We start from the raw sequence: 144,179 nt of genomic DNA on the forward strand, positions 1-144,179 counted from the left end.
GGAAATGAAGATGTTCCTGAAGACAGACAGACAGACAGACAGCACTGGGGAAAGGCAGATTCGGCACAGTTTTAGACGCCTAGGAAGCATCGTAGTGGTAACAGCAGAAATAAGGGAAACGATAGTAAAAATGATGGCAATCGGGCTGGAGAAATTCGAGCTAGAGTAATTGCAGTGTAAACGTGGCAGGAATGAATGGGCATGGAAGAGTAGAGAACAGGCTGGTGACAAAGCTAGGGACGCACCCTGAAAGACTGATGTGCACGACCGACTCAAGAAGGGATAACACGGCTACATCCCCAGAAAGTTTCCAATGCCATATGCTGGAAGGCTGGCGGAAAGGAGATGTTTCTCTAAAGAGAGCTTTTCTCGAAATGGAAAGGCACCATCTGAGAAAAGGTAAAGGAGATCAAAGGAGGTAGAAAAAAAAAAGGCCAACTTTTGAAATGAAAAATAAGGTATAATGCTGGGGCCAGATGGTTGCCAAAAAAGGGGAAGGCATAATTATGAGTCCCATTGAAAGCCAAGGAGGAATAATGACAGAAATAACTTTTCACTTAAGGATCTGGATACAGGGAAGTAGGAAAATATTAAAGGGTAACAGTTCACGCAGAAGAGAAATAATATGGTAGGAAGGCAGGTGGAAAGAAAAAGAATGAAAAGACGTCTGCAAGGAATTCTGTGGAGGGGATATGTGGAGTTTGTTGGAAATGAGAAAATATGATCATGTATAGACTTTTTCTTAATCTAGAAAGAAGGGAAAACAACAGCAAAAAAGTTATTCCAGCCTAAAGTTGGATGTAAGAATGCTCGGAATCATTTTACGTAAAGTAAGTTGTTGTTGTTATTATAGAGTATTTAGTTGGATGTTTCCTAACAAAGAACGGATCTGGAATTTAAAGACTAACATCAAGTGGTCCAGTGGAATTAGGTTGGAACTCTAGGTGCGACTGGATGGCTCAGTTGGTTGAGCATCCAACCTTGATCTCAGCTCAGGTCTTGATCTCAGGGTTATGAGTTCAGGCCCCGTGTTAAGCTCTGTGCTGTGTGTGAACCTGCTTAAAAAGAATACGTTTGACCTCTAAAGGTCTCTGTTGATGGGAGACTATCAAGAACTCTTGTTCATGCTGAAAAATGGCAGTGAAAGTCTTCTCGCTTCCTACTGCTCTCTGGTTGACCAGCTGTTGCTGGCTCGAAATAAAGAAATATGAGCTTAGAGAAGACTTTCTGGGAAAGCAGGTGGTGTGGGGGGTGGGGGTGGGGATGCCACTGCCCAGGCCAGAGGCAGACAGCCCTTCAGAAGTGGGATGCCAAGTTGTTGACCCCGTTCTTCAGGTCTATGGTGAGAGGTGGGGTACTGGAAACCTGGTTATGTGTCCTTCCAACAACGTCTCTGTCTCCCGTCAAAAAATGTGCCCACATTCTTGCATTTTCTGTTTTGTCCCTCCTGGTGTCTACATCGTTCAGACTATCTTCCCCAAAGCCAAAGCCGAGAGCAGTTTCCCCAGGAATCGGAAGTAGGAAGTGGACGCCATTGCACATGGTGCATTTGAAGAGAGGGACGAGCGTAGGCTGGTAGAGGCGGGGATGCTGGAATCACAGGACACAGGTAGCACATAGGAAGAGAAGGCGCTAGAAAGTGAAGGTAGCATGGAGTGGGATAGGTGGGCAAGTCCTATTTGCAATGAAAACAAAGCCCCAGGGATGGAAGTAGACACTCTGGGCTTACTAGAAAGGGGCTTCAAGACAGAAGTGGGGGCATCTGGGTGGCTCAGTCAGTTAAGTGTCCGACTTCAGCTCAGGTCGTGATCTCACAGTTCATGGGTTCGAGCCCCAAGTCGGGCTCTGTGCTGACACCTCAGAGCCTGGAGCCTGCTTCGGATTCTGTGTCTCCCTCTCTCTCTGCCCCTCCCCTAGTCACATTCTCTCCCTCTCTCTCTCAAAAAATGAATAAACGTTTTTAAAAATAAATAAAAAAAAAGGAACATGAAGCACAGGGACTGTAGTGTGTCCATGTGTGGACCAGACAGTGACCTAAAAGCCCTCTTAGGAGTTAACGGCTAGCACCACGCTAAAAATCCAACCAGGCAGAGCTAATTAAGGGTACCATTCCTCCTATCTGATCCTTCTGACGCACATAAGATATCAGACCCAGGGACAGTGGGATGAAAAGGGCTGACAGCAGAAGGTATGTCCCCTATTAATTGTCACCTTTTATTCTGATAGTAACACTCAAGGAGACGAAGTTGTTGAACATGTAACTATTAAAGGAACATGACTGACAGCTTCAACGGAAGGGGAAAATGAGGGTGGTAGCCTGAAACATACATTTCCTAACAGCCTACAATGGGTCCATACATTAGAAACAATTTCTGTTTTCAGTTTTATTTCCTCCTGGCATAACTAAAATCCATCATTTTGTTACTTTGGGTATAAAGTTGCTCGGTCCCATTAATTGCTCCAAATTTTCAGGCTTTAAAGGGTGGGTCTCCCATGCCAACATTCCATGATGGGACGAATGGGTTTGGGAGTTTCCCGATCCACATTTTCCTTCCATACACTTGAGAGGCTGAATGCAAATCTGCTTGCCCGTTGATGTGCCAAGCACCGGATAAGCTACAATAATGTGGATGTTTCCCCAACAAGGCTTGAGGTTTGGGTTTGAAGTGGCCCATTCTTCAGGAATTGTAGGATAGGACAGGAAAATAGGTAGGGTCCCTTATTTACACAAGAAGAATTGTATTGGACTGACTCTCAGCCACGCTTCCCCATGTGTGACACTCCTAAGCTCTTCTCTTCCCTGATTCTGTGGAAATCACACACAAAGTTCTGGGCTTTCTGGAAAGCATGGCAGTTAAGAATCTGCCTTCCTTTGCCATCGCTCAGCAGTTTGGAGTCCTTTGTAAACCCTAGCACCCCCGTCTGACTTCAGCTGTTTACCAGAAGTGGGGCCATTTACTTCTGTCTCTGGACACGTTGGTTACGTCAGGTAACAAGAAATATGGCTACGGCGCTGTCGTGGAGGCACAAGACACCGCAAGACTTGAACGTAAAAAAGCCTTCAGACACGTTTTATTGGGAAGCTGTTTTTCCCCCTCGAAGTTGATGGATTCCACTTCACAGAAATGCCATTGTCTGTTTGTTGTTAGGAGCTCCTGGACCTCGGCTGGAAAAACTCAGTTCAGTGATGTTTCTCTTTCGCGCTCGTCCTGACAAAGTGTGACACGAAACATAGATCTGCTTACTACGATGGGATCACTCTCGGACTTGGAGAAAGAAGGGTTTTCAAGAGCAAAACCTAGAGTGACAAGGGAAAGAATTACTGGGCAAGCGTTCAGTAGAATCTGGTTTTTACACCCGCTTTGGACCCGCACTCGCTGGATAGGCTTTACTTCTTCTTAAACCAGGAATCTCAGCACCACCGAGATTTGGGGTAGGATGATTCGTTGTTGCGGGAGCTCACCTGTGCATCATCCGTCTTGAGCAGCATCCCTGGGATCTGCCCACTAGAAGCACCCTACACTCCATCACTTTTTCGTCAACAGAAGTATCTCCAGACACCCTTCCTGGGAAGCAAAGGCGTCTTTTGTTCTCTTAAGTGTTCCTTTCCTTATCTGTAAGGTGCAATTCAACAGAGCGGAGAGCTGCTGTTGGTTTAAGGGGATGCCTCTGACAGGGCAATCTGCCACGTGAATGGAACGTGCTATTATCTAATACACATGTTTAGGTATTCACACGTTGAATTGGAGATACCTCCATGTGGAACAGATTGAGCAGGTCTCGGCCGACAGAACCGGATGAAGGGGTTTAGGAGAAATTATTCCTCTTTGCAACAACAGCAAAATCAAGAGTGAAGAATGTCCAGACCCAGGAATGGTTTAAACCCCCACGTAACCAGTTATAGGAAGGATTTAAGTGTCAAATGGTGACCCGATCCGTGAGGTTTGTTCTGACTTTGGAGCTCTTTGAAGATAAAATCACAATGGGATTAATACAAGTAATAATGAAGGAGCTTATTAATGTCCAGTGGTTAGAATAAATGAGCTCCCCTTGAAAGTTACCAAGTTACCTAGAGAATTATATGCTCTTCTGGAGACAGAATTCTCCACCTCGAAGAAGCGTGTAGGAGGTCAGCATGGCTATAGAACAGACAACTTAAGAGAAAGCTTGGCTAAGATGTTCACAGCAAGGACAAAACCTGGGGCGCTTAGGTGGCTCAGTAGGTTGAGTGTCTGAGTCTTGATTTGGGCTCCGGTCATGATCTCAAGGTCATGGGATGGAGCTCTGTGTCAAGCTCTGCACGGGGAGTATAGCCTGTTTGGGATTCTTTCCCTCCCTCTCCCTTTGCCCCTCCCCCACTTACTCTCTCTCTAAAAAAATCTTAACCCCCCCCTGCTATTTGATATAGCTAAATGGACAAAAGAAATGTGAAGCCAAGTCCACACACAGCAGGAGTTAAGTGCAATTTCTGCTCTGGAGGAAACTTCCAGTACACTGACCCTAGATCTGTTTGGCTGGGATCTATAACTTCTGACCCTCTTATGAAACTTGAGAAGTTAGAAAGCTCTCCTGGCGGGCTGTAGAGTCATTCATTTTTTTTTTTTAAATAATATGAATTTCAAAAAAAAATCTACATGCAAGAAGAGGTGCTTTGAACTCAATTCCGTTCTTTTATTATTTCTTAACACAACAAGAGGAAAATGGCGGAATCCAACTGTCAGATGCGCTAGGTTCCCTGCACAAGGCACATCTGCGCAATGCCAGGCAAATGCTTACCAAGGAATCAGAAGCATGAACAAAATGAGTTAAGAGAAAAGATGCAAAGAGTTTCAGATGAGTATCTCGTTTCTCAAAGTGAGGATTTAAGAATAACAAAACCAGGGGTGCTGCCTTGGAAAATTAAGGGCACGGAAGGCAAGGCAATCAACTGGGCAAAGGAGATGGGGAATTGGGGTTTTCTTAACTCTCCTAAGTGGTATATTCGTACAGAAAATTCAAGGGTCTGGAGCAATGTTGGAACACCTTGAAACTTAAATAATTTTTTCCCCTTCATTTGAATCCCGTGTTCGGTCTCTCCGGAAAGATTTACTTCCCTTGAGGCAGCGTCTATGGTTGAGGCACATTTGGCTGCACATTTGCAGACAACTCTAGTTTCTTTTCATTGACCGCGCCGGAGAAGAAAAAGAATTATTATTTTAGGAGACTGTAGGGTCTGGTCCTTTAAATTTTTGGCAGATACGGAAAACTTCCATGAGATGGGAGACATTTTCCTCTTGGGTTTACAACTGTAATAAAAGGTTGCTGACAGACTAATTATAAATGTTTTATATATTTCGTGCATATGTGCTTCTCTCTAAACCAATTTAATTCCCATTAATGCTAATCTTGTTAATGCCCACTCAGAGAGGAAAGGAATACTCTTAATAAACTACTGATTTATTTGAGCTATTTAAAGGGAGGGGGAGGAGAGAAATAGATGGGGAGAAGAAAAAAACTGCCATTTTACCCACATCTGTGTTTCTTAGAATATTTTCCAAACATTAATGAATATTCGGTTATCCCTGGTATGAATAGGAAACAGGGGGAGAAAGAAAGTGACGGTGACAGTCTTCGACCCGTGAAAAATAATAACATTTATTTTTTTTTTCTTAGTATTAGCTCCAAGATTAGAAATGACACATTACAAAGAGAAGCAGGTTTTCTTTGTTAAAAAAAAAGAGGTAACAAAAAAGGAGGTTCATACGTATAAGCTCTTGCTGAAGTGGGTTTTTCTTTAAAAAAAAAAAAAAAAAAGGACAGTGAACACCACACATAGGTAACTTATGCTCCTACCATTTTTTTCCTGTTCCTAGTGTGAGTGTCCGTCTGGTTCTCCAGACACAGATCCAGTAATTTCTCTCAGCCTCAACAAAACCAAGATTTCTAGATCTCAGGGTACTTCAACAAGCTAAGACTGGCCCTTAAAAGACGTTATGTCCACGTCTGAGCGGTGTCCTCGAACACGGGTGACTCCTTGTGACTTAGCGTGTCACGAAGCTAGCCTGGAACTTCAGAAGGCGACAGGAAACCCTCGCTGTCCCATCTCCGATCGTCCTCAGACTAGCTAACCGTCTCTAAAAGGATACATGCCTCACTTCCAATTCCCTCTGGAACAAGTGGCAGGATATAGGGAACAGGTAGAAGATGGGGTTTTGCCCGAGGTCCACCATCTGGCCTTACGAGAAGTCATTTAACGTCCCTGAGACTCAGTCGCCTTCTCTGTAAAAAGGGAATCATAATCTTTATGTGCTATGTGCTTACCTCACCCTCGGACGAGGACGGGAAAAGGTGCTTTATTCCAAAGTTCTATGGTAACTGGGAAGCAGCGTACAAATATGGGAGTATTATTAACTGGGAAATGCTTTTTGAAAAGTGGTGCAAGAAAAAAAAAGTGACAAGGGAGGAAACAGAAGCAGAGATCATTTTATCTGGGACCTGTGGAAAGACAGACAAGAGACAGAGAGGCAGAGACAGACACCGAGATCGATCGATTTACCCTCAGGATTTCCCTCAATGGCCACCAACGCTCATGGTTTATAACTGTGTACAGAACACATAAAATAAAAGTAGAAAACTGAAAGTATTTAGACCAGTGAGGTTTTCCTTTTTTGCTGGTCCAAATGTCGGCCTGTGGAAGGCGAGACGCGGGCGGAGGCCAGAACACTCTCTTTAACATTCACTGGGGGAAAAAAAAATTCGGAAACAAATATTTTCAGCACAAATATTAAACTGCCTTTTCCCTACCGAGTGGTAAAAAAATATATTATATTTTGATATTTTTCTTTTTCTTTTTAAATTATACTGTTATCCATCCCAGCCGAAGTCCTGGCCGGTCATCTGGTAGAACTTCAAGTTGAACGGCCGGTAGAACTCGCGCAGCAGGCGGACCACCTCGCGGTCGATCTCCGGGTGGGTCCTGCCCTTGGTCTTGCCCAGGCAGTGGGGCTTGCTGCTGCCCTCGGCCTTCTTGAGGCAGGGGAAGCCCTTGGTCTTGTTGAAGTAGAAGTGCTTGTCGGTGATGATCCTCTTGAGGCCCAGGAAGCCCTGCACGCGGCCCAGCTCGCCGGCCGGGTCGCTGATGAGCCGCTCCCCGCTCACGAAGAGCATCTGGCCGATGGGGAAGTGGCGCAGCCAGTGCTCCAGGTGCTTGGCGTAGATGCCGATCTGGATGGCGCTCCACGACGTGTCGATGAGGCCCGTCGTGCGGTTCTTGAACGTCAGGCTCTCGAAGGTGGGGATGTCGGGCCGCTTGGACAGCGTCTGCGTGTAGTCCGAGATGGCCCGGGTCACCGGGTCGCGCACCACCACGATGAGCTTGGTGTCCTTGGACATGGCCGAGATGCGCGCGGGCGCCTCGCGGGTCACGAAGTAGCTGGGCGTCTTCTCCATGGTGATCTGCCCGTCCAGGGTCCTCGGCATCAGGTCCCTGGGGAAAGCAAAAGGTCACGTGAGAGCCTAAAAAAGGAGCGACCTCCCCAGCTGTACAGAGAGAGCGCATTCCGAGGAGGGACGTGTCCTGTAGACCCGGGAGCCAGGGTGCCGGAGCTCAGGGCTGACTCTCCCACTTCCTAGATGGAGAGGTTGATCGAATACTGTGCCTCGAGGGAAACAACAATATTATGGATCTCATACAGCGTTAGTGATGCTTAAGGGAGTTAATATATCTCAATACCTTAGAAGAGTGGCACAGAATAAGAGCTATGCAATTTATTATTATTATTATTATTAAAAAAGTTAACGTTTATTTATTTTTGAGAGAGAGATTGAGAGGGAGAGAGAGGGAGCATGAGCAGGGGAGGGGCAGAGAGAGAGAGAGAGAGAGGGAGACACAGAGTCCAAAGCAGACTCCAGGCTCTGAGCTGTCAGCACAGAGCCCGACTTGGGGCTTGAACTCAGAACTGGGAGATCATGACCTGTGCCGAAGTCAGACGCTTGACGGACTGAGCCACCTAGATGTCCCTTATTATTATTATCATTATTATTATTATTATTATTATTATTAATTATCAGCCCACAATGCTGTAAGAAAATAACCCTGATCAAATTCTTCAGGCAAATTAGACATAATAAACACATGATTACTATGAGATGGTATTAAAATACCCTGAACACTTTCTGCAGTTTTCTTATAAACAAAGCAATTAGATTTAACCTAATGCCACTGCATAGTACACAGCATACTTCCCTTTAGAATTTCTGAATGTTCCTGTAACAGACAAGACTTATTAAACTTAATCTAATAATTTGAAAAGGTGTCACTCCCAACAGTCTACATCCATTGGCTCGATTATGGCATTATTATCATGTTATATTTTCACGACAACAAAGTGAATTCTGGCTCTCTGTTCAGAACATTCTTGATTCTTGTCTGCTCATTTTTCCTGATGAACGTTAGCATCACTTGGCCACGCTGAAAGAAAAATATGCCACTGGAGTCTTGATGGAGCAGACATTGCTATCCAGTTCAAGCACGTGGTCTTACTGGGAACTGATGGGTTTCAGGACCAGTCAAAAAGTGTGAGTAAGAGAGGGGCACCTGGTGGCTCAGTCGACTAAGCATCCTGTTGACTGCAACTCAAGTCATGGTGTCACAGGTTGTGGGATCGAGTCCCAGGTCGAGCTGACAGTGCAGAGCCTGCTTGGGATTCTCTCTCTCTCTCTCTCTCTCTCCCCCTCTCTCTGCACCTCCCCCACTCATTCTTTCTCTCTCTCTCTCTCAAAATAAATAAATAAACAGGGGCGACTGGGTGGCTCAGTCAGTTAACGTGTCTGACTTCAGCTCAGGTCATGATCTCACAGTTCATGAGTTTGAGCCCCGTGTTGGGCTCTGTGCTGACAGCTCGGAGCCTGAAACCTACTTTGGATTCTGTGTCTCCCTCTCTCTCTCTCTCTCTCTCTCTCTCTGCCCCTCCCCTGCTTGCTCTCTGTCTCTCGAAAATAAGTAAAAGTTAAAAAAAATTAAAAATAAACAAATAAACATGTTTTTAAAGTGTGAGGAGGAGAGTTAACCTATTTATTCTTCCATTTTAAACGTACTACTTACCATTAAACCCCCCCATCTGATATAAAAGCACTGTCTCCCTAATTACAAGTTTTATAAGAAATAGCTGTTGCACAAATCATTACTAGAACAAATGTATTTTGGAGATTTATTTCAATGACTAAATTTGTTCTTTGATCCGTCATAAAAAGAATCGAACTTCTAAATGTTCTTACACTGGATTCACTTTTATTCCTGGAATACAGACCGTTTCTGATCTATTTTTCTTTTAATATAGACCTGGATTTGGCTCATTGTTATTTTCTTTTGGATTTTCATTCATATTCATTATGAGCTGTTCCGGTCATTTTTCTCTTGATCAATAGCTTAATCAATTGTTAGAATATGAAATATTACACAAATGAGTTGAGCAATGTTTTGTATTTTTCCATATCCTAGAGAAGTTTAAGTAGAAAATAATTTTCTGTTCTTTAAATTTGGGGGGCATTACCTACAAAGCCATCTAATACTGGTTCTTGTGGGAGGCAGGATAGGAAAGAAACTAGAATTTTCTTTTTTTTTTTAACGTTTATTTATTTTTGAGACAGAGAGAGAGAGAGCATGAACAGGGGAGGGTCAGAGAAAGAGGGATACACAGAATCTGAAACAGGCTCCAGGCTCTGAGCTGTCAGCACAGAGCCCGATGCGGGGCTCGAACCCACGGACCGCGAGATCATGACCTGAGCCGAAGTTGGACACTTACCGACTGAGCCACCCAGGCGCCCCAGAAACTAGAATTTTCAAAAACCTTTTCAGTTTTACTTACTTATTTTTTGTAAATACTCTGTCTTGTGTCACTTTTGGCAATTAAGATGTTTCTAAGTCACCCAGCCTTACATCCCAGTCTTGACCGTAATTTTACAGTCTCCCATAATTTTGTGTTTTCTGCCTTTCTTTCTGCTTTCTAGATTCGTTTATCTTTTTAAATTCATTTATTTGCATTTTAGCTTTTTTAATGCTCCCTTTTGTCTTTTTCTTTTTCTGCTCTGTTGTTCTTCAAATTCATTTCGCAGGATGCTTCATTTATTTTCAATCTCTCTTCTCCAGTAATAAAATCATTTTGAGACCATTATTTCCCCTTGACGTAGAAATTTGGTCAAGTTTCACGTTTTCACACACTGTTGTCATTTTCATAAATATGTTAATTGTGTTTTATACTTTTTATTTCCTTTTTAATCCAGGTATTATCTGGGATTGCTTTTTACTTTTATTTCTAAAGGTGGGTTTACTGTATTTTCCCCTTAATTTGGTTATGCGTTTCTAGTTTGCCTCTGGAGTAAAATAATGCTAACGTTATATTAAGAAAAATTTCAAACACACCCCGAAGTAGAGAGAAAGGTAATGCAAATCTCATGTACGTTACATCCAATGTCAAAAAAACCCAAAAAACTAGTGGCCAATTTCACGTCATTCATAACACCCTCCATTTCTACTCCCTCCCTCCACAAATAAATTACCCGAAAGTCTGTCTCAGATGTCGTATCAACTGGTTCATAAACATTCTGGTTCCCCAATAGCTGTTGGCAAGGATGTGGAGAAAGGGGGATCCTCACACACTATTGGTGGGCACGCAAACTGGTGTAGCCACTTTGGAAAACAATAGGGAGGCTCCTCAAAAAGTTAAAAATAGAGCTACCCATGACCCAGCAATTGCACTACTAGGTATTTATCCAAAGAACAGAAGAATACTAATTCAAAGGGATACATGCACCCCAATGTTTATAGCAACATTACCTACAATAGGCAAACTATGGAAACAGCCCAAGTGTCCATCGATGGATGAATGGATAAAGAAGATGTGGTGTATATACAACAGAATATCACTCAGCCATCAGAAAAGAATGAAATCTTGCCATTTGCAATGACGTGGATGGAGAGAGAGTATTATGCTAAGTGAAATAAGCCAGTCAGAGAAAGACAAATACCATATGATTTCACTCATATGTGGAATTTAAGAACTAAAACAAATGAGAAAAAAAGGGAAAAAGAGAGAGAGAGAGAGAGAGAAGCAAACCAAGAAACAGACTCTTCTTAACTGTGGAAAACAAATTGATGGTTATGAGAGGGGGGGATGGGTAAAATGGGCGATGAGGATTAAGGAGGGCACTTACGATGAGCACCGGGTGATGTATGGAATTCCTGAATCGCTGTATCGTACACCTGAAACTAGCATTATCACACTGTATGTTAACTGACTGTGGAATTTACATGAAAACTTAAAAAAAACAACAGCAATTCTGCTTCCTCGTGGCAGGTTCCTCAATATTTGTGGCAATACGCCACTGACGTTGGGTTAGTTTAGTAATGCTGGGTATTCTCAGATTCTTGCGGTCTTGGCTACTTCAGTCAGGTTATCTTCACTTTCTTCCTTGGAGAAGGACTTGATAAGTAGATATCTGATTTCTGTTGCTTTTCGTTGTTTTAAGAAATCTGCAATTCTTTCTGCAAAAGGACCTTTCACGTGACCCATCCTCTCCCACTCCTTAAATACGCCTTCCGGTCGGGGTTAAGATTCAGCAAAGACCAGAGTTCAGTGTTGCCATGGGGAAGACCCAGATTGCGGGCACTGCCTTATGCAGCACTGGTGTCTCTGTGCGACCTCCATTCACGGACTCGTCACGGTGACGCTCCCCACAGAGATCTGACAAACTGGCTAGGCCAATCCCCTTTGGAAGCTTAGGTTACGCTTTTCCAGGATGAGCCAGGAGATCCATCCAGATACTGTTGGCATAAATCAGTGAAGGAAATTTGATCACCTGTGTGAAAAGGTCTGGGGCAGCAAAAGCAAACGTTCGATGTCAGTGACGTGATACGAAAAAGGATTGGCTGATGAAAAAAAGAAGTACACATTCTTGCCTCCTTTCCTATGATCTCGGACTTTCAAACTACTCTACCTCCTTTTTTGGCCAGTAAAATAGAGAAAACAGAGTTCGCTCAGAAACTACTGGTTGGTGATCTCAATCCGCCCCCCCCCCCCCTCCTGTCTCTGGAGAACACACAGATTCCCCAGCAGCCTTTCAGCAGAGATTATGGCTACAGATTGTGCTGCACCAGAGGAAACCCGGCTAACGTCCCTGAAAAAAGAAACCATATTTCAAATGATCTCAACAGAGAAGGGGAAAGAGCTATCCAAGATAGGCGTTTAAAAGAGGAAACAGCTCAAATGGGATTTCAGAAGAAAAACACATTCGTTACTGTCATCCACAGGATGAAGAAACGGACTGGTTTTAACAGGGCGGGTGGGGATGGGGAGTCGGGAGTTAACTGGAAGCTGCCTGCAGGCTACTTTCCTCAGAAACCAAGTAATCATCGTCTACGCAGATCCTTAACCAAGCTGACGCTGTAAAAGGACTCGCGACAGGATTCGCTGAAGAGGAATCTCCTTTTTAATTTCTTTATTCCTTTCCACACTGCAAGTTGAATTGTCACGGTCAAACTCGAGCTCATCTATCGCAGGAAAGGAAATGCACGTGTAATTTGGAATATCTTACTTCAAACCGTTGAGGACAACCTGCAAACCAACCTTCCTTATTGAGTGAGGCGTAGACAGGGACCCTACGCCGTGCCAGGACTTGGGCCCCGAATGGGCAGGGAGAAAGCCATCCCGGTATCATGACAGTTTTGAAGAAACACCAGACAGGCTAAAGGAGAAGAAAGGTGTGTGCAGTAAGACGCGTGAAGTTTCCCTAAAAACAGAACGAGTTGGGGGGGGGAGTGAGAAATTCAATTGGTAGATAGGAGGGTATGTCCTAGGAGGCCTCAATTCCCAGCTATGTACCCTATCCCAACTTCACCTCTCAACAGTGACACAGATTTAGAGACAGTGGTAGCAGGTATGGAGATAAGGAAATGGAATTTAGCCCAGAATTTCGAGGGGCGCCTGGGTGGCTCAGTCCGTTGAGGTCATCATCTCACAGCTTGTGGGTTCGACCCCGCGTCGGGCTCTGTGCCGACAACTCAGAGCCTGGAGCCTGCTTCGGATTCTGTGTCTCCCTCTCTCTCGCTGCCTCCCCCTCCCTGCTCATGCTCTGTCTCTCCCGGTCTCAAATAAAAAACATTCAAAAAATTTTTTTAGAATTTTGAGGAAACATTAGATAAGCTTGTTCCCCCCCTGCCCCGAGGAAGCCAAGGGTAAGAGGGGATCTCACAAGCAAATGAAGGATTATTACAAAGTGGATGGCACCAACAGGGACACAGCAGGAATCCCAGCGGCCAAAAAGCGAAAGCAACCAAGTGACCATCGGCGGATGAACGGATACACAAAACAGGCTCCATACGCACAATGGAATATGCTTCAGCCTTAAAAAGCAAGGGGAGTCTGACATGTGCTCCGACAAAGGACGAACCTTGACGACATTATGGTCTGAAAAATAAGCCAGTCACAGAAGGACTGTGACTCTTTGTATGTGAGGTCTCTAGAGCCATCACGTTCATAGGAACAGAAAGTCGAATGGTTGTTCCCACGGGCTGTGGGGGCGGAGGGGAGAGCTGTTTAACCGTACACAGTTTTAATTTTGTGAGATGGAAAGAGTTCTGGGGAATGATTGCTCCACGATGTAAATGCACTCAACACTGCCGAACTGTTCACTTAAGAGCGGTTAAGATGGGAAATATTACGTTCTGTCGATTGTATCATGTTGTCATTCATTAAAGAAAAAAACACAACGCACCAAGAAGACAAGGCTTCCAATTGCATCCACAGAATTTAATCAGACAGAAGAGCCTTTCTGGTTTTGCAGATCATGAAGCATTCAGCACAAGGTACTGAGAGAGGCTGTGGTTTTCGCTCTCCTCTTGCTAGACCAAAGGGGAATATAAGAATTTATGTCGTATCTGGAGCTGTCTGGTTAAGAAATGAGGTTTTTGGCCTGCTTCTTGCCCACTGCTGGCTGGGTGACTGTGAGTGAGTCATTCAACCTCTCTAATCTCCGCTTACTCACCTCACCCGAAAAAAATCAAGCCAAAGGGCTCAGAAATCTGGACCATAAGCAGTACTGACATGACCATTATAGCAAGGGACATACCAAGATTGTTCTTGAGAAGGGGATGCCTGGTGTTTAGAATTTCCAGCTTCCAGGAAAACCCCATCCAGTCCAGATCACAAGGGTCCAGAGAAGATCAGAGACCCTCTGACATGTTCCCGGGACATCTGCACACCTGTCCACTAGAGGCCCTGTATGTATGATGTTCAGACAAGGACAGTGCCTGGTTTGAAAGCCACAGCCTGGCAAAGCCAAGTTATTTGGAAGGACTGGCCTGTTCCGGTGGAAGAGAGGTGAGCTCAGTTTTTCAACTCCTTCCCATGCCATGTGGCACACCTGTCCCCAGAAGGAAACTGTTTGGGAATACTTCCATGTGCCTAGGGATGTTGTGCTACCCAGATGCCCTAGGATTTCACTTTGGATCTGATCAGTCTCACTGGGATCAATCTCTATGGGCCTCCAGTTGTATTTGAGCAGTTTTCCAGATGTCTGTGGTACAGGAAATGGCCAAGTAGGAACCATAATACACCTGCTAAATAGTCTGTTCTTTTTTTACCTAAGCCCTAAGTCAACTGAGTACTTTGTGATAGGAGTACTCAGGTGACCCAGAAGACTTTTCCTTCTGCCACACTGCTGAACAGATAGATCTGCCTCCATGTCCAGTGACAGTCCCAGAGACAAGGCCACCCGCCACTCTAGTGCTGTGTGCACCACCATCACCTGGCACGGTCAAGGGCACCACCAAGAGGTAGCCCTTGATGGCACTCACAACACATAGTCATCACGCGTGTAATACATTCAAGAAAGTATAAAAGAGAACCGACCTCATTATGTGCTTCACCCTTTGTATTCATTTGGGCCATTTCCTCTGAATTCACACTGACCTCATATTGCCTTCCTGCTGGAACTGCTGCTGGCCCTCTCCAGAGGTACTTCTTCCTTAAAAAATTACCCTCCCTCATTGTATTTTTAGTTTGGTTAACCAGTTATTCACATGGAAAAATAAATCTCGGTCTCTCCCCACAGAGAGAAGGCAACTCCAGATGGCTGGTACACATAAACACGAATGACAAAATAATAAAAACTTTTGTAAGGAAACCTAGGAGAGCATCTTAATGATTGAGGGGGGCAAGTATTTCTGAAGTGTCTTAAAAGAATAACCACAAAGAATGATGAATTGGACTATATTAAAAATAGGAACTCCTGTTCATCAAACGGTTCCATTAAGAGAGTAAGAAGACAGGTGTTAAAAGAAGGTATTTAAAATACATTTACCTGACAAAAGATGCATATCCGTAATACATGAAGAGTTCCTACACATCAACGAGTTAAAAAAAACTAGACATCATAAAAGAAAAATGGGCAAATGTCTTGAACAGGCACTGCATACAAAAATTAAAGTACCCAAATCGTCAATAAACATATGAAAAGGTACTGCACTTCATTAGTCATCAAGGAAATGCATATTCAAACACAGTAACACACACCCAACGTGGATGGCTAGAATAAAAACCACAGAGAATTCCAAATATGGGCAAAGATGTGCAACAACTGGCTCCCTGTTGGTCTGAGTATAAACTGGCATAAAGACTTTAGGAAACTATTTGGAACTATTCACCAAAGCAGAACATATGCATCCCCTATGGCCCAGCAATTGTGCTCCCAGGACCATATGCAATAGAAATCATACCCTATGTATGCATAGGTGGCTGGGTGGCTCAGTCGGTTGAGTGTCCGACTTCGGCTCAGGTCATGATCTCACAGTTCGTGAGTTCAAGCCCCGCGTTGGGTTCTGTGCTGACAGGTCAGAGCCCAGAGCCTGCCTCAGATGCTGTGCCTCCCTCTCTCTCTGCCCCTCCCCTACTCATGCTCTGTCTCTATCTCTCTCAAAGGTGAATAAACATTAAAACAAAAATTATAAATCATACATATGTTCATCAAAAGACATGGTCATGAACATTCACAGTTAATCACAAGAGCCCCAAAGACAAGCTCCCCAAATATCCATCAAAAATAGAAGCATATATATGTATATATGTATGTATACATATATGTAAATTCATGTATGCATATGCATATACATGTGTGTGTGTGTGTGTGTGTGTGTGTGTGTGTGTGTATCGTTTTTGATGATGTAAATTGTGAATGAATCCCCAAAACACAACGTTATTAACAAACACAAGCCAGACACAAAATGGTATATACTGAATGATTTCTCTTCTAAAAAGTTCAAAAACAGGCAAAATCCACGTACAGTGTTAGATGTCAGGACAGTGGATGCCCTTGGGGGAGGGAGAGACTGGAACAGGGCACAAGGTGCCTCTGGAGAGATGGAAGTAACCCCCCCTCCATAATGCAGGATTTGTGTCCTTTTCTGGATTCGGTTACATTGCGGTAAAACGTTTCCAACACTTATAAAAAAATAAATGGACCAATTCTCCCTAATTCTCCAAGAAAAACATGCCATTCAAAACAGTGCGTTTGCTAAACCAACCGCATCTCCAACTGGTGGAAATTCAGATCATAAAGGAAAAGGAGCTCAGCTCCCATACACGGGAATCCGTGGTCCTCTCAATGACCTCTCCCCCCGCCCTCGCCCAGATCAGTGATCAGAACAGGAGCCACCTAACCTCTGTCCCACACCCGGGCCACTGATTCTCATGGCTCTGTAAGCACAGCAGTGTTCACAGCATCAGGCATCACAGCGGATGTGTCTCTAGAGCGTCAACAGCGGTGATAAAGAATGCATTATGTTTGCAAAAACAGTTTAGCAATTGCTTCAAGCTTTACCCGGATCCAGGAGGGATAAGACAGGCATCGTGCTCCCCAGTTTTTCTGACGAGCAGGCTGAGATTCAGACAGCCTAAGTGGCATACACAAGTTCCCATAGGCAGTACGGAAGGTGACGGATGGGTGCCCCAGTGCCTAGTGCAAGCTCATGTCCACTGCATCGGATAAGAGGAAGTCAGCAGACAGAAGGAACGGGATGAGAATACACTGAAGATGGCTTGGATGGGCAAATCCGACAGGTGGAGAACGTGGGAGCGTGAGACACCTGCCCAGAGGGTATCTGTGAAGACCCTGGGAGCCCCAAACTCTGAACTGAATGCAGATTATCTGCACGCTGGGATGGACGAAGAAACAAAGTAGGTGGTTAGTTGGGGTAGGAGGCTCTGCTAACATGAGCTAAAGACCTAGACTGCGGGCGGGGGGGGGGCGGGGTTTGGGGGGGAGGCTTATGCGGGAAAGGAAGAGGTCTTTTGATGAGGCTGAAAAGCTGAATTACGATGGGAACACAGCAGTTTTCAAAGAAGATCCCAAAGGCCTACACATGGAAAATGCCAGGAAATTTACTGAAACGAATAAACACTCCCCCCCACCCCCGCCAAAAAAAGTTATTTTGAAGAAAGAAGTGGGCTCCCTTTTCCCCAAAAAAGGAAAAGAATATGTTTTTCTTTCAGTAGAGTTGAGGCTAATTTTTAAAGGTTAGGATTTCTGCCTAAGAATTCTAATGAGGACAAAGCATTATTGATTTTACAATAAAATATGGCCCGGATGGATCACCTACCTCCACGAGGACAACATGGTTTTACAGGAAACTCAAAACTGGGACTAGGAAAGCGAATTCATCTTGATTTTGCTGTTCCTAAAATGTGCGACCTTGAGCGAATCACATCAGTTCTCTGGGCCTCGACATCAAAACAAGAGGTCACTGCTAGACCGGCTAGGAGACGAAGATTCACAGATAGGGCTTTGTGAAAAATAACAGACACAGGGCAGCCAAAAATTCAAACGGAGGTATCTGAAGACAGAAGCCAATGAACACTTACTAAGCATTTACCGTAGGCAGACCCCCATCTGACGTCTATTTCTCGCATCTCACGACAGCAGCGAAAAGCTAGAATTGTTAATATCATTTCCCAGTTGGAGATCGGTTCAGAGAGGGAATGGACTTGTCCAAAGACACATGGTGATGAGTGAAAAGAGACAGAATATGAAAATCTTTGAACCTCCCCAGGCATGCCAGCAGCCTTAGCAGGACTCTTGCGGTTGCTGTAACTGGCCACCTTCGATATTCTGTCAAAATGTATCAGCATGCCTGACGTTTCTTCCCTACTCGTCACACCGCGAAAAATGTTTCTGCTTGGAATCCTGCAAACAGGCAGGAAGAGCTAGAACGTGGTTTCCAAAGGCTTTCTTCCTAAAGGAAAGTCCCTGAGCTGTAACACACAGATAATTTACCTTGAGGAGTCAATAAATCTGGCCCTGGCGCTCATGCTCACCACGCATTTTCTTACTCTGTACAACCAGTGTGTCTGCTTTTGGAAGCCTCTGGCAGCAGAAAATGCTAGGAAACACATGCTCTTTGCATGGCCTTGGCGTGAAGGTGGTTCCCAGGGGTCCCCGATGCCGTGAGCCTGGGGCAGGAAAGCTCCCAGCGCTGTCAGCCCGCCACCCCTCGGGCCAAGGTCCCAACACATCAGTATTTCTTTTCCTGCTGCTGTGATGTCGGACCCCCCTCCAAACGTGACTTGTAAGGCTGGAAATAAAACTCCCTTTAGCTGTTGTTTGAGTTGGCTTCTGTGGGAGAGGAAGACTTATGTTCTTGAACCGGCTCCCACACTGACCGAATCAAGATATAGGATTCTTTTTTTTTTTTTTTAATGTTTATTTATTTTTGGGGAGAGACAGACCATGAGCAGGGGAGGGGCAGAGAGAGAGAGAGAGAGAGAGAGAATCTGAAAGCAGGCTGCAGGCTTTGAGCTGTCAGCACAGAGTCCAACGCGGGGCTCGAACTCACGGACTGTGAGATCATGACCTGAGCCGAAGTCGGACGCTCAACCGACTGAGCCACCCCAGGCGCCCTAGACGTGCGATTCTAGTAACCAAACTGTGGTCAAGGTACGTCAACATCAATGCTAAAAACCTGGTATACTTGCTAGGGCCACTGATAGCAGATTCCTTCTAAAACTGTGAACGACCAAGTAAAAAAAGAGAAAGAGTTCTTCACTCTCCCCAGGCTTGATGACAAAGGGAGAAAGCTCATTTAAAAGAACCGACTGGGGCACCTGCGTGAGTCAGTCGGTTGTGCGTCCGACTCTGGCTCAGGTCGTGATCTCACAGCTCATGAGTTCGAGCCCCGAGTCGGGCTCTGTGCTGACAGCTCGGAGCCTGGAACCTGCTTCTGATTCTGTCTCTCTCTCTCTCTCTGCCCCTCCCCCACTCATGCTCTGTCTCTCTCTCCTTCAAAAATAAATAAACATAAAAAAAAAAAAAACCGACCAAACAGGGGCACCTGGGTGGCTCAGTGAGTTTGACACAGGTCAAGACCTCACGGTTTGTGAGTTCAAGCCCCACACCAGGTTCTGTGCTGTCAGCAGGGAGCCTGCTTGGGATCTTCTGTCCTCTCTCTCTGCCCCTGCCCCGCTCATGCTTGCTCTCTCTCTCTCTTAAAAAAAAAAATATTAAAAAAATAATAACCAAGCAAACAAAAAACACATTATGTTCCTTAGCACTCCAGGGGAAGAGAGAAAATTCAATGCTTCTTGGTTGATAATTGGGGTGGGGCGGGGGGGAGGGCTTCATGAAATGGCAGAAAATACATCTGTATCCAGGTCAGAGAGGAGGATAATCCTGAAAGGGAAGGAGCTGGGGTCATCCTAGATCATAAATTCAAGCACTAATCCTTTATGTCTGTGTAGGACCATGGGTTTCCCAAGCAATGACACAAATTATCTTATTCATCGACTCTTAGGAAATACAGAAATAGACCAGTTTTTTACAAGGCTCGTTGCCTCAACCCCCTGATTTTCTCCTTCCAAGTTTACTTCACTGGGGAATTTAGGCATTTGTCAGATTTAAAATATCATTTTTAACTCTGTATCCATGGGTCCCCAATTCTGTTCTTAAAAGGCGTCTGGCTCTTGGGAACTGACACACTTGTCCCAATGTTGTATGAAGATATCAGAGAATATCCAGGGTCACCTGCGGGGCTCAGTCCATTGAGCATCCGACTTCGGCTCAGGTCACGATCTCACGGTTCTTGGGTCATCAGGCTCTGAGAGCCTCACATCAGGCTCTGTGCTGACAGCTCGGGGCCTGGAGCCCACTTTGGATTCTGTGTCTCCCTCTCTCTCTCCCCTTCCTCTGCTCGTGCTCTGTCTCTGTCTCTCTCCAAAATAAACATAAAATGAAATAAAATAAAATCAGAGTAGAAATAAGTCTTAAAGAATGATTCTACATTTCGTTACAATAAAGGACTATACATAGCAAAGGTAAAGTATAATTAAATTAGTGAGGATCTCAAGGTTGTTATTTATAGACCCTTAGAAGTGTGTGTGTGGGGGTGTGTGTGTGAGAGAGAGAGAGAGAGAGAGAGAGAGAGGGAGGTTGGAAGAGAAGGAGACTGCTTATAGGGAGACAAGAGATGGAGAAAGTGAGAACAAAGAAGTCAAGAATGTTCTAGAAAAGGCTAGTGCTGAGTATTAGAATAGGAAGGATCTCAGAACTCCCGCTGATCCAGCCCCGTCATTTCAGGCGCAGAAAGGTCTGAGAAGTCAGCTGAAGGGAGACAAAGCTTAGCTTAGACTCTGGTCCACTGAGCCCCTCCGGTTCCCTCTCTTTCTGTAATAGGACATTCTTCTCTAATCCTAGAAATACCCTACGCACAGGGCTCGACCACCTTTACGTTTCAAGTCCCTGGAAGATAAAATCCCCCCGTAGAGGGAAAATTCCATTACAGTGCTTCTGAGGCAGAAAGTGACATTGAACGTGAGCCCTGATTACAAGAATTGGTTTTTCTTGGTCCCGTCTGGTAGTTTACCCGGCGTTAGGAGATCAACAATCTAGAAGGGGAGTATGGGGTTGCTAACCGAAGTGGGGGCCGAGGGTGGGCACATCTCCCGGCTCTGTGGCGGCTGCCCCCACAAAGCCCCATCAAGGCTTGTCTTGGCCTTGACAGGAGTTTTATAAATGATCCGTTTGAGAGCTGTGCTATCAGCTGTGTGCTACTGTGGACAGCTGCTTCGATGCAGAGCTCTCTCATAGCCTGGAATTATCAGCTCTTTGCATATGTGCTGCTGGAGATAAGGAAAGAAACGTGTTTTCCTTGCCTGGAAATGGACAATCTAAGGACAGTGGGAAAGGTAAGAGAGAGGTGCGGAGGGCAGGATGCAGAGAAACCAGAAGGAAGGTCCTTTGTTACATTTGTGCAATGTTTGCTTCTTTCCGTTGCTTTATTTTTTCCCTTCTGTTTGTTACAATCCGGACACAGAGTAGGTGCCAAGTCAACGTGTCTCTCTTTAATTTTTTTTTAAACTTTATTTATTTCAGGGACAGAGACAGAGCACAAGCAGGGGAGGGGCAGGGAGAGCCAGGCACAGAATCCGAAGCAGGCTGCAGGCTCCGAGCTGTCAGCACAGAGCCCGACGTGGGGCTCGAACTCACGAACCGCGAGATCATGACCTGAGCCAAAGTTGGACACTTAACCGACTGAGCCACCCAGGCGCCTCTCAATGTGTCTTTTAAGTTTCCAACAGGAAAAGCGACGCTACGGTTTTGCATGATCTGGGGGATTAGGACTGCCTGGAGGTTCTTACTAAAATTGCCAGCAGGTGACCCCCGCCACCAGCTTTTGGTTTTGAACAGTAGAAAAGGATACACAGTCTGTCCCACGCACAGAATGTCACCCGTATGCTATAAAGAAAACCTCCAAAATCATGACATCATCGTGAAACGAGGCACACAGACAAAATAAACTTTGGGAAAGCCGTCAACGAGTGTCCATTAGACACAGTCGGTCGATGTGGCTGTCCCACACGCCATTCTGAAGGGGAAAGCCATCGTCGCTCCTCCAGGGACCCCGGGGAACGGCATCAGCGGTGCCCTTCGACAAGAAACAGCCCTGCTCAGAGCCCTCCCCTCGCCCCAAATTCAGAAAGTCCTCGCTGCACACATACAAATTTATTAGCCTATCGACACAACCTATTACCATAGACATCCACTCTCACGACTAACGCTGCTCAGGTCCCAGAAGAAGCTTCCACAAGTCTCCCCCCGTGTCTTTAAAGCAAACGGCTGAATGCCGACAACTGACACGGGTCTGGGCTTCTGCTGACGCGGACACGAAGGTGGACACAGATCTGGTTCCGGGAAGGTTTGAGGGAGGGAAGCAGTTGGCGGCGAGAAGAGACAAGTGGCTTATCGAATGGTGCTGATCACAGAGCACGCGGTACCTACTGGATACGAAAGTAGCAGGTGCACCAGCTCGGCTAGTGATGCTGAGCGTTCATGTCCTGGCTTCACCTCTTCTTCCAATTCACGGCCCCAGAGGTGCTCACAGGCCAGCCCTGTGCTCACAACAGGTGCACTGGGAGGTGGAGGGACGTTCCGCATCACAAAGCGAATGGTGCCACTCAAAACCTCGTGAATACGTAGGGTCCGGGGGAAACAGGCAAAGCAGGACACGGGAGTCTTTGCCTGGGCAGCCCGGTGGATGCTGAAAGCCAGGCTTCGGAACGGTTCTAATTTTATGAAAATGTTTCATAATGTGCAATCCCCACTTTTAAAAACGAAGCGTTAAGGAAGACGTTTGTTGGGATGAGCACTGGGTGTTACGCACAGGGGATGAACCAATGGATTCTAACTCCTGAAATCATTATTGCACTGTAAGGTAACTAAGTTGGGTGTAAATTAAAAACAAAACATCGGGGCGCCTGGGTGGCTCAGTCGGTTAAGCGTCTGACTTCGGCTCAGGTCACGATCTCACGGCTTGTGAGTTCGAGCCCCGCGTCGGGCTCTGTGCTGACAGCTCAGAGCCTGGAGCCTGCTTTGGATTCTGTGTCTCCCTCTCTCTCTCTCTCTCTCTCTCAGCCCCTCCCCTGCTCACACTCTGCCTCTGTCTCTCCAAAATAAATAAATTTAAAACATTTAAAATAAAATACTATCTTGGCCCTTTCAGAAAAACACCTTTTCCAATCCCTGCTTTGGATAGTTTTTGTCAATAGGACAAAATTAGTAACAGAATCAGCATCTGCCTGAAATTAAGCATAAAAAACGGAAGATACTGCCTAAGTACAGACTAGCTCATGATTTGTGTGTGTCCTAATTTTACGACCCGTCTAAGCATTGCTGACCCATCAACAGAATACCCAGCTGAGCAACAGAAGGACATCTAGTTATCTCTGGCATTTGACCAATACTTTCAGACATGTAAAAAAAAAAAAAACAATAGATTTCAACATACTTTTCTGTTCTGTTGTTAGGAAGGAATATCCCTAAATAGAGGAGAAGAGAATATATGTCATTTAACAGTTTATTAGCTTGATTTAGGACTTTCTAACCATTCAGACCGATGGGATACGGGACCTCCACTTGCGTTCGTGTTCAGGGACCGGACGGCGTGGAGGTCAGGGCTGAGGGAAGTCACGGGACTTAGAAATGTCATCCTAAAAAAGAAGCAGGCACACAAAGGAGGCTCTGGTTCCAATCAAGCCCGAGGGCCCTCAGGAGCTGGACTTTCCAAATGAGAGATGTCACAGACATGCTCTCACAATATCTGAGTGATTGCACAGGGGAAGAAAAAAGTCACAGGATCTAGGGTGAGACCATCCAGAAAACACCTACATTCCAAATGTATGTTGTTTTAACGTTTTTAAGTTTTACTTATTTATTTTGAGAGAGCGAGCGACCGAGCACAAGCAGGGGAGGGGCAGAGAGAGAGGGAGAGAGAGAGAATCCCAAGCAGGTCCCCCTGCTGTCAACACAGAGCCTGATGCGGGGCTTGAACTCACGAACTGTGAGATCACGACCTGAGCCGAAACCAAGACTCAGGTGCTTCAGCGACTGAGCCACCGAGGCGCCCCTACTCTGAAATCTTTACTAATTAGAATAGCAGGTCAATAGTGGAAAAGGGAGAACAATACAGTAGTAACTATTGAAGTCTGAAGTTTAACGAATAAGAAACAAAGACAACGGAAGGGGTACGTTGTCTTTTGTCTCCAGAACATTGGCAGATCAGACTTATAGATATTTTAATAATTATCGCGATTTCCACCTACTAATATTCCAAGAAATGTTCTACAGAGTTCTGGGGCCAAAACACCTTTCCATGAGTGAGTGATAGGACTCTTTCATGGAATTTTGGAACACATGGAGGGTTTTGTTTTCTTTGGTCTCTTACACCAGACAAATGCCAGTAAAGAGAAGGAGATCTTCTGGCTTCCGACCAACAGAACTGTGACAGACCTTAGGGCACAGAATTCTGGCAACAGTGAGAGAAATCTGGAACCCCTATTCATAGACAGACCCTTGGGAAGGGGGCCACAGGGAAACACCGGGCTGGGGTGGGAAGGATCACAACAGGCAGGAGGTTGGAGGAAGGATGCTTGACATTTAAAGCCACGAGTATATTTTTAATATAAAAAAAATGAAATAAAAGTTGCACACGTCAAAAAGCTACACCACAGAAATAGGAGAGAAATCAGAGAACCATGCAATCCTAAAAAGGAGAAGTACCCAACACCCATCACTCAGATGCAGCATTTTAAAATATATCCATCTAGACTATGCATTTCTTCATAACTGATTTGTAAAATGAAATTATTTTGTGCATATGCCGTTCTACACTGCTTTTTAAAAGCACTAGGGATAAACAGAAAACATCACTCCTGGTACGAACTACGCATCGACTTCATTTTAAATGACTGTGCAGTATCCCATTGTACGAATCGCCATAAAGTGTTTGCTGAATCCCTTACCATTGGGCACTTAGGTTGTTTCCATAGGTAAAGATTCTAATGTTTTATTATTTTCTTGACCTGGAAAGGAAAGCATGTGTATTTTGTTTGTTATTTATTTTTATTTCTTTTTTTGAGAGAGCGAGCGAGTGTGCGAGCAAGGGAGAGGGGCAGAAAGAGAGAGAGAGAGAGTCTCAAATAGACTCCACACTCAGCTTGGAGCCCGGGAGCCCGATGTAGGGCTCCATACTACGACCCTGGGATCATGACCTGAGCCAAAGTCAAGAGTTGGGCACTCAACCGACTGAGCCACCCAGGTGCCCAAGGTAGGTATGTTTTGAAAGTTTTTAAATCGTGTTACAAACTTGTCTTCTATGAAGGTTATTTACACTTTGTCCTTGAATTTTAATGTATTTTTTGAATATCTTATTTCTACTTCAGTAGATTAAGGTACATGTTTTTCATGGCCTAATTAATACTATGCATTTTGGCATTGCACAATTACTGCTGATAAACATAGGAAAATGATGTTTCAATATTTTAATACTTACATTTTAAACTAGTGAGCATTTTCCCAGATGTTTATTAGTTATATGATTTTTTTAAGACATTTCCTGGTTATGTATTTCTTTTGCTGGGATGCTTTCTTCCTTAGATTTTAAGCATTTTCCTTATATTGACAATACTTATACATTTTTATGTATGTGTTTATATACACTTACATGTTTTTGTATATATGTAGCAAATGTTCTGATTTGTCATTTTTAATCTCTTTGTTTACGGTATTTACAATTTTTTAGTATTTATTTATTTAATTTGAGGGGGGAAGGGGCAGAGAGAGAGAGAGAGAGAGAGAGAGAGAGGGAATCCCAAGCAGGCTCCTTGCCATCAGCACACAGCCTGTCGACCAGGAGATCATGACTTGAGCCAAAATCAAGAGTCGGTGCTTAACCCACTGAGCCACCCAGGCGCCCTGGTATTTACAGAAATTTTTAATTTTTTTAAATGTTTATTTATTTTTAAGACAGAGAGAACAGAGCAGGAGCAGGGGAGGGACAGAGAGAGAGGGAGACACAGAATCCGAAGCAGGCTCCAGGCTCCAAGCTGTCAGCACAGAGCCCAACGCGGGGCTCGACCCCATGAACTGTGAGATCATGACCTGAGACGAAGTCGGACCCTTAACCGACTGAGCCACCCAGGAGCCCTGGTATTTACAAAAACTTTTAAACGTCTTTACATCTTCCAGGTCTTTTCTTTATGACCCTTGTTTTTCTTTGATGATGTTTTCTACGTAGGGTTGTGCTGCTGCTAACATGAAACAGACATTCATCTCTGATTTTAATTTTATTCTGAAATTCATTTTCAGTGACTGCTGAGATTGAATTCTAATTTTTTTTAAATGACAGATAACTGACTTTTCATCCAGGACTGACACTCCATATTTGAAATCCCATGTCAATGTCGTGTGTGTTAAGTTCTGCTATTCTATGTTTATGTTGGCACTAGAAGGACACTTTTAAAATTATTATAACTTCAGGATATGTCTTAAATCTAAAATGACATGGCTTCTGTCTTCTATTCTTGAAAATGTTTTCTTTTTATGTATTAAATGGGTTTTTTTCCAAAAGAGGGAATTACAAAATATGTGCATCAACTCCTCTTCCCCTCTTCACCTCCACTGGCACCAACAACACCATTACATGCACAGACTAATTTAGGAAGAAACGACAGCTCGCTGTATCGAGTCCGTCAATCTACAAAGATGAGCTGGCTTTCATTCATACAGATTTTCTTTTACGTTCCTACTAAAACTTTTCTTTTATTTCGTATTTAAATGAACACACGGCAAAACTGGCTTTTTTGGGGAGCACGGTTCTATGAAATTCGATAGGTATCTAGATTCGTGTGACCATCACCTCAAGTCAGCGTATAAAACACATCTATCACTCTGATGTTGTGCTCTCGCTTGGTAGTCTTACCCTCTCCTTCATCCCTAACCCCCAGCAAATGTTGATCTGCTTTCCATCACTGCAATTTTGACTTTCTGAGAATATCAGATAAATGGAAATTTTTGTCATATAACCTTTTGAGCCTGGCTTCTTTCACTCAGCATAGTGCCTCTGAGAACCATTCAAGCGGCTGCATGCATCAAGAGCTTGTTCTTTTTCAATGTTGAGTAGTATTCCACTGTATGGACATACCACAGCTTTTTTCTTATTCATTCACATGTTGAGGACAGTCGTGTCGGGTCCAGTTTTCAGCCATCATGAACAGAACTGCTATAAACCATCTGGTGTAGGTTTGTGTGAACTGATTTTTTTTTGTCTCTCTCAGATAACTAGCAAGTTGTCTGGTTTCCAGGTCGTTCAATAAGTTATATATTTAACTTCCCAAGAAACTGCCAAATTATTATTTTTTTATTTTACAGAGAGAGAAAGAGAGAGTGTGGGCAACAGAGACAGAGAGAGAGAGAGAGGGAGAGAATCCTAAACAGGCTACATGCTTAGTGCGGAACCCGATGTGGGGCTTTGATCCCACAGCCCTGGGATCATGACCTGAGCCAGAATCAGGAGTCAGCCGCTCAACCTACTGAGCCACCCAGGCGCCCTGCCAAATTATTTGAAAGAGTAGCAATACTATTCACATTTCCAAAGCAATGTATGAGAATTCCAATTGTTTCAGCCCTTGTCAACACTTGATACTCTGTGAAGGTTGTGTTTTGTTTTTGTTTTGTTTCTTTGGGGTGTGTGTGTGTGTGTGTGTGTGTGTGTGTGTGTGTTTGGTCTTTCTAACAGTTATGCAGTGGTATCTCATCGTGGTTTTCATTTACATTTTCCTAATGGCTAATGAGACTGAACATCTTTTCATTTGCTCAACTGCCCCTTTGGGGAAATGTCTGTTGAAGTTTTTGGCCCATTTTTTAAATTGGGTTGTTAATTTATGTTTTTTTACTTCTGAGTTTTGAAAGTTCTTTATATATTCTTTAAAAAAATTTTAAGCTGTACATTTATTTATTTTTTAAGTAAACTCTACTGGCAACTTGGGGCTCTAACTCAGGACCCCAAGATCAAGGACCACATGCTCTGCAGACTGTGCTGGCCAGGTGCCCTGTAAAATTCTTTATAAATTCTACCTAGACGTCCTTGTTTAGATACGGGATTCTGAAATGTTTTCCCAGTCTGTGGTTGGTCTTCTCGTTTTTTTGGTTTTTTTTTTTTTCATGACTGCTTGACTATTTAGTGATGATTAAATTTTGAACTTTTTTTTCCCGTTCTTTTTTATTTGGGGGGAGAACATTTAAATGCTACTCCCTTAGCAAATTTCAATTATGCAACTGTGTTCCCAACTACAGTCACCATGTTTTATGTTAGATCCTCAGGGTTTACTCATCTTGTAAATGAGAGTTTGTGCCCTTTTACCAGCCTGTCCCTACCTCCCCAACCCCAAGCCTTCAGTAACCACGTTTCTTTTTGTTTTAAATCTGATTTTAATGGTCTATTTATTTTTGAGAGAGAGGGAGAGACAGAGTATGAGAGGAGGAGGGGAAGAGAGAGAGGGAGACACAGAATCTGAAGCAGGTTCCAGGCTCTGAGCTGTCAGCACAGAGCCCGACGTGGGGCTCGAACTCACGAGCTGTGAGATCATGACCTGAGCCGAAGTTGGACACTTAACCAACTGAGCCACCCAGGCACCCCAGTTTTTTTGTTCTTAATGTTAGTTTTGGGGAAGAAGGGGTAGAGAGAGAGGGAGACCTAGACTCCAAAGCAAGCTCCAGGCTCTAAGCTGTCAGCACAGAGCCCGGCGTGGGACTCAAACTCATGAAGTGCAAGGTCATGACCTGAGCCAAAGTTGGACACTTAACCAACTGAGCCACCCAGGCACCCCTGGTAACCACTTTTCTGTTCTCTGTTTCACTTTGACTTTTCTTTTTGGGTCCTCATAAAAGTGATACTACATAGTACCTGTCTTTCTTTTAGCAGTGTCTTTGGCTGAGCAAAAGTTTTAATATTGATGAAGTTCAATTTATCCATTTATTTCCTGGATTATGCTTTTGGTGCCATGTTTATGAACTCTTTGGTCACAAGTCCCCAGTGAAGTTTTTTATAGGCAGGTTGTGTGTATTTCTTGTTGCCATTATTCCTAAATAGCTATTTTTGCTACTATTTTGAATGGGTTATTGACTTTTCATTTTATCTAAATATACCTTAAAATGTTTATTAAGATGCAGAAGTCCTATGTCCTACGTGGCAATTTTCGTTGAAACTCTTTCTTCCAATAAATTGAACATATCTCTGTTTACACAGAATTATGGTTATGTAATGTCAAACAGGTCACATGGCATATTTGTGACAGATGTTTCCATTTGCATCTATCTCATTATCAATAGCCTACAAGAATACATGAGTGTCAAAAATATTTTAGGGGTAGACTAGATATCTAAAATATAGATTAAGAAAAATAAAATAAAATATAGATTAAGATATGGATATGACAGAATACATATTCTGGCCACTTGCACACTTGTTACGAGGTAAGAATTAAGAACTATGACAGATGGGCAAGTCGGTCATAATGATGATCTAACCTCAAGTACCCAGATTTGCCTCTGGTGTAGGGCCATGCTCCTACGAACTGAAGGCAGTAAGTTTTTAACCTAAGTTCTGAGAGTAAGAATCGAGAGGTAGCGAGCCCACGTGAGTGTATGTAAAAATGTGAGGGTGAGCATATGTGCATTTTTCTGGGCAAAAAGACTGAAATTTCATCACTCTCTAAAAAACACCATTCCATTTCAAGAAGGCACATGCCTGTTCTCTCCCCATTCTCTCATCTCAAACATATCCAACTCACTGTACAAATTCAACAAGTATGTTTGAACGAATGAACGAGTAAATATTTACTGAATTACTCTTATATGGTCAAGACATTACAAGTGTATCTTACATCTGCATCTTACAAGCGTAAGATTTTTCTTGTTTATTCATTTATTTTGAGAGAGAGAGAGAGTGCGCAAGAGGAGCAGAGAGAGAGAGAGAGAGAGAGAGAGAGAATCCTAAGCGGGATCCAGGCCGTCAGCATAGAGCCCGACACAGGACTCGAACTCATGAACCTGTAAAATCATGACTTGGGCCAAAACCAAGAATCAGAGGCTCAAGTGACTGAGCCACCCAGGCGCCCCATGATTTTTATTCAGCAAACATTTAGTGACTGCCTCCTTTGGCCAAGGACCCTAACTGGAACATGGAACTTCACGGACAAAAGGGCAATGATCCTCCTCTCAAAGAGAAAGGCGTAACAACAAATGTATTTCAGTGGGAGAAGTACCAGGATAGGAGTGTTCATTATGTTTGGAGAAGGAGCGCCTGACCTGCTTAAGGACTGTGGAGAAGCTTCACAAATACAGTGGTGGTTGGGTGGAGACCAGAGTGCTGATAACAACTGAGCTCTAAGTATCTTCCAGAACACGTCAATGGCACACGCTGGGAACTTGAAGTTATTGCAGAGTGAGTGTGATACGGAGGCTGGGAGCCCATCTTCAATTGTGTACATTCTCTTTACCGTGGATTTTGCTAGTGTTTATCAAAGTCCAATCAGAGAAGCGTGAGCATTCCAGAAGAAATAGCGTTTGAAAACACAGAGCTGTTAAGAGACAGTGGCTGAGTCTTGCGGGAGGATAAAGTGCGACGGATCCCTAAGTCCTGAATATACAGGTTCAATTTCCAGAAATACCAGTATAAATACACAAGCATTTATGCAATCAGGTGCACACGATAGCACTGTCAAAATGGTCTCCAAAACAGGAAACGACTTAAATGTCCATCATTAAGAGACCGGATAAAAACTTCTGGTACGCTCCTATAATGGAATATTTTCAGTGTTAAAGAGATCGAATTACATCTTTTCAAATTAAGATCTTTTCAAATCTGTTTGAAGTTAAGTAAGGTCTTCAAACTAGCGTAAGCCATGAAGTGATAGGATATTATCTCATATTTTTAAAAGCCTACAACATAAAAAAAACAATGCTTGTGTGTTACGAGACGTTCAGTGATCATTAGGTGTATAGTGCTGATGGCCCCGATTTTTTGCACCTGTCTCCATCCTTGCCTTTTGCCACGGATTTTGCAGCTTTTTTGAATCCTGAGTGGAATCTCTTTTCCCGTTCCTTGGTACTGAGTTCAGTCACGTGACTTGCTCTGGCCGGTGGACATTAGCAAGGATATAGTTATTTCAAGGAGAGGCTTGAAAAGCCTCTGGTCTATCCCACTCGTGCTCTTGTGCATGGCCACTACTGTGAGGACATGTCTGGACCAGGCTTCTGGAGAATGACAGATAAGGAGGACAGAGTTGAGTCACCCAAGTTATCCGAGCAAAGACCACCCTAGATCAGCCTTCAGCCAGCGGATTCCCAGACATGTGAGCAGACCCAGACAAGATCAGAGAGCCATCTGGCTGAATCACGGCTGACCACAGACACATGAACAAGGCTGGCTCAGATCGCAAACCAAGTGTGGAACCCAGCAGCCTTGTAAAATAAAGAACTGTATGTCTCTGAGGTTTTGTGGTAATGCCATGGAATATTATTTCAGCCACAGATAACTAATACGCTGTATTTGTATATAACACAGGCTTACCAAATATCTGGACAGATGCACACCGACTATTAATAGTGGTTACCTCCAGGGAATGGAATGGGCGGTCAAACACTGAAAGCACTGCTGTACTCTCTAAGAAACGGGGTTGCTGCTTCTGATTTGATTCATTGTCCTTCTCTACCCCGTTCTTTAAATGTCAAAAATAGAGTAGATAAGAAAATAGATCCTGATTCTGGCAGCTGCCTGCCGCCTGAAGGGTAAGTCTAAATGGTTACAGCACCGACTCTATGTGCAAAAGTGTTACAACAGCCAGCTTTTGTTCTGGTCTGGACACTAATAGAACATCGGTGAATGAGCCACGTAACCGCTCTTTTTTAGCCCATTTTTCTGCTGTAAAGGTGCAAGGGGTTCCTGCGGGGGGGTGGGGTGGTCACTGAGATAATCATGGTGTCTACTTTGAATGATAGAAGCCATGACGGAAACTGTTCAAGCTACCTGAAACGACGTACCAATGAGCAAACACTCTGAAAGTACTTAGCATGCCGATGATGATGAGGATGATGACGACGATGGCGGTGGTGTGTGTATTTCTAGCCCCAGGGACAGCCACCTGATCTCTTAAACCCCTTGAGGTTGATCTAGTTTGTGGACTAGGTGATTAAAATAAATGAGATCAGGTGGCTGGATACTGATGCGTACAGTTATTTCACTCATTCATACCAACCATCCAGAAGAAGATGTGGTTAATGCTTAACCTTCACCAAGTCTAGAAAAAGACAGTAATTACAAACTACTATTGATTTGGTTGGACTGCCCTCCCCACCTTAAGCTTCAACAAGTGCTGTTAACTGCCTGCAGGGCGTTTAAAATAACTGTAGAAACCCAAAATATCAGGGAAGCATCCCTTGGTGAGAAGCACAGAACTGAGAGGTAGGAGGTATTTGGTCCCATTTCCTCATAGGTGGATGACCCACAATATCAAAATTTCTCTTTGTCTATGTGTCCTCATCCATTTAATGGAAATAGCCAAAGTTCTCCTGTTATGAAAATCAAATTCAACCATTTGCCATCATCTCCCTACTTCCACGTTAAAAATAGTGAGACGTCTGGCAAAGGATCAATAATGAACTGATGAGCTATTGCTATGGACCCTCTCCCTATCTCTTATAACCAAAAGATTTTCACTTTATTATTATTATTAGGAAGTACGAGTGGGGGGAGGGGGGAGGGGCAGAGAGAGAGAGAGAGAGAGAGCGGGGGGAAGGGGGAGAATCCCAAGCAGGCTCCACACTTAGCATGGAGCCCGACATGGGGCTCAGTCCCAGGATCCTTGGGATCATGACCTGAGCCAAAATCAAGAGTGGGAGGCTCAACCGACTGAGCCACCCAGGCGCTCCTTGACTCGTTATTAATGTCCCTTTCTGGTATGCTTTACTTTCCAAATGTCCACTTGGGGAGATAGAAAAGATCGGCTAGAGTCAGGGAAGTTCCATGATTACCCAGTCCTCTTAAATTCATAGTACAGTCAAGGGAAAACACACCTTTATGAATCATACCAGACCAACCATACACTTACATTTAAATGTAAATATAAATGTTTATTTACAAGTGCCTACCTAAGAGACATAAAATAATTTGTCCAACATCATACGAATCAAATAGGGACAAAAATCTAAGACCCTGCCCTCCATGTCAGAACAGCCTCTCCAACATTCCCCAACCAGTGCATGTCTGTAGAAGCAACCCATAGCGATCTGTAGAGCTAAAAATTCGAAAGAATGTGCAAAACATTTCCACTCAGATAAATCGCTTATTCCCAGAAAAACTAGAATAACATCCCTACATGTTGAGTTTGCTGAGAGCTTGCAGAGACAGCCTCAAACCTTTTATTTTCTAGTCTAAAAAAATTTTTTTAATGTTTATTTATTTTTGAGAGAGAGAGACAGAGGCAGAGCATGAGTGGGGAAGGGGCAGAGAGAAAGAGGAAGACACAAGACTCCGAAGCAGATCCAGGCTCGGAGCCATCAGCACAGAGCCCGACGCGGGGCTCGAACTCCTGAACAGCAAGATCATGACTTAGGTTGAAGTTGGATGCTCAACCGACTGAGCCACCCGGGTAGCCCCTCAACCCTTTTAAATAAAAGCAACTTCATATGCTTCCTCCCAGATTCTCAGTGGCTCACGCGAGCTCTGATGAACATCCCCAGGGCCACTGCCGTCCCTTCCTCCTCCCCAGCAGCAGCTGTCTGTGGTGGCACAGTCCCCAAACCCACATTACTGAGTTGTACCCACAACCTGCTTCTTGGCCATGTTGTTCTCCAGATCACGTTAAAAGTCCTACCACCTTGCATGGGGTCTCACCTTCCAATTCTTTGCTAAAGGCCCATTTCTTCCGAAGGGTACAAAACCGCCTCAGCGTCCCTGCCCCAGCAGTCAGGATGTTCTCTGCTTACAGATGTCTCCAGCCCTTTCCAAACTCTAGTCTTGATCTTGGGAAAAGAAGTAATTAGCCTGATGGGGAGTAAACTGCCATGTCAGCAATTTTCTCACTACTGGGTTTTGAAGAAACAGAGGCGCAAGCAGGTCAGGAAAAAGTGGACCGCTGCTGGGTGTTCATGCCCCACTAAGCTCAAATACCAACCACTCCACCCAGAGCTCATTAGTTCTGACCCAACACTGCTAATTGCCCTGAGCGCTGAATCAGCTTTCATGGACACTTGGAGACACACTCATTAACGTTTTAACCTCAAAGTGCCCCGTACTTTGAAGACCTAAGTCTCACAAGTTGACGTAAACTCGAAGAAGAGCATACACCGGGCGCTCGAATAAGGCAAAACGGGTCTGCTTTGTGGGGTCCCCATGAAGACAAAAGTTGTTATTATCCCTCTGGAAAGACCCCTGGCATATTATTATTATAGGCAACATTCCCCCTCTCTTGGAAACGCGAGCATAGAGGTGTTTCTAGATTGGTGGGTTTTCGATCAGGGTTTCTCAACCTCAACGCTACTGACACTTTGGGATGGATAATTCTTTGTTGTGGAGCTGTCCCGTGGAACGTGGGGTTTGAGCAGCGTCCCTGATCCCCACCCACCAGATGCCAGTAACACGCTCCCCCCCCCCCCGCCCCCAGAGCATGACAACAACCACACGTGTCTCCAGACATGGCCCAATGTCACCTGGGAAGCAAAATCACCCCTTAGTCAGAGTCAGTGCTTTACAAGATTGTCACCTACATTAAAAAAATAGAATAAAATAGGGGCGCCTGGGTGGCTCAGCCAGTTGAGCGTCAGACTTACACTCAGGTCACAACCTCGCAGTTCATGAGTTCGAGCCCCACATCGGGCTCTGTGCTGACAATGCAGAGCCTGCTTGGGATTCTCTCTCTCTCTCTCTCTCTCTCTCTCCCTCTCTGCCCCTCTCCCGCTCGTTCTCTCCTTCTTTCTCTCTAAAATAAACATTAAGAAAATTTTTAAAAAGAATTGAATAAAATAAGATAGGATAGAAATTATCAGAATGAACTAAGGGAAAGTATTCTTTCATGAACATTTATTTCACACTTGTTTACTTGTATGATTATGCATATAAATAATGTGAATTTTAAAAGTATGAATAATACTGATAGAGTACATCAACTTTCAAAAAAGTATTTATCTGTGTTACTGCTGAATTTCCCACTTAGAAACGTCTAATTTTTTTCTCAGTGATTTATGGCATGCTTTTTGGGGTTGTTTTTAATTTAATATAGTTTTCTACCAAAACTAATGAAATTTTGTCTTCTATCAAGTTAAGGCAATTATGGTAATATATCTGTACCGTAGATACACAAAACTACCAAAACAGAACATCACGGGTCATCTAGCAAATTAGCGAGTCTTTACTCTGTGCTGAAGGACAATGTGTGAAGCCAGATCTTGCCATGTGAGGATTTATCGCCTATTTCAGGATAAAATCTACTAAATAATGTCTGTGAACATCTCACTTTGTGGACAGATCACACAGAGTTCGTTGGTGAATACTGGAGTCGTACAAGAAATGGTATTTGCTCAGTTAAGGCCATCCGACACAAATCCATAAAAACTAGAACACAAATATAATGGTCAAATAATGTTTAACAACACCAAAGCTATTTCAAGTTTCATAGGCCACTCATGTACACACATGTACACACACACACACACACACACACACACACACACAAAGTGAGTTCAGAAGAGGACGCTCCTGGTTTGTGCCATATTACCACGAAACATTGAAGTGCGATTTTGTAGGTATTGGTAGAGCGAGTTTTTAAGCTGAAATGGGTATCTGGAATGAGCTATAAATGCTGAGTGTTTGGAAATGAAATAAATGGGGGAAGATAGGAATCAGAGGCAGAAGGAATATCAAAAGGGAGAAGTTATACCAGCCAGGAAGTTCATAAAGGACAGCGGAGGAACTCGATCTCAAGGGTCCAGCATGTAAGACTCTGGGATCAAGCAAAAAGATCAAGCCAAGTTTTGTCCATTCTCTTCTTGCGTGCGATCCTTTCTGGGGGAAAAAAAAGTGATTTCAAGATCTGGTCATGTAGTTGTATAGAAAGCGGGTGAAATAATAAGAAAAAGGCCAAGAATGAGGCCAGTGTCGTTATTTTCTTGAGAAGGAAAAGGATGGGTTCCTTGAGACAAACGATTTAACAATTGGTAACGACAAAGCCTGGACTTGGGGTAAAATCAGAAAGAAAAGACAGCAAAGGAAGAGGGTGGTGTTGGTGGGGAACAAAACCAGTGGGTGGATCTTTAAAAAGTGGTCCTGGGGGAGCCTGGGTGGCTCGACCGTCAAGCATCCGACTCTTGGTTTTGGTTTAGGTCATGATCTCATGGTTCATGGGTTCAAGCCCCACACTGGGCTCTGAGCTGACAGTGTGGAGCCTCCTTGGGATTCTCTCTCTCTCTCGCTCCTCCCCTGCCCCTGTGGTGGGGCAGGGTTACTTAGGCTTCAGATAAGAGATGTGGGTTAGTTTTATAGGGAGAAACTCCTAACAGTTTTCTCTCCCTTAGTTTTGCCTGCTCTTCTTTAGTCGTTTTCAATTTAATTTGGATTCTCTTTCAACAGCTGATGTCCTCTCTGCTTTCTGCAGACAGTTTTGGTGATGGGTACCTTTTTGATAGAGAACGTATTTCTAGTCTGTTTCAAATTCATTACCTTAAAGTAATATAGTGTGTGTTTTCCGTGGTCTTCGATATTTCTGGCCACAGCTATTCTCATCGTTTTACTCTATTTTGCTTCTTTCTTAGTTTTTGGATTTCAACATTGACTCGGCTCATTTCCATTCTTTTCTAGAGTGATATTAAATATATAAACGTGAATTCATTCCACTTACGTCACTGACTACAGAGGCATGACAGCTATTTAGTTGATCATCTGGCTTTTCTCTAACTGACCTGTAACCGAAGATTTGATTTCCTCTTGAATTCAAGGATTTAAAGAAAAGGGGTTTTAATCTTGTCATTACTTTCATTTGTCCTTGTTATTATTATTTTTTACTTGTGGTCAAAGTGTGAGTTTCATATTATTTAAACTTTCAGGGAACTTACTATGCTTTTTATGGCCAAGTATATAAACATTTCTGTAAATGTTTCACAGACTTTTGAAAAGGCCACCTATTTTCTGTTTGTAGGATTAGGTAGCCTTCTGATACTTATTTTTTTAAGTGCATTTTGGAGACTCCCATGTTTTTTATTCATACTTTCCCAACTGCTCTGGCACAGATTCAAATGGATGTGTTGGAATGTTTTACTGCTATTGTGATATTTTAAGCAATTTCTGCTTGTTCTGTGAATTATATCAGTGCTAATTTCCTGGTTAGGATATTGTACTATAGTGACACAAGATGTTTCTATTGAGGGAAGTAGGTGAAGGGTACACAGGAACTTTCTGTCCACTTATTTGCAATCCTGCAAATCTATAATTATTTCAAAATAAAAAGTAAAAAAAAAAAAACCCACAAAATGTAAAATGTATTCGCATTTCTAACAGCTTTCATATACCTTGGTGCTACATGGTTAAGCCATCTGGTACATAAAGGTTCACGAAAATTAAGCTACAGGTTGTACTCTTGATTATTGTTTTAAAATTTTTTTTAACCTTTATTTTTGAGAGAGAGAGAGAGAGAGGGAGAGCACGAGTGGGGGAGGGGAGAGAGAGAGAGGGAGACACAGAATCTGAAGCCGGCTCCAGGCTCTGAGCTGTCAGCACAGAGCCTGACACGGGGCTCGAACTCACAGACCATGAGATCATGACCTGGGCTGAAGTCCGACGCTTAACAGACTGAGCCACCCGGGCGCCCCATCTTGATTATTAACAGTAGATCTCATTTTAAGTGTTTGATCTTGAATTTTATATTGATGCCAATTCTGTCATGCCAGCTAGCTTAATTTCCTTTCTTTTTTTCCTTTGAGTGTGTGTGTATGTGTGTGCACATGCGTATGTGTGTCCACGTGTGTGTGAGCATGCACATGCCCACACACCTAAGTCAGCTTTGGCCCTTCTTCTGTTTGTAAACACTACTGCATATTGTTTTTTTAAGTCTCTTGAAAACAAGAGTAATCACAGATTACTAACTCCCTTTTCTTTTTAAAATTGTTAACGTTGACTCATGTTTGAGAAACAGAGCGAGATTGAGCAGGGGAGGGGCAGAGAGAGAGGGACACACAGAATCCCAAGCAGGCTCCAGGCTCTGAGCTGTCAGCTCAGAGCCCGACATGGGGCTGGAACTCACGAACCATGAGATCATGACCTGAGCTGTAGTGAGATGCTTAACCGACTGAGCCACCCAGGCGCCCCTGCTAATTCCCTTTTCTACTATAGAACTCCATCCAGTTAACTCGTTTTTATCGTAAACTGTCTTTACATTAACCATGTCTTTTTCTCCCTCGAAAGTCTGTAGTATCAGGCTACTGCTTTTTGAAAGACGATATTTTGAGAAAGACGTCTCAGGGAAACATCATTTTTCTTCTTTTAGGGGAACCTGTGCTTGTCATCTAGATGATTAAGATTTTTTGTTTTTCCCCCTTCATCCTTTGAGAAACTTTTCTCTGTGGAATCAGGATACATGGAGGGCCGTGTTCATTACTTCTGCATGGTATTTGGTTAGCCTTTTGAACTGAAAACTTAAATCTTGCTGGGAAATGAATGAGAGATTTTTCCAAGTTTTCTCTTATTTCACACTGAAACTCTAGATCCTGGGGGATTCTTCCAGTCGGTGATATTCTCTGAAAGGACTAAGCCTTATGTTTGATCACGTGCCCTTGCTGTTGCCCTTACAGGGTGCCAGAGGTGAATCCATATTTGTTCACAGTTAGGGCAGGGATGGCTTTTGTTTTTCTGAGTTCCTGCTGAAATCTGTCAGGGCCAGAGGAAGGGAAAAGAGAAATGTTACCTTATTATCTGGGCTTTACTTGGTCTAATTAAAAGTCAAATGGGGGTTGAGCATCCGACTTCGGCTCAGGTCATGATCTCACGGTCCGTGGGTTCGAGCCCCGCATCGGGCTCTGTGCTGTCAGCTCAGAGCCTGGAACCTGCTTCGAATTCTGTGTCTCCCTCTCTTCTCTGTTCCTCCCTTGCTCACGCTCTGTCTCTGATTCTCAAAGATAAACGTTAAAAAAAAAATTTTTTTTTTTTTTTAATTTATTTTTGGGACAGAGAGAGACAGAGCATGAACGGGGGAGGGGCAGAGAGAGAGGGAGACACAGAATTGGAAACAGGCTCCAGGCTCCGAGCCATCAGCCCAGAGCCTGACGCGGGGCTCGAACTCACGGACCGCGAGATCATGACCTGGCTGAAGTCGGACACTTAACCGACTGCGCCACCCAGGCGCCCCTAAAAAAAAAAAGTTTTTTTTAAGTCACATATATATATGGAGAAGGAGGGGTGTGAGCACAGGAGCTGCCGGGTCCAGGGAAGGGACACCAGGCATGAGCTGGGCTGAGCCCCCATCTGCCGCTGGAGGGGGCGGGATCAGGGCGGCAGGACCCACCTAGTTGTCTGCAGGTGTGAACGCTGCCCCATCAACCTTGGCCCTTGGGGTCTCCCCAGGGTACACCTGTCTGCCCTTGGGTCACTGCACTACAGCCTACTCTCCCCAAGGTCCCAGTATCTGAGGGTACAGGCTTCCAAGTGGGTCCTTCTGTTCTCTTCCCTGGCTCCTGGCCTGCCTGCCCTTTCCCTAATCCAAATTCCCCTGCGTTGTATCTTAGAGGGGTTTACGAGTTTTTTGGTAGATTGATGGCGCCTTGCTTTTGTTTCATTACGGATACTGTTTGTTCCTCATTACTATTATTTCTTTGGCCATTTCATCGGGGATTTGGGAGAAGGGGAAACTTGCATTCATATTAGCATATTACCACCATTCTACCATATTCTCTGGTTTGGCCTGTGATTTTTTTTTAATGTTTATTTTTGAGAGAGAGAGAGAGAGAGAGGAGCAGAGAGAGAGGGAGACACAGAATCGGAAGCAGGCTCCAGGCTCTGAGCTGTCAGCACAGAGCCCGACACGGGGCTCGAACTTCCGAACCATGAGATCATGACCTGAGCCAAAGTTGGATGCTTAACCGACTGAGCCACCCAGGCGCCCCCTGAGGGAATTTCTGTAGTAAATGCGGCCCCATTGAGACAAGCGCGTCACTATTCTGGGGATAAGGAGCCCCATTTCCAGAGACTTCCTGCACATCTGGATGTGCCAGCCTGAAACACCCTGCCCCCTTTCCACGCTTCAGCCCCAAGAGCTATGGCCGGCCAGGAGAAAATACCAAATCCCAACAACTGGAACCCGGCAGTCTGCGTCTGCCCTCAAGCTTCCGCTCCTCACGTTTATCCTTTCAATTGATTTTTTTCCCCCCTCTTCTGCCTGGGCTTTAAAGACACAGACAGAATAGAGGCGTCCTATGTCCACAAAATGACACTTTAGGGGAAGGGGAGGGAGGGAATGGGGCATGACAAAGAAAAAGACACAGAATGCTCAAGGGACCCAGAGTTGATTCTGTCTAATTATACTTTTTAAATTCCCCTAATTGCTCTGTTTAATTATTGATGTGGAAAGTGTTCCCTTTTAGGGAGTTGAGCCATCAAGAGCCCTCAGGACCAAGAAGACAGACATCACCTGCTTTGGGTTGGGTAATTAAGGCATTACTGGTCACCAGTAGAGGGGGGCAGACCCCTGTGGGAGAGTGGAGCCCCCCCCTTCCCCACCACCACGCCCTCAAAGAGCACCAAGAGCCAGTGAAAAGACAGCAGAGCTTTGAAAAGTGCATCTAAGACAGCCTTGGAGCCACTACGGTTTCTAGAAAGAGCGATGGATAAACAGAAAGGAAAACAGACACTCTGCTGTGATTCAGACCCATTCTGCTTATTGATTTTCCTCCTTCTACAAACAAAAATCTGTTCCAATTCCCAACTATGGCCGCAGCTGATCTGCTGTTGTTGGGTTCCAGGTCCCTTCATTATCCGTAATTGTTTGGGGACTGCAAGTCATAAAAGCCTACTATTTAAAGTGTCAGGGCTGGGTTTTTTTGATGTGTCATTGAACTATTATAGCCTATTATAGATATCATTAATATTTGCCTCATTTTCTACCCAAAATCCATCAACAGGATGGATACAGTATCTTTTGGCCCCCAGGAAGAGAGTGCTTGCTGGGTACAGATAAATGGATACACAGATGTCATTGGAATGAAAACAGCTAGACTGACCTACTAGATTCTGATTTGGGACTCAAGTCAGTATGGATCATACAAGGAAGGAAGTCATAATCCAGTGCGGGTGAAAAATGGTGCCGTGTCCTTGTCTGTAAAACGTGGAGGCTCACCTGCATGATAACGAAAGCCCCTTCGAGTTCTCACACGCTGGGTATGTGGGTCATGGAATAAAAAGTCCGAGAGGCAGCAAAAAGAGAGAAGACACGAGATGAGCTACTCTGATCCTTCTTCACGAAAAGGACTCGTATCGTAGCCCAGCTGTGGGAAGTGCCATCAGCTGACAGCTTCCAGCTGTTGGGAGTCCTTCCATGGGGTCAATCTCAGTGGCACAGGAGCTGAGCCCCGTCTGCGGGAATTGGGACCTTCTTCGATGAGCAATCTTTACTCTACGTTGGCTCTGTCCAATCCAGCTTACTTCCCCGTTCCTGTGCAGGTGGCTACCTCCAAGACCTCATTTATACTCCTAACTCCTTCTAAGGATCTGCTTTCTGGAGAGTTCAAACGGTGACAAAGCATGAATTACAAACGAAGTGGCCTACAGCTCCGGAAAGGAAGTCTGGCCACCGGAACCACACTGGGGCCAGCCAAGTCATGAAGAGAGTGGCATGTGAATGTATCTTTGAAGAATGAGTTGGTGGAGGGGGGATGCCTGGGTGGCTCGGTCGGTTAAGCATCCAACTCCGGTCATGATCTCACGGTCTGTGAGCTGGAGCCCCACGTCCAGCTCTGTGTCTTCCTCTCTCTCTGCCCCTCCCCCTTCTGTGTCTCTCTCCAAAAATAATAAACATTAAAATTTTTTTTTTAATTTTTTGAAAATAGAACGAGTGGGGGTTGGATGGACAGAATAAAGAAAACAGGCATCTCAATCACGGGGATGGACACGCGCAGAAAGGAACAAGGACGTAATAGCTGTGGATGTGGGACAATGGATAGTGCCTGGGAATGAAGTATATGCAGTGGTGGGGGCGGGCAGGGAGATAAAGCTGGAAAACATGGGGTCCAAGATATACGGCTGTCACAAATGCCTTATATATATACACAGTCCTATTGGTCTGTAGACTCTGATATAGGGAAATGGTAACCCTGGGAGAATAACGAGGCACCCAAAGCAATAAAATATGGAAAATTCCATAGCATAGTACTTTTGACAGCCCTAGAGAAAGATATTTTATCTCTATGTAGGTGGTTTCCTTGAACCAACAGCACCTGTTATTTGTTAGGGAGAAAATAAACTGCTTGTCCCATGGTACAAAAAAAAATCTATCATATCATAATAACACCAACCTATCATGTGAAATTCAGACTCTAGGCCCATGTTTTCAGGAACGAAACTGACAGTCAACATTCCTGTCGGTCTACTTATTCAGGAGAAAAAAAAGGACCTGCCCATATGGGTCCTCAGTTAACCTCCCAAAGGCCACAATCAAAGTCTAACAACGAAGTTCGTCTATCCTCACGAAGTTTTCATTTTATCAGTCACAATTTTTGCTTTATTAAAAAAAAAAGGTAGCCTTTCCCAAACTGTGTTCCAAGGAACACACCGTCCCGACAGATGTTCATGACAAATGCTTTTGCGCCGTCACTGTCCTTGGAAAACAGTGTCGACGACAAATCCCATTTGGTTGGTCACAGCGAACCTTACACATACGACTATTAAAAGTCCACTATCAAAAAAATCTACCCCAGAAAGAATTCATTTCCCATTCATATTTGACCATAAATCCTCCTTCCTTCATGATACCATAAAACACTATAGAAGTAACATTATAAGGAATACATTTTGCAAGCTGACTTTGAGGATTTCAAAAGCATTTCATATCAAAATGGGCTAGCAGTAAATAAAAGAGCTGAACTTATTCTTTTTCTTAAAGTTTATTTGTTTATTTTGAGAGAGAGAGCGGGGAGACAGCACGAATTGGAGAGGGGCAGACAGAGAAGGAGAGAGAGAGAATCCCAAGCAGGCCCCACACTGTCAGCTCAGAGCCTGATGTGGGGCTTGAACTCATGAACCGTGGGATCATGACCTGAGCTGAAATCAAGAGTCAGACACTTAACTGACTGAGCCACCCAGGTGCTCCAGAACTGAACTTATTTTCTTGAACTTGCTGCCTCTGGACTCAAGGATGAAGTTAAAGAGATTTGTCTCCAGCTAGATACGAGGACGGTCCTTCCAACTGGTCATGACGTGGAAGGTCCAGTGAATGGCGGGACTGGGGAATATTCGACGTACTGTTCCTGTGGTCGAAAAAGAAACGCTTAACAGCCGGGAAGCACACTTGAAAGGTATGAATGAGAAGTTCCAGGCCTACGTTTTGCTGAGTCGCCGAACAACCATCTACGGAAAGAATTTCCCGTTGTGCAAAATGAAGGAACATTTATGACGGCAGCGCGATACTCTCGTGTTCGTTTCAAGTTGCAGTGATGTGATAAAAATTGCACATTACTAAGACCATGATGACAAATATGACCAACTCATGCTAGAGAAAATGTGAGCCGGTGAGTTATGCATTCAAACCAGGCTGAATACAGCCCTAGAGGTCCCCTGGAAAGGGTTTAGGGAGACCTGACCAAGGGAGAGGGTAAGCCGGTGGGTTCCTGACACACCCCTCCCTCAATCAACTAGCACGTATTGCATTATAAGTAATTGTATTATAAGTAATTATAAGTATTGTATAGTAACAGTTGGCAACACGGTGTTTGTTTTTGTTCTTAGTTTTAAGACTGAGTCCCAGTGGCACAAACATTTAAAACCACAACTGTACTCTATCCATCTACACACACACATACACACACACGCAGAGGAACATACATCAGTCATTGGGAAAAGAGACATGATGAGAGGCTAGATCGCCAGGAAAGAAATGCTTTTCTTTTAATCTCCGAAGAGAGAGAAAAAGTTCCCAGGGAATTCTCTTGGTTGCATATACACAATTCCACCTACACTATTATTTTTATTTTAACTTTGAAAATAAGTAGAGAGTAGAGGGTCCAATGTCTCTAGTCATTGGACTAGGCACTCAAAGTTTAGTCACTCAAAGTGTGAAGGATGCTCACAAAGGATGGGTCCAAAAATGATGGCTTCATGGGGTCATGGGAGAAAGGATACAACCACAATGATCACAGTAAGGTAGTTCACATACACATCTCTGCTCCTGACCAAAGCCAAACAAGGCAGACATTATGATTTCTACTTTTCCAGAGGCTAAGTGACTTGTCCAAAGTCACCCAAGGGATCACAAAGGGTGTTGGGACTTAAACCCACGATGGGCAGAGTCCAAAGGCAGTGGGTCACATTAACTAACTTTTAAAAAACACCGTGTGTCACGATCTGTTCAGATGTAGGACAAAATAGATCCTCAGTTCGCTCTGTGGAACATGGGGGAACCTGTCACCATCCAAAATTAAACGATCCTTCAAAAAGCTTAGATCCCTGAATCAGGGCATCTTCCTAACCCTCCCACTGGCCCCAGTCAGTACAACCCACAGTCATCACAAGCAGAAACACTTTGTAATCTCTGAGGTTTTATTTTATTTAATGTTTATTTATTTTTGAGAGAGAGAGAGAGAGAGAGAGAGCGTGCACAGTGGGGGAGGGGCAGAGAGAGGCAGACACAGAATTCGAAGCAGGCTCCAGGCTCCGAGCTGTCAGCACGGAGCCCGACACTAGGCTTGAATCCATGAACTGTGAGATCACGACCTGAGCCGAAGCCGAACGCTTAACCCACTGAGCCACCCAGGCGTCCCTATCTCTGTTTTTATTTTTATTATTTATTTATTTATTTTCCTATCTCTGTTTTGAAATGTGGCTTTCCATGTTGTCAGTGTAGCAAGAGGGTAGGAGGGAGGCATTTCCTCTCTTCCTTCCACACAGTGGTTTTACAGCATTGACTCCAATCCTCCTCTCTCTTTCCTGGAGACCTCAGTGAGGGTCCTGCTCACCCCAGTCTGCCCAGGAATGAATCCCCTGGCTTCCCCACTCTGAGAAACAGCATCAAACGCTATTATTTATTTCCATTTGACCCTGTTAAGCAACTTCTCCTGAGGTCACTTTAGTGTTGTGCAGAGTTCAAGAGACTCCGTCCGTCTACTGCACGAGCCTGAATGTCTTGATTAATTCAATCAAACACTTAGGGAGTAAAGCATACAAAGATGCCTGTGTAACTGCATCATGACTTCTTTCCTAAGTGAATTCAAAGCAAAGCTTGGGTTGAGTTTGTTCAAGGAATGGCCAGCTCCTTAGTAAGTAGCTCGTGAGTAAATAGCTCAGGATTCAAAACCCAGAACCCAGCGTTGGTTTTCAACGCTCCATCAGTTTTTGCTATAGGTGCGATTCCCGAGTGACCAGCCACCCTCCACCAATGTCGTTTCTGGTCCTAGGAGCAGGATTTTGCAAATGGCAGCTGTGTGCATGGGGGTAGAATGGGGGCGGGGGGTGCTGATCCTAACCACATCTCAATATCTGAGAGAGCAAAACTAAACAGGTTTTGTCCCTTTTAAAAGTGTTTCGGACGGGAAAGACCTCCTTGAATGTTATGAACTTGAATAGGAAAAATGTCCATTCTCCTTCCCCAGCCCCCACCCCGTTCCCAGAATCTTTGTTTGCGCGAGCCTCAGAAAACATGTAAATCTTGGCCCAGACTAAGCAAATCACCTTAAAAAGGAAGGTTAGAGAACTGTTTATTATTTGAAATGTCTCTCCCTAGACCTTATTTTTGATAAATTGGCTTCAGCTTCATTACTTCATGATCTATCTCCCTTGACATTTAATTATACTTACTCCAAACACATTAAGCGAATCAGTCTGAACAGCTTCTTATTAATATGCAAATTTCTCCTTTGAAAACCCATGAATCTGTGAAAAATCTCTTTAGACTTCCATTAAACCCACTCAGGAAGTTGTATATCTCACACAGACCCTTGCTCTATTCACTGACTCAATGATTCAGCATTTACTAATTGTCTGAGTTAACTATTCTGGCCACATCAAGGGGAGGTGGGGAGGGCCAGGAGGGGGGATAGGGAACCAAATGGGATTCAGAAGCTGAACACTTAAAAGACGAATGATCAGAAGGCCAGGCCTGAATGAGCGGCTGTAATTAAGAGTTCCGAATCAAGCCTCTTTGCAAGCACAGGGAGCCAGACCAGCTGAAACGGCCCCCGCCCAAGTGGAGACGCCATGGACACAGTTCACCAGTGAGTGACTTCTCCGGCCACCACTGTGAATCCCGGGGTAGGGAACGTGGTCTCCCGCAGACGCAGGCAGAGGGCTCTCGCTTGCACTCACGAGTGATCCCTGCACACGCGTTCATTTACAAAAGACCTGGTTGTCACGGAACAGGGAGAAGGCCGTGGGTAGGCTCTCCTAGGCAGCAGAGGGACCAGGGGAGACCAGGAATGGGCCCCTGGGAAGTTCAGATTTCAAGCGGGCCAATGAATGGTCCTCAGGCTGTCAGGGGCCAGAAGTAAGTTCCAGAAGAAGGAAGCTGAACACCTGGGACCAAAGAAATGGAGACCATGAGATGGGCAAATTGAGCTTTCCAGGAGAACCCAAAGCCCGAGGTGTCAGAAGGAACGTGGAAAAGTATGGGGCGCCCGGGTGGCTCAGTCGCTTGAGGATCCGACTTCAGCTCAGGTCATGATCTCGCGGTTTGTGGGTTCGAGCCCCACGTCGGGCTCTGTGCCGACAGCTCGGGGCCTGGAGCCTGCTTCGGATTCTGTGTCTCCCTCTCTCTCTGCCCCTCCCCTGCTCACACTCTGTCTCTCTCTCTCAGAAACTACATAAGCATTAAAAAAAGATTGAGAAGGAAAGTGAAGGAGAGACCCACAAAGAAAAGGGATCTGGATGTTCAGAGTTTAGAAGAGGGTTAAGAAATTCTCCGGTATCCGGAGAAAGGATACCCAAGATGGAAAAAGGCAACCATTTTCTCTGGCATCCTCCGATAAAAGTGTGAAATGTGGGACATCTGGGCAGTGCACGATAAGAACATCGAACAGTAGCATTCTGCAGTCCGGTTCTGGTGATTTCCAAGAAGCATCTGCACCCGGTAAACAATTTGGTGACATATGTACTTGGACTCATAACGAAAATGGAAGAATTCTTGAAAATGGAAGAATTCTATCACGTTATTTTCAGTGACATCTTCGATCTTATCCCGAATAACCTCATCCTCTGTAGACCCCGGCCTCACCATCTTACCTTAAAAAAGACAATGGCATCTGTTCTGTCCTTTTCTCAGGGATGCTGTAAGGATTAAACTGAATGAAATATGTCTGAGAGTGAGAAGGGGGCTCTGTAAGCTATAGAGAAATCTACACGTACAAAGTTATTATGTGTGGTTAACAGCTGTACAAGTTAGGCTTTCTGATTTATACACTAGCCTTGTAAATGACTTTATAAATGCTAAAGAGAAATAAACTGCTGACTAAGGTCTCTCTGCCCTTCCCCTGTGCTCGCACGCTCTCTTTCAAAATAAATAAACATTTTTTTTTTTAACTAAGGGGAATAGAAAAGGAACAAATATTTAAGAAGTCCAGCTCTAGTATCCACTGAAGGTGATTTTTATAAATGATTCCACTCTGTCCTGACAGCAACCTTTGAGGAACATTGAAACGTTGTCACTGTCCTAAGTCCTGTTTGGAGGGGAAAGGTCTGAAACACAGACCCTACTTTAAAGAGAGTCCCCGGACTTTTCAAGGAAAGACGACAACAGTAAGAACAAGAAAAAAAAATAAGTCATAATCTGAAAAACTACTAAACTTTTTATTAAGTCCACAGGAAATCCCCCTGTATCTGTCCTTTGAGGTTGGTGACATCCATTGCAAATCGGTTAATTCAAAATAATAAATAATAGGAAGAATCTGTATCTCAATAAACAGATGTTACTTTCATAAAAACAACTCCCTAATGCTTTAGGTGTGGCCTGTAAATTGATCAGATGAGACAGCAATAACCAAAACAAACGAACAAAAAACATTAAATGCTATTTACTATGATCAAGGATCACAGACTAGAGTATAAAGTTCTTTTCTTGTTTAAAATTCTTGTCTTATATGTATTGCAACCAATCAGAAGAAAAGGGACAAATGAAGGATGGTAAATTCTAAAAAAGCTTCTCTCAGAACAGCTTTACAGGTATCCCAAAGCAGCCCGGAGAGAGAAATGAGGACGAACTTGGGGGTGTTTTTTGCGAAAACCAACCAGAAATACCCATTTTGGTCCCTTCTTTTTCTAGGTCCAAGAGTGACAGCAGGTGAGTGGCCTTTTCCTTGGCTAGCTAGACAGAAGAGCATGGGACAATGAATTGGGAGAGCCCATGAATCGAATCAGGTCCAAATCCTAGCTATTCCATTAGTAGCTGTGCCAACTTGAGTCTTTGTTCCTATAAATAGTTTAATGCCCAACTTAACGTTATCACCGAGATAAGTTAAGGCAGGTACTGTATTCAGGTGCTTGGAGTGAGTAATGCTCAAAATGGTTACTACTGCCTTTAAACACACTTCTTGAGAACAGGATACATTCTATTTCACTTCAGGGCTCTTGAACAGGGTGGGCTCTCCACACCTCTATAGTCTGTGCTCATTATCCGAGGTCGTTACGGTCCATAAAGTCCCGGGAATGCTGAATTAGCGAATACCGAACCGATGAATCTCAGGGGAAATGTAGGGTTAGCTTCCCATGAGCCTCTGGTGACACTGCTGTCAACAAATTAATACAAAATCTTGTTTTTCTATGTGTTTCTGTTTAAAACCTCCTTATTTAATAGAGACTACTGATGCATTAACCTCGAGCTCACAGCCAACCGCACTGTAACTCTTGCCTGAACAAGGCTTATCTAACACACGTATTTTCTCCACGGGGAACATCACAGCCTTCCTTTACTTAGAAACACAAGGCAGCACTTTGGCAGTATCTTGGGGGGGGGCACTAAAGAAACACAAAGAATATTAAAAAACATGGCATCCTACAGACCACGAAAAGGACACTTCTTGACAATCTGAGAGGTAAAACAAGGAGGCAAAGCACCACTTTGTTTGACTTCAACTCGGAACACACGTCCAGGGTGACTGAAGTATCTTGTTGCTCTGACCATGTCCAAAAATGGCCACCAAAGCACCGCAGGTGTTAATCTGGGGGCTGCAAACGAATTGTAACAAGTGGGCGAATTCACAAACAGAAACTGGGGAGTAACAGAGGTCAACTTTATTCATTAGGCGGCTGAAGAGAAAAAAAGAAATTAAAACCCTGTAAAAGTGGACCCCAGGTACGGCAGGACTCCTGCTCCTCCCAATTGGGGCTTCCTCTCTTCCAAAAGAAGGAAAACATCCATAGGTCGGAAACACATCTGTTCCTACACAACAGCCAGCTGATGTCAAATTGCTATCTTTATGCTAATGAGGGGGATTTAGTGACCCACTGTTCTCTGGGGCAAGAAAGGGGTGGAGGGGGGGGGGAGAGAAAAGAGATCCACAGAACTGTATTAGATTCTCTCTTCAAGACCAGAAACTGGAAAATCAGCATGTTTTTGTGGCGATTCCAGAACCTTTCCTAAGTGACCCGGAGGACCACAGAAAGTCACTCACTTTGCAGCTACTGGACAGAGAGTGATGTTTCTCCGAAGTCACAGGCCAAGTCTCTATGTTCACGTTTCATGATCCTTTTATGGCGAGAGCAAGAAAAACGTGATGCTCCATCCGAATCTCACCCATCATCTCCCTGCGGGTCGGCCTCAAGACCTAAGCTTTAAAGAAGGCACTAGGGTTTCAAGGTCTCTTTTCAAACAGATAGACCTGCCAACATTGCCTGCAAAGCCAGTTCTAAGATAAATGAGCTTATGTTATTATTTTTTTAATTTCGTTTGGGGGCAAAAAGTGGTTTACGTTGCCTTAGAAGAAAGGCAAGGAGTAGTTTTTAAGGCAACTGAATAGACTTGATTTTATTTTATGGATATGAGAAGATATGTTCTTTAAAAAAATTTTTTTTAGGGGCACCTGGGTGGCTCAGTCGGTTGAGCGACCGCCTTGGGCTCAGGTCATGATCTCACAGTTTGTGAGTTCGAGCCCCACGTTGGGCTCTGTGCTGACAGCTCAAGAGCCTGGCGCCTGCTTCGGATTCTGTGTCTCCCTCTCTCTCTGACCCTCCCCGACTCGTGCTCTGTCTCTCTCTGTCTCAGAAATTAACATTAAAAAATTTTTTTTTTAATTTTAAATGTTTACTTATTTATTTTTGAAAGAGAGACAGAGCAAGCGAGAGTGGGGGAGGGACAGAGGGAGAAAGGGAGAGAGAGAGAATCCCAAGAAGGCTCCGTGCTGTCAGTGCAGAGCCTGATGCGGGGCTCGATCTCACCAACTGTGAGATCATGACCTGAACCGAAATCAAAAGTAGGGCGCTTAACCAACCGAGCCACTCGGGCACCCCTGGCTCTTTTGTTTTTCAACTAAGTTCTCCTTTGCCTCACGAGACAATAGCCACGCACTCTCTGTTCCCCACCTCCTGGGGACCCAAGAGGGTCCACAGATACGTCTCTTTGCACAGATACATCAGATACATGGTTTGAAGAACAGCATGCCAGGAAGGTTCTTTGGAATGAAGACCTGGGTTCTATGACGGAGAGAAGATCCAACTTAACAATACGGCTAACCGCCTTCACCAATGTTCCAGTACTGTCCCCAGCCCCGATCGGTTTCTTTTCATACAATGGAAACGGACGACTCCAGACGAGAAGCTTCTTGTCACAAAGTCCTAGAGCCAGGATGGGCTTTCGAGGCATGACACCAATGTGATCTCCCAGGAGCCACGCTTCGGAGAGCTTCAGCCTTTGTTCTGTGTCCCACTGTCAAAGCCACGATATTCAGCCCTGTAACCAGGAGCCCTACACTTGCACTGTGAGCTCTGCCTCCCACACGATAAGCCTGATCGCTGACGGATGGAAGAATCCTCGGATTCCTGGAGGAGTGCTTCCCTCCCACCCATACTGAGCGATCGACGTCAGGTCCGCGAGACAGACAGGTCACATACACAGACTTCCGTGCGGCATCAACTTTGCGCCCCCAGCCCATCCGTCTGGCCCAGGGCGGGCCGTGCGCCGATCTCTCTTGCACGACCCGATTCGAACACACAGGAATGACAGCCTCAGCTCGGCTCTGCACCGACCCACTTTATCTTTATGAAAGGAATGAGCCGGCAGACAGGCAGGTTAGGAATACAGGCGTTTCCCGGACAAACAGCGGGGCCCCCGCTCACTCCTTCTGTGTCATGGGGCGTATTTTATGCATATGTATTTTTATAAAGCAGCTAGAGAAACAAAGCAATCTCAGATCATCTAAGAACAACAATGAGACTTTCTGTTTGGCAGGCTGCCCCAGCGTCCTTCCTTCTGCGGGGTCTGGAACAGTATCCCTCACGTGCCCCTTAACTTTGCACAAGGATGAATAAATCAACGTGAAACTCTGATTATCTTATTTTCTCTCTGCGCCCTCCTGTTCTGTCCTCCCAGTCTTGAATGGGTTGGGAAAAATTAATGCCCGTGTCTCTGGCAAATGTATTACGCCTATAATTCAGTTTTAAAACAAGCATTCGAGCAGTGGCCAAACCTTGGGTAGGACGTTCATTTCTCATAGGAGTAATTGAATCCTTCTCTTCCATTTTCTTTCAAGTCTTAAAGACAAACTCGTGCCCCTCGAAAAAAATCTTCGAAAGTTTCCACCAGATGCTTATCAACTGAGGGGAGAGATACCTCATGCACAGGATAGGGATGAAAAGGGCAGGCGGGGGGGGGGGGGAAGCATTTTCCTATACTGCACAGGTAGAAGGTTATTCCAAGGTACCAAACGTGATGACAATTATTTATTTCATCAGCCTCCACTTCATGCCATCGATATTCCAGGAAAGCGAAAGTCTGGGCTTTGGTGTTTCCTTAGGTGACAACAAGGCTGAATTTAACGGAGGTTTTCGACTAACACGATAAACATTCTTGAGACGTTGCTTCTCCCTGCCAAGGTCTTAAAAGGCGTTTTCTGTCAAGAATTATCTATTTGGCCTATAAAGTGCTACGTTTGTGTATTTTAAGTGACACGGTGATTTTATAGTGTTTCTCTATCCCACAGAAGTGACGCGTCTCGCTACTTAATCTTCAGACATCTAGCAACTGTGTTTCATGGAACCAAGCTCCCTGTGGGTACTGCCTGCGAAAATCATCCTTTTGTGTTTACAGATGGTGTTTCCACCTTCCCCCCCGCCCCCGGAAAAACTTCTTTTCTAGTTGACTGAAATGGCTCTATGATGGACTTACTCCCAGCCACTCAGAAGGCCCACTGAGTCACCCAGGAGAGCTGGATTTACCATCCTGCAAGCCGCTGAGGTTGTTTCTTGACATTTTCATGGTGGCCCTTTGTTTTCCTAGAAATTCATTTACCCTTCCTTACCCTGCAAGTGTCTAGTTTTTCCATTTCAGATCCTTATCGCTGACTCCTTCTCCCTGAGGATTTGAATCCTTTAGAAAGTAACTGTGTGCCACCTGTCACCGGGTCCCTTTGCAACAGGAATTGGAAGAAGAGTCTATTTGGAAGAAAGAGAGAGAGCAGCGAAGCGGCTATGAAACAAAACCCATTAGAAATCTCCTGGCCAACTGTCTCGATCACCTACTGCTGTTTTGCAACATGCTCAAAATTTAATGCTTAAAACTATACAAAGCATTCATGTGTTCATGCTTCCGTATTTTAGGAAGGGCTCGACTAAGTGGTTCTTCTGTTCTGTGTGATGTCAGTCGTACCCATTCACCTTCACTCATCCCGGAGCTCAGCGGGGGCCAGAATGACCAAGATGGCTACCCTCATGTATCTAGGTGCTCAGCTGGGAGGCCAAAAGACCTGGGGGCTGGCTGACCTCTCTCCCCAGTGGGGTGGCCGACCTCTGAGATGGTGGCTCAGCGCTCCAAGGCTCAACAGAAGTCGTCATGCCCCCACATGGCTAAGCCTAGAACTCACACAGCATTGCTTCTGCCTCATTCTACCAGCCTCTGCAAGTCAGAGACCAACCCAGATCCAAGGGGGAGGGAATAACCTGATTCTACCTCTTGATGGGAGACGTGGAATGCCCAAATGTGGATTGCCATTGTTGGAGTAATCCCACAACTACTGTCCGTGTTCTTCTAGATCCAGACCCTACTTCACAGGAGGGTACTAATGGCCAGGTTTGGGGGTGGGGGTGGGGTCATGGTGATTCTCCATAATTTCACTCCACAGGTTAGAAACACCGCCCAAGAACACTTTTCTCCTTGTATTTGTTATTATGTCCTAATTTCAAATTTATTTAAGTCACAAGGTAGTTCCATCACCATGAGTCAACCTGTGGCTAAAGTAGGACATCTGTATGGTGGAATCAGATCATGTGCAAACCCACCCACATACTCAACCAATCAAGGTCACAGAGAACAAAACGCATAACATACTTATGCCACCTTGTTCCGTCCAAAAGAGACCCTGGCTTCCAACATCACAGGAAAAGGAACATCTCAGCCAAATTTTCAGAGACACAAATAACAGATGATAGGTCTTCGAGCTCCTAAGAGTCGAAAGGACGTTTAAAAAGGGTGGGGTGGAGCCTGGGTGGCTCAGTCGGTTAGGTGTCTGACTTCAGCTCAGGTCACGATCTCGCAGTTCGTAAGTCCGAGCCCCGCGTCAGGCTCTGTGCTGACAGCTCAGAGCCTAGAGCCTGCTTCAGATTCTGTGTCTCCCTCTCTCTCTCTGCCCCCACCCCGCTCGCACTCAGTCTCTTTCTGTCTCCGAACGATGAATAAAATGTTTTTAAAAAATGAGTCCAAAGGATTCTCAGAGATACTTTTGATTTTGTAGGATCTTTGCCTTTTATACTGATTTTAGAAACTCACCAGCAACCACATAAGATGAGAGTCCACTCTACATTTTCCAACATGTATCACTGAAGAGCTATAAAGAGAAGGAAGGTGCCCCTGTGCTCCCCAGTTTGGGCTTAGGTCAGTCAGCTTCCATGCCCTCCATGAACAGGCTTCAGACTTACAGGTCCAGTCTGATGGCCTTGTCTTTTGTGTACCAACAACAAACATTTCCTTGGGATTCATCTCAGGTAGAGATGAAACGCACTTTTTATATGAGAGAAAGTATCGTCCTTTCTGACTGGCCTCTGACCAGTAGGCTTTTGTGACTTGATCAAAACGTCCTCAAGCAACAATCTATGTTCTAGCGTCCCCTGTGTCACTGACTAGCTGCTTGACCCTGGGCAAGATATTTTCCCCTTTTCTGAGCTCCATTTAAGGGGGTCAGGGGCTAAACATCAAAGGAATATTAAAGTTCCAGTTAAAGGAAAGGAGGGAAACATCACCATCAACACTTACTCTTGCAAAACGTTCTAGATGTTACAAAAAATAGTTTTACGTAATGATCTCATTTGATGTCAATATACAAGGTCTCCTCCATGTTCAAACCCCCCCCCTTTTTTTTGAGCAGTTTGTTTTAAACAGTCCGAGTTTTAAATGTTCCCGCTGTGAGGAAAATTCACCTCCTTTCGTTTCTGCGTTTATGTTGGAAGACTGCATCGCTTTCAAAATATTTTTGCAAAACTTAAGGAGAGGTGTGACTTACTATTTAATGATCGACTGTCGTTCACACATGTTCTGTGGTTCACTGGGAGACATTCACTGTAGAGTAACAATCTCTAAGAGAACAAGTGTTCAATCTATCGTCTTCGAAGATCTGGCATTTAAGGGTTACCCAAAAGGGTGAAACAGGAACACTGGGGTCTCTGAGACCCCATATCCCGATCTAAACAAATCCACTTTCCTTGTATCTATCAATTATGTTTCATTTCACTTCAGTGTAAAATTTCATTTGAACCAAGACTTCCAAGGTCATCAAATATCTGAAAACTACTGCTTAAGGGAACACATGTGGATTTGTAAATCCTGCTAAGTCTACTTATATACTGTGATAGAATTCTCCCTACTGACGTTGTAAAAGAATTTTTTTTCCTGAAAACTATGATAGAAACTATTCAGACTGACCCTACATATCCCAAAGGCCACCTTTATAGTTCTACCCTGTGGTTTGAATGAGCTTTGAATGGATGCCAAACATTTCTATCTCCCTGGCTAAAAAGACTACAGAAGAAGTCAAGCCAGGAAAAAAAGAAATCTCAGCCCTAAAGTTTTAAAGAATTTTCGGATGTTAATTTTGACCCCAGTGCCAGAGTGATTCACTGGTCGGTGATGCTGAGTAATCTGACTTTGGGCTTCCTAATCCATGTTCTATTAATGGATTTTAGCCACAGCTCAAAAGGTTAGGAATTAAAGGCCCCATTTCCACCTTTTTTCTTATTAAATTATTCTAACCTCATCGCGGGTAATTCATCACTGTCTCACTCACTCTTGGGATACACGTTGGGAATGGAAGGGTCAGTTTCTGTAATTACCCTCACCACCTTCCCAAAAACAGACTGTAAGAAAACAAGATCTGAGTCCCGTGTCTTTGAGATTTGAGAGGGGCGGGGGGAGCCTTCCGATTTTACATCCTGTGCTGCTCCTAGAGACTCGGGTTCCTGGAGAGCTCTCTCTCCTTCGTGGAATCATACCCCTTGCCTTGGGTGTGAACTTGCGATGGGTTTGATCACCCTCAATGCTGATCTAGCTTGAGTTTTTGAGTGCCATGGCCAGATAGCCATCTGTTGGCCACTGACACAGAATGCACACAGTGGACACAGCCCCTGAAGGCTACTCAAATCTACTCAAATAACAGAGATGTACCTCGGGGCCTTCTCTACCTGTGAATGGTGCTGGCTTTCTGCTTCCTGTACAGGTGACAACATAGGCTGAAGACACGGACGCCTTAACCGTACCTGTTATGGAGTGAGTCATGCCCCCCCCCACCCAAATTCATGTGTTGAACCCTCAACCCCCAACGCGACTATATTCAGAGATAGGGCCTTTAAGGACGTGTTTACAGCTAAGTGAGGTCCTAGGGGTGAGCTTTCGTCTAATAAGACTTAGAGACTCTTCTAATAAGAAGAGAGAGGGGTGCCTCGGTGGCTCAGTCGGTTAAGCATCCAACCTTGGCTCAGTTCATGATCTCATGGTTTGTGGGTTCAAGCCCCACGTAGGGCTCTGTGCTGACGGCTCAGAGCCTGGGGCCTGCTTCGGATTTTGTGTCTGGGTCTCTCTCTGCCACTCCCCTGCTCACACTCTGTCTTTCTCTGTCTCTCAAAAATAAATAAACATTAAAAATATATATATTAAAAAAAAAAGAAGAGAGAGAGAGACACCAGGGCGCATGTGCACAAAGGCAAGGCCATGTGAGGACACAAGAAGGCAAGGAGAGAGGCCTCAGGAGAAACCAGCCCAGCTAACATCTTGACCTTGGACTTCTAGCCTCCAGACTGTGAGACAACAAATCTCTGTGGTTTAAGTCACCCAGTCTCTGGTACTTTGTTATGGCAGCCGTAGAAGACAGAGACACTACCACATACCTCCATACCTGAAATTAGCCTGAAGGAAAGAAAATTCCAGACTCCTATGTCTGTCTTTAAACCTCTGGCGGGCTACCAGAATCAGATTTTTTCCACGTGTACCTAGAAGGAAATCTAGAATAGGCGGGAAATGACAAAGATAAAGATTCTTGGCTCAGGGCACCTGGGTGGCTCAATTAAGCATCTGACTTCAACTCAGGTCATGATCTCATGGTTCGTGAGTTCAAGCCCCGAGTCAGGTTCTCTGCTGTCAGCACAGAGCCTGCTTTGGATCCTGTGACCCCTCCTCTCTCTCTGCCCCTCCTCAGCTCGTTCTCTCTCAAAAAAATAAACAAACTTAAAAAAAATATTTTGGCTCAATTATTAAAAAGAGGATTTCGGGGCCCCCAGTGGCTGTCGGTTACGCGTCCGACTCTTGATTTTGGCTCAGGCCATGATCTCACAGTTCATGCGTCTGAGCCCCACGTGGGGCTTCTGTCTCTCCCCTCTCTTTGCCCCTCCCCTGCTCTTGCTCTCTCTCTCTCCCTCTCAAAATAAAACTAAACCTTTAAAAAAATTATCCAAAATGAAGAAATAAAGAAAAAGGTAACCGCCGAGACTCCTTAAAAGCCAAACTCTGAAAATCGTTGGTCCTTCAGAAGAACAACAAAAAGCCTCGGTGAAATCGGACGGGGGGTTCTTCCCCGAAATGGGTGAGAGATCACCCCAAACCAGCTGTGGATGCAGAAACCACCCGTCCTTCATCAGAAGGGTCTAGAACCAGACTAGGACGACCTCTCGATCGTGGGCAATGCCGTCTGTCCTGCCTCTCCCTTCCAGGGCAGGGGGTCTCTGCCTGGGAGCACTTCTGTTCCCCCTGCTCCCGCTCATCCTTTGCAACGTCTGGCCCGGCCCCCTCCTCTTTATTTGCTCTGTTTGGCTCGTGCTTCTGTGAAGTGATGCTGGGAGGCTCTGACTCAGGTGACCCGTGAGGGGCAGACGGCACCCTCCACAGCCCTGGATCCTCTCCCCGGGCCCCCGCTCCTTGGAACAAGAGTTAATTATTACCAACGGGCAGCGATGGGATGAGCAGAGAGTCACGTTTTCCACGGGGATCTGGAGAGCGGCCTCCTCCAAAACAGCCAGGCAGCCGCTGCCCAGGGCGACACAAAGGCACCCTGATTGGCTATTGTTTACGAACGTGGTGCCCACTCCGTGGGTTATTGTCCCCATCTGATTAATGACACGGTGACGCTGACGGGGTGGCCGGCCTGCCGCATCCCATGGCTGACCCACACCGGGCGATGCCCCCGGAACATCAATTCTCGGCGCCCTTGTCACAGGACTGCTTACGGGAAGACGGATGCGTGCGGCACTCTCGGGCGAAGGAGGCTGATGTATGTGTTGTTAATGATCGAAACGATCAGTCGGGTAATAAGTGGCGTGTGGGTTTGTCAAGTGGCGAGCTGAAGAGGATTAGCATTCTTCAGGCGCCTCGCCTTTATCTCCGGGCTGGTGCCTGACAATTCCCCAAGATCCCCATGAATAAATACCGAGCCTTACCCAGACATAATGAAACTGCCAATGCAGATACACCTAAATAGCGTTGATATCTTAATGACGGCAGATAGCGTTCAAATAATGAAAGCAGCGTGCGAGGGGACCGTGCACAACGAATGGAGACATCGATTGCTCCCCGCGCTCCACAGAGAGCGCCGCCCCGAATAACTCGTCCTAGGCTCTGCTTGTCCTCATGGCGGAGCTTTCACGTCTCGAATTTTCTCTTCCATTGGTTTGCCTTCACCATCTGAGAAACCTTTTCTCCCTTCTCCCTATCTATGCTTGGGAGGTAAGCATCTCTCTGCAGGGAGGAGGTTTTATAGTTTCCAGAACAGTCCACTGGCCCTGGAGGATGTAGTCCTGTGATCTCTGAAATGACCCAAGTGGGCTTGGGACAGGGAATACGGTTGATCCCGGATCTGAGGCGGAATTGCATCTCCCGCGAGATCATGGAGAAGTCCTCTCTTCCACGGAAGGGATACGCTGTCTTCCTCGTGTCTGCGTCACGCAGGGCATCTAACACAGTAACTCAGAAAGTATCAGATGAATCCTTAACTCCAATCTCTTGCCATTTCGGAGGTTGCCTGAGGGTGGGATTATGCATATGTATTTCTACCAATCCTTTTACACCGATTCTCTACGAGACCAACCTTTCACAGCACCGTGCCATCCAGTAGATGTTCAGTAAATAGGTGTTAAATGGATGAAAATACACGTACCATGAAAAATCTCCATCTCTCCCCTCAGCATCTAACACTATATGTCGTGCCTTTTCAAGTCCCCATTATTTAATTACACTAACAAGGGGCGCCTGGGTGGCGCAGTCGGTTAGGCGCCCGACTTCAGCCAGGCCACGATCTCGAGGTCTGTGAGTTCGAGCCCCGCGTCGGGCTCTGGGCTGATGGCTCGGAGCCTGGAGCCTGTTTCCGATTCTGTGTCTCCCTCTCTCTCTGCCCCTCCCCCGTTCATGCTCTGTCTCTCTCTGTCCCAAAAATAAATAAAAAACGTTGAAAAAAAAAATTTTTAATTACACTAACAAGTCCACATCTCATGTTCATACTCTGATGCTTTCCGATAGTCATTTCCACGGTCTTTAAATGACTTCGCAGCTGTACTGCTTTTACGTATTATCCAGCGTCGGGCTACTGTTAACAAAAGTCTACAGACTAGGTGGCCTAGGCAACAGACTTTTATTTCTCACAGGGCTGGAGGCTGGAAGGTCCAAAATCAAGGTGCTGGCAGGCCTCGTGCTGAGTGAGAGCTCTTCTTCCTGATTTGCAGATATCCACCTTCTTCCCGGGTCCTCACGGGGCACAGGGAGAGTGGGTTCTGTCTTCCTCTTCTCATAAGGACACTAATGCCAACCTGGGTGTTCGCCCATCATGGCCTCGTCTAAACCTAATCACGTTCCAAAGGCCCCACCTCCAAATATCATCACGTATGAACTTGAGGGGGATGCATATTTTCAATCCGTAGCCTATAACCACCATGTTTCTTAACATCCTAGATAGTATTCAGGTTAATGGAACCATCCATCACCTTGACCTTGGTTCTACCATCTTCTAAGACTTCGCTGATAGCCTCCATTCCACACCTGCCACCCATCGACAAAGGCACAAGCTTAGTTAATGGTACAGCACCAATCAGTCTCTGAGCTTTCAGATGCCTGACTCTTCTTATAGGGATATTTTCTTTTGCTGTATTCTGTTTGCTCACCACCACTCAACAATCCCCTGACCTCAGGGAAATTGACCTGACACTGATCCCTCCCCCATGAACCAACTGCACCGTTCCTCACGCTGTTGGGACCCCGTAGTTGAACTCATCAACACTACCATACACAAATCCCCTCAACCACCACAAAGACTTCACTATTTACAGTTGTCATAGCTGGAACTCTCTTGCCAGGTCTTTTTCCATTCTAACCTCTAGGAAACTTACTGCAAAAAGTCACAAAATCTGCCTACCGTAAGTCCCAACAAATCCTTTAAAAAAAAAGATTTTATTTTTATTTTTTTACATAATCTCCATCCAACGTGGGGCTCAAACCCGTGACCTCAGGATCAAGAATCAATATGCTCTACCGACCGAACCAGCCACATGCTTGAACATAAATTCTTGCCAATAAATATAACTGGGCTGTTAATGGTTAATGATTCTCGGAGGACCTTTTATTCATTTCCTATTGATTATCTGAAAACTTTCCTTTCCTCTAGACACACCACTTCCCAAAATGCCCACAGGATATTGACAGACATTCTATGAGAATGTCCACGGTCCTATATATTTGGGGAACATAAGGTTAAATGAAAACAAGCTTGTTTCATTTATTGTCCGAGCTTTAAAATGTTATCATGCATTATGGATCTGCTAAAGGGTACAACAGAAACATTTAGAAGTTTATTTGATACAGGATCGCCATTTATTTGCTCCAGTCGCCATGTTTCCCAAACTGACAGAAGTTTCGACCGGACACACAGCAGCAGGTTAAACTGTCCTGTTCTAAGGGCACCAGATACCGCGAAACTACTGAGCCAGAGTCCTTCCTTCTCAGGCTCCAAACCGTTCTTCCTGCTTAAATATATCTCTCATTCTCTGGGGGGAGAAAAAAGGAATCTTCTAAAACATTCTTTTGAATAAATTGCATTTTCTTCCATCTTTACGTGGTACTTGAACAGCTTTTGTCCTTAGCTCTTTCTTCTTTACCGTCTTCATCCGACCAAACCCCCCTCGGTGAAGGTCCAAGCGTCTCCTCCGCGAGACTTCATCATAACGATCTACTTGTCTTGTGTCATTTCCTTGTTCTCTTTTATGGCTTCCGTACCTTATGTAACCCAAGAATTACTACTGAACATTCCGGGTCTGAGTCTACTCTGTCCAACTCAGCGACATGCTTTGTGAAAGTCAAGAATCCTGTCTGCCTCCTCCTTCTAATCCCCAAGCACAAAGATCTCAATTGATGGGCACTTACTGATTTGATTTAGACCTGAGTTTATGGCTGTCTGACTGGCAATTGCTGTATTTGCTTCTGGAACACTTTAATTTTCCCTCGGCTGACCACAGTGCTTATAACCTAAGTGCCAGGTATGACTGGGCAGAATAACGACTGCAGCACTGATCAATATAGCTTCCCCAAGAAAGCGTTCTCAAGGGCAACGTCAAACGTGGATATGTGCGTGCCCTGAGGGAGGGGGCTCTTTCTGCCTCCTCTTAGGTGCCTGGCTTCAGCCCTGTCACCTCTGTTCGTAAATATGGAAGAAGTTCCCATCTGTACTGAAATGTATTTTTCTCCAGAACTACGTCTACCTGCCGAGGGGCTCGAGGGAGAGTGTTAAAATCTACCTTCGTGATTTTTCAGTGGCGCATCGGTTAGGAACATTCGAGGCGGGTCTGGGCGACTTTTGAAGACTAAGAAAGGTACAGAGAAAACTTTTCCTCATCCAGCCTCGTCACCAGCCACTGTACTTGAGGTTATTCTAACAGCAGAGGGGGGTGAAGGGCTTCCCACGGCTTACCTTTTCCACAGCAAGCAAATCATTTGAACCTTGAGTAAACCCAGTCAACTACTTCTCTCCGTGGTGGTTCCTGACTCCTGGGTTTCTAGAGGCCCAAAGGCACATACCAAAGCCAGAGCCCTGTTAAGGAGCGATTAGACTGTTTTTAACGCGGAGTCATACAGCGGGGGCCCATTCCTCCGGCTTCTTGCTGGTAGGGAGAGTACAGGTGGGACAGGAGAGTGAGGAGGGGGCCCTTCGAGTCCCAGGACAGGACACACGCTGCTCCCCACCTACAACAGGTGCAGCCAGGATGGCCGAGGAGAGCCCCTGCGCAGACCCGGTGCGTGCAGAGCCCCTGCTTGCGGGAAGGAGCAGTTCTCCGCCGCTGCACCTGCTAACGCGGAAGCTGCCAGAAGCCATCACCGTGCCGGCGGCTTTACACCAGCACCAGTAAAGACCCCCCTGTGAGAACGATACCGTGCTCTCTAAGTGGATGCAACTGATAACTTGTCTACTGTGCTTGGTGCAGGGCCCTGTCCGGATCAGACTACTTTCTGAACCACCTCCCCGCCGTGGGCCAAAATTCTAAGCAGTAGCTCACATCTCCCTACAAATCTCTGAGATGAGGATGCCTCACCAATCAAGATCAAGCTCCAATTCAAAGCAATCTCTGCCTTAAAGACGTTTCTTCTGGGGCACCTGGGTGGCTCAGTCGGTTGAGCATCCGACTTTGGCTCAGGTCATGATCTCCCAGTTGGGGAGTTCGAGTCCCACATCAGGCTCTCTGCTGTCAGCACACAGCCTGCTTCAGATCCTCTGTCCTCCCTCTCTCTGCCCCTCCCCCACTTGCTCTCGGTCTCTCTCCAAATAAATAAATAAACTTAAAAGAGAAATAAAGACTCTTCTTCTGAGGTGCCTTGGCCAGTTAAATTACTCCATTCTCAGTGCTCCTAGAGTTCTAAACATATGAAATAGGATGGATTCCTCAAAAATAAAATAAAATAAAATAAAATAAAATAAGCTCTTGATCCCTAACTTTCTACCCTTCTTCTTTCAAGTACTTTCTTTGAAAACTGTTCGTAGGCTCATAGCCTACCTACCCACATCTTTATCAAACTCTCCTTAAAATGATATCCAGAGGGAATTTTCTTTCTCTGATGCTGATGCCCTTTACAGATAGATACTTGATTTTTAAAATGTTTTTATATATTTATTTTGAGAGAGAGAGAGAAAGAGAGCAGGGAGGGGCAGAGAGAGAGAGAGAGAGGGAGAGAATCCCAAGCAGGCTCCAAGCTGCCAGTGCAAAGTCTGACGCAGAGCTCAATCCCATGACCTGAGCCACAAGATCATGACTTGAGCCAAAACCAAGAGTCAGACACTCAACTGACTGACCGCCCAGGCGCCCCTACGGATAGGTACTTTAGAGCAACGGACAATCTGATTAGTTTCCTTTGAAAAGTCTAGGCAAGAATCTCAAGGAAAAGTAGACAGCAAGATACAGGAATGAGGCCATTGACATGATCACCCCCAAGGATGGGCCCTGGGCACTGTGAGAAAACTTCAGGGTTCAAAAGGAAAAACCACACCCTTGGAGAATTAACCAGAGTTGGCGATTTCCTGCCTCGTAAACAAGACATCATATCCATTTGACTATAGGTTTATTTGGGGGGGGGGGGGGTGTTTGTTAGTTTGCTTTGTTTCGCCTGGTTTCCGAGCGCTTCTGCTGAGTGGCCAGCCTATGCTCCAGGCAGGACAGGGCTCAGCACTGTCCAGCCAGCCGTTTGGGGAGCTCAGAACCTTCCGCCGAAGGCAGACGAGTAGCAGGGAAATCCACGACGCTCAAAAGAGTAAATTGCCGGGTCGCTGCTCTACTGGTTGCAATTTTAGTAGCAAATGAGCGCTGTATAATGTATCCAGCTTATTAAAAATAAAAGTGGGAAATCCAAGTGCTTACCAGGGGAAATGGCAAATCCACAAAGTTGTCCCAGACATCACCGCTACCAGACCCGCTAGTGCACAGCACGAGGTCCCGTGTAGTGCTGATGTCACCGCGATGCGGTCCTTGATGGACACTTGCTCTCAGCCTTGACCCGCACTCCTTGCTAAGCGCTGTTGGCTTAGGAACTGTCAAGTCCCAGACCTATGAGGCCAACCTAGCCAGAAGCACGTTCAGCCTTCCTTCGCAAGAGGAGCCAGAGTTGCGTTTTCCAAGCGAGAAGAGGAGAAGCGCATCCAGATTTTCCAAGCCCGCCAGCGTGGGATAAAAGTGTCACCCCTGAGATTAAAACAGATCCCACCTCCCTGGCCATCCATCCAACTTCCTTCCTGCCTTATAATCTCGAAACGCAACGATGGCAATATCCTCCTAAGTTATCTCCCTGCAGGCACACAGCCCCCTTTCTGTTCCATCCTACATCCGGGTGCTGTCAACTTTGTCCTCCCTAAGTCCCCCAAGGATGGTGTCACTTGAAGCCATTCAGTGGCACCCGGCTGCTTAGCAAATCGTGATGGAACCTTTCAGTCTGGAATTCACAGTTGTCCCTCAGTAGAGCCCCAGACCGCCTGCCTCTCTGGTGTGATCGCGCACCCCTCCCCAGCTTGAGACCCACGTTTCTGCTGATCTGGAACACCTAGGGCTCCCCGAGTACAGCCTGAACCATCATGCCTCTCTGCGGAGCCCTCTGTCTGCCTGAAGCTCACCGTCCGGCCACTCCCCTTCCCCAGATCCTTGTCCTTCTAAACCCGACCACGGGCTACCTGCAGTGTGGGAATGAGAAGAAGCAGATGGAAAAACATCACCTACCCTACCCTTGTTTAGTCGGTGAAGCGTCCGACTTTGGCTCAGGACGTGATTCTCATGGTCCGTGGGTTCGAGTCCCGCATCGGGCTCTGTGCTGATGGCTCAGAGCCTGGAACCTGCTTCGGATTCTGTGTCTCCCTCTCTCTCTGCCCCTCCCCTGCTTGCACTGTCTCTCTCTCTCTCTCAAAAATAAATTAAACATTAAAAAAAAAAAAAAAGGTGTCATACTAAACCCAAATCCCTTAGATAGATTTCAACTTGGTGGCAGAGAAAGAACGTAAGTGAAACAGAGCAGGGGATTCAAACTGACGGTCATCTGGGAGCTCATGACCTAGAAGGTTGGGAAGGGGCTGACACTCCATGATTTCATGGTTGGTGGGTTCGAGCCCCGCATAGGGGTCTGTACTGGTGGTGCAGAGCCTGCTTGGGATTCTCCTCTATCCCTCTGTCTCTGCCCCTCCCTGACTCACACTGTCTCTGTCTCTCTCAAAATCAATAAATAAACTTAAAAAAAAAGAAGACCTAACACCCAAACAAGACATGAACCCCCCCCCGACCCCCCCCCCCCCAACACACAAAGTAAAGGTGGGACGATCACGTAACTATTTGAAATAAGAAATAAAGTTCCATCTGTACCTCTGGCCACACACAGAAGTTCGTTCCAGATGCGTGAAGAGTGAAATGTGTATATGACTGTATTATATTACGGCAGAAGACCTTGAACCCAGAGATGAATGCCCAGGCATCCCTGGAGAGGTTTTTGTCTGAAGTATAAATGACAGGAACAAATCATGAAGGTCAAAGATACCTCTGGCTTCGTTACCACCCCTCCTTCTCACACCCTTCATCCATTTTAGGCAAAACGCCCAAAGGAAGATCAAAGTGTGGGAAACCTCCCTCCAGCACTGAAAGTCACGTTCAGTGCCCAGGTCCTTCTGCAAGGGAACACAGACGGAATCAAGCCAAGGGATGGTCATAGGGCTATGGTACCCGGTATCCTTCCTAAACAGCAGTGTGCTGTGATGAGCAGTAAGCAGGGAATATCCTAGAAGAACATCTGGAAACATCTGGAATCCCCCTCAATTTGGGGAGAGGTCAGAGAGCAGGGAGAAGTCCTAGGATCCACAAAGAACCACTCAGAAACTCATTGGTGCTTGCACCCCGCAGAAAATCCTCAGGCAGCAGAAATTCTCCCTGGAAGAAAAGGCAGCCACACAGGAGGATCAGACACAGTCACATCATCTACCCGAAGACAGGGCTCAGCCCAGCGAATCGGACAAAATGCACAGACTCGCAAGGGACGCCCATGGAGAAGGAAGCCATCTTGTCCAGCAGATCCGCAAGAGTGAACAGGGGTCCGAGGGACAGCCCAGAAAGGCTCTCTTGGTGGGTGCTCTGCCCTGTGGCCTCTTTTCCCTCCCGGCTGCTGCCGAAGCACTTCATCAGAATGTGTTTCATTAACTGGACATCCTGTTTATCGGAGGTGGCTCGCCCACCCTGTCCTTTTGAGCAAATTAAAGGGCTGAATAAAACCTTGAGCATTCAAGTATGAGTCAACAGATAACAACCGACATCAGTTCTAGAAAGGGAAGCCACAGAATTAAAGGAAAGGAACAGAGCCCTAAATAGAAAGAGACAACAAAGGTATGTTTTGGAGAGGAAAAAAAAAAAAAAAAAAGGCACAGCAGAACAACAAAACCCAAATTAAACCCCATATGCTCACAAAAGTGAAATAAGGACTCTAAAAATAGAGCAGGCATGAAGCATGAAGACTAAAAACAGGCTAAGAAGGAGGTGCTGGAGGGGGTTGAATATCTGACTTCAGCTCAGGTCATGATCTCAAGGTTCGTGAGTTCGAGCCCTGCGTCAGGCTCCATGCTGACAAATCAGAGCCTGGAGCCTCCTTCAGATTCCGTGTCTCCCTCTCTCTGCCCCTCTCCCACTCGTGCTCTCTCTCCCTCTCTCAAAATAAAGGAATAAACTTTTTTTTTTTTTAAGAAAAAAGAAGGAATTGCTGGATAGAGAGACAGAAATGAAAAGCAGATAAGTCAAAGACATCGGTAAAAGAAACCGAACCAGCTGACAAGTTAACCGTTGGAGGCCAAACTTGAAGTCCTTTTGGGCTGCTCAGAAACACCATCAGGAGACCAGAACAGGAAGGGGGGAGAACAGAGATTAGAGCTAAGGGAACAGAGTCTGAGGATGCAGGTGACTTGATGTTCCAGAAAAATCTCTCATAATCTGGAATCTGCAGGCAGAAGGGATTTACCACTGACGAGGCAAACTTACCGAAAAGGGACCATCGTGGGATGTGGCCCGGCAAATGTTTTGAATTTTAAGAACAAAGACAGAATCCCGTAAGTTACCAGACAGCGAGACACAAAGAAGCTGTCCAAGGCACCGGTGTCCCAACATTAAAATGCCGGGAGACCGGGGCCTCCGATCAGGCAGAATTTCTGGAGGAAGGATCTGTGACTCAGGAAAGCTATACTCCACCAAAACTTCACTATGAGAAGACTTTTTAAAAAATTGATGTTTAGAGGTGTCTGGGTGGCTCAGTAGGTTAAGCGTCCGACTTCAGGTCATGATCTCACAGTTTGTGAGTTTGAGCCCCTCATCGGACTCTGTGCTGCTAGCTCCGAGCCCCCTGGGGATTCTCACTCTCTCCTCTCTCTCTGCCCCTCCCCCACTTGCACTTTCTTTCTCTCTCAAAAATAAAGAAACAGGAACAAAATTGATGTGCAAAGATTCATAGCGAAATGCTGAAAATATTACTTAAAACTAGCACTACAACGAAGACAGAAATCAGCCCTTTAATCAAAATCGAAATGCCAAATATGTGATACGAATTTTAAAATTAAAAAAATAGCTGTTGTTATTTACAGTATATGTAACAAAAATATCAAAATATGCAAGCAAAGGACTCAAAAACAGATTGAAGAGTGGGTTTCCTCAAGAAAGGGGGGGGGAGAAGGTACAAGAGGCCTACATTTAACTACAAAGTTTATGTCTCTTAAAAATATCTCTGTCCATCTCCATCTAAGTCTGAAGCAAAGTATCAAGTCTAATACCCAAAAGATTATCTGTATTGTGTGTATGCTTGAAGAAATATATGTCTTTTTATTTTATTTATTTATTTATTTATTTTTTAACATTTATTTATTTTTGAGACAGAGAGAGACAAAGCATGAACGAGGGAGGGTCAGAGAGAGGGAGACACAGAATCTGAAGCAGGCTCCAGGCTCTGAGCTGTCAGCACAGAGCCCGACGCGGGGCTCGAACTCACGGACTGTGAGATCATGACCTGAGCCAAAGTCGGACGCTTAACCGACCAAGCCACGCAGGCGCCCCAATATATGTCTTTTTAAATAACGGCATAACGGAGAGAGCAGAGAATAAAAGCCTTATCAAACATGCGACACCCAACAGTCCATATCATTGTCATAAAAATGTTTATACAGAATGCCAGTGTCAGGAACAGCTCTTGAAAAAATGGCAACGGCATTGAAAAGTAATAATAAAATACCAGGTGGTATAATACAGTTAAAGATTTGAGCTCAGGAATAATACAGAACCGGGTTCACAGCCTGACTTGAGCCCTTAGTGGCTGTGTGACTAGAAGAAGTTGCAATGCCTTTCTCCCTTTCTGTAAAGGTGAATAATGCCACGTCACAGGGTAATTATAACAGATCTGTAAAACAAAGACTACAAATCTCTTATCCCACAGTCCGGAAATACGAACTCTCAGTTAGTATTAGTTATGGATATTATTATCACCACAACAAAAGAAATGGGACCAGGTAGAAAAAAATGTGCTAAGAGGTAAAAGCAGGAATATTAGTTCATTTTATAGAGGGAGAGTCAATAGATACTTTCTCTCTGTGCTCTGATGATAAAAGAAATGCATTTTCCATTTTTGAAAATATTAAATATAATTAGCAGATAAGAAAAATGAATACCATTCAGATTACGTTTACAGAGTTAGCAAAAATCATAGTCCATATAAGAAAATGATGATCGTTTGGCCCAAATACCCCACTTACAGTGACATCAGTGAAAGAAAGTGAGGTAATCCTATCAGACTGGCAGATGTATTTTTAAAAAAATACACGAATACATTTCTCTGAAAAGATATATTAAAACAAAGTGGCACCAAATGGCTTTTAAAAGTAAAACTCAAGGCAAAGCTGACCAAGCAAAAATGAATAAATCACTGAAGCGGAAAAGGAAGAGTTAAAGGGAAGATGCCCTAAGGAATGGTTACGAGTTAAAACCTCTAGGGTCTCCTGGGTGGCTCAGTCGGTTAAGCATTTGACCTCAGCTCAGGTCACGATCTCACGGCTTGTGGGTTCGAGCCCCGCGTCGGGCTCTGTGCCGACAGCTCGGAGCCTAGAGCCTGCTTCGGATTCTGTGTCTCCTCTCTCCGTCCCACCCTGCTTGCACTCTGTCTCTCTCTCTCTGCCTCTCAAAAATGAATAAAAATTTTAAAAACTTTTCAAAAATTAAAAAATAGTTAAAACCTGTCACCCCTATAGTACCTTGATGCAAACCTAAAAAAGCACCCCCCAGGCTGTATATATACGTGCGTGTATATATATATATATATATATATATATGTGTGTGTGTGTGTGTGTGTGTATATATATATATACACACATATATGTGTGTGTGTATATGCATACATATATACACACAATATATACACACACAATACATGTATTATATATATTATATATATGTGTATGTATATATATATATAGGTTTAAGTAATTTATCATCTTTCCAGCATTCTTCCTCTTACAAAATCACAGAAATTAGCCAACCATGAACAGACAGCCTCAGTGAAGAGGTGACAGCGGCTAGCGCGGTTTTCCTCGAATTCTCGGCCCGGAACGTAGGAATGTACTATCCTTAAAGTAACAGAGGAGACTCCTGAACAATAGGACAAGATACTGATTGACTGATCGAGGGGACAGATTTTTGCTGCAACTGTGCAATCAGCACTATTCATTTTTCAAAGAGTCGCTTTAGAACTGGAATGCCAACTTTTTTAATCGACCCCAAATTTTCATTTTGAAAACTTTCAAAGTTGTAGGAGAGTCGTCAGAGCGAGTGTCTGTAATACTCCTCGCCCAGAATCACCAACTGTTGTTTATTTTTTTTTGGTTCTGCCACACTGGCCTCGGCGTGCGTGGGAATGTATCTGTTCTTTTCGCGGAGGCACAGCAGAGATGGTTGGAGGCCTGGTGACATCTCCCCCCTAAAGACTTCTGAGGGCACCTCTTAAGAACAAAAACATTCTCTGGGGCGCCTAGGTGGCTCAGTCAGCGGAGTCGTGATCTCCCAGTTTGCGAGTTCGAGCCCCGTGTCGGGCTCTGCGCTGTCAACACAGCTTGGGATTCTCTGTCTCCCTCTCTCACTTTCAAAAATAAACTTAAAAAAAAAAAAAAAAAAAGAACGAAAACATTCTCCTAGGTAACTAAACCATGATCACACTCTGCATATTTAACCTGGAGAGACTCCTGCTTTTTCGTCATAACACGTGTCTGGATGTCTGGTTTAGAATATAGGGTTTTCGTTAGTCTGGATACCCCGTGTCTTCTGCCCACGCTAGTGAGCTGACCTCTTTCAGGACAAAACGAGCCAGCTCCATAACTCAATACCATAGATGAATATCTCTAAGTAATTAAATGCTAGAATTCTATTTTGCTCAAAGTACCCCTGCAGTACAAGTCCCGGGGAAGAACTTCACGTTGAACTACAATACTTGGTACTTTGCAAACTTTTAAAATTTTTTTTTTTTTTTTTAAAGACAAAGACACCAACGTTTGAAAATTAAAGAGGCATGCCTCAAGTTTACTGGCTGAGGAAACATCAGTAAAATTCAGACTTAAAATTCCAGCAGTCTTGTCCAGCAAAGCCCAAAACCCTAAAACGCACAGCCTTTGGGGATGGGGGTGCGAGAGTGTCACCCCAGGCCAGGCGCAAACTGTTTTCATGTCCCATATTTCTGTTCATAACCCGTCTACACAGAGGTGCCCATCCATCATGCCCTTTAGAACCATCTCGAGGGGCGCCTGGGGGGCTCCGTCAGTTAGGCGTCCGACGTCGGTTCAGGTCATGATCTCACGGTTTGTGGGTTCGGGCCCCGGGTCGGGGTCTGTCTTGACCACTCAGAGCGTAGAACCTGCTTCGGATTCTGTGTCTCCCTCTCGCTCTGCCCCTCCCCTGCTCACGCTCTGTCTCTCTCAACAATAAATAAACATTAAAAAATTAAAAAACAAACAAAAAAAAAGAACCGGGACCTTTGAAAGGACACATAGATGCCTGGGAGACTACCCTGGGCCAATTAAACAGGAGTCCCGGGGACAAAGCCAAGGCATCAGTATTTACAAGCTCCCCAGGGGATTCTGAGAAGCAGCCAGCTCGGGGACCCAATGTCCTGAAGGGACAGAAGCCCAGACACTGGCTGCAGCTGTTCATTTCTGTCCGCCTCCAACAGTCTCTGGTCTCAGCACATCATGCTACCCTGCATTTTTCTCTCCCCTGCTGCTGATCTCCTCGCAAGCGTTCACCCCGAGATGCTGCCGGGCCAGAACCGTTCCTAAAGGCGCTGACCGCAGACCTCCCACTGGGCCGGAGACACCGGGGAATTCTCTAGCAGGGTGGACACGGCAGGTCTTTGGGTCCCACCAAAAAAGAGCTGTGCATTCTGCCAGCGGGAAGGTCCCGCATCGCCGGGGTGGGGACGGGAGGAACCAAAAGCAAAGGGAGGACGAGGTGTGCTGGTCCTTAGCTTTCTCAGCTAAGTCCTTGGCCGTGAAGGGTGGTCACTGCGCCAGGATGCTCAGCGACAGGAGAAATCGGTAGGCACCGAAATGTTCCTTAAGGACAGTTCAATCCTCAAGCAAAGCCGGGCGTTGGTGCTAAAATACCTAAAAATGAGAACACAGGGCAGTGCGACTCTGTCCCTTCTTTCCCTTCTGCCCATCACAATTGCCACACTGTCTTTTCTAGAACCTGGGCTCCGGCTTCAGGGAAGGCGAGCCCTGCGATGTGCCAGGAGTTTCCTGGGCTCCCGCGACAGGCCAGGAGAGGAGTCTGAGACAGCCAACTCTGCAAGAGGTGGGGACACCCAGACCCTTCTGTGGACACCTCACATCCTGTCACCAGGGAGGCCCCCAGGGCACACACGGACAAACAGCGGGCCGGGCCGGTAACCTTATCCGATTCCTGACATTGTGGCCCCCTCCCGCCCCCTCTGATCTCCCTTACATCCTGGGATTGAATGGCCCTATAAAAATGTCCAGCGTGAAAGACAGATTCAAAAACCGAAGAAACATTATCCTGATGGCAGTCTTTTAACATCCTCTGTCTTCAGGCCCTTCCCCCAACCCTCCCCCCCACCCACCCCCAGCCAGGCAAGAGAATTTATGGGCTGTAAGTCCTGTTTTTCTACATTGATGGAAACGGCTGGCAAACATTTCCACTGGGCCAAACTCCATCCAAAGAGTCAAATATCAAGGCACCCAGCTGAGCTCCCGGAGTCAGGGTTTATGAAGCCAATCGATGTGCCCCGCGACCGTAAACCATCTTATATTTACTATGACAGGACAGTATTTGAGTTCATAAAAAGACGATTTTTGTCTAACTTCGGGTGCCTGCAAGACTGTGTATCAGGCGCAGATACAGAGCCTGAAAAGCTAAGTCAGCCAGCTGTTGTGGGCTCATTTTGTTGGAGAAAAGGGGTCGGCGTCAGAGGTAAAGGGGCCCTAAGCAAGATCCCAGTGATCGGGGGTGCGCTCAGAAGTGGGAAATAGTTACCTGGTCTGAGCGCGCTCCAGATGCAAGGTGGGAGGAAGAGAACCGATTTCCTCAACCTTCCAGACCCTACTTCCTCCAGGGATGGATCCCATTGGGAAAGGAAGAAAGTCAGTTAGGAACCTCTCCAACATGCCACCAGAATCCCGGGGCAGGTCAGAGTCATTGGTCATCATTTCGTGGGGGACCGCGGTACCAAAAGGGAGTAAAATTAAACTACAAGGGGTGTTTTGAGCAGGGGGGTGACAAGGGCAGCGCCTGCCACAGAAAAGGGTAGCGAGTTCTCTGCTGTTTCAGGAAACTGAAGGATCTGTGTGTTGGTTAGACCAATGTCATGATTCACTAAATCATTAAGCCACGTTACAGGACCTGGCGTCGGCTGGAGCCAGCGAAACCCGAGTAGGATTTTTGTACGTCATTTATTTTTAAATGTTTCTTTATTTTTGAGACAGACAGAGAGAGAGACAACAGTGTGAGCCAGGGAGGGGCAGAGAGAGAGGGAGACACAGAATCCGAAGCAGGGTCCAGGCTCTGAGCTGTCAGCACAGAGCCCAATGCGGGGCTCGAACCCGCGAACTGTGAGATCATGATCTGAGCCAAAGTCAGACGCTTAACCGACTGAGCCACCCAGGAAGGAGCCCCTTGTACCTCATTTTGTAATAGGAATTTGGGCAAACTATGAAAGTATCAGATGTCCAGCCATTCCCCTGATCCCATGAGGGGGCTGGAGGGGGGGGGGTGGAGGTGTAAAGTTTTCTTCACCTTGATAGTGGCTTGACGGGTTGGAAATTCAGAAGGTTCTTTCCAGCTCTGACACTCTCTGCCTCTAAGGAATCAGTAAGTGGATGGAGTCCAGAAGGTTTTTAGCCTAGCAGAACATGAGGAAATGTCCTTCCCTCAAGATATATGTCCACGATGCTGGACTGAAGGCTGTTGTTCTCCCCCCTTCTGGCTGTGGACATTTCTCCCTAGAGAACATGGCTGGCACTCCTTCCTTTCCTGAGTCTACGTTTCTGAACTTTTTAAATGCTTTTTCATGAACTGTTGGAGGGCAACGTAAAAATCACGAAATTGCAACTGTTAGCACTGGGGCCAGGGTTACGGTTTTTCTTAATTAATTATTGTCGAATGAATGGTCCAATCTTCTTTTACACAAAGAAACATTTGGACCCGTCCCACTGACCGAAAAGCTGCCTTACCACGGCTCTGTAGGAAGTTTAAGAGTTTAGAATTGGTTTTAGAAAGTTTTTAATGTTAATCCAAGAAAAGCAGTCAGTTCTTCCATCAGCAACACCTCAGGACATGTGTTCGTGTGTTTTTGGTTGTTTTTTTTTTTCCTATACGCTGATTTTATTCGCCCGCGCACTGCAACATGTATTTTTATCCCTTGCTGTAGAAAACACCAGAAGTGGAATGCATTGAGGAAGTTTGCAGGGAGTAAGGATCTTCTCTAAAGACCCAGGTGCTTTTTGACAGAGATTTATTTTTCTGAGGAAATTACTCAATCCAAGAATCTTTCCATATTTGAGTTTAATCCATTTACGTTTATTTTGATAAGTTACACATCTGAACTTGTTTTCTACCACCTTATTGGGTGCTTTCCGCCTGCTAGGTCTGTTTCTTTGCTCCTTCCTTAACTTCTATTGGATCGAACAAATTTATTTGTATTTTGTTCTATAGTCTCTCCAGCTTGCATTTTATTCTTTTAGCGGCTGAGTTGCAATGTTGCGCATGACAAAGGACTTAAGAACATTGAAAGTTAATGTCGCTATCCTTCTTGCCATCCACACAAAGACTTTAAAATGCCTTGACACTGTCCCCTCTTCCCCGCCCCACTTCACTTCTTTATTCCTTCTGTTAATTTTATATTCACTGCTCATTTAGACCTCCTAGTTTAACAATTTCTTGCCTCAACACTGCTTTAATTACACCACGCTTTCTTCACGGAGTCAGTCTTTCTTGCTAAAGTACGTCATCGAGTAGTGGTTTCATTCAAAGCCTGTGTGTAGTTAGTGCACTGTCCACATTCTCCCTGCTCCGTCCTAGGGAAGTCTTACTAAACAGATCTTAGACCTATGTGGTCTATTCTCTCTGCCTCTAAACTGCCTGATCTTAGTTTCTATCCCATTACCTCTTCGATAATTTTATCAAATCTTTTAGTTATTCCTATTTTTCAGCTCTCCCGCTCTGCTGTTTGGAAAACTTATCAGGGTGATCCTTTATTTATGACTGTGTTTTCCTGTTTCACTCCGAGGGTTACCTCATCCACAGAGTTGCTAATCTCAAGTCTACTTTTTATTTCACATTCTCTCTGGTTCTTTTTCAAATCTTCTTTGTGCGGTCATGAGTCTTCATCCTGGATTTTATATTTCATTTGACTTCTTTACTCATTTGAGATAAGCATTTCTGTATCTTTGGGATGTATTATATGAAGTCCGTCTTGAGGTTTATAAGGCCTATAGCCCCTCCCTCGTGGTTGATGTCTGTCCGGAAGTAACTGAGATTGGTAATGGTGCACTTGTCCTCAGTCGTGGTTGTTCATTCTGGGGAAGTGATGAAAAGCAAGGGAACCAAGTTACGAAAATCACCCAGGGGCACCTGGGTGACTCAGTTGAGCTTCCACCTCTGGATTTCGGCTCCGGTCGTGACCTCATGGTTTGTGGCTTTGAGTCCCACATCGGGCTTTGTGCTGACAGCCCCAGAAACTGCTTGGGATTCTCTCTCTCTCCCTTTCTCTCTGCCCCTCCCCCGCTCTCTCTCTCTTTCAAAATAAATAAATAAAAATTAAAAAAAAAAAAAAAGAAGAAGAAGAAGAACAAAGAAAATCACCCAGGGTAGTTTCAAGTTTTCTTCTGCCAAAGATACGGGGTGTTCAAGGCAGGTTCTTATGTTCACTTCTCAGCTTGGACTTCTCACACTTCACAGGAAATATAAATTCAGACCACATGCAAACATACAACTCCTATAGCCGTGGTTTGAATTCCCTGGGGGCAAATTTCTTCTTGTGTCCAAAATCCTAGAGAGAGGGAAAGCTTCCTCAGCACTTTTTGTTCTGAGCTGGGAGGCGAGCCATGAGGTCAAAGAGCACGGAGTTTGTCAAAGCATTTTGGTTTTATGTCGGGGGCAAAATCTGGATCTCCCGGCAAACCCAGGCCAAATCCCAGAACCCCGGCCTTTCCACCTGAGGGTCCTTTTTCCTGCTTCGCCTCTGTGGGTTCCTGCGGCCTCGGGCTCTCCTTACTGTTCTGGCAGGATTTCCTTTCTTTAAACTTTGACTGGGTGTACTTGTTTTTACTGTGGTGGTGGTTAGATTTTTATGCAACATTCCTATGTGTTTATTGTTCATCGTTGGAGGGAGGCAGGAAGGAGATCTCATCTTTCCCCAGCTCCATCCATCTCCTCGCTGGAAGTGTTTCGGAGATAATGAAAGGCTTTAATAACGAGGTTATATTTGTACAGCATCTCAGGAGCCGAGAGGCGAACGAGCACCCAGCACCTACATGCAGGGCCCTCACACAGCAGACGTCCGCGACAACACGAGCCCTCCGGTGGAGACCGCTATGGAATGCCGCCGGGGGCACAAAGCCCGATGCCCCGAGATGATACCAGAATGAATCAGATGATTCACTGCTCACGTTCCCAAGCTGTGCCTTGCCAGCTCCTGCAATCTCTACCTCTCTATGTAACCATTAACGATTTTTAAGGCTCTCATTTTTCACAACTATCGGCTTCTGAAAACTTTAGTGCGGAAGACCAGACTGGAAGTCAAATTCTTGATGTAAATTCAATCCCTTGGAAACGAGAGCAGGGGGGAAAGGGTAAAAATGGGAACTTCTGAATCGCACACCCGAAGAATCTCAATGATGCCTCCCCTGTGACCTTCCTGGGGTTCACATTCTGTGCTCTACAAATCTCAAACGGATCTGTAGCCGTTCCACACTCCTCCCACCTTCCTGCTCACATAAACTGTGTCCTAGATGGGTAGACTGGAAATTCTATTCTGGGAGTCACCACTAATCCAGCTTGGAAAGTAGCACAGACAGCAGTTAGCAGGTTAACCAACAGCTAACCCCACCTCACAAAGTCGTCTTCTAGCTCAAAAGTGGTAAAATCTGCTAGAAGTTTTGACTTTCAAATATTCTCAGCACATTTGAGAGATCCCAGGCCTCTCCCCTTTGCAGGGGTGCAAGTAAAGGAATGTTCTTAGGATATGGAAAGCATAAATCAGGAGTCAGTGTTCGTATTAGGCAAAGAAAGGTCATCTCTATAATATTTCAATTTCTCTCCCAAATGACTGGTCATTTTCTTCTTCAGCTATCTACTACAGAGATCATGTCTTGCCTTTTGCCCCCAAATGGTAAGAAAAGATGCTTAGTCCTAATGCATTTTTTTAAATGTTTTCTTTATTTCTGAGACAGAGAAAGACACAGCATGAGCAGGGAGGGGCAGAGAGAGAGGCAGACACAGAATCCGAAGCAGGCTCCAGGCTCTGAGCTATCAGCACAGAGCCCGACGTGGGGCTCGAACTCACAAACTGAGAGATCATGACCTGAGCCAAAGTTGGACACTCAACGGACCGAGCCACCCAGGTGCCCCTGCATTTTAAAAAAAAATAATAATAATAAAGATAGTATCACCTGATAAATAGCTCTGGAAATAAGAAGAGGAAATAATCCCTCATCGATAATTCTAGCATGCTAGCCTCTTAATGTATTTCCTTCTAGTCATTTTTTTTGCCTTATGATTTTTATTTCAATTTTCATGTATTTATAGGAGTTTTAGGTTCCTAAACTTCCTCTTCCTTTCTTCCTTCCTTTCTCCCTCCTTTTCTTCCTTCCTCCCTTTCTATCTCTTCTTTTTCCCTTTCTTCCTTTTTCCTTCCTTCCTTCCTTCCTTCCTTCCTTTCCCTTTCTCTCATTCTCTCTCTCTTCAATAACAACAACCCTCAAACTAGAGCAAGGTAAAAATTCCTGGCCATGTTTTACAGAGAAGGAAACTGAGATCCAGGCATTTGACAGTCCGTTGCTCGGTATCAGAGAGACAGGAGGCGTCTGTGGTTATTAAAGCTTTTCTTCACTGACTGCAGACCCAGGGAGCTCACATTTGCTACTTCAGCCCACACAAACTCCTGGGTGGTGAATGGTGAGCCACTGCCAGAACTACAGGGAGAGAGGAGGACAGGTGGTGGCTTGAGAAGTGCCGATGACGAGTCTAATCAGCATGTGCCTACCAAGAGGCAATTAAGCCAGTTTTCTTGTGAGCTGGACAGTTGTGAGAAGAAAAAAATCCCTCTCCCCCCCCCCCCGCCCCTGCCCCTGCCCATACTCTGTGTGATAGCAAGGCTGCTTTGATGAACTTCAGTCATTTAAAACAACAAATCTTGTGTTTCATAAAAAAAGGCCTCCCTGTCCTTATGTTCGTGTTTTGTTATACAGTTGACACATTACTTTAGTAAATGCTGGCCTCTGTAGACTGAAGGACGACAATCTCCCGCACAGGACATCCAAGATGGCGCTGGTGACCAATTGGCCAACTCCAATTTGTCTCAGAGGTTAACTGGCAACTTTTCCTAACCTTCCCATGGCCCTGTGGTGCCTCGGGAGATTCCTCATGCCCTGAGGGCTATGAAAATGGAAGAGAATTCACACTGGACAGAGGATAGAGAGATGGAAAGGTATGTGACAACACATGTGCAGTCAAATGTTAAGTAGAACGTAGGCGGTGAGTGGATGCACGTGCCCTGTACAATTCTTTCCGCTTTGCTACATATCGAATTTTTCTTTGTAAGAAAATGCTATTTTAAAGAAGAAAACTAAAGGGAGACCGCCTCCCCAGAAAATGCTTTCCCTAAGTAACAAAATGCTGTTGGTTAGACTTTTTTTCCACGTCTCCTCGTCTTTGTTCACCTCGCCCCCTCACCGTGTCCTTCTTACCTCCACGGATTGCTTGGGAACACTTCCCTAGAGATGACCAAACATGATCAAAAAGCATTGAGCCGAACCCATTTTGGGGAGGACAAAAGTGAGCCCTAAAAAGGGGAACTGACTTGTCCCAAATCAAGCCGTCACACGGCAAGTTCAGGAGCATAAGACAAATCTTCTGTGATCTAGAACATGCAGCATTGCTGTATACTTTCCTTCCAAGGGGATGAACAGTTGGACTTCCTTCTTGTGGGACCTTAATCGGGAGGGACTAGAACACTACGTTTAGAAACTTTAAGTGGAGGTTTTATTTATTTACTTATTTCTTTTTTATTATTTTTTTAACGTTTATTTATTTTTGAGACAGGGAGAGAGAGCATGAACGGGGGAGGGTCAGAGAGAGAGGGAGACACAGAATCCGAAACAGGGTCCAGGCGGTCAGCACAGAGCCTGATGCGGGGCTCGAACTCACGGACCGCGAGATCATGACCTGAGCCGAAGTCGGCCGCTTAACCGACTGAGCCACCCAGGTGCCCCTAAGTGGAGGTTTTAAAGACGCTGGGATGCTGAGGGCAACCTACGAGCTAGCCAAGGGGACGGGAGTGATTTGATTTGATTCCGTGGTTGACACTGGGCGCACAGCTAAAGTGGTTGTTCTTGAACTTCTGTTCATAAAGGCTGGGCTCCCTAGAGGGGAACGTCTGGGCTGCCCAGAGGCGATTGAGGTGACACTCATCTGCTAAGGTCATTCCACCTGCCTGACGTTCAGACCCACTCTCTTATTTTGCAAGAACAAGGAGATGGGGAATTCAAGAGCTAAGTGTCTGAGTTTCTACCAGGTGTGGGGCACTGGGCCAGAAACCACAGGAATTTTTTTTTTAAAAATTCAGCAAAACACACACTCAAGGAACTAACCATCCTATTAAGGATACAGGAGACACGAAAAGAGTGAGTTAAAAGGTTATGTATTGAATTGCAGGAAAGTGATGACCCGTTTTCCAACCCTATGATCATGCTTATTTAATAGCTCAATCCCAGTGGGCAGGAAGCGATTTTTACGTGTGGGCCTGGAGTTCAGGAGATCCTTGAGAAGAACAACCCATTCCATTGGCGTTTTCCCGCTTACATCTGGATTTCGGTCAAGATATCGAATTCCCATCAGATTGCTCACCCTGACCTCCTAACCGCCAAACCTACTCGATTCTCACTGTTCTGGGTTCTCCAAGCCTCCTGCCTGTCTGCACGGAAGATGAACACCGTCCTGGCCTCCGCGGCATGGCAGTGACCCTTCATTTCATCTGACCCCTCTTGGACGCATCTCAAATACCCTTCTGTGGCCCAATGGCCCCGACGAAGGCTTCTTCCAAGGCCTCCTGCTACCCATCTCTTGTAAGTGCAATCCATCCCTGGTTTGTCCCCTGTGATGTGCTCCAAAACATCACTCCAAGTCGGCCTTGCAGTGTCACTCCTCTGGCTGATGACGGTTCGGCCTGGAGCTCACCTCCTGACCTCTCTGAGAATCCAGAACCACAACCTTTTACCCATGCTCGCTTACCTTCCCCTGTTGCCATACAATCATGACGAACATCGAAGAACGCTCACTTTAAGCTTATTTACTTATTTTAAGAGACAAAACCCAAGCGGGGAAGGGGCAGAGAGAGGGAGAGACAGAATCCCAAGCAGGTTCCGCGCCATCCGCGTGGAGCCCAATGTAGGCTTGAACCCACGAACTGGGAGATCAGGCCCTGAGCTGAGATCAGGAGTCGGAGGCTTAACCGACCACGCCACCCAGGAGCCCCAAAAAGGGTCACTTTTAATTCCTTGTTATTCTCCCAAACCAATCAGACACCGACATATGGGATGATTCGGCCCCTGCAGGTGTCTTCCTGCTACGAGACCGTCTCTTCACCGCCTCTCGCTCAAATGACGGAAATGGTGGCCTGGTGGGAGTTCTCACCCCCCACTACGCTCCAGCCCACACCCGGCACCCCCTCAGTTAATTCAATCTATCTTCAGTGCTGTAACAGTCTTCCAAAAACACTGAAGGGCACCCGTCATCACCCTGCTCTGAAACTTTCCCTACTTCCGTGGGAAAGAATTTCCAAACTTTTCAAGGGACTTTCAAGATCCCCCACCACGAGGGTCTAACTTTTCTTTCTCATCTTGTCTCATAATCCCCTTTGTCGCCAAAACATTACACCCAGTTAAATGAATTCTCTTGCTTCCCCACTACAACAGCCCCCAAGTATAATCCCCCTTCCCACGTTGCCATTGCCCCTACCTGGAATTTTCCCCGATGTTTCCTTGTGTATCTAATTTCTACCCGTTTGTTAAAGTTTATTTATTTTTGAGGGAGAAAGAGCATGAGTGGGGGAGGGGCAGAGATAGAGGGAGATTTGGATTCTCACCTGACATGAGAGAGCCTGACGCAGGGCTTGAACTCATGAACCGTGAGATCGTGACCTGAGCCAAAGTCAGATGCTCAACCGACTGAGCCACCCAGGTGCCCCCTACCCATTTTTAATGACCCAGGAGGCTTTACTCCAATGCCCCGCCACACAAAGATCTCTCCTGCTCTCTTAGCTCGAAACTCTCTGATATTTGCCACCTGTTCCCCCTCGCGGGGCATTGTGCCTCCCACCCTCTACCGCGATTCTTTCCCGATTTCTCCACCAAACTGCAAACTCCTGCACGAAGGGGTAGAAAGTATCAAAAAAGTCGGGTAATGAAGCTTGAGGTCAGAAAGGAATGCAATTCCCAGCCTTCATCCTGATTTCACCCTTTGCCAAATTCATGAGACAATGTAAACAGAACTGCATTGCTTAGATAAAGATGGAACCACAGAGGCGCACAAAGGAGTCTGTATCCAGTGGATTCCTAGCTCCAGTCGGGGAGTTCTTGCACACGCTCTCGCTCTCACTCTCTCTCCCTCTCTCCCCTAATTAGGTGACTCATGTTGGGAGAACAAAAAGTAGGAAAACCATTCTTACCCTTCAACTCCCTTCCATTGTAGCTTACAGCTTATTCTATGGGTGTTCCGAGATTTTAGTTCTTTTGCATTTGTCTAAGCGATTCCCAGACAGCGCAAGACCATGCCAAGGGTTGGCAAAGAGTCTGCCAAGATAAGAGAGAAACTGTACTGGTAAAGAGTGAGTGGGAAAGTTGACTCGTTATTGGAATGGCTACCAACACACCAGCAGATTTAGAAGCCGCAGAAGGCTTCACTGTAAGTATTAACCTTCATTCACGGCTTCAATGCCGAATAGCAAGCCTCAGGTAGATTAGGAAGGCTGGAAAAATTCCCCAGGACAGTGCCATGGAGAAGCTCTGCTCTGCTGTGAATGAGATGATCACAGCAATGTTTTCCAGGAAGGAGATAAAGGCCTTTGCGCTTAACAGACGGTCCCTGACCATCGTTTAAGTAAGAACTTGTTAGAAATGCAAAGCCTGAGGCCCCACACTAAGCCTCCTCAATCAGATTCTCAGGAGCTGGGGCCAGGAGTCCGTATGTGTGTGTTGGGGTGGGGGCGGGGGGGAGGTTGTGGTTATTGAGATATACTTGACATACAACATTGTGTTAGCTTCCGGTATACTCCATGATGATTCGATATTTGTACGTATGGCAAAATGATCACCGCTGTAAATCTAGTTAACATCCTTCATCACGCAGAGTTACAGAATTATCTCTCGAGAACTGTTAAGATTTACTCTCTTTCTTAGCTGGGGCGCCTGGGTAGCTCACCCGGTTGACCGTCCGACTCTTGGTTTCGGCTCAGGTCGTGATCTCACAGCGTGTGAGTTCAAGCCTGACATCATGTTCTGTGCTGACAGTGCAGAGCCTGCTTGAGATGCTCTCTCTCTCCCTCTCTCTCAGCCCTTCCCCCCCTGTATATACTACATTCTCATGACTGACTTACTATAAGGTTTGTAACTTCACCCATTCTGCCCATCCCCACCCTCTGGCCACCACCAGTCTGCTCTCTGTATCTTATCATCTTGGTTCTTTTTCTATTTGTAGATTCTACACAGAGGTGAGATCATATGGTATTTACCATTTTCTGACTTCCATCAACTCAGCATTCTGCTCTCAAGATCCATGATGTTGTCACAAATGATGAGATGTCACTTTTTTTTTTTAATGGCTGATACATACAGCTCTTGAAATTGGTGTTTCTGTTTTCTTTGGATAAATATCCAGAAGTGGGATCTCTGGATTACAAGGGTGGTTCTATCTTTAACTCTTTAAAGAGCCTCCATATGGTTTCCCAGGGTGGTTGCACAAAATTACATTCCTACCAACCTTGCACAAGGGTTCTCTTTTTTCCACATCCTCACCAACACTTGTTATGTCTTGTGTTTTTGACAACAGCCATTCTAACAGGTGTGGGGTGACAGCTCATTGTGGTTTCAGTTTATAACTTCCCTGACAACGAGTGATGTTGGGCAATTTTCCACATACCTGATGGCCGTCTATAGGTCTTCTTTACAAAGAATGTTTATTCAGATCCTCTGCCCATTTTTAAATCAAATTGTGTGTTTTTCTTGCTACTGAGCCGTTATGAGATCTTTATGTATCTTGGATACTAGCCACTTCTCACACATAGGATTTCCAAATATCTTCCCTTATTCAGTGGGTCTGTTCATTTTGTTGATGGTTTCCTCGGCTGTGCAAAAGCTTTTTAGTTTGGTGTAGTCCCAATTATTTATTTTTGTTTTATTGCCTTTGCTTTTGGTTGTCAAAATTATCTCTAAGACTGATGTCAAGGAGCCTACCGTCTATGTCTTCTTCTAGGCATTTTAGGATTTCAGGTCTTACGTTCGAGCCTTTAATCCATCGTGAGTTACTTTTAGTATAATGCAGAAGAGAGAGGTCCAGTTTTCCCATCACCATTTATTGAGGACACTGTGATTTCTTGGCTCCTCTGTCATAAATTAATTGACCATCTATGCATGGGTTTATTTCTGGGCTCTCTATGCTGCCATTGATCGAGGTGTCTGTTTTTATGCCAGTACCATACTGTTTTGATCCCTATAGCTTTGAAATATCATTTGAAGTCTGACAGCATGATGCCTCCAGCTTTGTTTTTCTTTCTCAACATTGCTTCCACAGTACAGGGCCTTTTATGGTTATATACACATTTGAGAACTTTCTTCTATTTCTGTGGAAATTGCCATTGATATCTGATAGGAGTTGGACTGAATCTGTAGATTGCTTGGGGTAATAGAGACATTTTAACGATATCAGTTCTTCTGATCCATGAACATAGACCATCTTCCCACTTATTTGTGTCTTCTTCAACGTCTTTCATCAAAAGAATCTGTGCTTTCATGGCTGTCTCTAGGAAATTCTAACGCCCACTTAGATTTGGGAAGGAAGAGCTTCACAAATGGTGCTATGTTGTGTTAGGAACAGCCATGGAGCAGATAACTCTAGAACTCAGTGACTGAAAACAGCAGACATTGATTACCTCTCACAGGTCCAAGACAGCTTGTCAGGCTCAGGGTCATCTCTTACGATTGCAGTCGAGTTGTCAGCAGGGGCTGCAGTCACATGGAGGCTTGACCATGGTGAAGGACCCACTTTCAAGCCACTCATGTGGCTGTGGCAGGAGGCTTCAGTTCCTCACCGTATGGGCCTCTCTACCAAACGTGGCAGCTGACTTCCTCATGTCAAGTAATCCCAGAAAAAGGGCACACCCAACCTGGAAAGCACAATCTCTTAATAAATGAACCCTGAGAAACAGCATTCTATCGCTTCGGCCATATTGAATTTGTTGTCATAAGCCAGTCACTGGGCTCAGCCCATACTCAAAGGAGAAGGATTAAGCTCCACCTCTTGAGGGAAGGACCATCAAAGAATCTGTGGCCCAGTCTTCAAAACCACCACAGTAGGGTTGGGGGCATCCAAAAACCATTAAGAGCGCACAGCACCCATTTTAATGAAGACCTCTGCAGCCTGTGAGATCAAGGGACGTGGTCACCATCGGTTAGTTATTCTGAGAACAAGCAACTACTCTACTTCTTTTCTTTGCCATTAAGCTGATGAGTGTCACTCCTCCCAAATTCCATTCCTGCAAGAACAGGCATGGGGGTTTGGTAGGATGGCCTACCCAGCATGCTGTCATTTAGTGGAGTTGTGGTATCTTCATCCTGATCCTGCCTAGTCTGGATTAGACGCGATCCTCTGAGCTATTAGGGGTTCTGTCTCCAACATGGGTCCATAGGTTTGCTTCCCAGCTGCTTCCATAGGGAAGCCTGTCTTCCCCCCAGCCTTTCACCCTGAAGAGCCTTTAGGGAACAAAGCCCACTGCCCCCTCCTAAATGAAAGAAAGAATGGGACCTTGAGAATATTGGTCATGATAGAAAAGCCCAGAAGCTTTCCTCAGCCTATATTCATACAGCACATTACAGAATACATGCGGAACAGCACAGTTTTAGGACAAGGGAACAGAAATCCCTTCGTTTGATGTAATTCTGCAGAAGAAGGAATTCGGCCACAGGGAAGTCAAGTTTAAGTTCACTCATCAATGTCAAAGCCAGGACTAGATCCTGGGCTTCTCAACCCCACAGTGGTTGGTTTTTTTGTTTTTTTTTTTTTTTTTTTATGTTTATTTTTGAGAGAGAGCATGCAAGCACGGGAAGGGCAGAGGGACAGGGGGACAGAGGACCTGAAGCAGGCTCCATGCTGACAGCAGAGAGCCCGATGTGGGGCTCCACTCACGAACCTGTGAGATTGTGACCTGAGCTAAAGTAGGACGCTTTACAGACTGAGCCACCCAGGGAAGTGACGCTTAGTTTACTAAGCCATCCAGGTGCCCCTGTTTTGTAAATGGTCAGATGCTTAACTGACCGGCGTCTTAATGCATTAATTCCGTTGGGACACATTCGTGCTTTCAAAACAAGCCTGACCGCAGAACTGACTGCATTCTCTTTCTAACAAGTAAATAAGCTTTAATAGGAGCTAATGAAACATTTGTAATACATTCGTCTACACACTCCGCAGGGTCTCAGAACACCGAGTCCCATGAACGAAGAATAAATAGATGTGAATCTGCCTGGCACCCAGTAGGCAAAAGAAACAACAGATGACTTAATAGTTCGCTCTGCAAAGAAGTTGTGTTAGATCAGTGTTTTGGAGACATCTCTCAAAAGCACTACTTGATGATTAGAATAGCTATGAAGCTGTTTTGAGAAACTTCCGTCTATCAGATAAGAATTGGACTAGATGACCCGGAGGTCATTCCCAATGCTAATGATGAGATTTTATGAGAGGGTGCTGTTTTTCTCTAAATGTAACAAGGTATTTATTTTTGGATGAAGAGTAAAGGAGTTCACGTCCCAAAGGGCTGAGATTTAGTACAGGCTCCATAAATTCCAAACAGGAACTGAATATAATAACAGTAAATCCAATCACGCCATTCTGAGCCTAAATATTTCACATTTTGCAAACAAAAAAAAAGCCCCCAAAATAACATTTAGAACACATTTTGTGTTTTGTTGGGGCAGCATCTTAAACAACCGCAAACATGTGAAACATGTCTTATCTCTGTCATTTTTATATGAACATATGCCGTGAAATAGTCCAAATTACTTTCTTCTGATTATGGAAGACACTTCTTTCCTTCGACTGCTGTCTTACCATCTCTGTGCCGATAGAACAGAATCCACAGACTCAATCCTTTTCACTTCCTGAATGTCACCGGAGAACAATATCAAGTTTTCCTCTGATTTTAAAATTACCTTGACTTCAGCAAATACACAAAAAGGCCTTTCCTGGGAAACAGTTTGTCTGACTGGACACTTCCTTTTTTTCTGATGGATGTTATAAAAGGGGAAGCGACTCATTTGGCAAAGTATAGTACATCATTACTCAGATCTGAGTTCAATAGTTCAGATTTTTAGAGGCCTTGGGGAGGAAGAAAAAGAACTTTCTGTTTTCAAGGAAAATGATGTTGCCCAAGCCTTCACCACTAAGCTAACATATTCTACAAAAGTCTGATAAGCATATAGAAGTCAGATGTCCAGATCAATATACTGAAATTGCTTACACATCTGATTACTTACTTTCCAATTTTTAAGAACTTCCTGTTTTGAAGGGCAATGATTTCACCCAAACCTTTCAAATGATGCTGGCATATTATGATAACGGGTAGACATAATTCACATGTTCAAGCCAATATACTAATAGAGTTGTCTAAATGAACTATTACTTATTTTTTTTTAATTTTTTAATGTTTATTCATTTTGAGAGACAGAGAAAGACCTTGAGCAGGGGAGGGGCAGAGAGAGAGAGAGGCAGAGGGAGTGAAAAAATCCCAAGCAGGCTCTGTGCTGCCAGAACAGAGCCAGATGCAGGGCTCGAACCCACAAACTGTGAGATCGGGACCTGAGCCGAACTCAAAAGTCAGATGCTTCTCTGTATGGCTTATTTCACTTAGCATCACACTCTCCAGTTCCATCCACGTTGCTACAAAAGGCCATATTTCATTCTTTCTCATTGGCACGTAGTATTCCATTGTGTATATAAACCACAATTTCTTTATCCATTCATCAGTTGATGGACATTTAGGCTCTTTCCATAATTTGGCTATTGTTGAGAGTGCTGCTATCAACATTGGGGTACAAGTGCCCCTATGCATCAGTACTCCTGTATCCCTTGGGTAAATTCCTAGCAGTGCTATTGCTGGGTCATAGGGTAGGTCTATTTTTAATTTTCTGAGGAACCTCCACACTGCTTTCCAGAGCGGCTGCACCAATTTGCATTCTTATGTGGATCCTGAGAAACTTAACAGAAACCCATGGGGGAGGGGAAGAAAAAAAAAAAAAAAAGAGGTTAGTGTGGGAGAGAGCCAAAGCATAAGAGACTCTTAAAAACTGAGAACAAACTGAGGGTTGATGGGGGGTGGGAGGGAGGGGAGGGTGGGGGATGGGTATTGAGGAGGGCACCTTTTGGGATGAGCACTGGGTGTTGTATGGAAACCAATTTGACAATAAATTTCATATATTGGGAGAAAAAAAAAAAAAAAGTCAGATGCTTAACCGACTGAGCCAGCCAGGCCTTCCTATTTGATTTTCTTACACATGCAGGTGAAACATGCTTGTGAAAACAGAGCCAAACTATAATTTATCCATTTGAGGTGGTTTGCTACACAATCAAGGGGTTACACGCGGAACCTTCAACATCCCATGGATTTCTAAGCATTTTCTAACAATCACCTTTTACACTTACAGAGCACTGCTCCCACAATATACCATTTGATTAACAATTTTCATGCTTCCTCCCCCTGAGAGATCAATCATCTATTATCAGAAACAGTATCTGAGATACCAGCCATGTTTCTGAACGCCTTACTTTTTTAAACTAGCATCCCCACGTAGAGTGACCCCGGGCACGCGCTCTGATAACGTGTAAAGAGACCGCACAGTTCGTGAGATTCTACCATTTGCTAATTTTTGTAGAAGCGGATGACTTAAATTCCTACGAAAGACAGCACAGCCATTCGGCATCCAGAAACAGGGGGACATGTTTCTTTTCAAAAAAGAGCAAGGGGAAAAAATTATGGTAGAAACTGAGGGTCTCGGGAAATTTACTGGAAACCCATGGCTGCAGGGAAAAGGCATGTGATCGGGGACACAGACACAGAGGGGCAGGAACGACATTTCTGCAGCTGAGAATTTCAGGACGCCAAAGCGTCTCCAGAGGCTTCTGCTGGAAATGCCAAGGTTGGCCATGCACAAGGCCTGTGTCTGCTTTTACATCCCGCTCCCCTTGGTGGCGGTCCCTTCGCCCGGTGACTGGTGGCCCTCCGAAGCATCTGTCCAGTGCTGCTGTTTCTTTCATTTTCCCTTCTGGGTCTCTACGTTCTCCTCTGCTGTCATTATGCAGGGTGTCTGGACATCCAAAGAAACGCTGTCATGTTCTGTCACATACATGCAGAGGCCACATATGGTGGCTGGCTTTATCTCAATCAGGATATTAAATGTGTAAAGATTTCATGCAGGTCTTTGTTTCGACTCGAGCCCCCTTGCTCTTTTCATCGTTTTCTCCTCTGGGCTCTGTACCCTCTCCCCTCTAGGGAGAGAGGAAAGGATCAGTAGCAGAATAAGGAATGTCTGATCCTTGGTGTTCATAGTGAAGAAATGAGAGGTCGCTGATGAAAGAATATTTTATGGTTGAAACTTAAAAAAAAAAATTTCAGTGCTGATGATAGAAGAAGAAAACACAATTGCAGTTAAATTTCTGCCTTCTCTCATGGAACTTCCAAGCGAGTGTTCAAAAGATAAATGCTCTTTTTTTTTTTTTTAAGGTTTATTTATTATCGAGAGAGTGCAACCAGGGAGGGGCACAGAGAGAGAGAGAGAGGCAAAGGATCCGAAGTGGGCTCTGATGGGCTCTGAGCTGACAGCAGCGAGCCTGATGGGGGGCTTGAACTCATGCACCGCGAGAGATCATGACCCGAGGCGAAGTTGGATGCTCAACCGACTGAGCACCCCCCCAGGTGCCCCAAAAGATAAACGCTCTTAAGGCAAGTTAATTTTCCTTTGCACACTTGCAGGGGAATTTAGGATAGGCTGGTGCAGCGTTGCCTTGAAAATTGGCTAAAGTTTTCAAGAAAACAGGCATAGCAGACACTACTTGTGTCGATAATTAATGCTGAAAGCCTCAAGCATCCGGTAAAAAAAAAAGTCCTAGCTAAAGCCCTCTGATTAAAAAAAAAAAGACAAAAAAACTGTCGATCAAGTCACTGCACATTAGTAATCACATCGGGGCAGAAAGCAGGTTGTACAAATGCAATAACCCAGATAAAAGCCCACTAAACACGTTTTAAGCCCTCCTTTCACACAGGGCAGTTTTATCTACATGGATGACCCACTATAATGGTCATAAAGCATGTTTGAAGACCCCACTGGCTGACCCCGGTCCAGGCAAGAAGCAGGAGACAGACACACGGGGGACGTTCATTTACATTCCCTGTGTATTTCTAATTTTTTTTTAAACGTTTTTATTTATTTTTGAGATAGAGAGAGACAGAGCATGAACGGGGGAGGGTCAGAGAGAGAGGGAGACACAGAATCCGAAACAGGCTCCAGGCTCCGAGCTGTCAGCACAGAGCCCGACGCGGGGCTCAAACTCACGAACCGTGAGATCATGACCTGAGCCGAAGTCGGACACTTAATGGACTGAGGCACCCAGGTGCCCCCTGCTTTTTTTATACAACATTTGATAACACTGACCTTAAAACTCTTCCCCTCTGCCGCCAACATTTTATTATAAAAATTTTCAACACGGCAAAAACTGGAAGGAATTGTACAAAAAAGAAACACCCTTTGCCCACCAGCCAAATGCTCAATCTGTATTTTCCTTAAAAATCATAAGAGACTCTTACGTATGGAGAACAGACTGAGGCGTACTGGAGGGGTACTGGCGGGGGGGGAATGGGCTAAATGGGTGATGGGCGTTAAGGAGGGCACCTGCTGGGATGAGCTTGGGGTGTTACTTGTAAATGATGAATCACCAAATTCTACTCCTGATACCAATACGGCACTGTATGTTAACTAAATTGAATTTAAATTAAAAAAAGAACCTAGGGGCGCCTGCATGGTTCAGTTGGTTAAGTGTCTGACTTCCACTCAGGTCACGATCGGTTCACGAGTTCAAGCTCTACATGGGGCTCTGTGCTGACAGCTCAGAGCCTGGAGCCTTCTTTGGATTCTGTGTCTCCCTCTCTCTCTGCCCCTCCTCCGATTGTGCTCTGTCTCTGTGTCTGTCTCTCTCTCTCAAAAGTAAATAAAGATTAAAAAAAAATTTTTTTAAAGAATCTATATTTGTATTACCACATTATCTATCCATCCCTCCACCCAATTCATCCTCTCTTTTTTACCGTGTTCCAAAACAAATTATAAACATGAGTCCTGTTCCCTCTAAACACTTCTACGTGCATGACATAAACTATAGAAACTATATTCCTTTGGGGCAAAAATATAAACATGTTTTCCTGGTCCCGCTCTCTTCTCCCCCCTTCCTTGTGCCTGCTATACACTGTCACGTCTCAGCTTTGTGACAGCTGGCAAAATCTCAACAATCATGCCTTACATGCTCCCAAGGCTGACCTCACTCACGAGCTCCAGCTTACCCCAAAAGCCCTTTCCATTTCACGCCTAAGACACGTCTAAGTTGTTTGTTCTCGATGGTGCCTGGTGTTTCCGTGCTCCCTACCACAGTCACAGTTATTGATAAATAAACCTGAGCTAGCAATCTTCAAAGATTCTCCAATTTCTCCTGCCTCCCTCATGCCTAGAATTCCACGGGAAGTTTTATAATTCCTACTACCAAAACTTCCAGCAAATCTTTCTCCCATTTACCCACGCCCACTGCTGTGCTCTAGTTCAAGCCTCCTTCATCCATCTTCTAGACTCTGAGACAGCCACACAGCTCGGTCTACCTGTTCTAGTCCTCTTATGCCACCTGGGATTAGGTGTCCACAGCAGAACCAAAGGCGGTCTGTAGGATCAGTCCTCTGCTGAAAGCCTTCACTGCCCTCTCCCCCTACCCCGGCCCGGCTTCCAGAGCTATGCCGTCCAATATGGTGGCCACTGGCCTCACGGGGCCATTCAAACTGTATGACATGTGGCTAGTCAGAATGGAGATGCACTGCAAGCATAAAACGTGTAGATTTGGAAGATGCTGCATGAAAAATGCAAAATGTCTCCTCGAGAATGTGTTTTTGATTATCTGTTGAAATCACTGTATTTCAGACATACCGCCTTTCAATCTAAATCGTTATTGGAATTAATTTCGCCCCTTCGGTCTTACTTTTTATAAGGTGGCCACTAGGAAATTTAAAATGACATATGTGGTTTCCATTATATTTCTATTGGACAGTATTGCTCTAGAAGAAAACCCCTCAAACATGCCACTTACTAGCCCTCAAAACTCTTTCCCCGTGCTTGCTTCCCGACATGATGTCTCACCCCCCTTCTACAAAGACAAAGTTGAATTAAACCACATAGTGGGATTGTTCCTCATAATGGTGATCCATCAGGGGATAAGTATGACCTCCTTGTGTCACCCGTGACTCCTTTCAAATGCTTCATAGAAGGCCCAGGCATAACACAAAAGAGAAAATGGAGGTGCAAGGGAAAATCTATAAACCAATCACGCACTCAAGTACAAAGTCAAGGAAACCTCAAAATGGATTATTAAGATGCCCAAAGGCTGCTTTGATTTGTTTTCATAGGGTATCTCTTCCAAAATAGAATGCGTGTAGTTGAGCGTATAATCCCCTTGACATGAAATGCCACCATCCCGAACAAATCCACAGATTTCAAAAAGTTCCCACAGGTCGCTGCCATGTTGTTCTGGGGTGAACTATTCTGCTGTTACACAACCACAAGGAGGTCCTCTATCTGAGTCGTATCTCAAGTGCAAGGTTACTTCTGCATCATGTGTTCAAGACGCTTGCAATGAATGTGGGGTGGGGGTACTCACCTGAGAGCAAGATAAGTAAAGAAAGGGAAATCGGCAGGTTTGAAGCCCTCAGCTTCCCCTAGAAGTCTTCAATCCATAGCCAGGGAGCCAAAAGCCTATTTTGCTAAATAAAGTTTTATTGGCACACGGCCCTGCCCATTCATTTACATACTGGCTAAAGCTGCTTTTCTGTTACAGAAGCAGCGCTGAATAGTTGAGACCTGAGAGCCCAGAAAGCCTAAAATATTTACTACCTGGCCTTTTCCGGGGGGGGGGGGGGGGGGGGGGGGGAGGAGGCTGACCTCTGGCCTAAGGGTCAGTTTTTCTTTACACCAATAAAGAGGGGCGCCTGGGTGGCTCAGTCGGTTGAGCGTCCGACTTCGGCTCAGGTCGTGATCTCACAGTCCGTGAGTTGCAGTTGCATCAGGCTCTGTGCTGATGGCTCAGAGCCTGGAGCCTGTTTCAGATGCTGTGTCTCCCTCTCTCTCTGCCCCTCCCCCGCTCATGCTCCGTCTCTCTCTCTCTCTCTCTCTCTCTCTGTCAAAAATAAATAAACATTAAAATAAAAAAAATTAAAAAATAAAATAAAATAAACCAATAAAGAATGTCTTAGGCAGAAGGAGAGCTTCCGGCCCTGGAGATACAAGGTTGAAAAACAGAGATGATGAATCTGCAGCCTGGAACCTCCCATTTAGTTTCTCGAGGAACCCCGAAAACACATTCTTTTTGGACTTTTCAAACAGGACTTCAGTTCACACTCGTCAGAATTTTTCAATTATTTTTTTACGTCGGGGGCCACTGTTAACAAATACTCTGGTCTTCACCACAGACCAGAGGCTACGTTTCACCTTCAGATGAGACTGAGTTGCTTCACCCACGCAGAATTTTGTTTTTAGCATTGCTTCGGGTTTTTCATTATGATTAAATTATTTCCCAGTATTTTTTTTTTTTTTTTTTAATCAAGAGTCCAAGATTCTTTTGAAACATCCGAGGGCATGGCCATAATGAGTCTACTTTCTTACTTGATAATAACAATGAGCTAGAGCTGAGAAGTAATTTCTTCAATGCTTATTTCAATGCAACTCACCACCCTTTGCCACAGGGCAAATGCACCTGAAAATCCCAAGAATTTCCACCACCCCATCACAGGCATTAGCTCCCCATGACTTCCCCCCCAAGATAAATATAAAACAGATCCAATTTGTTTTGTTTCCATCATTAAACCCTCCCAGGGCATTCTAGTAGACCCGCTGGGTTGGGGGTAGGGCTTTTTTAACAGATACTTTTGTAATCCCAAATCCTCCCACACTAAGAAGAAAGAGTGAGAGCTCATTAGAAAGAAAAACAAGTAGCTTTTATTTCTTAAAAAAAAAAAAAAAAAAGCAACCACAGCATTTGATGAAAGAAACTACAGGAATAATTAGAGTCCGCCAGGAAATTAAAAAAAAAAAAATCAAAAAAACAGACGCCAGATTTTGTTTACTGAAAAGCTTTGCTGGGGAAACGAAGTAACTTCATCTCTGCAGCATCATCCTACAGCCAGAGCTTTTCAAACCATCAGTACAGCAAACGTGGCCTCGGTCTGGAAAGGTGAGGAAGCCCAATGTTTAGCTCCAAGGATGTCACTTTAGTTAACTGCTTAATCCAGTTCTCTCTTTATAAACACCTGAACTTCGTGAGAATCTATAAAGATTTATGACAGCACCAAACACACCGTTTTTGACTTTGTCCTTCTACCCAGCTTGGTACTTTGGCTATTTCTTATTGAAAAGAGAGACTTACTCCAAGTAAAAACGCTGAAACAGGGAAAAGGAATTTTATTCCCATAATCTGATTGATTACTTCCTACTCTGAGCACTCAGGAGAGAAAAAGCAAACAAGAGAAGAGAAGAGAAGAGAAAAAAGAAAAGAAAGAAAGCAAACTTTTACCTGTCTGTACTTGGATTTCCCCCACTAATCTTTTACAAGCAGGCAACGTCCACAAAACACAAGTTACTGACGAGAACCCATAGGCCAGTCATCCTAGCTGGGTCCCCTAATCTATATGCATCAAAATGTGGGGGAAGACATCTGAGATGAAAAGCAGACATTTAAAGACGTCCTGACCGCTGACTCAGGTGAATTCGATGCTTTAATTCACCCATTCTGGGAGGAGGAAAAAAAAAAATGTGACTTGTTCCATTCTCTGGAATATTTTTAATATTTTGTCATTGTTGCAAAACTTCCCAAGTGGAATTTTTATCATTTGGAGTCTGTAATTTTATTCTGCAGAATTCTACCCTGGGAATTAGAACCCCTGGCTTCCTATTTAGCTGAACCTTGAGCGAGGCACCTCGCTTTCTCCATAAACCAAAGACCATCTTAATCTCTCGGATACCATCGAACGCCAGCATCCTTCAGAGTTTATGATCCTATCTGGCTCGAACCAATGGAAATGTGAATCAGCAACCATGTCTTATGCAGCAATGAATGACCTGACCACTACAGCAAAGGGCTTGGGGACTGGTAACGACCAGCTGCCAGGAAAGCAATTAGATGACGGTTATTGATAACAACGATAACGAAGACGGACAGGACAGTGCTGTGGGGTAACAACTGGGCTGTGCCCTGACTGGGAGGACTAGCATACCTCAAAGAATTAAAAAAGGAACGCCAATCAAAAGATGCAAGCACAGAAGAGTGAGAGTGGGCTTCGGCAGTGACACAGCCACGTCCAGGGGAGGGGGGTGCCTGCAGGGAAACAGAGCAAAGCACCGCTTGGTAACGCCAGCAACTGGGCACAGCCACCAGCTCGGCTGGCCCCAATTTCTAGGAGCAGGGAGAAGCCTTCTGACTGTGTTTCCGACAGCATTTTGGCTTTCCCACACGGCAGCGTAGGAGGAAACTGGCTCATTGGGGCCACGTAATAGTTAAGAGTTGTTTTCACGGATACTGGTCGTTTTTAGTGGATGGGGAGAAAAATCCATTGAATGGCCCAGGATGTTTTTTGTCTTGTTTTGTTTTAACGTTTATTTTTGAGAGAGAGAGAGAGAGGAGACACAGAATCCAAAGCAGGTGCCAGGCTCTGAGCTGTCAACGCAGAACCCAACACGGGGCTGGAACTCGTGAACCGTGAGATCGTGACCTGAGCCAAAATCAAGAGTTGGACGCTTAACCGAATGAAACACCCCGGCGCCCCCAGGACTTCATATATGCTCAATAAGATGAATTCTGTGATCAAATTACTTTTTAAAAAGAGAGAGGAAGAGAAGCCGAGAAAAAACACAAGTGATTTTAAGTTATTCCATACAGGCTAACACTCACAAGGATATATAATTACCCTTAAAATCTTACTTTTTCAACTATGCTGATACATTGCCCAATCTTTTTTTTTTTTTTTTTTAATTTTTTTGAAAGAGAGAGAGAGAAAGGTAGGGGCAGAGAGAGAGGGAGAGAGAGAATCCCAAGCAGACTCTGCACTGTCAGCACAGAGCCCGATGCAGGGCTCAAACTCATGAACCGTGAGATCATGACCTGAGCTGAAATCGAGTCGGACCCTTCGCCACCCGGGCCACCCAGGTGCCCCTACATTGCCCAGTTTGGAGCAGCCTTGACCCACAAGCTGTCAGCCACTGATGGCTTGCTGTCTGGGCAGGAACCACACAGAGCAATCCTGAGAACATGACAGATTACCCCAGTGGCAAAGCAGTGACACGCGGGAGGTAGACAGACCCGGATCCAGCACTGGTCTACCATTCACTTGGCTAGAAGACCTTGGGCAAGTTACTTCACCTTTCTGGGTCTCTGTTTCCTGATCTCTAAAAAGCAAACGGTGACATGATCTCCCCAATATTAGTCACCACATTAATAAAATATTCAGACTACACGCAGCAGACCATTCAGCAACAGGGTGAAGCCGCACCCCAAGTGGCTATGGTTACCTTTCGTCTAAGATGATAGATCATCCATGGGGAGCTCGGGTGGCTCGGTCGGTTAAGCGTCCGACCTCGGCTCAGGTCATGATCTTGAGGTTCGTTGAGTGGGAGCCCCCATCGGGCTCTGTGCTGAGAGCTCGGAGCCTGGAGCCTGCTCAGATTCTGTGTCTCCCTCTCTCTCTCTGTCCTACCCCCCTCTCACACTGTCTCTCAAAAAGTGAATAAATATTTGAAAATTTTTTTTAGCAATAGATCATCCAGACAGAAAATCACAGAGGGAACAAACATTGACTTGAGCGACACTTTAGACCAGATGGACCTCACAGATACACGCAGACCATTCTACCCAACAGCACCAGAAACACACATTTCATCTCTAGGACACGTAGAACATTCTCCAGGACAGATCACCTGCTGCTCCACAGAACAAGTATCAACAAATTTAGGAAGACTGAAACCCTATCAAGTATCTTTCCCGACCAAATCACATGAAACCAGCAGGTAATAACAAGAGGCAAACTGGAAACCTCACAAATATGTGGAGATTGAACAACATGCTCCTGAAACAGATTTAAGAGGGACGTTTATAGCCACAAACGCCTAACTACCCTGGAAAAAAAAGAAAGCTCTCAAATGAGCAGCCTAACTTGACATCACCAGGAACTAGAAAAAACCCACTTAAGCCCAAAGTTAGTAGAAGAAAGAGAGTAACAAAGATCAGAGCAGAAATAAATGAAAGAGAGACTAAAATGATATATTTCATCAGGGTTAAAATATTTTGCTATTTAAAAAATTTAAAAAAAGTTTCAAGATGGGGCACCTGGGTGGCTCAGTCGGTTAAACAGCCGACTTCGGCTCAGGTCATGATCTCTCAGTTTGTGAGTTTGAGCCCCTCGTCAGGCTCTGTGCTGACAGCTTAGAGCCTGGAGCCTGCTTCGGATTCTGTCTCTGTCTCTGTCTCTGTCTCTCTCTCTGCCCCTCCGGGACTCACATTCTGTCTCTGTCTCTCAAAAAAATGAATACACGTTTAAAAAAAATTTTTTTAAGGTTCAAGATGCATAAAGAAAAGTATATACAACTGAGATGGAAAAAAGCCAAACAAGTAAGGAATTAAACCACAAAAATTATTTTATCTACGTCAGCATGAGTAGCCTGTCCTTTGCACAAAACAGGCTCGTAAAACTGATCTGATAAAGATAAGTGAGGGATGATTAAAAGGAAACACTAAGTTCTTGAGATGCAGTTGAGGTTGTTTTGTTTTGCTTAAGTCAAAACGTAACGTGGATAAAACTATTTTTACAGTTGTTAAAAATATCAAAGGAAACGTTTCGAAGGAGATCTTCATTACTGTGTCAAACCAGAATCTCAGACGCACAACTGTGTGTTAAAAACAGAAGCAGAAAATGCCAGCCTGTCACCTGGGCTGGACATGGGAGTCCAAACGGACAGTGGCACCGGGCTCAGCAGCCCCGGCGGGAAGAACCACCCAGGACACCCTGGTCCGGGTTCTCCAGCACTCCAGAAGTTGGATTTTCTCCGATCCTTCCTCGTCCGTGAACTCTGTGGTCATTCCACGTCTGTTTTGCTCCCAGTGGCTGGTCTCATAAGCCACTAACCAAAGCCAGTGTCTAAATCAAAGGCGGAAAGCACCAGGTCAAGCAAGCAGATAGAATAGGGAAGCTGGTCAAGAAAATGGGGGCTGTGCTGTCACCTCGAGCCACGAGCCACAGTGCCATGGGTCCACCCCATAACCAGCTTTCTAACCCCCCACAACCGCTCCTCCTACATTGTAGCAAAAAAAAAAAAAACAAAAAAAAAAAACCCAGATGCCCCAGACTGATTTTCCTCTGACCCCTCCTTCAGTTCTTTGTGTTCTCAAAAACCTTGTCCTTTACATCAAAGTTTCTGCTCTCCAGCACGAGGATCCGGTCAGGGTGGGTGACTTTTCACGCCTTCTTCACTTTACATGTGCCAGGCATTAGAGAAAAAGAGAGAGAGAGAGAGAGAGAAAGAAAAACAAAACCGTCTCTGTGTCTGTTTCAGGGACAAGAGAGTAGGAGGGGAGCCGTGAGCCAATTTTACTACGGAATAAGCCGAGAGAAAGATCAGCATGTCTGGAAGCAACAGGTGCTGGCAGTGCAGGGGAGAAGCTGGCAGGGCTGTGCCGGGGGCCTTCGGAAGGAAAGAAGGAGGAAGGCACAAAAGGGAGCTGGCGTGCGAAGGAGTAGAAGCCTTTATCCCTGGATGCTGTCGGGCATCCTTTGGTTTTAGAGTAATTTGGGATGTTAAAACTGCTCCCAAATAATAGCACCGCGAATCCTCAGATACCCCTCCACCCAGATCCCAAGGTGATCATCTTACATGACTCTACGACGGTGATCAAAACTAGAAATTAATCTTCGTCTAATTCCATGAACGAAACCTAAACACGCGCAATACCCATTTCACCAGCTTTTCCACCAACGTCCTTCCTCCAACAGGATCTAATCAGGTCCCGCACTGTTTTTACTCACTGGTGATTAGTCTCTGATCTGTGACAGTTTACCGGTCTTTGGTTTTCACCGTCTTGACTTTATTTGTTTTGAGAAAGAGATAGAGAGAAAGCATGAGCAGGGCAGGGGCAGAGAGAAGAGGAGGGAGAGGATCACAAGCGGGCTCCGCACGGTCAGCACAGAGCCCGACACGGGGCTCGAACCCACAAACCGTGAGATCGTGACCTGAGCCGAAATCGAGAGTCATGATGCTTAACTGCCTGAGCCTTCCAGGAACCCCATGATCTTGATTATTTTTTTAAGAATACCTTTGGGGCACCCGGGTGGCTCAGTCACTTAAGTGTCCAACTTCGCGGCTCAGGTCATGATCTCGCGGTTCGCGAGTTCGAGTCCCAGGTCAGGTTCTGTGCTGACAGCTCAGAGCCTGGAGCCTGCTTCGGATTCTGTGTCTCCCTCTCTCTCTGCCCCTCCCCTGCCCACGATCTGTGTCTCTCTGTCTCTCAATAATAAATAAACGTTAAAAAAATTTAAAAAAAAATACCGGTGGTCAGGGATTTACTTTGTAGCTACCCTGCCATTTGGGTTGGTCCAATGTTTTCTCATTAGACTGGGATTAGGGATTTGGGGGAAGAATATCCCCACAGGTGAGGTGCCCTCCTTGCTGCCACATACCAGGGGGCGTGTGATCTCCACGTGATACAAGGCAGTGTTAACATTATCGCCTGGCTACACTTGGGGTCTGCCAATCTCTCCGCTCTAATGTTCCTATTTTTCCCCTCCCCCCTGCCTTACTTTCACCTGACCCCCACCCCTCTCCCCCCCCCCCCCCCGCTTCCATCCTCCCCAGGCACCGGGCTGCAGTCACAGGAAGGGCTCTCCCATTGGGACCCTGAAATCATCTTCCCGTGCAACTGTCCCTCATGGGCAGGATCTTCACAGTGTGTCTGTGGAATCGGGGTGAAACAGGCTTCTGTGTGGTGCCTGTTCCTGGACGGCTCGGGGGAAGGAATACGCCTGCATCACTGCTGTTGAACTAAAATCATCTGGAAGTATTTTCATTTGAAGCTGGCTTACAGAAAGGGAGGGGGAAAAAAACACACTAACCAAACTAATCTGGGGCACCAGGCATCCCGTTTCACTCATGCACGTTTCCAATATAAATCTCCTAATCACTTATATCTTGTTTCTCAGGTTTATTGTGAAGGCAAGTCTCTTTGATTTCTCTCCAAAGGATCAACCCCCTGCCTGAAAGGAGCGAGCTCAGGCAGACAGGCAAAAAAACACTGTTCAGCCACGCCCAACAGACCATCCTTGCTGTAAGATGCTACCTAAAGGCGACCCGCACCCCCCCCCCCCTTCCCCTAATTAAGACTGCACTTTACTCTCTGGTAAGGGAGGTTTTTCTCCCCAGGTTCAGCGGCTTGGGTCCCTTGCAGACTCTCCCTCCCACTAGGTGGCACCAGATGTCACCTTCATCGTGGGCTGCTCTCCACTGATTTTCTTTTTCGGCTGTGCAAGAGGGTCCCGCGCGTAACGGCAAGCACTAAATTTCACTCGTAATGAACGCTTCCTCTTTTCTGACACGCACGGTCGTCTGACGGGTTCTGAAACAGGTCAAATCTGAACTTTTGGAATACGGTCCTCAAGTGATCACAGGGCGCATGTTAACGGTCACGGCCATGGTACTCACGACCGCAGGAGCAGAGGCGAGCAACTGGGAAGAGGTTTCAGGGGGCACTGAACGCAGTGCTTCCCCAATTTCTAAGCTCTGGTTTCACATCAGTTTATCTTACCAACTGTATCACTATCCCCCACCCCCCAGAGAGGGCTCAACTGTGTCCAGTTAGCGAATGTGCTATCAAACATTTTAAGATGTTCCTTCTACACGCCCGTAGTTACAACATGACTCCCATTACATATTAAAGGCACAGATTTAATGATAAACCTCGTTTTCACCACTGTTAACTCATCCCCTCGGCAGAAACCAATTTTCCAAAAGCGTGGAGGCGGACATCACCGGGAAACGTACCAAGAGAGGACGCTCTCTATCAGCCAAGTTACCATTACTTGGGTGGAAGAGGATGTCCCCTCCCCCAAGGGAAAGCGCTACGTGTGTGAAGTTCCCAACGGAGCCCGGCAATCTGACCATGGTAACTGCGATTTACAGTTGTTCGAATGCATCCCTTAGAGATGCGAGGCCCTTCGTTGTTAATATTGTAGCAACTCTGTGACGGTCTCCTCACAATGTGAGCATCTGGTCTGTGGCAGGTCGGCCCCTGATGTCGTTAATTGCACAGGCTTATTGTTTTATTCCCATGACCCCTCCAAAATACAGACCTGGCATCTATCCTTTCCCGGGCCGATCAACAGACTTACGTAGAAGAGACAAATATTTTGGCCCCAGGGCTTTCTTTCTAAGTGGAGAGCAGATCATATCAAGGAGGAGTTTTCAATCCAAGAGGAGTTATGCATCTCACATCGAATGTATCCACAAAACGCATCCGTACGTGATAAATCTCATTGTTCTAAACGAGCATTCGCGCCCGCAAAGTATTCCAGTTCTGGGCTACACCACCTAAGTGTTTTTTGTTGCTGTTGTTTTTCATGCCTGGACTCAATCATCAAGAGGCTGTTCCATATGCTGGCTGTCTGATCTTGTCCAGAAGCTCCTCCCCCCAATTAACAACTTGTCTGTTACCAATTTCATCACCTTCCCTACCTACCAGGTGTCTGCTTTTGCACGTACGCGTGGACACACACACACACACACACACGAACTAGGCTGTCTGACTGGTACTGCTGGGGCAGTCTACTGGGATGCTAAGCCCAGAGTACAGACATTCAGCTAACAAAATGACAACACTGTGGCTTCTCAGCCCCCGGGAACTATATGCGCCAGAGAAATTACATCCCTCCCCTTGTACACGTGCACCCTCAGCTCGCGGTCCAAAGCAACGTCTTCCCGCTTTCCTCCTACCCCACACCCCTTCTCAGCGTTCTTCACTCCGATCTAAGGACAGAAGAGCCTCTCTGGACTTCAGTCCACATGACCTTGCATGGGTGGCCACAGACTTCGCAGCTCCCTTGGCTCGAATTTCATTTCCACCCCTTCATGCAGAAGGGGTGTGTGGCTCGGGAGGGGGGAAAATGGCACAGGGAGGTACTCTACAGCTGCTCCCAGCTGCTGAGAAATGCCGGTTTCCCCTGATAGGAACCGAAAGTTCCTCTGTTCTGTCTGCCTCTTCGGGGGACTTGAAAAACAAGGCACTGATCATTAGAGGCCAGAACACTTGAAATTTTGACGAAGCTGTGGTGGGGAGTGGGGGACGGGAGGCGGGGGAAGAACTCATTTCTACTAAACTACAAGCTGAGTGATCTTTGATCTTCCTGGATCCTGTAAGAGTACAATATTTTAGTGATATTCTTCTCCGCTCAAATTATCCAGTATTACTAAAAAAACACATCACAGCGTAGGAAAGAAATACGCTATAAGAGATTAGGTACTGGACACTTACTATCTTGTCCAAAACTATGAGACAGAAGCGTTAACAGAAACTGAAGTGTTACGTATATGTACGTTCGCAGTCCTTTAAACACTACATCCTTTAAATACTTTATAAATACGTATCTCTTATCTTACATACACACACACACACACACACACACACACACAAACCGCAACTTGTTGGTGCAGAAATACACAGGGAGAGAGGGGGGCCTCTTTATTCCATTCCAGTTTAAGAGCTCACCTGCTCTTAAACTCCCAAAGTTTTAAAGCTAATAAAACAGTTCCCTACTTTCATTTACGAACCCGCCACCCCTATAATGGAAACGCAGACTGTTCGTTGCAAAGGATTGCTTTCCCATGATACGTAAGCCACAGACATTTGTTGTCCTGATATCATGTCTGCTAAATTAAGTAATGTGGAATGTTGTTTTAAACCCCATCAGGGTGGAGTTTCATCCCCAGAACACTCCACTGAAGCCATTTTTTTAGAGATTTGCAGTAAAATTTCATTTTCTTGCCATCACTACAAATCTGTTCCCACGGAGAAACAGATTATACTATTCTCGGGATGCAATTTACAAAGTACTTTATGTTTTCTCTCAGTGAGAGAAATTTACCGAGATATCCTGGCTGGGGTGGTTTTAATTCTCAAACTCATTGTCCATACTGTTTTTTTCCAACTTCCTAACAGGAACGCACCTCTCCTTCTGTCACGACGGTAGGGGGCGCTGCCACAACGAACTATTATGGCCTACTGAAAGATTTCACCAGGCAAAAAAAACAAGGCTGGGTTTACAAGATTGTCCCATCTCAACGAGCATCTAAAAAATATCTTACAGGGTTTTTTTTTTCTTCCATAATTCACTTCGGGGCGCAAACACTGGAGTTTTCCTTCTGTTCATGTGTGGGGAGGAAGTGAGGTGGGGCGGTGGGGGGAGACAGAAGTATGTGATAGAAATCCCATATTACAAATTTGGGGCTGGCTCCGGAAGGTCTCACCGAATCCCTAACTGTAAATATGGGCTAAACACAAAGCCGTAACATGCACTTAATATAGGTAAGTAGCATTCTGCGTAAGAGATTTATATATATATATACACACATATATACACATATATTTGTCTTCAATCTTTCTCATGAACATCAGACTCGCAAGTTCAGAGACAAGATCAAAGAGAACCGTGGCAAAATTTCATTAACTAATCGCACGATCCTGGCTCCATAGGTGGAGGTTTTTTTTTTTTAATAAGATTTTTATACGTAATTGAGTTAAACTTAAATTTATGCATCCAATAAAACACCATTGCGAATGGTAAAACAAAGACATTACTCCAACACTTAGAAAATTAAATTCACCAAACCATGAAGTCTACTGTATTTTTGTAACCACCGTAAATTGCTTCACAGCACTCTTCTGCTGAAATAAACAATCCAAGGAGAGATTTACTTTACAGCGTGCATCTAGTTTCCAAAAGAGAGAGTGACCTAAAAGCTTACGGCTCTTTCTTTTGTTAATACTTGTGTTTCTAGTTACCTTGAAACCTTCCTTCTCTTACATGAGCTTAGAAAGATTCACGTAAAGTAAGATCCACGTCTGTAGAGACACTGTGCCCTCAAGGACTCACTTCTGGAAGAAGAAACCATCCTACTTTGTGGAAACAAAGGCTACACAGCAATACAAAAATAAAGGGTTTTTAGGACTACATATTTCACCATATTTAATGGCACCTCAGAGTCAAAAGTTGTCTTAGGCGTTCCACGAAGTTGGCTTGAAATGTGTTCACTTACAGCACCGTGCAAGGCCCGATTCAATGCAAACTGCTACAGATAAGAGTTTTAGGGGTCTTTAATCACTTTTTTCTTGTGTCCTTGATGGAAAAAACAGAGAAGTCTTTGTGCTAAAAAGAAGGACCTGTTGTTTCCAGATTCAACAGGTCATTTTTATAAGAACTTCCCAGAGGATACAACATAAATGTCAGAAACACAAGGGGATTTTTTTAAGTGGCTGATGATTTTAAATGATATATATTCTATATTAAGGGAAGGTTGTTTGTTTTTCTTTCCAACAAATGGAAAGTTGCTGTTTTAAAAGTGTTTAATGTTTGAACTTGACTTTTAAGACCAAATGTTTTCTCATGAGTTGGATTACTGTAAATTCGGCTCCCGAAATCAATCCGAGGGGTATGCATGACCCCTCAAGTAAATAAACTTGTCAGATCGTGTTCATTTTTGTTTTGGAGATGAATTATTTACTTAGTGGACTTTTGAAATATATCTGAATTGTGTTATAACTTTTGTAATGTTGTTTCAGTTAAAATAACAAAAAGAAAGCATACTTAATGAAATAGATTACACTTTAAAAAATGAAAATTCCGGCCACACGATTTTTCCTTGTTCTCAGCGAAAAAAAAGAACACGCCAATATTTTATGGCAAACAAAATCCAGGAGACACTTGGATTTACTAGAGTTTGGCTGATTCCTTTATTAAAGGTGGTCTAAATTTGAGAAGACTGGCAAATTTAAGATTACGATCTGAATCAGACCTGTTTCCTAAACTTTATTAGGAGAGTTGTTCACAATGTGACCAGTGTCATTCCCACCCACCCCCCACCTCCCGTCTTTCTTCTTAAAAAAAAAAAAAAAAAAAAAAAATTGGCTACCTCATTTGTAAAGAGAAGTGCTTGAAGATGTTTAGAAAAGTTTCAGCCAGGCCGAAGACACAAGGTACTCTTTTCCCCCTTTAAATATAGAAAACACTTTCCAAAACTCATTCCTCACTCCGAACAAAAGTTATTATCCAGGAAGCCTTTCCTTAAAGCACGCTGCCTGCCCGGACATAGACATAGATTTCCCGACAGCCTTAGCCTCAGGTTCTTGACACTTTTACTAAGTCTCCAGATTACTTACCACCTAGGACAGTGATCTGGCAAAGGGTCAAGGGAAATGAATGCCTGATGGCAAAGACCAAGCGTGAGCCACGGGGGTTTGTTCGGCAGATAGAGAAGAAATAAAGACAGGCTTTCTTGGGGAAGGCATGGAGTAAAAGACGTGCCTAATAATTGATTAACAGGTTTCTAACTTAAGTACTCCCCTCCCCCCCTTTAGCCCACAGCAGGGATACTTTCGCAGAGCAGACGAAAAAGAGGAGGAAGATTGGCTGTTTGAGGGAAAGGAAATCCCAAAAACTAAAGAAAAAGTCATCAAGGCCAAAATGTCCCTCCCACCGCCCCCCTCAACACCTACCTCCCTGCAAACAGAAGGCACGGTGGGGAACGAGACCCCCGAACCCAAGAATTACTGATGACCCTCTGCCTTCTGCAGAAAATGGGGAGGGAGGTGAGTAGGGGGGTTCCCCCCCCCCACCTCGCCCACCCGAAGCCCCGGTTGCCCCCCGCCCCCCACCCCGGCGGCTCCCGGAGCCAGCTCACCGGTACCAGGCGAGGCCCTTGTCGTAGCTGCGGTCGAAGAAGTGGGGCTCGGCGCCCACGGCGCGCACGTCGGGGTGCACGCGCAAGAACTCGAGCAGCGCCCGCGTGCCGCCCTTCTTCACGCCGATGATGATGGCCTGCGGCAGCTGCTTGCTGCCCTCGTCCAGCAGTAGGGCCAGGGCCCCCGGCGGGGCCTCGGCCGCGCTGCTCCCGGCCCCGGAGCCGCCGGGACCTCCGGCCAGGCCAGGGGGCTCCTCTTCCCAAGCCGCCTCCTCGCCGTCGTCGCGTGGCGCGGGCGGCCGGCGCCTCCGCCGCTGCTGCCGCTGCAGGAGCCGCTTCCTCTGCGCCGCCGCGGGCCACACCGCCAGCTCCCTCGGGCCTCCGGCCAGGGCGCCGCGCCCCGGGGCCCCCGCCTCCTCGCCGCCGCCCGACGGCCGCACCACGGGGCCCGCCAGGGTCTGGCAGCGCTCGGCCAGACAGTAGAAGACGTAAAGGGACGTGAGCAGGGAGCAGAGCATCAGCAAGAACTTCCGGAAGATGCTGCGGGACAGCGGCTCGGCCGGGGTGGGGTGGGCGCCGGCCGGGCCCGGAGGGGCCATCCTAGCCGGAGGCGACGTCGGGCCGCGCGCGGGCCATGCTAGGCCGGGACTCCAACGGGGGCCGCGACCTCGTGCGGGGGGGCCCGCATCGCCCGTGCGTCCCTGCGGCCGTGCGCGCTGCCCCGCGGAGACGTAGCCGCGGGCGCCCGGCGCGGGATCCCTGCCTCCGGTCGAGGGGGCGGGAGGGGGACGTGGTGCGGTGCTTAAGAAACCATCGTCTCAGACTCTCCCGAGTCCTGAGCCTTGGGGACGCGCTCTGCGACAGTGACCGGAATGGGGAGTCCTGGCGGCGGCGAAGGCGCGCGTCTCAGCCCCGGCCCCGAGCGGCCTCCCGGCCTGGATCCCTGCTCAGCGATCGCGCATCCCTCGCTCGGTCGCGGGGAAGAGACTCCAGGCCCCGGGGCCGCGGAGCTCCGTGCAATGCAGACGACAGCGTGCGACAGTGCCTCTTCCTTCGTGACCGTGGCCGCCGGGACGCGCCCTCAGCGCCCCGCTGCGAGGTCCCGCCGAGTCCCGCTGCCCGAGCGGGAGCCCGAGGCCCGCGCCAAGCCGTGCGCCCTTTCTGTGCGCTCCCGGCTGCTCCAAACTGCTCTCGGTCCCCACCTGGGTGCGGCGTGCCGGAGCCCGGCGGCGCAGGACCTGTCAGCGGCCGCGGCCACAGCGCTCGCAGACGCTCCCCCGCCGCCTCCGGGCGGTCGCCGCCGCCGCCGCCGCCACACGTGGGGCGCCGAGGGCAGCAAACTTGGCGGTGACGTCAACGTCCCGGGCCGCACCAGCCGCCTGACGAGCGCAGCCGGGCGGACCGGGTGGGATGGAGAAAAGGTGGCGCGGACCCCGCAGCGTCGGCCCAATGACATCGGAGAGGGCGGGGGCGATCGGGGCGACGCCCCTTCCCCACTCCGCCCTCCCTCCCCTCCCCGCACCGCCGCAGCCTCGCCCCCTTTCCGGCGAGCTGGGGGCTCCGGGGGAGTCTGACTGACAGCTAGGACCGGCCGGATCCCCGGGGGCCTGACTTCCACCCGGCGAGCCACCTCTCAGACTCGGCTCAGCCCATCGCAGCACTGACCTCCTCCGAGTCCCCGCTCCCGCCTGTGTCCCTACATTCTCCCCTACCCCGCCCCGCCCCCTGCCACCTCCCCGGCCCTCTGGAAGTTTTGTTGGCTTCAGTTGCGCGTACCGCGCTGCTCGCCACGCCCCCGTTTGTCTCGGGCGACCCGAATTCCTCCCAGCAGCTCCTACTTGACTTGCACCTACGGAGTTGGTCCGTTGCGGGCCAAGGGCGAGCGAAGCCTTTTCTCCCGAGGGCGGTATTTCGTCTTTGCTTTTGGTTGTTTTGGCTTGTGTTCGTCTAGGATGATCGAGAGTTCCCCAGGACCGAGAAAGGAACCACCTCTTGGGAAATGAGCCAGTAGAATCAAGGAGAGAAATGAAGAGGTTTATAAAAAAAAAAAAATCAGCTCCGATTCCAAATCCATATGCCCAGCTTTTGACGAAGGAATTTTTTTTATGTTGTTTGTATTGCTGCGCGCGTGTGTGTGTGTGTGTGTGTGTGTGTGTGTGCGCGCGCGCGCGCGCGCGCGTGTGCGCACGCGTCTCGGTAAAGGAGTTCAATTGCCTTCCATAAACAGCGGTTTCCTCTTTCTCTTGCCTCCCCTGACCCTATATCCTCTTCGCGCGTTCCGCTGAGAGTAGGTCAGGAAGGGATACAAATCACCTTGCTGTGTAATGGAGGGAGGTGGCCCGTGGAACCTGCATGAGGTAGGGTTTTTTGGTTTTTTTTTATTCCATTCCGATTTGTTGCTGATTTCCTAGCTTCCTGGTCTCAGCGGGACGCCCGGCAGTGTGGGCGGTAGCCTGGCAGCTGGGCACCAGCCCGTGTAAATTACAGAGGCAGCTCTCTGGGCCCGCTAACCTGGCCCCGCAGCAGGCACGGCGTCCTGTGCCTTCCAGGGAATTCTGCTGCCCACTGCTGGGACTTTCCAGCCTTCCTCTTGCCTGCCTTCCTGCGCTGCGTGCTCTATTTGACCCTGGAAGTGCAAGTCAGCGAAGACCGCCTCGACCTTCCAAAGAAGAGCTGGTGATTCTAACTCTATGCTTGGGTGGAGCTTGGGGGGTATTTGTGGCTTGCTAGACACGGTTTTGTGTTGAGAAGTACCAATCCCAACCTATTCTACAAACGAGCCTAGAGCTTATTATAATGCTTCTGATGCCTTAAAGCAATGAACTTTTACAAGGATGAACACCAAGGTCTGAGGTCTCGTTGTGTCCTAAAATTGGATATCGACAAACCTGTTCAGTTTTAATACTATTTTGAGCTGTAATATATTTTGAACTTTTTCTCTAGACGTTTCGGTCCGATTCAGGGGGGAAAAAGATTTTAAAAAATCAAACACCATTTTAAAGTTAGTCTGAAAGCATATGCTGTCTCACAAATGCTGACAAACAGGCTTTGGTTTCCTCCTTGGGGAAATGATGGTCTCCAAATTCCCTTCTGGCTCCAACAGGTTAAAATGTCGTGCATTTCTGCTTTCACATTTCAAACATAGGTATTTTCTTTATGTGGATATTGAAGACCTCCCCTACTTAGGAGACATAGTTTCAGGATCACTCACAATACCTAGGGCGGCTCTGTACATTAGAAATAAAAAAATCTGGAAGGAAAAAGTCCTTTGGAGGAAACCCTTCACAGAGGAAGCAAGCTTCATTGCTGGGACCCAGACCACCTAAGGCAATGAATAGCTCAGGGAAACAGTCGGGGAAAGAAAGATCTTTGACAAAACAGCAGGAGGGAAGACTGTGGCATTTTGTCTCATCAGGAAAAAAACATGCAGAAACCTGATTAAAGTTTCTGGATAACATTTGTGAGAGTCCCACTCCACAACTCCTTAGAAAATGCTTTTTCTTTGATCCACTCAGATGCATTTGTTAGAATGGAAAGCAATTCCAGCTAATCGTTATCGGGACTCTCTGGCCATGAAAACAAGTACAATGGACTTAGTTGCAATTTCTTCTTATTTCTCCCTTTCCCCTGTCCTTCCATGGCAGAGCACACAGCCACTCCTTGAAAATGATCAGGTTGTGCCAGGAAAAGCGTTTGCTGTCAGAATCTGGTCTCCTACTGGTGGGGGAGGGGGAGTGACATAGATGAGGTTGATGTTTGGCGACTTCCAGCTTCTTTCATTTTCCCTAGTGGGCACTCACTCCTGCTCTGGCGTCCTCGTCTGGTGTCTTTACCCTCAGACCTTTCCCAGCCCTGGATCTCAAAAACCCGTTCACTCTGCTGTACAGGCACTTGCTTACCTTCTCTCATGTGGCACCCACAGTGGATTTACATTTTAGGGTGAGGAATCCCTTTAAAAATGACTTTCTCCTACCTGCCCCAAAAGCAATCATTTAAGCTATTTTTAAAAATGCAGCACCCAGGGGCGCCTGGGTGGCCCAGTCAGTTAAGCGTCCGATTCTTGATTTCGGCTCATGATCTCATAGTTCATGAGTTTGAGCCCGGCATGGGACTCTGTGCTGACAGTGCAGAGCTTACTTGGGATTCTCTCTCTCTCCCTCTCCCTCTCTCTCTGCCCCTCCCCCGCATGTGCTCTCTCCCTCTCTCTTTCTCTCAAAATACATAAAAAGAAACTTTAAAAAACGCAAAACACAATAAAGCATAAAGAATAAAACAAATCATACCCAAAATTTCAATTTTTTTTGGCCCAGAAATGACCATGATTAATATACTGGCCAGTTATTTATATATATTATACATTATTTATATATATTTCTGTATAATGTTATATACATAAGTATATGTAAGTTATATATATAATTAGTATATATATATAACTTATAGTATATATATACTACTTATAGTATATATATATATATATAGCTTATAGTTCTATATGCTTATATATACTAATCGTAGTGTATATATATATATATATAACATATATATATATAACTCGTAAATATATGTGCTATATATATACATAAGTATATATAAGTTATATATAATGTTATATACATAAGTATACATAAATACATATAGAGAGGTGGACGTAGGTATATATGAGACAGATAGATAAAAAGATGAGATAGATGATAGATAAAGATATATATATAGGTAATAGATAGATGGTAGGTAGATATAGATGACAGATAGATGATAGAGCTAGATAATTCTTTAAAAATACTAAGACTTTCTAGCAGTGTGGAGAATACAGAGAGCATCCTTTGGACATCTGTAATAATGAGCCTAATTGATGTGTATGAACCCACAAATGGTCCTGCTCAAAGAACCTGCATGCTTCACTGGACCTGTGTTACCTCCTTTACCCCAGAAAACATGCATATAGCACTCCATTGCCCCATTCCTTTACCGTCCCTCCTACACTCCCGGCCCTCCTTCCAGGTCTTTCCAACCCCACTGGCCACACCAACATGGAAGCCAGAGAGTTCAGGAGCCCATTGATACAACAGATGAAAGTCACCTCCTCCTGGGGCTGGAACAGGGGGTAAAATGGATCTGGCAGAGCAGAGTCTGTCCTGCAAATGGGGAAACATGAGCCTTAGGAGCTTATAATCTTAATGAGATGAGACACGCACACACTCTTTAGCATGCAAATTTGCATTGTGTTCTACTGAAGTAGCAGATATTTTGCTACACGTTCACCAGATTCATTTTCAGTTCTTGGTTATGTGCTCCCCTTCCTGTCTCAGCGTCCCTGGTGTCTCTACCTATAATATGCATCCCCTTCACCCTTCAGCTATCAGCTGGAACACATCTTAAGGATGTCTTCTGTGTCCCTCCCCCACCCCTATTTTGATCAAGTCTCCTGGCACGGATTCTCTGGAGTCCCCAGCTATCTTCCTTACAGACTCTATGAGGGTTTGTAACATTAAAGGTATGAGCTTATGCTATGCCCCCCCCTTAGACTATAAGCACCCCAAAGAGCCCAAGGCCATCGCTCAGTAGTGCCCGTGGACATCTAGCATATCACTTGGTGCAAGGAGATGTCCAGTAAAGACGTGTTGACGAGCTAAGGGACCCAGGGAAGAATAGACCTGGGCATTCCCGTCAGAGAGCACCTCACGAAAAGGCCGAGTCAAGAGAGGGCACTGTGTGTTGTAACCTGCTCGTGTTTCAGCCTGAATGAAGCATGGGCTTGGCCTGGGGAAGTCACCGGAGGGGAGCTAGAAGGAACACAAGAAATGACAACAGAGATGAAAGCCAGGAGCCAGATCCCGAGGGCCTCGTGTGATTTTTCTTGAGAGTTTGTACTTTTATCGGACATCTGTGGAGATCAACAGGCAAATGCTTGGCTTTTTAAGGAAGATTTCTCCAAGAGAAGGATTTCTCAGCAGCATTGAGACTGGAGGGCGGGATTCCAGCTCAGTGACCGATTCCTGTTAGCACAGAGCCATTGTGGCAATAAATAATCAGCTGGAAATTAGGGGGAGGGTGGATTTTGAAATGGGTCCTGAGGAATTGAATGGGGGCAGGGGCCTGATAGGTTGGATCACAGGGGAAATTCCCAGTGTGGCGGTCACAACGGGCAGCCAATAAATGTTGAATACGTATCTGTAACCAAATCTTTACTTATACTTGTTTTAGCCCCCAAGAAAGTGTTTCTCTTAATCAACTAACTTATTTTTAATGTTTATTTATTTTTTGAGAGAGAGCGTGAGAAGGGGAGGGGCAGAGAAAGAGAGGGAGACACAAAACACAGAACCGGAAGCAGGCTCCAGGCTCCAAGCTGTCAGCACAGAGCCCGACGCGGGGCTCGAACTCACAAACTGTGAGATGGTAACCTGAGCCGAAGTCAGACAGTCAACTGCTTAACCGACTGAGCCACCCAGGCGCCCCTAATCGATGAACTTAAGAAAGTTTTCTAGAAGCCGGAGTGTGATTTTAGTAGCCTCAGAACTTGCCTTAGGCTCCTGCATTGCTTTAGTCTCTATTTAACCACGTACCCCTGTCTTTTCTTTAGGGGACTCACTATTCCTGAGAACGAAGTTACTGGATAAGATGCCATTTTCGTTTTTTTCTTCATGTTCTCACCTAACGCTTCTGTTATCATCAGCTCTCTCCCTCTCAAGACCTGCATCAGACATTTTGCATCTAGGAATTTTCCTGAAGACCCAAAATGATCAACTTCGGTCAGAAACAGCCTCGAAAAAGCCCTTGTTCATCAGAAGGCGGGAGGCAGGGATCAAAGGAATATCTACCGTGGGCCAGACTTTCGACGTACAGGCTGTCCCTTCCTTCATGAATTCCAGGAGACACGTCCACATGGTAATCACTGCAAGGGTACAATTCCTTGTGACAGCTTCCTGCCCGATGGCAGTACAGTGTTTTGGGGATGAAACACCTTGATCATTGTCAACGGCACTCATACGGGCGCTGAACGCCTCCAGGATGAAGTTTGCTTATGACCTGTGTGGGGTCCTGGGAAGAGGTGCTTTCTGCCCCAAGTGTTGACAATTCAGACCAGAGATGGGTGGCTGTTGCAATGGATGTCTATAATGTCTGTCTGCCCTTTTTTCTAAAAACAGTTTCCAAGGCTTCCTCTAGGCAAAAACTCCTTCTTATGCTCATGCCGTGAAATCTCAGTACAGCTAAACTCACCCTTGGCTTTCGATGTCAGAGTAATCTATCTGCCAGTCTGTAGCGTCTGCTTTTCCAGACTTCGGGGAAATAAGCAAGACGCAGAATCCTTCAACGACAGGGCTTTGCCGGGCGGGGTGACTGCTGGACGATCCGTGCCCTTGCCCTAGGTTTCCAGGCGGTTACACTTTCCTCACTGAGGGGGAACATGCCTGAGGTTGAAGTCAACACAGGAATACGAAGGTGAGCCAGGGAGAGAGAGCGATTCCAGGAAACTTGCTCTGAGACCCTGATTCATCTCCACCGTGGAGTAAAATCTGCTCTTTCCAACGTTCTTTGAGATTTTAGGAAAGCATGCCTGTCTCTGTGTCATCAGATCTGGTTTCGCATTCCACCACACAGACTCTCTTGCCAGCCGACCAGACCGTCCCGCCAGTGACGTTATTAATGACCCCAGCCTATACGGGGCGTGCTCACCATTGAGACTGACCACGTGTTAGTTAGCCCATGCACCTGACTGATTGTACCTACCCTCTTGCCCGCATCCACCAGCCTGAACTGCTCACCACCTACCTAGCCTGACTCCAGAAAGTGTAGCCCAAACACAGTAAACTAATTCCGACATTTTATTTTTAAGGTCTATTTATTTATTTTGAGAGAGACGGAGATGGCGTGAGCGGGGTGGGAGCAGAGAAAGAGGGAGAGAGAGAATCCCAAGCAGGCTCCATGGTGCCAGCACAGAGCCCAGTGCGGGACTCGAACTCACGAAACCGTGAGATCATGACCTGAGCCAAAACCGAGAGTCAGATGCTTAACCGACTGAGCCACTGGGGTGCCCCTCATTTTGACATTTTAAGTTATCTCTGTATTGAGGCACCTGGGTGGTTCATCAGTTAAGCGTCCGACTTCGGCTCAGGTCATGATCTCACAGTTCGTGGGTTTGAGCCCCGTGTCGGGCTCTGTGCTGATAGCTCGGAGCCTGGAGCCTGTTTGAGATTCTGTGTCTCCCTCTCTCCCTGGCCCTCCCCTGCTTGTGCTCTCGCTCTCTCTCTTTCAAAAATAAACATTAAAAAAATTTTTAAACATAAAATAAATTGTATTTACCTGATGAGAGGTTTAACACATTGCTATTTTTTTTTTTTTACCATCATAGAAGAATGTTAGCCCTTGAAATCCAACTGACGACTCTTACACAACAGATACACCTGCTGCTTTGAATTCTGCATGTGCAACATTCCCATACAGTTTGTAAAAGCTTTATCATTCATGAATGGAAACCTTTTGCTTCTCAGAACTTCCTTCAATCACAACAACGTGAAGAGAATAGAAGGTTGGTACATCCTTGCTTGGGGTATAGACCTACCTGGTCCCACAGACTTGGACTTATTTATAAATCCACACAGACAAAAACAAAGCGGCAACAAGGAGGTCCAGGATCTTCAGACCTCAAATGCAAATGCCCAATTTCTGGTCCTCAGCCCCGGGCATAATCAAGGTAGCATTTTAGAAGAAGACGCTGAGAACCGAATTCGGGACAAGTGAGAAAAGCTTGCAGCTGACAACCTAGTAAAGAAGCTATAGTTAGATGCCAGCCATAGAATCATAGAATCCCAAACTGCAATGTCGGTACGGGTACAAACAGGAAGAGAAAATCTAAAATATCTCACAGAGCAAGGAACACGATAGAGTCGATACAACAGAGGAAGGAATAGCAGAAGTCGGGACCCACTCCACATGGAAGGAGGGTCAAGTGCCATTCAGAACCGAAGGTACCGTCTTGGTGTCGAGTCAGTTCCCACCAGACGTGGAGGCAGGCTTGAAACGAGGCCGCAGGGACTCTGCTGACCTTTATCCAAATCCTCTATGGTTCTCGCTAATCTCACGCCAAGGTAAAAATTGCTTCCTCGATCGCAAGTGACTTGATGGCGACAATTTATTATTATCGAGCTGTGAGTTACTGAGAATTCAGATCCAATGGAGAGGTGACCAGGAATTTCCGAAGTCAGTGGAATTTAGAAAGACCTTGTTGAAGAAGGAGTACGATTTTTTGCAGATGGGGATGAGCGAGGGGTGGTTGTTCCAGATTGGGAAACAAATAAAAATTAGGGCAAGGCAATAGTAAGAAGTCTCGAGCATTCCTGTTCAATAGTAGCATAGTCTAGTCTCTGAGACGACTTTTCAGTAAAGAAGACAGAAAGGAAATTTGCTCAATCCGATGTTTGCAAGCCTTTTGGACCACGGGCTCTCTTTACCCGTGCCCTAGCTAGTAACGGTCACTGTTCTGAGGAACACGGGTCAAGAAACATAATCCTAAACTGTACAGGACTTGTTATTGTCAGGAACCCCAGAGGACACGTGTTTTGTGAACGTCCCGGGGCCCCAGCTGCATACAGCAAGGGCTTGGTTTACTTTGAGACCAGGTGGAGGACAAGTCACCAAGTATCTGGGGTTTTCTTTGTTCTGTTATTTCCCCAGAGGCCCACAGCCCCCAAGGGATAGGGTTTTAACTAAGGACTTGACAAATGGCAATCTTCATGAATTATTGATTCGGCCAAAAATCATTGGAAAGATTGATAATTGCATAAAGATTTCCTCATGCTTCCTGCCTCTGGTCTGGGTCAATTATTTCACATATGAAAGGAAGGGGTGCAGGTTTTGAAAGACACCCTATCAAAAACTGAATTAGCATGCAAAAGTGTGGAGACCTTTTTTTTTTTTTTTTTTTTTTCAGGAGACTAACCATCCCGGCTTTCAAAATCTCTTGGGTACAATAATAATGATAATAAAAGAGCATCAGAAGAAACAACTGTTCGTTGAAAAACGGGTCCTGTTTAGATAAGTAAAGGAGAGCTGAAAGTCGATTCATCGAGGGTCATGCAATTATTTTACTTGTTCTGCGTTTTTTTAAATGTTTATTTATTTTTGAGAGAGAGACAGAGGCAGAGTGTCGAGCGGGGGAGAGGCAGAGAGAAAGGGAGACGCAGAAGCAGGCTCCAGGCTCTGAGCTGTCAACACAGAGCCTGACGCAGGGCTCGAACTCAAGAGCCGTGAGATCATGACCTGAGCTCAAGTCGGATGCTCAGTCCACAAGTTTGTTTGTTTGTTTTAATGTAATTTAGGTACTTTCTTTTATTTTAAATATAGCCTACACTTTTCATAGTAGATAAAAATTACGTTAATCTTTCAAGTAAAGGATGTAGGATGTAAATAATAAATCTGAAACATAAGGGGACTCTGGGTGAGTTTCCTTGGGCCCCCACCTCTATGAGAGATTAAATTTTTTTTTCTTTGTGTTGTAAGAGAGGGGGATAAATCAGAGGGAAAGGGAAAGAGTGATATGCTGATGCTTTCTGAGCAGAAGCCAATGTCCTGTCACTTCTACTCCAAGGCATATATTCATCAGGAGCTGGAGGAGAGACGTAGACTAAGCCTGAGGGAATCTCAGAGCAAAGGAGGCTTGTACCTCAGTCCCCAAGGAGGGTTCAGGGAAGGGGCAAGTCTCCGAGAGCAGAAAAGAAGGGCTGTGGTGCTCCTTAGCACAAAGGACCCGTAACACCTCTTTAGGGGCCCATCAAAGCTCTGGAGGCATGGGGGGGCGCCTGGGTGGCTCAGTCGGTTGAGCATCCGACTTCAGCTCAGGTCACGATCTCGAGGTCCGCGAGTTCGAGCCCCGCGTCGGGCTCTGGGCTGATGGCTCAGAGCCTGGAGCCTGCTTCCGATTCTGTGTCTCCCTCTCTCTCTGCCCCTCCCCCGTTCATGCTCTGTCTCTCTCTGTCTCAAAAATAAATAAACGTTAAAAAAAAAATTAACAAAAAAAAAGCTCTGGAGGCATGGAGAAGGGTCTGAAAATAACGGAGAGGAAGCAGGGGCTAGATAAGGGAGTGACATCCAGAGAAGCCTGGCAATCTGGAACAAGGCATAAAACAACTGTTTAAAAAAAAGAAAAACAGGGGCGCCTGGGTGGCTCAGTGGGTTCAGAATCTGACGCTTCTTTTGGTTTTAACTTTTTTTTTAATGTTTATTCCTGAGAGATAGAGAGATACAGAGCATGAGTGGGGGAGGGGCAGAGAGAGAGAGGGAGACACAGATTCTGAAGCAGGCCCCAGGCTCCGAGCTGTCAGCGCAGAGCCCAACGTGGGGCTCGATCTCATGAACCGTGAGATCATGACCTGAGCTGAAGTCCACGCTTAAGTGATGGAGCCTCCCAGGTGGCCATAAGTGACTGACTCTTGATCTCAGCTCAGGTCATGATCTCACGGTTTTGTGAGTTTGAGCCCCACATCGGGCTCTGTGCTGAGGGCTCAGAGCCCGCTTGGGATTCTCTCTCTGTCCCTCCCCTGCTCACGCTGTCTCTGTCTCTCTCAAAAATAAATCAATAAATTTAAAAACAAACACACACACGCACAACTGTGACAGGCACGGACTAGTGGCGGAAGATGGGTAGGGCCAAAGGGCAGCTCATCATTTGCCCCGTGGCTGGGTAACAATGGCCAAAGCCCAGATTCCCTATGATGTCTTGGCTCTCTCTAAGACCAACCGGGAGATACTGGGTGGGAGCAGAGGGATTAGATAAGGGTCCAGGGGGGAGAGGATCAGGGAGTGCCCCTGAGATGACCCAGAATGTTCTGAGATTACATCTCTACCACTTGGGAAGATGGGCATTTGAATGGAAACGCAGTTCAGTTTTCGAAGGTGCAAGAGAGTTCTTTTTTGCCCACCCGATGTCCCAGACAGGGATTTTTGTGTCTGTGGCACTCACCGACGTAGGCATAGACGCTTAGGCTTGGTTTTCTCATGAGAACCTAGAAGGCGTGCCTTCAAACACCCATGGATAGCACATCCTTCTGTAGACGGTTTTTATTTTTCTTTTTAGTTCCGCCTGTTATTTTCTGCGTAATAATATAGTTTTTTCGGTCATATCATTAAGCACCTAAAAATTCAAGATTCATTAGTCTGCGCTGTATTATTTTTCCAAGGCCGCCATAACGATTTACCACCAACGGGGTGGTTTTAGACAACAGAAAATTACTTTCTCGTAGTTCTGGAGACTGAAAGTCTGAAACAAGGTGTCTGCAGAGCCATACTCCCTCCGTAAGCCCTAGGGAAGGATCCTTCCTTGCCTCTTTCCGGCTTCTGGTGGTTGCACGAATTCTTGGAGTTTCTTGGCGCATAGATGCTTAGCTCCAATTTCTGTCTCTATCATATCTCAAGGTCATCTCCCCTCAGTGTGTCCGTCTCTGTTTCTTCTTATCAGGAGGCCAGTGATTAGTCTGAGGGCCCACCTTAATCCAGCATGACTTCGTTTTAACGTAAATATTAATTGCAGCCGTGAAGACCGTATTTTTTTTTTTTAATTTTTTTTAACGTTTATTTATTTTTGAGACAGAGAGAGACAGAGCATGAACGGGGGAGGGGCAGAGAGAGAGGGAGACACAGAATCGGAAGCAGGCTCCAGGCTCTGAGCCATCAGCCCAGAGCCCGACGCGGGGCTCGAACTCATGGACCGCGAGATCGTGACCTGAGCTGAAGTCGGACGCTTAACCGACTGAGCCACCCAGGCGCCCCGAAGACTGTATATTTAAACGAGATCACGTTCACAGGTATTAAGGACTAGGAATCAAACATATACCTTTTGGGAGGACACAATTCAAAGCACAACAAATGTGTCAATGCGGTTAGTTTAATAATAACAGCTAACACTGATGAGCTCCCGCCCTGTGTTAAGTGCCTTTCAACCAGGCTCTCACTCAATCCTCACGTGGACCCCTGAGGTTTTATTACCCCTATTTGACAGATGGAGAAGTTGAGGCCCAAAGACTAGGCAGCGTGCCCTGAGTTGTGCAGCTCAGAAGCACGTTGCTGTATCTTGTTCACACCTGTAGGTGTCCCAGAAATGTCCTCAGGTGGTAGAACTCCCAGGAGATTTCTGCTCTGGAAGCTTCTGCTCCTTCTTATCATTCTCATTTCCTGGGAAAGACCGGAAGTTGATTCTCTTACATCCCCCATCGCCCCCATGATTCTTGCAGGCTTTCCAGGAAAGAAAGGGGAGAGATAGAGAAAAAGAGAGAGAAGGAGAAAGAAAGAGAGGCAGTAGAGAGAGGAAGAGAGAGAGAGAAACAGACCGATTTTGCAAATGTCACTTTTCTGCGGGTAGAGGACCATTTTATCCATCTGATCGTCTCTTCTCTTTAGCATTCTGCCCTTTAACTGTTGAAATAATATTAGCTAAGGCTGCAAAGAAACTGCTTATTTTTACTAACCAAACACTGGACGCCCAAGGTCACCTCTATGCTTTTTACAGCTTGACCTCTGACACAGGTGCAGTCTTGTAAAGGGCCTAGAATAACTCACATCGCTACGTACGAATGTGACTTTTCAAGACCCATTACACAGGACAAAATAATGTTTTTCAACATGGTTATCTAGTGAGTTTAAGAACGGCCCCTTCTTTGCTTGGATATGATTAGGTCTCTTTGTTCTCGTTTATAAACAGGGAGAGAGTGACCAAGAAAGAGACCCTCCCAGTGAGCTTCTTACCTGATCAATTTCTCTGTTTGTAATGAAGGAACCATCTAACTTTTTTCTTTCCAAATGATGAACTAGTTTTCCTAATACCTATTCTTTTCTCGCTGATGTGAATCAACACATTTATCTTGTATTTAAATTGATACATACTTGAATCTCTCTTGGGACGTCCTATTTTGGTCCATCGATCTGTCATTGTCATGAGAACCTCACATTGTCGTCATAGTATTTATTACATGCTTTCACTCAAAGACTCCAAATGCTATCACTTCAAAACGTCTTGGTTATTCTCACATGGTTATTCTCCCCCAGATTTTAGGCTTATTAGGTCAGTCACCCTCAAAACATGCTGTTTACATTTTTATTGGACTTTCATTACTCTTATGGATTGTGGTGGGGGAGGGAATTCACATATTTATAATATAATACATTATCACCCCTTCAAAGAACATGGAATGCCTTATTATATTGTATGACGTGGGAAAATTTTTCATTGCCTTCATACAATTCCTGCTTTTTTTTTTTTTTTTTTGCTGTGGTTGTTCCTAAACAATTTAGATAAATGATTGCTCTGTGAATGAATCTTTCCCCCGTGATATCTTCATGATTTTTCCCCCTGAATCTAAGCAGGCTATGAACTTTTCCATATATATTTAGGAACTTGCACCTTTACTGGCCACGCCTATTACTTTCAATGTTTCAGTAGACAATTACCTAATTTCTCGATAAAAAATTTTTTAAATTTTTTTAATGTTTGTTTTTGAGAGGGAGAGAGAGAGAGGGAGAGGGCATGTGCACAAGCAGGGGAGGGGCTGAGAGAGAGGGGGACAGAAGGCTGACAGCAGAGAGCCCGATGTGGGGCTCAAACTCACAAACTGTGAGATCATGAACCCCTTAACTGACTGAGCCACCCAGGCACCCCTAGATGGTTTGGATTTTGTGTAGGACCTTTTACAGATGCTTAGATACTTGAGGTTTGGGGGGTTTGTTTTGTTTATTTGTTTTTTGTGTGTGTGTGTGTGTGTGTGACTTTAATGCACTCACATTCACTTCTTTGGTAATGTGGTATTGTTATTATGTTATTTTGTTATTGTATGTTTTCTGCTAAGGTTTTATTTGCTTACATCTACAGTCATTTAAAAGGCCACCTTTTGCTGTGTTCAATTTTTGTCAGGTGTTTTAGTATGATTAAGCTGGCTTTCTAAAATGACATGAAAACTTTCTGTACTTTTGAGGGCTCTCCAAGAGTAAACATAACCGATGGGTTAACTATTTCTTGAGAGTAATATCAAAATTATCCATACAGCAATTCAGATCTGGGGCCCTAATGGAGACAATGAAAAATTTTTTCGCTGTTGTTATATTAAGAACTTCTAGCCTTTTTTGGAATCAGTAATGATTCCTTAAAGTCATTCGCAAGAAATGAGGTCCAGATGGCAAAGAGGACACCCATCCGTGTTTTCACCCACTCAAAGTGAATCAATTACCTTAAGGGTTGGGGGGAGGGGCGGAAAATAATGTAACAAGGAGACCAGAAATGTTGCAGAATGCAGGCAAGCAGAATAGAAAAACAGATTAGTTATACGGAGCGACTGCTGTCCAAAATACTATAGGAGACACTGATTCAGAGATGAGAGTGGTCCCATGTGGTCCCAATGTCACGGTCGACACGTGGGCTCAAAAAGCGAAGGGCAACTCCTCAGGATGATGAAATGGGAAATGACGCTCAACCCTCTCCCTCCTCCCCTTCCACCCACAGCCACTTGCCGTGTGGCCCAGCAGTGGGAAACCCTCAGAGGCTCCGGTTCACAAAGGGCTCAGCCCACCTCACCTGGCAACAGCTCCTAACCCCCCCATCAGTGGCCACACTACAGAGAAAAGCGGAGGTGGAAAAACAAGAGATTCTTAAAGCTTTGCCAGATACGAAACTGCCCTTTTTGTAGGTTACACCACAGCAAGTATCAGTAATGACATTTGGTTTAACCTGATTTGAAGCATCAAGACAGATCGATACCTAGTTGCACTCAAAGGAGAAACAGGGGCGCCTGGGTGGCTCAGTCAGTTAAGCGTCCCACTCTTGATTTCTGCTCAGGTCACGATCTTACGGTTTGGTCTTTGTGAGCCCGCTGCTGGGTTCTGTGCTGACGGTGTAGAGCCTGCTTGGGATTCTCTCTCTCCCTCTCTCTCTGCTCCTCCCCCACTCCTGCTCACTCGCGCGCGTGCACTCTCTCTCTCTTCTCTCAAAAGAAATAAACTTAAAGAAAAGAAGAAACAATATTGGAGGAAAAATGGTTAACACAGGAGACAACTGTAAAAACCCTTTTCGAAAAGCAAAATGAAGATCACAGGTAAGGATCAAGAGAATATTGCATTCATAGAAAAAAAGCAACTCAATTTCTGCCTTAAAATGGAAACGTCTTCACAGAAAGTCTCTTTCCCAATACCTAAAGAGATGAGTAAAAATGAAGAAACAACATACCTCTTCCGCATTTCAAAATTCATCAATTAAATTTTAAAAAAAGAAAGAAAGATAGAGGAATCCTGATTCAATCAGAGCAGGGCAGGGGGATAAGGCTTAATTCTGCCCTATAGCTGCCTTTCAACCCCCAGAGACCGTTCTAGTGAACGGACATAATCCTGAGAACTTTTACTAATATTCCCAAATCAGGAGGGAATAAAACTGCGGGGGCAGATTTATCTTTTTGACTCTTCTGATCAATGAGGAAATGCATGGAATGAATTACGGGGTGGCCTCATCCAATTAGCAGAGTAAAAACATCGGTGATAGAAAATGTTGTCGAGATGAGCAGAACAGAGAAAATCTAAAACAGCTATACGGAAAGTTTATTGGTGCTGACTTTTATGAAGGCAAGTTGCCACCATCTATCAAAATAGAAATGATAAATCCTTCCAGGAATTTATGCTAAATAAATACTTGCACTTGTATCCAAAGCTGCATACACAGAGATGCTCAGTTTCCATGTTGTTTGTAATAACAAAATTGTTAACATCCTAAATGTCCATCAACAGAGAAGTGGTTAAGTAATTTAAAAGGCAAGCCTTCCTGAGGGGCACTCTGAGGCTGTAAAATTGGATGAGATAGACCCATATGTCAACACCAGATTTATCATCAACTCATTTGCTTAAGCGAAAAAGTACGTTTTGGAGCAGTATGGATAATATTAACTCACATGTGGATTTTTCCATATAACACAGAAGGCACAAATACATACATATGTAAAGGCACCAATGGGGGGGGAAGAATGAATCCCCAAGTCTTGAGTGGTTATTTTTAAAAACAACGCAAGCAAAGAAATGTGAAAAAGAGGCATTCTTTTTCTTGCTATCTTTAATTGCTTTTTGTGATAATCTATTCACGCTTCATTTGTATGCTATTTGTGCAATAAACATGGTAAGCATGGTAAAAGTGATTCTGTTGGTCAAGTCATTCAGATTGTGTATGTATTCAAAGATATTTTTTAAAAACAGGACATCTCTGGGGCGCCTGGGTGGCGCAGTCGGTTAAGCGTCCGACTTCAGCCAGGTCACGATCTCGCGGTCCGTGAGTTCGAGCCCCGCGTCAGGCTCTGGGCTGATGGCTCGGAGCCTGGAGCCTGTTTCCGATTCTGTGTCTCCCTCTCTCTCTGCCCCTCCCCCGTTCATGCTCTGTCTCTCTCTGTCCCAAAAATAAATAAAAAACGTTGAAAAAAAAAAAATTTAAAAACAGGACATCTCTTTATAATTCTAATTCTTATGTAAGGCCCTTGTGCTGCACATACCTGACTCATTGATTTTTGCTCCTAACTTTATTATTTCCTTTCTTCTTTCCTCAGATGCATGTTTGTCGTGGCATTCTAGAATCCTGAGCAGGCAACGATCGTATTTTATTCATTTTCCTTCCTTCTTGCTCAGGGGTACAAGTTTGGGGGGTTATGACTTCTTATCTCAGTAGATCTTTGCCCACATCCCAAAGCATTTCTGTGTGCTCTTTGCATCTGATGGGTTCCTGGCTATATGCTGGGCATTGTGTTAGGTGTCCTACCTAAGTCCTACCATGTGTCACATATGTGGTAGGAACTCTTGCTTTGTTTTAGGTGTGAAGGACCCAAAACATGTCTCTGGGGAACTGGTACTCCCTTATCCTTAGCCCATGTGGTTTAGGAAGCATGGTGCACCCTGACTTTGAGGGGGGGGGGCGGGCACATGAGCTGGTATGAGTCATTCCGTGGCCAGAGTCATTGATTGAGGACTAAGCAAATGACCCAGACCCAATTAGAGCTTTTCTTGGGACTTTTGCTAAAACGCTCAGAAAATAATAAATGTTCTTTCCTGTGGGATCTTCAGCTACATAACGAAATGAAAACAGAGATATCTTTGCCCCATTGTGGATAGAGTCTGCCTCAGTTTGAACACAATCACGAGGTGCCTGTGGTGGTTTACGGAGAATAAGAGGCAAATTCTTAGTGATCGCGTCTGAGCACCTATAGCCAAATATACCTGAAGCCAAAAGAACTCCTGGAATTTCCTGATTTAATAAGCTGATACATTCTCTTTTTGGATTTCAGCTAGGTGAGGTGATTTTCTTTGTCTTTTTTTTAATGTTTATTTATTTATTTAAAAAAAATTTTTTTTAACGTTTATTTATTTTTGAGACAGAGAGAGACAGAGCATGAACGGGGGAGGGGCAGAGAGAGAGGGAGACACAGAATCGGAAGCAGGCTCCAGGCTCTGAGCCATCAGCCCAGAGCCCGACGCGGGGCTCGAACGCACGGACCGCGAGATCGTGACCTGAGCTGAAGTCGGACGCTTAACCGACTGCGCCACCCAGGCGCCCCAATGTTTATTTTTGAGAGAGAGAGAGGGAGAGGCAGAGGCAGAGGGAGAGGGAGACAGATAATCCCAAGCGGGCTCCACACTGCCAGCGCAGAGCCCAACCCGGGGCTCGAACTCACGAACCGTGAGATCGTGACCGGAGCTGAAATCAAGAGTCGGACACTTAGCCAACTGAACCACCCAGGTGCCCCGAGGTGATTTTCTATCTCTTAAAATCAAAACAGTCCTTAGAGAGTTAAATCTGACACATCCCATAACTGTTAGTTGGTAGATCTGAAATATGACCACAGGTAATCTAATACCAGAGCCTACACTTAGAACCATAAATTCTGTTGCCTTTATTTGTTCATTTATTTATTTATCTAACCACTTATTCATTGAACACTTAAGACATCGAAGAGGTATGGGTTAGATCATTTAACGTCTCTTAAGAGTATGGAGGTCATTCTAGTTGTGGTAGGAAAACCATTGAGGGAGTTTCAGTAAAAGTAATACAGTACTATTTTCATACCTAAAAGATTAGTGATGCATGGTGAGCAAGGTCTAAGGGAACAAGAGAAAGCACAAGAATACCGAAGAGGAGACGATCACAGTTTTCCAGTACAGAAATCATGTTCTGTGGAGTTGGGTGTTACTGGCGAAGGTACTCATAAGATACTGAGATGCACTTTGGAGGTAGAGTAATGGGATCTGCTGATGGATTAGATGTGGAGCATAAGGGAAAGAGAGGAATCAAGACTGGCTTCTAGGTCTTTGGCCCAAGCAACTCAGAGAATGATTATTACACTTACTTAAATGGGGAAACACAGATTAGATAATGGCTTAGAAGCAGGACTCAAGAGTAGAGTTTTGGTCTCGCGAAGTTTGAGATGCTCATTGGACATCCACATGGAGACGTCAAACAGATACAAATCTGGAGCTCAATGGAGAAGTTGGAACCAAACATATAAATATGGAAGCCACCGGCTCGTTGAATGTACTTAAGACCACGGAAGTATGTTCAATCATGGCCCAAGGGAAGAACATAAATTAAAAAATGAAGAAACCCAAGCTCTGAGACGTTAAACGTTCCATATAGTGCGTCCCAATAAAGACTGGAAAAAGGGGGGAGGTGGTCAGAAAAGAAATGTGAGAAGAAACAACCAGTAGGGTTGGAGGAAAATGATAATGTGGAGGAAGAACTTGTTTTAAGAAGGATCATTGGGGTGGGGGGCGGGCGGAGCTGGGTGGCTCAGTCAGTTAAGCCGCTGAGTCTTGATTTCGTCTCAGGTCATGATCTCATGGTTTGTGAATTCAAGCCTCGCATCAGGCTCTGAGCTACAGTGCGGAGCATGCTTGGGGATCTCTCTCTCTCTCCCTACCCCTCCATTGCACTCTCTCTCTCTCTAAAAGTAAATAAATAAACTTTAAAACATTTAGAAAATAAAAGGAGGATCAATTGGGTCAACCGGTTCAAATATGGCTGTTAATCAAACTTAATATGAGATTATAGAAATTTGGGGCATAATAAGACCAAAAAAGGGTCAATGAAACAAACTGTCACTGAATTGACACTATCCGATGCCGAATAGTATTTTCTCCCCCAGGGAATAACTTTAAAACTGAAATGTCTTCCATTTCTTTGTACATTTTCTTCTACTTACGGTCCTCTGCCTTGTAGTGAGTCTGCTGAAGTCAGAAGGCAGGAGACTTTTAAGGAAGAGTTCCACTTAAATTTCTTGGTATGGATAACAGTTGATCCAAGAAACTCTTGAAGCAAAGCTACGTCTTTCTATTTGATCCAAAATCTACCTATGACCATGATTAAGTCCCTCTACGTGAATCCCTTTGTCATCAACACTCAGTTATTAAAAACAGATCATTATTATTACAGTACAGAGGATAAGAACAGATGTTTAAGACACATTTTGTGTTAAAAAGTCCCACTTCCAGAAGAATGCATACGTTATGAATTGTTGAGTTTTAGCCAAAAGGGCATGTCAGCATTGTGCTAGAGTGTGAGATACTCGGGACGATAAGCCTTGTGGAAATGTCAAAAAATTCTTTTAATACAAAAAAACATCTAAAATATATGAAGATCTGAGGGAGTCCTCTAGTCCTGTGTCTCCATATCAACAACAGTTGCTATTATTATTGTTTGTTTTTATTTTGTTGATTTAGCGAACATTTATCATGTGCCTTCCATGTGTGTGGTCCCAAAGGTGGAGTAGTATTGAATAAGGAGGGCAATTCTGACCCTCACCCAAGAGGCGGTATGAAGAAAGATAGAAACAAAGACAAGAAATCAGTAAGTTCCAACACTGAATGAGGGCTATGAATACAAATAATATAGATGTGTGATTTGCAGAGGTTGGAGGGGAAACGTCAATGGAAGAAGAGTCAAGAAAGGCCATCTCCTTCTACTGAGCATTTATTACGTCACACATTCAGCCACCCGGGTTGCGTAAATTATTTCCTACTTTGTGTCACCATCACCCCTCCAGGTATCACACCCAGTTTTCAGATGAGGATACCGAGGGTTAGCTATCTAGCATAACCTGTCCAAAGTCACCGACCTAGAAAATGGCGGATCTGGATACATACCTCAGGTTGTAGAACTCTCAACCTCAAGGCTACGAGATTACTGCCTTGTGTTGTTGTTAATATCTATTCACAATTACACTTAACTGTAACACATACTGGTACTACCTTACTGAACATGCAGTGGGTATTAGTTGTATGTGGGATTCTCTACCTGTAGCAACGCTCAACCTTACAGACCTCCTACAGGATCTTAGAAACGCTAGACCAGCCTCAGAAAGTGGAACCGAGGTAGGTTGGAATGCATTCCAGATCTTTCTGCCTGTTCTCTTTCCCCTCTACTGCACTTGCAGTGGTCTGAGGGCCAAAGGCGTGCCCCAGAAGTCTTGTTAGCAAATGGCCTTTATCTGTTTGGCTACTGCACGCGACTTCACAGGGCAGCAAGCGTGTGCCACCAGCCCACGGCTCCTGCTGCATAACTAGCCTTGCCAGGTGTACGTCTCACGTACTTGGATCAAGTAGTAGTTATAACTGAAGTGCAATGTCATTCTTCAAACAATTGTAAGCTGCCGAAGTAGAACTCCATTCAATTTACATCACCAAACTGACACAATGAAGGATTGCCAACAGAAGGAAAATAGGTACAAAGTATAGCTTCCTGTGCACTTGAATCATGGTTGAGCCGTATCTAATACTCAATCGCCAACTGTAGACACTCTTAATTCAGTAAAGTTATCATTTTTTAAAAGTGCTTGGGACAGGAGCATCTGGGTGGCTCTGTCGGTTAAGCTTCCTACTCTCGATTTTCGCTCAGGTCATGATCTCACGGTTCATGAGATCAAGACCTGCGTCAAGCTCTAGGCTGACAGCTTGGAGCCTGCTTGGGACTCTCCCTCTCCCTCTCTTCCTTCCCCTCTCCCCCCAGTCTTCTCTTTCTCCCAAAATGAATAAACAAACATTTTTTTTGTTATTCCTTGGAACTTGTGTACAGGTGAATTCCCATCATATGCCCATGGTAGAAATAAACTTGGAGCTATCAGATTGAATCCAACATCCCCATTTTACAGATGAGAAATCGAGGGATTATGGGAAAGAGTAACTAACATTTCTATAGGGCTGTTCTAGAGTCTTCACACATAGCAACTATTTTGATCTTCATTAACAACACTGTGAAATAATGATCGTTCCCATGTTGAGTTGGGATAACTGAGGTATTTGATGAAATAATGATCGTCCCGTGTTGAGATGGGATAACCGAGGTATTTGAGGTGGTTAAGTGCTGTGGAAGTGGTCAGGATTTGAACCCCACGGTCTGGCTCTGGGGTCCATGCCCCTAAACACTGCATGACATTGCACTGCCCTCTACATGCCTGCAAAGTGGAAGTAACCATTCACATTGGAAGGAATGCAACTCACTGAGCTCTTCACCCCTTCTTTCCTCTTTTTTCTCCTTCCTGCCATTGACCCTACACTGACTTGTGTATGCCCCTCTTCTAAACGAGGAAGGGAAAAAATGGGAGAAATTACAATACAGCCAAACTGGAAAATCTCTTTACTTTCTTTCCCCCCGAAGTAATTTTGGAACGTAGACACCTTTTTGTTCTTTGAGATGACATTTTCGATATTTCCTTGGAGGGGAAAAGTATTTATTCATTCATTTATTTATTTATTTATTGGGCACCAGCGAGGAAGGGGCAGAGAGAGAGAAAGAGAGAGAGGCAGAGGGAGAGAAGTGGGGCTCACCCAATGTGGGACTCGAACTCATGAACCGTGAGTTCATGACTGGAGTGGAAGGCAGATGCTTCACGATTCAGGCGCCCAAAAGATATTTCTTTTAAATCAATGCCCTGAACCCCTAAAAGACGAGTGAGAGCACATTCTTATAATGAGGAAAATAATCAAACCGTTTTATTGGGGAACCCTATCAAAGCTCTGAAGTTCTAAAATATCTGTCTAGAGGCAAGGAAAGAACGAGAACTCTTGATGTGTCCGTGTGTTAAGAGCTGAGTGAGTCATTGTGAGCAGTAAATGAGCTCATACCTGTAAAGAGCTTCATAAAGCACCTGACTCATAGAAAAGTGCTCAATAAATGCTACATCTTGTAATTACCATCATCTCACCGCACTTAACTCTTTAGACACAGCAATGGCAAAACCCGGTAGCCAAACTTACGGCATGTGTGTTTTATATCTTGTTTCAAAGCTATCTTAGCAATAGGAATGAAAGGCTTTAAAGCGTGCAAGTCCCTTGGAGGAAATAATGGTTTTTTGTTGGAGAAAACTGGAGGACTGTGAGCTGCATGGCAGTGAAAATGAATCTGTCTTGCTAACCGCAAGCACATGGCGGGTGTTTGGTAAGTTTCGCTGCCTGATGTACTAATTTGCAATGTAGTTAGGGACCGAAGACAGCCACTTGAAAAGCTCGTTTACCATAAAAGGAAGAGGGTGCCTGGCTGGGTCAGTTGGTCGAGCGTGCGACTCTTGCACTAGGTGTTGTGAGTTCAAGCCCTATGCTGGGTGTAGAGGTTACTGAAAAAAATACAGAACAATTAAAGGAAGAAAATACATGCCCACTGAAGAAATAGAATTTGGACAAAGAGGTGTCAAAATGGAATTTTCAGTGTTCATGAATCTAATGAAAATGTATACTGGAACTGACGTTGTAAGATACAAATGACTTATAATTAAGTGAAGGCTAAGTGATAAAAATAATGCAGGATTAGGAATTCAGAGAAGAAGGAACTTTCTGATGGTTGGAAGAAGCAGAAGGCTGAATAGATTTTTTTTAATGCTTGGGGTTTGGATAGGTGGAAAGAAAAAGAGAGGCCTTCCAAGCAAGGGAAACGACATAGGTAATGGCCTCCAGGTAGGAATAAATATGGGTAGAGATCATTGACAAATAGGGTCCAGGAAGAAATGACAACTTTTTTAATGGGTGTGGCACAGGGTATCTTGGCTGAGTTGAGTATATCAATGGGTAAAGTTTGTGGACACCTTTTTTTTTTTTTTTTAAGTATTTATTTATTTATTTATTTATTTATTTTGAGAGAGAAAGAGAGAGAGAGAGAGAAAGCAGGGGAGGGGCAGAGAGAAAGGGAGAGAGAGAATCCCAAGCAGGCTCCATGTTGTCAGCATGGAGCCTGACATGGGGCTCGATCCCACAAATCGTGAGATCATGACCGGAGAGTTGGATTGAGAGTGGGATGCTTAACCGACTAAGTCACCCAGATGCCCCTGTGGACACCCTTTTCTGAGATCTTCTTTGAATTCAGGATGGAGAGGGAGCCTCCTTATCGATGTATGGATGCTTGGGGTTCCCCCAAACAGGTGCCTGATTACATCCTCTCATTGGGATGAGCCCAACAGCCCTCTGAGAAGTAACGTGCACCTGTTCCAGAGGTAGGGCTAGATTTTGGAGATTTGGAAGGGGTGTGTGTGTGTGTGTGTGTGTGTGTGTCTAGTTTACAGATATGCACAATAGGGAGGGATGCATAGGCCCAATTGGGGACAGAGCAGTCATGAGGTGGTGACTCCAATGTCAGCGTCATATTGTGATCCAACTGCCCCCTTTTCAGGGTCTCTCCAGGTGGTGAAACTAAAAACAGCCCTTTCACCAGGATCCCAAGTTGCTCTCCTAGGGACATTTCTTCCCAGATGTGATTTAAAAAGAAAAAAAAAAAAGTCTAAAATTCATTAGAAACCTTAAAAACAAAATTTACTCTCAAGAAGATTGAATTACAAAATTGAGAGTAAAGAAGCTATTTCGTGGGGCGCCTGGGTGGCTCAGTCAAGCATCTGACTCCTGATTTCTACTCAGGTCATGATCTCATGGTTCGTGAAGTCGAGCCCCACATCGGGTTCAGCGCTGACAGTCCAGAGCCTGCCTTGGATTCTCTCTCTCTCTCTCTCTGCCTCTTCCCTGCTCATGCTCTCTCTCTCAAAATAAAAAATTAACTTAAAAAAAAAAAAAAGAAGCTAGGCCAGGGTGGCAAGAAGAAAAAAAAAAGGTAATTTAAAAAATGAGAAAGAAGGTAAGAATGTAAACTGGCACAGCCTCTCTGGAAAATAGAACTATCCTACGACCCAGCAATAAGGCTACTAGGAATTTATCCAAAGGATACAGGAGTGCTGATTCATAGGGGCACATGTACCCCAATGTTTATAGCGGCGCTTTCAAAAATAGCCAAATCATGGAAACAGCCCAAATGTCCATCAAATGATGAATGGATAAAGAAGATGTGGTTTATATCTACAATGGAATACTACTTGGCAAAGAGAAAGAATGAAACCCTGCCATTTGCAACGACGTGGATGGAACTGGAGGGTATTATGCTAAGCGAAATAAGTCAGTTAGAGAAAGACAGATATCATACGTTTCCACCCATATGTGGAACTTGGGAAACTTAACAGGACCATGGGGGAAGGGGAGGGGAAAGATAGTTACAAACAGAGAGGGAGAAAACTGTAAGAGACTCTTGAAGGTGGAAAACAAACCGAGGGTTGATGGGGGAGTGGGGAGGTGGGAATTGGGTGATGGGCATGGAGGAGGGCACTTGTTGGGATGAGCACTGGGTGTCGTATGTAAACCAAGAGCACACTGTATACGCTGTGTGTTAGCTAACTTGACAATAAATTTTCAAAAATGAAAATAAAAAAATAAAAATAAAAAATAAAATAAAATATGAGAAAGAAGACGATAGACACGGAGAAAAAAACAATTTCAGGATTTATTACATAAACCTTTAGCGTTCTTGAGGTCTTCTCCAGAACAGACACAACCAGAACAGAATCAACTTAAAACACCTGAGGCCTCTCGTGAGCTGAACGAAGCAAAGCAAAGAAAAGCAAATCTTCAGATTCCAAGACCAGACGTAATCACCAAACGTCCCTGTGTCTCTCCTCTTCAACCTGGAGACAAGTAGCCAAGAATTTCAGGCCACAGCCCTACAGTCAACGGAGGCATCCCGTGGTATCCAAGGTCAAAGGCGATCCCCCAGAGCATCTGCGCTGCAAAGACTTCATGAGAGAAGTGGGCAACTTGGGTTGTATGTTAGACCCCTGCTCGTGCCAGGGGCTTTCACAAATGCAGTACAAGAGTGTGGGCAGTAGGCCACAGAATCTTCTGTTGATCAGACTCCCCTGGGACACTGGTGAGCCAGTAGAACCCCAGCTCGCCCACATCTACGGAGCCATAACCTCTATCAGAGGACCCTGGAGGGTCTTTAACAAGCACTCTGGGTTCCTTTTATCCCCAGGGGATGTTTGGACCACCTGATTTAAGGGACTTCTAGAAAGGTGCCAGCGTGCCAGGGTGGAAGGAGGTCCGGCCACTTAGCATGCAAGGGGGTACTGACACAGCGGATCCGTTCCAGTGAGTAATGCAGGCCAGTGGTGCACAGAGGACATTGGGGTGAGCGCTGTAAACAATTCCGAGTTGGCATGTTCTGCAGATGTCAACCTGTGTCTGTGGCATGCATTAAACAGGCCACAAATCCTGGGCGGGAGGGACAGTCTGCCATCAGCAAATGTATCATAAGTCTTTCTCCCTGAGAATTTTTCTGATGACAGTGTAGGAAACAAATCTAGATATTCCACTGAATCAATGTTGTCATTAACAGATTTACAATTTAATCAATAATACAGGCACTCTGGTCAAACAAAGCGCACAGGAATAACGGTATTAAATGCCCGACAGCTTAAGAAGTTATTTATCTGTGCCTCTCTCTCTAAATCTATATCTATTTTTTTCCATCAGTAGAGGAAAGGAAATACGCGTCGAAGTATCGATATATTCCTTGGAACAACTACCAGCTTCCACTTTAAACTTACCTCCGTCCTCCGATGGCACTCTGAATATAAAATAATTGAAGGGTGCCAATAATTTGTCAAGCAAATCTTTGGGGACTGCAACGAAGTCTCCGTGCCCCCAGAAGATAAAGCTTTTGGGCAGGGCTCACTGGGGAGAACCTTCAAGATCTTTCTGCGTTTGTACGCCGTAAACGTTGTCCGCTTTGCAAGTTGGAGGTACCTACTATTTTAGTAGGAATTTGCACTTCCTGTCTGATATTGATCTGGCCCCCAGGTTCATGTAAACTGCAGAGGCTGCCCACCCCCCCCAGGAGAGAACGTCATTAAAGAAAACGTTTCTGTCCTTCTGGAATTCACCCCATTCCCCTCCTTTCTCTCTCCCCTTTCACCTTCACCCCTCTCCCAGCCCAATTCGGCCCTTCCCTTTAAAAAAAGTGGCATTAGTTCTTTACAAGTGAGCAGGAACAGAACGAAATGTTTCACATCTGCTCTCCGAGTTCACGGATTACCATGAGAATGAGTAGCCAGTGTTTCAATGATGCACAGTCCAGTGGATGAGAATGGGGCTCAAGCCCGGTATCAGAGAGCTCTCTGGCTCCTGCCAGATGTCCTAGGCCCAGGACACAAAAGCAGTGAACCCAGGGCTTTAACAAATCACCTTTCTCTGGGGCTAATCACTCAAGAAAAGGTTTTGTCTCGGGTTTGGAGAGGGTCAGGTTGGTATTTCTCCAGTGAGCTGTAGCCTTGCCCAGCCCCTCCAGCCTTCACCCTCAAGCCTTTCTAAAGAGACCTCTTATTTCTTCCTCCTCCCTTCCCCCCCCCCCCCCCCAAAATGCAGGGCTCTGAGGGCAAAAGCTGCATGCCGGAGTCTCCCACAAGGGCGGCAGGGGACTCATTAATCAATGGTGGCCATGTTGCTGGTCTACCTCTCGCTCTCTGTCTCTGAACAATAAAGACTTTAGCAAGAATAAAATGGCTCAGTGGGCATGTACAAGGTCAGGCTTAGTGGCAAGATGGTTCCGGTGTATTTTTCTGCAGGGAAGTTCTGTAAACCGGAGAGCGGCCGTTCTCAGAGGATGATGCCCAGACCAGCAGCATCAGCATCGTATGCCAACTTGCTACCCTGACCTCCTGAATCAGAGCTGTGGCGTGGGCTCAGTCATCTGCGCCTTTAAAACACCTTCCAAGGCGTTCTGGTGTTCTCCTCATTCCAAAGAAAAGGAAATGGAGGCAAATGGCTTTTGGGTTTTACATTCATCTTACAACCAGATCCTTGTTTATTCTCATCTCAGCAAGAGAGGGTGGCCGGCCACCCGGGATCCGGGATCGTGGCGTTTTTCCAGGATGGAAAATCCCATGGATTTTGTATGAAAAACGTCTCCTTTGACAAATAAATGTTGTCTGCCTTTAGAGAAAAAGCTCAGAAGCTTCTTCGCAGACACAGGAGGAGAAGGCACAATCTTTTGTCACCTTTCTCTAACTTCAGCGGAAAATCGCTAGACCAGTTAAGTCTTTCCGTCTCCACTAACATTCTCCATGTTTCAGCTAGGGCTCTGTACTTTTTTTTTTTTGGTCCAGATTTATCTCCTGTGCTGCTCTAGTAGGAAGTTATATATATGGATCTCAAGGTCAAAGGAGAGATGGGAGACAGAGATAAAGTTCAGGGGAGTTCCTGAATCTGAGATAGGATGTGGGAAGTGATGAGTTGCCTTGGAAAGTCAGGGATCTGTTAGTTAATGGGATGTAGGACACAGGTGGAGGGGAGGTTAGTCTCACTTGGGGCTGGAGGGGGTGCTTATGGGAAAGGCATGCAAAGGTCACAGCATCGCCACTGCTGAGCTACCTGACCTAGAAGTCTTCCATCCCAGGAAGTGATGGGATTAGGCATCTGTACAGGGTGAGAGAGGGAGTATTTGATCCCCAAGGAGGAAAAGTCTGGTAAGGACTATGAGGAACGTGCTAATTTGCACAGATAGCAATGCATCAGGAAATTCCTGATCAGATTTGGAAACGTTCTGTTAAAAAATTATAGGAACAGAAGGGAAAAATCAGGGTTCAATGAAAGGAGCCTAGGTTTAGAGCTACACAAAGTCAGGTTCAGGTCTTGCCCTTTTACTTACTGCATTATCTTGGGTAATCTACTGAAGAAGCCTCCTTTCACAAGAAATCGGGACTAATAACATTTATTGCAAAAAGACTGAGGAGTAAATAAGGTAATGTGTGCAACATGCATCACAGAGTACCTGGTACAAGTTGGTGATTTATAAATGTTCAGCAGCAATGTGAAAAGAGTTGCAAGGGTTTTGGATTTTCGGTTCAATAGAAACTCAGGTTCCATTTCTAGCCCTGACCCTTTTGGGTATATGACTTTAATCGTTTAAGCTCCATCTGTGAAATTAATTGGACTGTATTCATCCCTTTGAGAATGGTTTCAGAAGTACATGAGATCCCATGGAGGTCAGTCCCCCTTCCCCTAACTGTGTTAACCACACCGTTCTCTGAATTCCCCCATCCCTGGGCTTGAACTTCCCCACCCTCCGCCATGAGTGATCATCCTAGGCCTGCCAGCTTCCCCATTTCTCTCTAAATTCCCTTTGCGTGTCTGTGTATCTCCAGCAAGGCATCTGGCAATGAACTCTGAGATGGACTGAGCTTTTAGAGAATGGACATCTGGTAATTAAGAGGACCAATTTAGCCTGAGCCCTGGATCTGGGAAAGGCAGGTCAGTGAATACCCAGAACTTCACTGACTTCTCTGACTGCCAATCGCAGGCACGACAGGTGGCGAGGGGGCAGGACTTGGACTTAGGAATGGGCTCTCTTCCCGCAGGAGAGGGCTCTTCCTACTGGTGGTGCTTCTCTTCCCGCGACCCATGGCTCGGAATTTTTGGGAGCCGTGTAGGATGGCTCTGGTTTCATTTTTGTTTCTGTGCTTCTGAGGTTCTTCAGGCGGCAGTGGGATGAATCCTGGAGCTGGAGGCAGCCACTGGGTCGGCCCCCAACAGCCACCCCACCGCGCCATTCAGAGGGCGCTCATCGCGCCCACGCTTGTCATCCCAGGCGGTCCCGCCCACAGCCTTGTGAAGCAGGCACATGGTAGGACACCAGGGTGTGGGATCATGCCAAGATGCGACTTCGAAAGGCCACATGAGCCGCTTAGTGACGCAGCCTGGGACTCGCAATCTCTCTGACTCCAGGCTGCCCTGTTGCACTGCCTTATCTGAGGATCTCCACTTCACCTTCACTTACCTCCTTTGCAAAATGAGGGAGTCGGGTGCTGGGAGCTCCAGAAGGTCAAATCAGACCATCTCTGGTCCCGGGGCCGTACAGTTCTGAGACGTGGCTACAGATGTAGTCAAGAGCAGGCACTGGGGACCGGTCTATCAGCCTTGGAATCCTGGCCCTTAGCCACGGGCACAGGGGAAGTTACTCAGTCTTAGTTGAGTCATTAGTGAAATAGAGATAATGATACACGTAGTTGCAAGCCACCCAGAGATGTGTGACATCTGGGAAGAGTTAATACAGGTAAGCCTAGGTACCAAGTCCAGCACTAGAGTCGGCCATCAACCCTGCAAGGTGAAGACGGCCCAGCTCACACTGATCTCGGTTGGAGGCTGGAAAGCAAGCATCTCTGGATTTACGCCCCAAGGCAGGGCTGTGCCCCCTGTATTTGCTCGATTCCCCGCTTCTCATTTGGCTCACTAGCTGTGGAGGGAGTCGAAACACCACAACGGTAATGATAATTAACATTTACTGAGGGTTTACGAGGCACCAGGTCCCGTTTAATCGCTTCCATCAAGGAGCTGCTGGGTGGCTCAGTTGGTTAAGCATCTGACTCTTGAGTTTGGCTCAGGCCATGATCTCATGGCTCGTGAGTTCGAGCCCCGCATCAGGTTGGAGCCTGCATGGGATTCTCTGCCTCTCTCTCTCTCTCTCAAATAAGTAAATAAACTTAAAGCCTTTTCATCAAAATGCTCACAGCCTCCCAAGCGTGAGAATGGGAACCCGGAGGCAGCGAGATGCTGACTCAGTGGCCCTGGGCGGCTAGGAAATGGCCAAGCCTGACGTGAGACCAGGAAGGCAGAACCAGCAGAGGTTTGCTGAGCCAAGTGTTTTAGAAGGTGCTGATGGAAAGTGAGGCCCGTTGACCCGGGGTTGCTTTCTTGTCAGCAAACTCTGCTGCTCCCAGAGGGCCACCTGCAGCCGCTTTTCTCCTGATAGAAGAAAAAAGGAGAGGGTGGGCTTAAGGGCTGATCTCTTAGCAGTATTTGCTTAACAGCCACTTCCCCCTGTGTTTATAAATCATAAACGGAAAGTGAGGTTTTTGCAAGCCGGGCAGCCGATCTGTGGAACAGCCTCTGGCCATGCCTCCTGGTGAGGACGATTCCAGATTTGCACGAAGCATCTCTGGCTCACTTATTCCGTTTTCAGTGCCGAGCAGATCAGGCAGCATCACTGAGGGAGACAACACCAGGCTCCCACCTCGGGTGTTTTTTTTTTTTTTGTCACAGCGTTGCAAGCAGATGGCAGCACGGGTCTTGCTGTGGCCGGGACGCATCGGGCAAAGTAGCAAGAGTACCAGCTTACGGGGGCTCCCCCTCCTGCCGTAAATCAGGGCAGAAAGCAGCCTGAGGCCCCAGCAAACTGAACAAGGACCAGTCCCATCACTGATCTAATTGCCCGCAAGCACAGGGCCAAGAGGAAGTGAAACAAAGGGCTGGCCCCTTGCAGAAGGGAGCCAGGAAGCTGCTCAGCCCCGGCTGACTTCCACAGGCTGCTGGGCTCTAAATCTTGAATCAGGATTCAAGTGCTATTTAGCGTTGGGTGGATTGGGACTTGAAGCAGAATTAATTGCCTCCAAATTGTATCTTTCCTCCCAGTCATCCATTAGTTTGCTCTGGCAGAGGAAGAATGACACTTCATGAAATACGGCCGCAAAATCCAGCCTCGTTCCTTGAATCCCTGGAATGAGCTCAAAAAAAAGGAAAAACTCTCCAACAATGTGTTTCCCCCTCCAGGGCGAGAGTGCATGTAAAACCATTAGGTCACTTTTGTTTTCTCTTAAAAGAAACCTATATTTGTTTGTTTTCTAATAATCGTGAAATTTCAGAACCTTCCAAATAAAGGGCTGTAAAGGCATGTGTATTGTTTTACGTTGTGGTGAAAGAGTGAGATCTTAACTTTGGTTGGAGTTGTTTTACCCAAGGTGTACCGTCTTCTCGGCGAAGCTTACTGCGCAGAGAGGAGGAAGGGGGGACAAGTGAGGTTGAGATGGCACTATGACACAGCCCCCCTTGAAGAGTCTTCTCAATCCCTCCGGGAAATCGGTGGTAAAGGTCAAAGCTAAATCCTGATTCAAACAGAGGCTGAGTGTGACATTCACGTAGCCACGGGCTCCTTTAGAGTGAAGGTTATGCCAACGTCCTCTTAAATCCCCCTGAAGGTATTTAGGGCTCAGAAAAAGTAGCAGGAAGATGCCCATGAGGTATTGAATACCTGTATTCCACTGACTAGAGGCTGAAACTGACTAGCAACTGACTAGAGGCGGAAATGCTCCAGGATCTGTGATGCCCAAATGCAATTGAAAGGGAGCTAAAAGGATCTAACTGGTGGCATGTATGTGCATGTGTGTGTGTGTGTGTGCATGTGTGCGTATATACATTCATATGCATATATATGCATATATGCGTGTGTGTGTACGTATGTGTATATACACACACACATACAGACAGTAAAACCTTGGGTCGCAAGTAACTTGCCCTGCGAGTGTTCCACAAGACGAGCAAACATTGCTAATAAATATTAACTTGATAAACGAGCCATGTCTTGCAATCCTAGTATGTGATGCTGAACGTCACGTGATCACAACTGAGCCAATGGTTCTTCTCTCTCTCTTTCTCTCCCTGGGATTGTGGGTGATCATCTCCCATGCTCAGATGTTCCATCTCAGGCCGAGGTGTTTGGCAGAAGTCAGTGATTTTTTGGAACGTTGGAAGGTGCCCACAACTGGTATTAGTGTATTTTTTGTCACTTCACAGCACCTCCTGGACAGTCCTTTGCTCTTCCATCCAAGAGTGAGCCTAGGAATGCTGTGCTCCATTCTAGGTCAGGCTGCCTGCAGATAGAGACCCTTTCCTCTGCTGCCTTATGGCCAGTTACACTAAATACAGTATAAGACAAGAGTTTATTAATATTTATTAATAACAAGAGTTTATTAATTAGTACTGTAGTCAACATCCATTAGTGATAGTGAAAGTCGTCCTACGCAGTAACCCTCCTCTCTCTCGTCTCCCTCACACCAGCCACGAAGGTTTTGAAAGTAAGTGCAGGTGAATTTGTTTATTTTCCTTTATATTATGTATTTTCTTTATTATTTCATATTACATATATATTATATTCATATTATATTACATATTATATTCATAGTGTAATCATTTTTATACGAACACTTGGGTTATGGAACAAATCACCTGAGTTTCCATCAGTTCTTCTGGGGAAATGCGCTTTGATAGATAAGTGCTTTGGATGACAAGCATGTTTCCAGAACAAATTATGCTCGCAAACCAAGGTTTGACTGTACGTATATATGTATGCATACACACACACACACACATATATACAATTTTAAAGTTTGTTTTAAGTTTCAGGGCATATTGTGTTTGTAAGCAGAAACTAATATGACCTAAGTCATGTCATTGTTTAAGTTAAGGGCCCCCCAATCAATTGCCCACAGAGAACAGGCAGCCATGTAAATGAATGAAAGCCCTAGAAGGGAGAAGGAAACGATAAGATGTTGCCAGACTGAAAGGCAAACCCAAGATTGTTGTTTATCCTGATTTCTCAAGAGAGCTAGAGGCTCTGGTGGTTTTTGGTTTTGTTTTTTTCCTTTTTCTTCCATTGAAACTTTAAAAGAAATATACATATGACCCCATCTCCAGGTCTCATCCAGCCCACAGGCTGCCAAGTTGAAACCTCTGGTCTAAATAAATGCTTTTGCCGGAAGGAAAGACAAAGCAAGTGAGGCAGTAATCAGTGGTATTCATGGATCTCAGTTACCTGTGCCTGAAGGAAGGGGGAGCAGAGGAAACCGGTGTGAGCTAACACCGAACGCCTGCAAGGAACCCTGCAAGGAGGCCCTTTCCAAATTTACACTGATCAGGCTCAAGCCTGGAGGTGAAGGCAATGTCATCCTGGGTTAATATTTTTTTTATGCCTCTCAGTTTCTTCAGCACCTGCCCCCGACCCTGGCCCACCCCCAAGTTTACGATGTTTTCGTTTCTCGCCGATTGGCTCTTGGTAACTCGACAGAGAGAAATAATAGAACCGTGGAAGTCTTTTGCTTAACAAGTTGAGCCAACACTGAAGTAATCTAAGAGTGGAGACTCATGTGGATTCTTCAAAAGTAGCCCTCGGGGTTTTCCAGGAGGCTTTGAGATAGAGGAAGGGTCTGTGAACAGGAAGGCGGGAGTCCTGGGATCAAATCATGGCCCTGCCACTAACTACGTATGTCACCAGGTGAGTGACAACTGCTTCCTCTGCGGTGATGTACAAACTTTGGTTGGGCTATGATGTCTAAGGGTTCTCAAAGTTCTGGCCATCTGCAATATTTACTCTGATTGTCTTTTCCTTCTTTGGATGGAGGGCAGAGGCCGAACTTGAGCAGTAAATGCAAAGATTTTTGTGTCCTGGGCCAGTCTCTCTGGGCCAGTCTCTCTGGATTTTGTGTTAGATAAACATCAGCAGTGGTTTTTAACCTGCGTGTGAAGATCCTTGAGGCACACTTTAAAAAATTACTGTTGACTGGATCTGGATCCTTTCCAAACCAATTAAATCAGAACCTATAGGAATGGGGTGGGGGGGGAGTGCTGCCTGGGTGACTCAGTCGGTTAAGCAACCGACTCTTGATTTCAGCTCAGGTCATGATCTCAGGGTAGGTCAGATCGAGCCCCACGTTGGGCTCCGTGCCGATAGTGTGGAGACTGCTTGCGATTCTCTCTCTCCCTCTCTGTGCCCCTCCCCCATTCATGCTTGATCCCTCTCCCACCCTCCCTCTCTCTTTCTCTCTCTCAAAATAAATAAACATTTAAAAAGAGAACCTATAGGAAAGGGGTGGAGTTGAAGCATTAATTTCTGATGGGGTAAAATTGATGTTAGAATATTATGTGTGTGTATCTTATATACACAGTAAAACCTTGGATGGTGAGGAACTTGTTCTGCAAGGGTTTTGCAAGACGAGTAAGTATTTCTAGCAAATTTTAACTTGACAAGGGAGCGATGTCCTGCAATGAGAGTAGTACGAGACACTGAACATCACGTGATCACAACTGAGCCAATGGTTCTTGAAATTCCCCTTGCTATATGAGGGCCTCAGATGGCAAGCATGTTTCCGGAACGAATTATGCTCACACACCAAGGTTTTACTGTATATTATGGATGGAATATGCAAATATAAAATATAGAGAGTATAAAATATGTATAAATTATAAAATGTATATAGAGAACACACACACGCATGCATACGTTCCTCAGGTGATTCTAAATAACAGCCAACATTGAAAACCAATGCCTCAGAGGAATCTGGAGTGCTTACGAGTCAGTATTCTGGTGCAATAGACAGTTGTGTCATAGAAACATGGTGCAAAAGAAAGATCAGGAAACGCGGGACTTCCCTACTTGCCCTGCCGCAGCCTAAAGAGATTCCCCCGGGCAGGAGGCGGAGGGAAATAGTAGGGCAGCTCCAGCGAGACCCCAGTAGAAAGTAGCATAAGGTTGTACCATGAGGGCGAGCCGGGCTCCAATACGGACCCTGATGACCGACACTTCCTGACATTTATACTCTAGTGTGACTCAGGGATGCTCCATGGTCCAATCAGGTAGGTGACAGCGACAGCATGTGACTTCCGAGACTAGTGGTAACAGGCACTGACGCTTGTGCCTTGACTCTCTTGCACGCTGTCTGTGGGGAACCAATGCCCCAGCCTTGAAGATGCTCAAGCAGTACTTTGGAGGGGCTCACACGGAGAGGAGGCGAGGCTCATGCTTCCATTGCGCCCCGCCAACCGTGTTGTCTGCCTTCTCGGGGGGTCTGATGTGCCCTTTTGCACACCCAGAGATGGAGGCACAAAGCACTGATGGCCGACGTACAGCCATCCCAGTGCAGATACCACAGTGAAGTGTCCAAAAGAAGAATGGCACAGATCAGCCTAATGCCTTCTATCATTTTTTACTACCCGTTTGGTGTGATTTATGCTCTGGAGAGCTCTGACGATGACACTCCGGAGATCTGGTCCAGCTAAGTGATGCAGAAACCGCTAAATGAAAGGATTTCCACCCCCACCCTCCTCCCCCAAAGTGCCTGGAATTCTAAGATCAACCTATGGAACCTGATCCTTTAGTTCTACAAATTATTCCTTTTTCTAAAAAAAAAAAAAAAAGGGTTTTCTATTTTCTGCACGTGAAAAGACTAGCTTCTTATGCTCTGTTCAGAACTAAAAAGGATGTAGGTAGAAATAGATATATGTTAACAATACAGCACGGTATACTTGGGCAGAACAGCCCTATGAAGGAGGTAGTTTTCTGAATCATTAGATCGATTACAGACTAGCCTTAAACTGGAAATTCTTATTTGTTGAAATGCCATCTGTCTTAGTCGGCGTGGGCTGCCACAACAAAACACCATAGACAGAGGACTTAACACGAATTCAGTTTCTCACAGTTCTGGAGCCTGGAAGTACAAGATCAAGGTGCCGGCATGATTCAGTTTTTGTTCAGAGCTCTCTTCTCGGCTTGAAGAATGCCGTCTTCATGCCGTGTCCTCATACAGCCTTCCCTGAGCGCGTGAGAAGGTGGGAGAGAGTTCTGGTCTCTTTTCTTCTTCTTACAAAGACACTCACCCTATCAGACCAGGGCCATACCCTTATGACCTTATTTAATCTGAATTAGTTTCCCCTATCTCTAAAAACAGTCCCATCGCAGTTGTAGCTTTGACACTTGAGTTTGGGCAAGTGGAAACAATTCAGTCCATAGCACCTTTTCATAACAAATGATCTGGGCGTGAGAAGCTTTTAAAGTACCAGTATGCCAGCATTCCATGAAAACGCCTCCATGATTGATGTTTGCATGATTCTATTGTCAAAAATATGAACAATGAGATTTTTTTTTCTGAAGCCTATATTGCATGAATGAAGTAATTCCCACCCTACCTCCATCAACTTAATAATGTCATTTTTAAACCAAATTGAACATGACATAAAAAATGACACTGAGATACGTAGAAAGGAATGCATTTGGAGTTATTTAAAAGGTGTTTTCGTGTGTAGCTGCCGCATGTTAGGGAACTGGCTATTCAGAGTATTATTCTAAACTGACCGTAAATAAACTTACGAATTCACAAGTCCTACGTTATTCAAAACGCAGCACAAGATAGAAATTTATGGAACCTATGACTTCTGCTGGTCTTTGGCAAAATACACTAAAACTCTGAATTTTTTTAGGCAAAGGAAATTTTAAGTAGCCAGCCTCAGAGAAGAAAAGACCGTGTTTCCTTCAGTAATATGGAAGGGAACACAGCAAAGATAATTGAGAACAGGTGACAGTCGGGATTGTACTGCAGGCTTTATTTTCACAGGCATTGACCTACACCGCGATGATGATCACCCTGTCTCTTCAGTTCATTAAGATTTTACCTTTTAACCAGAAGGACGCAAGGAGATGCGATGTCTGAGAACCGGGTATAGAATTTAATCCATTAACAATTTTTTTTTGTGAAAACATGCATGACATAAAATTTACCATTTGAACAATATTTTAAGTTTATTTATTTTTGTGGCTCAAACCCACAAACCATGAGATCATGACCTGAGACGAAATCAAAGGTCAGACGCTTAACTGATGAGCCACCCAGGCACCCCTACCATTTAAGCGATTTTTAAGTGCACAATTCAATGGCGTGAAGCACATTTCCATTGTTGTTCAACCATCATCAGCACCCATCTCTAGAATGTTCTCATCATTCCAACAGAAACAGCCCAAACAGAACAACATGAAACACCAACTCCCCCTTTGCACCTCCCCCAGACTCTGGTCATCTCTGTTCTGCTCTCTGTCTATGAAATTGATTATTGTAGGTATCTCCCATCAAGGAAATCATGGAATATTTCTCTTTCTATTCTTTTCTGTAGCATAATGTTTTCGAGGTTCACCCATGTTGTAGCATACATCAGAATTTTCTTCTTTTTTTTAAGGCTGGGTAATATTTTATTGTGTGTATACGCCCCATTTTGTTTACCCATTCATCTGTCAATGGACATTTGGGTTGTTTCCATCTTTTGACTATTTTGAATAATAATGCCATGAACACTAATGTACAGATATTTAATCAACATTTAAATTCTTGTTAATCTCCTATATTAAATAGAAAACCATAGGATTGAGGCGTCTGGGTGGTACAGTCAGCTGAGCGTTTGAATCTTGGTTTTGGCTCAAGTCATGATCTCACAGTTTCGTCAGTTCAAGCCCCACATTGGCCTCTGCTCTGACAGCGTGGAGCCTGCTTGGGATTCTCCCTCTCTCTCTGCCCTTCCCCTGCTCGCACACTCTCTTTCTCAAGATTAAAAAAATAACAACAACAAAAATAAAACCATAGGACTACATTTGGGATTAGGCTTTCCTAGTGATATTAGGACATAGAGATTTCTAAGTCACCTCAGTGTTAGCAAATGTTGCTCAGATTCAGAATATTCACCACTTCTAAGATGTCAGACTACGGGGTGCCTGGGTGGCTCAGTTGGTTAAGCGTCCGACTTCAGCTCAGGTCATGATCTCGTGGTCCTTGGGTTCAAGCCCCGCGTCGGGCTCTGTGCTGACAGCCTGGAGCCTGTTTCAGATTCTGTGCCTCCCTCTTTCTCTGACGGTCCCCTGTTCATGCTCTCTCTCTGTCTCAAAAATAAATAAATGTTAAAAAAAAATTAAAAAAAAAAAGATGTCAGACTATTAGGAAACACTAGGAGAAAAAAGAAATGCTGTCTAGGTTTCAATATCTATGATGCACCAAGGCAATATGTCTTTTAAGAGCAAAACATCTACTGAATTGTCATATCATATACCTGAAACTAATATAGCTCTGTATGTTAATTATACCGGAATTAAGAAAAAAAAACAAACAACAGCAGGGAAGAAAACAACTGAATTATAAACGTGTCCATCTGCAACCAAAACAGAGGGACAGGTATTAAGAGAAACGTGCAAAATGTATCATAAGAGCACGTGGAAGGGTGCCTACCCCAGATGTGGGCTGGGA

At 45.3% G+C, this 144,179-nt stretch overlaps 1 protein-coding gene across 1 annotated transcript; it reads right to left on the minus strand.

Annotated features, from left to right (window-relative positions):
• Positions 1–5,709: 5,709 nt before the first annotated feature.
• On the minus strand, positions 5,710–106,412 carry HS3ST3A1 (heparan sulfate-glucosamine 3-sulfotransferase 3A1). Its single transcript, XM_078437730.2, has 2 exons — positions 104,998–106,412; positions 5,710–7,465 (listed from the first exon to the last, which is right to left on the minus strand). The coding sequence occupies exons 1-2, from the start codon at positions 105,594–105,596 to the stop codon at positions 6,844–6,846; spliced, it is 1,221 nt and encodes a 406-aa protein (XP_078293856.1). The 5' UTR covers positions 105,597–106,412; the 3' UTR covers positions 5,710–6,843.
• Positions 106,413–144,179: the final 37,767 nt, after the last annotated feature.

Source organism: Panthera onca, chromosome E1 (genome assembly GCF_046562875.1).
Source record: "Panthera onca isolate mPanOnc1 chromosome E1, mPanOnc1 haplotype 2, whole genome shotgun sequence".
In the NCBI taxonomy this organism is placed as follows: domain Eukaryota; kingdom Metazoa; phylum Chordata; class Mammalia; order Carnivora; family Felidae; genus Panthera; species Panthera onca.

Excerpts from the sequence above, each read along its gene's own strand:
- HS3ST3A1 (XM_078437730.2), bottom strand. The coding sequence starts at position 105,596 with ATGGCCCCTCCGGGCCCGGCCGGCGCCCACCCCACCCCGGCCGAGCCG. Across the intron at positions 7,466-104,997 it reads AAGGGCCTCGCCTGGTACCG|GGACCTGATGCCGAGGACCC; the intron begins GTGAGCTGGCTC and ends TGCTTTCCCCAG.